This window comes from Populus trichocarpa, chromosome 4 (assembly GCF_000002775.5).
Source record: "Populus trichocarpa isolate Nisqually-1 chromosome 4, P.trichocarpa_v4.1, whole genome shotgun sequence".
In the NCBI taxonomy this organism is placed as follows: domain Eukaryota; kingdom Viridiplantae; phylum Streptophyta; class Magnoliopsida; order Malpighiales; family Salicaceae; genus Populus; species Populus trichocarpa.
Genome location: NC_037288.2, coordinates 7,245,349 through 7,388,173, shown reverse-complemented (window position 1 = coordinate 7,388,173; position 142,825 = coordinate 7,245,349). Strand labels below are relative to the sequence as shown.

The 142,825-nt window shown below is 34.2% G+C and overlaps 10 protein-coding genes and 2 long non-coding RNA genes across 25 annotated transcripts; 6 read left to right on the top strand and 6 right to left on the bottom strand.

Moving 5' to 3' along the window:
- The first annotated feature begins 46,802 nt into the window (after positions 1–46,802).
- On the top strand, positions 46,803–47,580 carry LOC7487389 (uncharacterized). The gene is made up of 2 exons (XR_002981183.2): positions 46,803–47,034; positions 47,226–47,580. It is a non-coding gene; the product is annotated as an uncharacterized LOC7487389 (long non-coding RNA).
- A 5,146-nt stretch (positions 47,581–52,726) lies between these two features.
- On the top strand, positions 52,727–57,312 carry LOC7487390 (myosin-binding protein 3). 6 transcript variants are annotated; one of them, XM_052452538.1, is made up of 4 exons: positions 52,727–54,205; positions 54,299–54,493; positions 54,598–56,068; positions 56,985–57,312. In XM_052452538.1, the coding sequence occupies exons 1-3, from the start codon at positions 52,915–52,917 to the stop codon at positions 56,013–56,015; spliced, it is 2,904 nt and encodes a 967-aa protein (XP_052308498.1). In that variant the 5' UTR covers positions 52,727–52,914; the 3' UTR covers positions 56,016–56,068; positions 56,985–57,312. The 6 variants fall into 6 exon arrangements, with proteins under 6 accessions (XP_052308498.1, XP_024455786.1, XP_024455785.1 ...); XM_024600018.2 differs by lacking the exon at positions 56,985–57,312 and adding an exon at positions 56,195–56,792; XM_024600017.2 differs by lacking the exon at positions 56,985–57,312 and adding an exon at positions 56,154–56,792.
- Positions 57,313–65,593: 8,281 nt separating this feature from the next.
- Positions 65,594–67,728, top strand: LOC7487391 (HMG-Y-related protein A). Its single transcript, XM_002305177.4, has 2 exons — positions 65,594–65,818; positions 67,019–67,728. Exons 1-2 carry the CDS (start codon positions 65,768–65,770, stop codon positions 67,535–67,537), a joined length of 570 nt encoding a protein of 189 aa, XP_002305213.1. The 5' UTR covers positions 65,594–65,767; the 3' UTR covers positions 67,538–67,728.
- A 1,684-nt stretch (positions 67,729–69,412) lies between these two features.
- On the bottom strand, positions 69,413–77,037 carry LOC7487392 (DNA repair protein RAD4). 3 transcript variants are annotated; one of them, XM_024600012.2, is made up of 13 exons: positions 76,876–77,037; positions 76,236–76,396; positions 75,605–75,922; positions 75,421–75,513; positions 74,997–75,089; positions 74,808–74,909; positions 74,202–74,251; positions 73,005–73,763; positions 71,966–72,317; positions 71,694–71,888; positions 71,401–71,550; positions 70,547–70,756; positions 69,413–70,122 (listed from the first exon to the last, which is right to left on the bottom strand). In XM_024600012.2, the coding sequence occupies exons 1-13, from the start codon at positions 76,907–76,909 to the stop codon at positions 69,742–69,744; spliced, it is 2,898 nt and encodes a 965-aa protein (XP_024455780.1). In that variant the 5' UTR covers positions 76,910–77,037; the 3' UTR covers positions 69,413–69,741. The 3 variants fall into 3 exon arrangements, with proteins under 3 accessions (XP_024455780.1, XP_024455781.1, XP_024455782.1); XM_024600013.2 differs by lacking the exon at positions 76,876–77,037 and adding an exon at positions 76,573–76,754; XM_024600014.2 differs by lacking the exon at positions 76,876–77,037 and having other exon boundaries at positions 76,253–76,392.
- Positions 77,038–77,791: 754 nt separating this feature from the next.
- On the bottom strand, positions 77,792–79,873 carry LOC7493556 (uncharacterized). Of its 2 annotated transcripts, none has more exons than XM_006384094.3 (6): positions 79,697–79,873; positions 79,447–79,614; positions 79,119–79,286; positions 78,822–79,019; positions 78,568–78,665; positions 77,792–78,486 (listed from the first exon to the last, which is right to left on the bottom strand). In XM_006384094.3, the coding sequence occupies exons 1-6, from the start codon at positions 79,758–79,760 to the stop codon at positions 77,974–77,976; spliced, it is 1,209 nt and encodes a 402-aa protein (XP_006384156.2). In that variant the 5' UTR covers positions 79,761–79,873; the 3' UTR covers positions 77,792–77,973. The 2 variants fall into 2 exon arrangements, with proteins under 2 accessions (XP_006384156.2, XP_002305875.2); XM_002305839.4 differs by having other exon boundaries at positions 77,792–78,490; positions 79,697–79,872.
- A 4,764-nt stretch (positions 79,874–84,637) lies between these two features.
- Positions 84,638–93,229, bottom strand: LOC7493557 (protein TIC 40, chloroplastic). 2 transcript variants are annotated; one of them, XM_024600031.2, is made up of 14 exons: positions 92,825–93,229; positions 92,566–92,671; positions 92,394–92,451; positions 92,276–92,293; positions 89,567–89,846; positions 89,056–89,162; positions 88,910–88,973; positions 88,062–88,134; positions 87,749–87,789; positions 87,159–87,204; positions 86,498–86,592; positions 85,578–85,681; positions 85,452–85,499; positions 84,638–84,950 (listed from the first exon to the last, which is right to left on the bottom strand). In XM_024600031.2, the coding sequence occupies exons 1-14, from the start codon at positions 93,045–93,047 to the stop codon at positions 84,897–84,899; spliced, it is 1,317 nt and encodes a 438-aa protein (XP_024455799.1). In that variant the 5' UTR covers positions 93,048–93,229; the 3' UTR covers positions 84,638–84,896. The 2 variants fall into 2 exon arrangements, with proteins under 2 accessions (XP_024455799.1, XP_024455800.1); XM_024600032.2 differs by having other exon boundaries at positions 88,062–88,131; positions 92,825–93,228.
- Positions 93,230–93,666: 437 nt separating this feature from the next.
- On the top strand, positions 93,667–98,059 carry LOC7493558 (THO complex subunit 4D). 3 transcript variants are annotated; one of them, XM_024599989.2, is made up of 8 exons: positions 93,667–93,871; positions 94,836–95,084; positions 95,868–96,011; positions 96,095–96,163; positions 96,635–96,822; positions 97,129–97,196; positions 97,286–97,336; positions 97,583–97,660. In XM_024599989.2, the coding sequence occupies exons 2-7, from the start codon at positions 94,890–94,892 to the stop codon at positions 97,318–97,320; spliced, it is 699 nt and encodes a 232-aa protein (XP_024455757.1). In that variant the 5' UTR covers positions 93,667–93,871; positions 94,836–94,889; the 3' UTR covers positions 97,321–97,336; positions 97,583–97,660. The 3 variants fall into 3 exon arrangements, with proteins under 3 accessions (XP_024455757.1, XP_024455755.1, XP_024455756.1); XM_024599987.2 differs by lacking the exon at positions 97,129–97,196 and having other exon boundaries at positions 93,669–93,871; positions 97,583–98,059; XM_024599988.2 differs by lacking the exons at positions 93,667–93,871; positions 94,836–95,084; positions 97,129–97,196 and adding an exon at positions 95,091–95,674 and having other exon boundaries at positions 97,583–98,059.
- Positions 98,060–99,054: 995 nt separating this feature from the next.
- On the bottom strand, positions 99,055–103,208 carry LOC18097581 (uncharacterized). The gene is made up of 5 exons (XM_006384092.3): positions 101,931–103,208; positions 101,291–101,349; positions 101,026–101,154; positions 100,327–100,462; positions 99,055–99,652 (listed from the first exon to the last, which is right to left on the bottom strand). The coding sequence occupies exons 1-5, from the start codon at positions 102,627–102,629 to the stop codon at positions 99,278–99,280; spliced, it is 1,398 nt and encodes a 465-aa protein (XP_006384154.1). The 5' UTR covers positions 102,630–103,208; the 3' UTR covers positions 99,055–99,277.
- A 6,266-nt stretch (positions 103,209–109,474) lies between these two features.
- LOC18097580 (GDSL esterase/lipase At5g37690) lies at positions 109,475–111,324 on the top strand. Its single transcript, XM_006384091.3, has 6 exons — positions 109,475–109,778; positions 109,890–110,017; positions 110,147–110,273; positions 110,363–110,475; positions 110,586–110,835; positions 110,916–111,324. Exons 1-6 carry the CDS (start codon positions 109,541–109,543, stop codon positions 111,125–111,127), a joined length of 1,068 nt encoding a protein of 355 aa, XP_006384153.1. The 5' UTR covers positions 109,475–109,540; the 3' UTR covers positions 111,128–111,324.
- Positions 111,325–118,626: 7,302 nt separating this feature from the next.
- Positions 118,627–125,330, bottom strand: LOC7493560 (non-specific lipid-transfer protein 1). Of its 3 annotated transcripts, none has more exons than XM_052452535.1 (2): positions 124,882–125,329; positions 118,627–118,860 (listed from the first exon to the last, which is right to left on the bottom strand). In XM_052452535.1, the coding sequence occupies exons 1-2, from the start codon at positions 125,226–125,228 to the stop codon at positions 118,851–118,853; spliced, it is 357 nt and encodes a 118-aa protein (XP_052308495.1). In that variant the 5' UTR covers positions 125,229–125,329; the 3' UTR covers positions 118,627–118,850. The 3 variants fall into 3 exon arrangements, with proteins under 3 accessions (XP_052308495.1, XP_002305878.3, XP_006387199.2); XM_002305842.4 differs by lacking the exon at positions 124,882–125,329 and adding an exon at positions 118,996–119,443; XM_006387137.3 differs by lacking the exon at positions 118,627–118,860 and adding an exon at positions 124,537–124,758 and having other exon boundaries at positions 124,882–125,330.
- Positions 123,136–124,483, top strand: LOC112327325 (uncharacterized). The gene is made up of 2 exons (XR_002981565.2): positions 123,136–123,394; positions 124,066–124,483. It is a non-coding gene; the product is annotated as an uncharacterized LOC112327325 (long non-coding RNA).
- A 472-nt stretch (positions 125,331–125,802) lies between the features above and the next one.
- On the bottom strand, positions 125,803–130,293 carry LOC7493561 (glucan endo-1,3-beta-glucosidase 2). Its single transcript, XM_002305843.4, has 4 exons — positions 129,983–130,293; positions 126,503–127,756; positions 126,327–126,354; positions 125,803–126,172 (listed from the first exon to the last, which is right to left on the bottom strand). Exons 1-4 carry the CDS (start codon positions 130,062–130,064, stop codon positions 126,019–126,021), a joined length of 1,518 nt encoding a protein of 505 aa, XP_002305879.2. The 5' UTR covers positions 130,065–130,293; the 3' UTR covers positions 125,803–126,018.
- Positions 130,294–142,825: the final 12,532 nt, after the last annotated feature.

The following is a 142,825-nucleotide window of genomic DNA, read 5'->3' as shown; positions in this document are numbered from 1 at the left end:
GCTAATATCCTTAATTTAGTCAATAAATTTTCAATTAGTTTTCCAACTTTCTCTGATCTCAAGTGTAAGGTTGCTAATAGATCGGATTATGATATGTTTTCGGTATAATTAAATGGATGTGGTATATAATATTTATGATCCGGTACCTAATAATGATTCTTCGGATATATTACTCCTTTTATTAATTGAATCAATAGGTGTTTAATTATCTTGATCCGACCCCCATAATAATCCAATTTGAAATTAATATTAACATTATTTTTGTTAAATATAATATTTTAAAAGCATGAAATTTTGAATTTGGAAAATAAAAGGGTATAAATATGGTAAAAGGTGTAAATATATTCGAATTAGAGTTTATTTACTTTGTATAATAAATATAATTTTGTATGATATGTATAAATTTTCCAAAAAAAAATGATTGGATAATAAATCTAATGGATCTGCGAATCCATTAGAATTCAAATATGGAATGATATTTGAAAAATCCAATTTGAATTCATAAAAAACCCAACTATTCAGTTCGTGCTGCTATGCCTTATTGTCTTCTTCTTAATTTATCGAAGAAATCAGGTAGTTCTACTCTCCCCTTGCGTTTAATTATATACATGAACATAATTATAAAAATGATAACCTCATACTTCAAGACTGTCTTCTTCAATGCTTGGAAGGATCCTGTAATCTCATGTTGATTAGAAGATTTAGGGAGTTAGAGGGGAAATATATATATGTAGATGAACTCTCAGTGCTAGCCATGAACAAGTTGTGGGTGTTGTTGGGTATTTTTAGAATATTTTTTAGTGTTAATTTTAAAAAGAACTAATTTGCAATTAAATCAGAGGTTCTTCTTCTTATTTGCTTTTACTTATTCAAATCAATACTTTTAAAAGAATTTCAGACATATTAATTAATTTAATCCTTGAAATTAAATTCAATTTCAAAGGTTACAAACATGATAATGATTAATTCTATATTTATTTGCTTATAATTTGAAGATAATATGCTGTGAAATGGCCGACAGAAAACATATATGTTGCAAATTGGAAGAGTAAATAATTGAGAACCCTAGAGTTGCGGAGAAAGGTAAAGTTATTATATACCATAAAGTTTCACCATAATTAAGTTGTTGCTTTCAATAACATTGTAGGGTATAACTAAGAGGGTGTTTGAAAGTGTAGTAACGGTTGTTTTTTAAGGTGTTTTAATCTCAGAAATATATTAAAATATTTTTTATATATTTTTTAAAAATTATTTTTTATATCAGTATATCAAAATAATATGGAAACACAAAAAAAAATTAATTTAAAGTAAAAAAAATTAAAAAAAATATAAATTTTTTCAAAAATATTTTAAAAACGTAAAAATAAAACAACCACTACCTTTTGAAGTAACTTCAAGTGTAAGCTGTTGGCAGAAAGGTTTGACAAAAGTCTGGACTGGTGGGGTTATGGAAACTCTACCATCTAACAGTCATGCATGCAAGGCTTCTACTACACGGGCGATTCTCATCTCATCCTTTCGTGCTGACAGCCAACAGTCCTACCTAGCTAGACAGATTCAACATTGATATTTCATGTAAGCTCAATTTAAGCAAAGAGAGATTAGGGCATGGATTAGCATACTTAGACACTTGAAACTATCATTAGCAAATTAACGACCTTCAAATTTGACCTGCAGATGGCTGTCCAACAGTCTAATATTTTGTTCTCTCCTTGAGAAATTAGTTCATGTTAGTTATCGCCTTGTCAATGTCCAACGACAGTGCGAATATATATATATATATATATATATATATATATATATATATATATATATATATATGCCTGTGACTTGGTCTTTACTTTGGATAAATTGTGCAATTAACGCACTTTAAACATAAAAAATTTGCGTAATAATATTGTTTTAATTATTTGTTTTTGATGAAGTAGCATATTTTTAAGAAGTCGCAGTTTAACAGCTAAAAACCATGACAACAATTATAATTTTGTCGTTGTTCTCAGTCACGTTCTTTTGATGAAATTAATGAACAATTTCTTTTCAATAAAAGGAATCAATTCTCTATAATCATCAGAGACCGTACGTCCTTTTCATTTTGTCTTTTGCTAAATCTCTTACAAACCCATAGCCTCTCATTTCAACACCAAGCTCTTCCCTTCAACTTACAGCCAGCAACTCCTCATTTACCCTTTTACTCAAGCAATTCTAGGAATCAAATAAATTGAGAAGCGGTGGCATGTTGTCTAATTTTTTATCCAGTTTTTAGATACCTGAGCATGGGGCTGGCAACTGTGTGGTCAAGAGACCAAATAGTAAGGATGAAAGTCATGAAACAAGTGGATCGATCAGTTGAGGCCATGCGCACCAAGATTAGCATGAAGAATAATAATGTTATTTGGAACTTTCCCAAGAATAGTTCAGGGCATGTCCTTATCTTCTTCTTGTTGTAGCAAATGCTGGGAATTTGCTCCCACTGGTTTCAGTGTTAGCTATGTGGATAGCTCTCCAGTTCACAGTTTTGTTTGTTTGCTTCAATCCCGTGTGGCTGGGTTCGAAGTTAATATTTCATTATAGCAGCCCATTTCAAGTTTTTTTTTATTTTCACAGAGTCGATCAATTCTTGTCATGGTCAATATCTGGTTAAGATTTAGGTCGAAAAATTGTGCCTTTCAGGGTCATATGGCTGCCTTCTGAATTGCAGGCCTGGAAGTAAGTTTGAGGTGCAACGCTGTAATATTTGTCTGGGCAACATTCGGTAATGTCTAGTGCTGGAGTAGGGACCACACTTCCTTTTCATTTTGTCTTACAAACCCATAGCCTCCCATTTCAACACCAAGCTTTTAAGCTTTCGAGTTTTAAAAGCACAATATTTACAAGATATCGTCTTTTTGAAACAGAATATGATCATTAATTTTTTTCAGTGTTATTTTGCTAAAATTTTAAATTTACTGTGCTAATTTTTTTTATAAAAAAAAAAAAACCCTTTACTTTGCTAATCTCTTCAGCTTTTTTAGCTATAAATATCAGCAATGATTGGTTGGTTCTGCTATCAAGCTACGGTGAGGGATTTGATGTCTTCATCGTAGGACATGCTGACAGGCTTTTAATGATCATACAGGAAAGGTAATTTGGGATTTTTAACAAGAATATTTTCAATTCATAAATTATTTAGAACTTTTTATACTGAGCACATGGTTATACGTGTAATATACATTTCGATTTTAGGAATTATGGACATCTAATTTTTTCTTATAATTATTGATAGTTTAATTTCAATTAATTAGAATGCTCATTCATTGCATTAGTTGTGAAGCACTATCTATTATATAACTAGAACTACCCCCATTTATGTGCTTAAAATAAGCATAAAACAAGTAATAGCCTGCAAAATACATAAAGATAACTATAATTTCATAGATATACAGAATAACTTCAAGAACAAATGCAGGAAAAAAAAAACCCTAAGGTGAATAAGGTGTACTGTTCTTTTCTATCTTTTTTATTTTTTGTTTTGTAGAGATTTTCCCTGAAATCATATATACAAGAGTTGAAGGTGAATCTTCATGTTGTTATTCATGTGTGAATATTTTAGTTTTATCAGTTCATTCAAGAAATTAAAGAAGTCTTTTATGAGGTCTTTTGAGATATCAAATGTGGAAAGAAAGATTCTTATACATAAGACTAACCGAAATTAAGAAAGATTCTTAATTTTGTAAGAATGGAATGTGTATGTACAGTTTGTATTTATTCAAACTTCAAACATAGGCTAACATGGAAAAAAAAATTGAAATTTACTTGTACAAATTCTTTTGTCCACTGTAATATTGTCCCTATCATAATCTCAGTGGGAGCATTCTTATCACATGAGACAATATCAAATTACTACAGCAACATTTTCTCATAAAGTAGGATTCTTGTTATATAAAAATGGTGGTTTTAGGCGTTTAGGTGTGTGACAGAAATTTCCTACTGTTAGATTGGATAAGGAGTAGAGTCTTTCATTCGAGTCAGTTGTTTACCGGCAGGTATACATCCCTATCCTTGCCCTTGAAGTTCTTGGTTTGCCAGCTGAGCAATAATACTAAATAAAAGAATAGAGGGATGGTGGGGCTTCCATTGCAATTGTAGTTGGGTTAGCCCACCAATCAGCAGAAATAAACCCTATTCTTGACCTGCAAAATACTCTCACTTTCAACTTTCAACCCAGCAGGTTTTGACTTGGGGATTTTAAATTGCTTCCATTCCACTTCAAACGTTGGGATCTAGATACATTACTTGGAATTTCATGCAAGTTATACAAAAATAAATAAAATCATACCTCTGACCAAGTCTCTGCTAAAGCAGATTCAATATATTAACAGGGAAAATCAACCTTAAAGCAAGACTTGCGCAGCAGTTGCATTTTACAGGAACTGAAGAAATAAAAAAGTCAAACCCACCTTTCAAAAACTATGACTGAAGGCAGCAGAACTGCTAGCCAACCAAAATCTCAATAACTTAAACAATGATTAGAAGATGGTGGTTATAACAGGTACCTGCAGCTTTTGGTCACCTGAATCTCAAAAACTGCCTCAGTGAACACTCACCCCTACAAAGCACAGAATGGGGGAAGGAAAAGACTCCGATTCAAGTCCTGCCATTGTTAACATAAGGGAAAAACAAGTTTCTTTGGGCAAAAACAGGTATAAATTATGAATATGAGCTAATTCTGGGTTTGCCAAATTGTAGCTTGCTCATGTGCTGAACCGTATTCTTTCATGTCTCTGTTAAGACTTTGGAGTAACAAGTTGTCATGTGCTACCGGTTCATCTATGATTCTACACCTTAAACAAAATGTGATATGTGTACACTCACACAGTTTGCCTACGGACATCCTTCGAGCAAAGTTAGGTTTATTGCTTGATAGTTAAGACCCCCAAAAGTCGCAGGGAAGTTCCAGGGAAAGCTAAAACAATTATAGACCATACATAGTCTCACAACTTAGATTCTTTGTTTGTTTTCATCTTCTCTTTTTGAGTCTCGTGTATGGTCTGACCTGCAGACACAGTTAATAGTCATTCATGCGCAGATGGGGCAGGTTTACCAAATTCGGCCATATATGTGTGACAACCTTCCACAAGTCTTTGACTGACAGGTTTATCGAACCTCGACAACGCGTCTAACACTATTGGTCCTTATCCCTTCTTGATAGAACAGTCCTAGCTAGCGAGATTCAGTGTGGATATTTCGTCACTTGTAAGCAAGAATTTCCCTCATATCCTATTAGATGAAAACCAATAATTCTTTAAAGACTTATTATTTAGTCATCTATCTCTCTCTCTCTCTCTCTCTCTCTATATATATATATATATATAAAATAGTGGAGGTTATGAATATAATATTTTATATATAGTTACATTATATAATAATTCTTTTGGGGTAAAACTGGAATTTTTACTACCGCATTATTCACAATAATATTTTTTTTTGAAATAATTAAAGTGAGTAATAAAATTACTATCTTAATAATATTTTGGATATCAATCCCTTTTAGGTTTTTTATCCTTATATATATTAAAAGTAAATAATATAATTATTATCCCTAATAATATTTTAGATATTAATCCTTTTTAGGTTTTTTATTCTTATATTAAAAGTGAATAATATTTTCTTGCCAAAAATATTTTTTAAATATAGACCAAAATCCTTTGGAATTTCACGAATTTGTTGTAAAATCCATGCAATATTTTTATAAATAAAAATGTGCCAAAGTGTTTTAAATTTTCTTGAAAAAAGATGCTTAAATAAATTTAGAATTTTTGGCCATATGCAAGAAAAATGAAATATTTTATTATTATTATTTTAGGTTTTGTTTGCTAAAAACCTATTTTTTGTAATAAAACTACCCAAAATAAACCTAAAGGGTGTTTGCCAAACACAGTCTTAAACCAAAAGACCCTTAAGAAAAAATGGCAAAAACAAACAGGGTGTAAACCCTTTGAACCAGATATTTTTTACCCGACTCGACCAGGTTGACTTAACTAATTGATCCGAAATCTTTGGTTCGACCATAAACTGAACTAAAAATCCTGGTTTGACTTGAAAACAAACCAAAGCCAAAATACGGATTAAACTTGTCAAAAACACAAAAACTCAAAAAAACTTCAACAAAACGGATCAAACACAAAAACAAATGAAGAACAACGAAGAACACCAAGAAACCTAAATGAAACCCAGCAACATGGAACGTCATAACACAAACTATATTTAGTCAAAACAAAAACACATACATGTTGGAAATCATGCAAGAAATAATATTCTAACATCCAATCACTTCACACTACCAGAAAACCGGAGAAAAGCAACGGAATTACCGATGAAAATATTCTGTCGGTAATTAATACCGACAGAAATAATTCCGTCTCAAAATCAGTCGGTATATACCGACTGAATATACATTTCGTCTGGAAATACGCAACGGCATGGTGACGTCAGGCGATTTTACCGACGGAAAGTACCGAGGGATTCAAACTGTGATAGCCGTACAGTGACGTGGCGATGTCACCGACGGCATCACCGACGGAAGGATTCCGTCGGTGATTCCGTCGGAAAAAGCCATTATATGCACCCATCTGCCGACACTCTCATCCTCTGTTTCTCCTTCTTCTTCTTTCCCATCCCACCTCTCCCCTCCCAAACTCCTCCCAAACTGCAGCCAAACACCCATCCCAAACTCTCCACTATTCTCAACACGAGCACTCAAGTTTCTTATATCTTGTACGTGGTCACAATATCCGTTTCTTGTAGATTTTATCATTTTTTTTGTAAGTAAATCTATCCTTTTTAATTAGTTTTAATATTTAATTGTGAATTTTATTGTTTTAGTATATGTATTTTGTTAACCTTTGTACTTGTTTAATTGTTATTTGTCAAAGAAACTTGTAGTATGAATGTATAATTTTGTAGTTGTTATAGGTTGTTTTAGATTTTGTCAAATTATATTTGTTTGTACATTGTTGAAATTTTTTTTGAATTACACCGAATTAAATGTGTCGTTGTGATGAAATAAATAATTAATAGCTTATTTAAGTGTCTTGTTTAATTGTTATCAATTATATTTCGAAGTTGTGAGTAATTCTGTAAATTTATATATGTATAAATTTGTATGTATGAACGTTGATAGTTGATAATTGATAATGAATATTTAACATAAGTGTTGTTTTAGTTTGTTGGATAATGTCGGGGAAAACCAATATTTTTGTTATGTTTTATAGAGGTTCAATAGAAGTCATGGATGATCGTTCATGGATGTATCGGAACTCACCCCAAGGATTGCGGAGGATGGATTATTGTAACGGTGTCCAGGGTTTTATTAATTTCGCAACATCTATTCCGAGGAATTTTACTGATGGCGGTATTAGGTGTCCATGCAGGAAGTGTAAAAATTTAAATTTTCTGCATCAAGATGTTGTAACGATGCATCTTCTAACCAAAGGGTTCATGGAAGATTACCTGTGTTGGTATGCTCACGGAGAACTATTTGTTCCTGATGAGAGCATGGAAGAACAGGTGGTTAGGTCAACTTCTAGTGCTAGTAACATGCATGAAGTTGGAAATGAGAACAGTAATCCTTACAGGAATATGGTTATGGATGCAATGAGAATGAGTGAAGATAATGTCAGGGGATGTCCAATCGTAGAAGAAGAACCTAATGCAGATGCAGCAAGGTTTTTTGATCTGTTGAGAGATTCTGACGAACCATTATGGGATGGCTACACGAACCACAGTAAATTATCAGCCGTAGCACAGGTGTTCACCATCAAGTCAGATCACGGGTTGAGTGAGGCCGGTTATGACAAGATTATTGAATGGGCGAGAAGCATTTTACCTGAAGGGAACAGGCTGAAAGAGAACTTCTATGCTGCCAAGTCCATGATGAAACCCCTCGGTTTAGGATACCAGAAAATTGATATATGCCCTAACTTCTGCATGTTATACTACCTTGAAAATGCCGAGATGACCGAGTGCATGACGTGCGGGCATTCCCGTTACAAACCCAGAACTGGTAGAGGGAAGACTCTCGTGGCATATAAAAAACTTAGATACTTCCCAATCACACCTAGACTGCAGAGGTTATTCATGTCACCAAGGACTGCTGAGCACATGACATGGCACCAATCACACCATGCGGTTGATGGAGTGATGGTTCATCCTTCTGACGGTGAAGCCTGGAAACACTTTAACAGTATGCATCCTCCCTTTTCAGCTGAATCAAGGAACGTGCGTCTTGGGTTGTGTACAGACGGATTCAATCCATTCGGGTCATTTGCTGCTCCTTATTCTTGTTGGCCGGTCATACTGACGGTTTATAACTTGCCACCGGGGATGTGTATGAGGCCGGAGTTCATGTTTTTATCTATGGTCATACCAGGTCCGAGCAGTCCGGGGCGGAACATAGATGTTTGTCTTCGTCCGTTGATTGATGAGTTGACGCAGTTGTGGTCCTCTGGAGCTTTGACTTATGACATCTCGAGGAAACAAAATTTTGTTATAAGAGCGGCTTTGATGTGGACTATCAATGATTTCCCAGCTTATGGAATGGTTTCTGGTTGGAGCACGCATGGAAAGCTAGCATGTCCATATTGTATGGAGAACAACAAGGCATTCACGCTAACAAACGGGGGTAAAGCTTCTTTTTTTGACTGTCACCGTCGTTTCTTGCCACATAACCACAGGTACAGAAAGAACAGAAAGGATTTCTTTGTTGGCAGGGTTGAAAATGATGTTGCACCCCCGCGTCTTTCCGGTGAAGAATTGTTTGATGTTGTGTCAGAGTACGGTGAAATTGTGTTTGGTCTCCAATCAGGTAAGCAGAAGTTTCCTGGTTTTGGTTTGACCCATAATTGGGTGAAGCGAAGTATATTTTGGGAGCTTCCTTATTGGAAGACCAATCTTCTCCGCCATAACCTTGACGTCATGCACATTGAAAAGAACGTGTTTGAGAACATTTTCAACACCGTCATGGATGTGAAGGGGAAGACAAAGGACAACATCAAGGCTAGATTGGATGTAGCGCTGTTCTGTAACCGTAAAAATATGGAGTTGGTTTGTGATGGGTCACGGGTCGCAAAACCAAGAGCAAGCTTCGTGCTAGAGAAAAACGCACAACTACTAGTCTACAAATGGCTTAAGAGTCTGCGTTTCCCCGATGGACATGCCTCGAACATATCAAGGCTGGTTAATACGGAGGAATGCAGATTATATGGAATGAAGAGTCATGACTGCCATGTGTTTATGCAAACACTCATCCCATTAGCTTTTCGTGATTTGTTGCCAAAGGGGATATGGGATGCACTAACGGAGATTAGTCATTTCTTCAGAGATATATGCTCCAGCAAGTTGAATGTTGATCACATTGAGAGGCTTGAAAAGAATATCGTCGAGACAATATGCAAACTTGAGATGATATTCCCTCCATCATTTTTTGACTCAATGGAGCATCTACCCGTACATTTACCGTTTGAGGTAAAAGTTGGAGGACCGGTCCAGTACAGATGGATGTATCCATTCGAGAGGTTAGATATTACAGTTGCTATGACATTTATAATTAAATGTTTTTATTTTTATTTTAATGTTTTTAATTGATAATTTTTTATTAATATATATATATATATATGCAGGTACTTGTTCAATCTTAAAAAAAAGGTTAAGAACAAGGCGCATGTTGAGGCGTCAATATGTGAGGCGTATATTGTTGAGGAGATCTCAACATTTATCTCATACTATTTCGAACCTCATTTGAGAACGAGGATAAACCGTGTTCCACGGCATGATGATGGTGGTGAAGTGCATTCAAGTGGGAACTTGTCAATATTCTCCAATCCTGGACGACCCACACCTAAAAATGCCGTGAGGGGAAGATATTTGTCTGAAATAGAGTTCAGACAAGCACACAATTATGTCCTATTTAACTGTGATGAGCTGAGACCTTTTATTAAGTAAGTAGATGTTCGACTTAAACTTTGTCAAGAGTGTACTATTTATGTTTTGTGATACCATACACTCATATACTTTGGAACAACCTTGCAGGCAACATCGACGATACTTACTGTCCAATAACTCACAGCTGACCGAATCCCAGATCTTTCAATTACAAGATGAACAATTTGCCACATGGTTTAGAACACATGTAAGTCCTAGCACAAACTCATTATCTCTTGCAATGTAATTAATTGTAGTCAATGTTACATAATATCCGTTTATTGATTATTGTTGTATTTAATTTACAAGCTAGGTTTATCAAATGGGAGGTAGTGCTGCTATTTCACTGTCTTTACTATGTCTGGGCCCTGAAAGAAAAGTCAAGTGCTATAATGGATATTTTGTCAATGGATATGTCTTTCATACTGAAGAATACGGGCATGGAAGAAAGACATACAACAGCGGTGTTTGTATTAAGGGATCGACTTCTAGTGAGTTTGAAGTTGACTACTACGGTAGATTGGAAGAGGTCATCGAACTGCAATATCATAGCGAGCAAAATAGAGTGTTTTTATTCAAATGCTATTGGTATGACACAACTGACAGAGGAATCAGAGTAGATCCTCACTATGGTCTCGTTGAAATCAATTCAAAAGCTAGACACTGCAACGTAAACAACGTCTTTGTTTTCGCAAAGCAATGCCAACAAGTTTATTACACATACACCCCTTCCTTTAGAAAGGACCGATCAAGAGTTGATTGGTTATCCGTTTTAAAAACAAAACCCAAGGGTCGTGTCGAGGTTGTTCAGGATGAGAACGAAGACACAAGTGTGATAGATGAAGTCTTTCAAGCTAGTGAGTTGGTTGAACCATACCGAGTTGCTCCGTCGATTGACTTAGAAGAAAATTCAAATTTTCGCGTTTTCAACGATAGTCTTGTTGATGTTGACGCAGAGGAGTTGAATGTTGTTCTGAGCTCCACTAGTGGAAAAAAGAATGTTGTTGAAGAAGATGATAACGAAATTGAAGAGTGCGATGAAGCTGATGATAACAATTCAATGGAGGACGAAGATGAAAATTCCGACTAACTAAACATGTTATAAAGCCTTATTTTTATAATGTAATAATTTGAAACATGAAATATTTATTCTTCTTTAAGGGTCAGCCTTTGTTACTGTGTTGTGTGTGTGTTTTTTAGTTTGCAATTCAAGATTTTTTGAGAGGGTTACATAAAAAACATAAGAAAAATTTACCTTTTCACCGACGGATATACCGACGGAATATAACCCGTCGGTATTTCACAGAGAGTTGCAAAAAAATTACGGGATTTTGCCATATTCACCGACGGATTTCCGACGCCAATACCGACGGCATCACCGACGGAATTGTCCGCACGCATGTCTGACACGTGTCCGTCTGCACGATTACCGACGGCATTACCGACGTCACATACCGACGGCATCACCGACGGCCCGCGCATGTCTGACACGTGTCCCGTCTGCACCATCACCGAAGGCATTGCCGACGGATTACCGACGGATCGAAAAGTTTGGCGGGATTTTCGAACTTTTTTGGTGCGCATTTCAATTAATTTCCGACGGAATTACCGACGGAAATTAATTGCACCGACAGCAATTAAGGGTCGTCGGTAATTCCGTCGGAATTTCCCTATATATACCGCCACCCCCACCCCCCCCCGCACCGTCTCCTCCCTCTCCCCTCCTCTCCCCCCTCGTCTCCCCCTCGTCTCCCCCTCCTCTCCCCCCCTCCTCTCCCCCGTCGTCTCCCCCTCTTCTCCTCCCTCTTCTCCTCTTCTCCCTTCCTCTTCTCCCTTTCTCTTCTCCTCTTCTCCCCCTCTTCTCCTTTCACTTCTCTTCTCCTCTTCTCCCTTCCTCTTCTCCCTTTCTCTTCTCCTCTTCTCAAGTGTGATCTTCTTCTCTCATTTAGTTTCAAAAGTTATGTATTTTTTTTCTTTATCTTTGTATTTTTTTTATTTTAATTATGATTATTTTTTTTGGTGTTCTTTGTTTTGTATATTGTTTGTAGATAAAATCTTAAATTCAACACATTATTAAGGTAAGCATTTTTTATTCCCAAATTTATTTTGAATTGATATAATGTTTTTTTAATTTTGTGTGTTGTGTAGTGTTTTTTAGTTTTTTAATTTTATTTATTAATTTTAGTTTTTTAGTTTTGATATTATTGTTTGTATTGTTATAATTGTTATTGTTGAATTTATGTTAAAAATGTTAGTTTATAAATATAATTGTTATTGTTGATTTATTTTAAAAATGTTAATTTATATATATAGAATTGCATTTAATTATTAGTTTATCTTAATTTAGGATATTATTGTTTGTATTGCTATAATTGTTATTGTTGAATTTATGTTAAAAATGTTAGTTTATAAATATAATTGTTATTGTTGATTTATTTTAAAAATGTTAATTTATAAATATAATTGTTATTGTTGATTTATTTTAAAAATGTTAATTTATATATATAGAATTGCATTTAATTATTAGTTTATCTTAATTTAGGATATTATTGTTTGTATTGCTATAATTGTTATTGTTGAATTTATGTTAAAAATGTTAGTTTATAAATATAATTGTTATTGTTGATTTATTTTAAAAATGTTAATTTATATATATAGAATTGCATTTAATTATTAGTTTATCTTAATTTAGGATAAAATAATTAAATGAATGTTCATAGTTGTAATTCTATATGATGTTATTGAATAAAATGTTGTGTTGATGATGATGAGTTGGGTTGAGATCCAGGATGATTGGATCGGGATGTGAAATAAAATTGGAAGTGTAATATGATTTTGTCGACAACTTGGGACCCCCCAGTACAGGGGAGACTCTGTCGAAATTTTTTTTTAAATAATCGAAGTTAATTATTCGTATACATGTGTGTAGATGCGTAGAATGAAATCTACAGCACGTCGTCAGAAGACGGTTGCAGCTAGTTCTTCTAGCAGCGAGGAGGACGTATCCTTAGGTGCTGATCACGGCGAGGAATCTACGCCAACTTGTGATGCTGCCTCTTCTAGCGCGGTTTCATAGCGCAGAAGCGGTGTGCCTTCACAGCGGGGTCAATTCACCCGCAAGTACCAGGCACAATGGAAGGATGACCTCTCAATGTAAGTTTGTTTAGGTTTTAGATTTTTTTTTATATACTTATAACATAATTTATGAACAACTAATTAATATTAATTACTACTTTTATTTAATTTCAGGTTTACAAACATTGAGGCTGCAAGGACTATAACATTGGCGTTTAAATCGTCGATGGAGATTCCATTGTTTCAATTGAGCCAGGTTTCCAAACATCCTGAGTGGAAACCTAATATCGATGCATGGTTTAAGCGATTTCAGGTCGGTGTTAATTTTTAATTTCCAGCTTATTTTTAATAAATGATTTTTATAATTTTATATCTTGTACTATTTTTATTTTATATGAATTATTTATATACACAGAACAAATTTGAGTGGGATAGGGCGGACAACAATGTTGTGAGGAGGGTATGGGAGAATCACGCGGCAACTAGGTAACATCAAAAATAATATTTATTTTTGTTTTATAATTTAATGTTTTAAATTCTAATTTGTTACTATGGAAGTAGGTTGCGTGATTTTTGGTATGACACCCAAAAAAAATCAAAAAGACATGCGAGGGATAACGGTCTTGAAGGATGGAATGAGGTGGCGGTTTGGCAGGAATTCAAACCGCCATTCATCTCGGGGGAAATATGGACGGCATATATTGAGCACGTGACCTCAGAGCGGTTCTCACGGCGCTCACAGTCTGGCGCCGACAACCGGAACCGGCAAATTTATGGTTCGGTGACCACGCACACTGGCGAATCCGTCCCATTCAGCGCACATGCAAAGCGGATGGTAAGATTAATTTTATTGAAATATATCGATAATTAATTTGTCGTTCCTTATAATATATTTAACTTTCAACCTATTTTTTCCTTACAGGCTGCGTCTCTTGGACGTGAACCGAGTCCAATGGAGCTGTTTCTAGAGACGCATGTGCGGAGTCAAGACCGCCAAAAAGGGGTGCAGCAGTTCGTGGACAACCGTGCTCAGCACTTCGTGGTATGTTCGTTCATTCATTTTATTTTGTAAGTTATTATTTTCTTGAATTGCATCTTGAATTGCATTTGATGATTTTTTTACCGATGGAATTTTCAGGAGACCTATAATAGCCGGTTGAGGGAGAGATATGGGGACAATCCGTCGACCCATCCAGATTTCGATCCAGATTTGTGGATGGAGGCGGGATCGTCTGGTGGACCCGATAAAAACAGGGTCTACGGGCTCTCCAACACTACGGCTGACAACTTGCGTTCGACTCGTAGTGTCTCAACTGTTGGAAGCTCTCCATCAGTATCGAACACCCAGTCTGAGGAGTTCATTGCGTTGAAACAACAATATCAACAACGCTCGACGAATTATGATGAGCTCCGTCAAATAGTCATGGAGATGAGATCAAAGATGGGTGACGATACTTGTGCAGCTTCTTTTTGGCCGTTTGGTCCCGGGAACAACCAGCGTCCTCCTCCTCCGCCTCCTCCTCCAGCTCCGCCGCTATTCTAGTTTAATTTTGTTTTTTAAACACATTAAATTTGTAATGAATATTATTACTTTTACATTTTTAATGTTTAATGCATTTTTATTTGTTTATTAATGTTTTTTACAATTAATAAATTATTTTTTATATATATTTCAAATACCTACCGACGGATAATATCCGTCGGTATTTAACAGAGAGTTGCCGAACAATTACCATCCATGCCATATTTACCGATGGCATCACCGACGGATAATATTCGTCGGTGATTAACGTCCGACGGATAATATCCGTCGGTATTACACAGAGAGTTGCAACAAAATTACAAGCCATGCCATAATTACCGACGGAAAACCCGTCGGTGATGCCGTCGGTAATTACCCTTAAAATTACCGACGGATTGGCCGTCGGTAATGTTCCCGCGAGGATTTTTTTTTTGGCGCGCGTATCCGTCTGTATTACCGTCGGTGTTTCCGTCGGTGGATGGTTTTTTTTATTTGCGACAGAATTAGCGACGGAAATGGGATTTACCCACGACTGGTTTACCGACGGAGAACATCCGTCGGTGAATCCGTCGGTATTGTTTTCACCGACGGATTTCATTGCTGTCACCGACGGAATTAATCTGTCGGTAAAACTGGATAATGTTGTAGTGTCAATTTTTACTTAAAATTCATGATTTTGTCAAAATAGATTTCGGTTCAAAATCGAAACCCAAGGACTAAAGTCTATTGTAAACATATTATTGATGCAAATAAACACTAGTTTGTTTGTTAATCATGTTGAAAGAAGTGTTTTGGGCGAAGAAATGGTTCAAAATTGGTCCAAATCATAAAGCTAAAGCAATGTTCTTAGGAAGAACATGAAGAACGCCTAAATGAACCTAGCAACATGTACTCAAATCCAAACTAGATTTGGTCAAAACAAAAGCACATATATGTTGGAAATCATGCAAGAAGAAATAATCTAGTATCCAATCACTTCAATTTTCATTAAAATTCATGATTTTGTCAAAATAGGTTTCGGGTCAAAATTGAAACTCAAGGATTAAAATCTATTGTAAACACGTTATTCATGCAAATAAACAATAGATTGTTTGCTAATCATGTCCAAAAATAAGTGTTCTGGGTAAAGAAGTAGACCAAAATTGGTTCAAATCATAAAGCTAAAGCAATATTCTTCGCAAAAACATGAAGAAAACTTGCCAAAAACCTAGTAAACCTAGAAAAGGCAACCCCTTTTAAGCCTTCAAAACTGATATTTTTAGCTTCTAAAACATGTTTTCTTTATCCCAAAAAGTCATACTAACATACACAAACATATTTGAATCTAAAACACTAGCAAAAAAAATCAGAACATCAAAATCAAGCTTGAGGTATCAAATCCAAAAAAAAAAACAACTTAGCACAGCCTATATGTTCATGCAATATATTTTCACATAAAATTCAAAATTGGCTTTTTAAACCAATTTTATGCATAAACAGGCTTGGCAAAACCAAAGTAAACACTCTTGCATTAACATGCATAGCTTAGGTCAAACACAAACTAAAAACAACATTATATATAAAAAAACAAAATTAAAATAGCAACTTTATAATTAAACACATAAAAAAAACCTTCAAAACAACATCATTAAATGAAAAACACAGCAACAAAGAGGTGAATGCAACATCATTTGTTAAGCATTTCAAACCTCTTTTTTATGATTGTAAACATAAATGTATAATAAAAACGAATAAAAAACAACTAAAATAGGCCACAAGGGCTTGTTTTTGGATTAGAAGGATACCTAGAATAGCTCCTCTCTCTTTTTGTTTTCTTTTGGAAACTTTTGCCTCTTCCAAACTTGTTATCCTTTCCAAAAATAGGAAAATATTTTCTTAGGTTTATGGACCCTATTTTCTTATGCTAACACATTAATCTTTCCCCTCTTTCTTATCCTTTTCTCCTCTTTTAGGAGGTATTTATAGGGTTTTGGGGGTGGGGGGATCTAAATCTATTCTTGACCTTTTGATTTCAAGGGAAGGGCTGTGAATCCTTGGTAAGAACCTATGAGAAGCTTTTGAGTGTGAACACATGAAAAGAAAGTTGGTTTTTTACACAGTTATGTTTCAACCATGGCTGACTGAGTTGCTCATTTTTTAGGCTTTGTCAGAGCAATTATGACATCATTGTTGCCCAAGACTACCTGAAGTTGGTAGAGGGGATGCACATCTTTCATTTGAATCCAACTTTGCTTAATTTGAAGATTTGAAGCTCCACATCCAAGCATTTGAAATTGTCAACTCAATTAGTCAAAACTGTCAGAGCTGACTGGTTTGCCTACTTTCGAGGCCTCATCGGAGTAATTCTGACGTCATTGTCACATGAAACCATCTAAAGTTTGTACAGGGGATGCACACCTTTCATTTGAGTCCAAACTTGCTCATTTTGGAGGTCTCTAGCTTCACATTCATGCATTTAAAGTTGCCAACTCGATCAGCAAAAACTGTAAAAAACAGAGGCCAAGTTGACTAAACGACGTGTCACTCACCTTCTCTTCTTTAAATCTAAATCACCCGTCGTCAAGGTAAGATTAGTGTTTTTAATTTAGGATTTGGCAAAGTTCAATTGAGTCCTTATTCTTCTAATTGTGACACATGCACCCTTAATTGCCTCTAAACTTTTAATTTCTTGCAATTTCACTCCTGTTAAACTCGTTTGTTAGCCCCTAAATTGGTCCTTTTTTTCGTTTTTCTCTTAAGTTCTGAATTTGTGCATTTTGACTCTCAACTGACCAACAAACTTTCAATTTCTACAATTTAGCCCCTGATTTGGTCAATTTCAACCCCTACATTCACACGCCTTTTTCAATTTGATCTTTGGTTTTGGGTTTCTTCAATCAAGTTTCTAATTGCCCATTAAACTTTACTATTTATGCAATTAAGTCCCTGATTTGACCAAATTAACTCTTAAAAATTGCAATTCGACCCCCTAGACTTTAATTTCTTCCAATTAAAGCCTAAATTGATTTCAAAATCAATTTTTCTTGCAATTAAGCCCTCAATAAATTCAATTAAACCTTGAAAAATTCTAATTGAGTCCTTAAACATCCAGTTTTGAATTTCTCTCCACAAATTAAATTTTCTTTGCCAATAGGGCCTTTATTGGTCGAAAACACACTGTCAAATTTTTCAACCTTGTATATTTGATCCTCATTATTATAGAATGTACTTATATAGGAAATACTGTATAGGAAATATTGTCTACATACTCTTGTGTGGTAACCTCCACCATTGCTATTGTATATTGCCCTACACATATATATAGAAAGGGTTGGCTAACCATTAGGTTAGGCCTCCCAATTATTCTCAACTTGATATCAGAGACTGCTGCCGTCAGAACTCTTTTCTCCCTTCCTCCCTTTGCAGTCGGCCCTCTCTTTACTTTCTCTACATGGATTCTACTGCTGCTGCCAACTTCTCCCTCTCCACCGGTGGTGAAGCACAGCCGATCAGCCATCGCCAAGTTGCTGCCGCTGATGCCTTTTCTCCCCTACACCAGCCTCCACTTGCAGAGCTTGTCTCTGATTCTTCCTTCCAAGTCCTTGTCGTTCCTTTACCTCTCATGGGAACCCACACTATAGCTATTGTTCCTTTAGCAAACACTCACCAAGTTGTTTCGCTAAAACTTACGAACACAAATTATCTCTATTGGAGAATGCAGATGAAGCCCTATCTCCTTGGTCAAGGTGTTTTTCACTTCGTTGATGGCTCAGTGTCGTGTCCTCCATCTTATATTTTTGATAGCTCTGTTGGTTCTTCCTCTACCATCAGCCCTTCCTTTCTTCATTGGAAGCAACAGGATCAACTTATTTTGAGTGCTTTACTCTCCTCTCTCTCCGTGGATATGTTGCATCTCGTGGTCGATTGTTCTACCTCGCATTGTGTTTGGCGCACTCTTGAGAAAACATTTGCCTCTCCGTCTAATTCTCGCATCATGTAACTTCATGGCTCCTTTCAAGACCTTCGGCAAGGTGACTCATCGGTTAGTCTATACATGCAGCAAGCCAAATCGTTATTTAACGAATTGGCTGCTGCTGGTTGCCCCATGTCTCTTGAAGATTTCAATCTTTATGTGTTTCGTGGCCTTCGTGGCGAGTTCAAAGACTTGGTAATGAGTCTCATAACCAAGGCAGAACCGTTATCCTATGTTGATCTTCACAGCCACCTTCTTACCCATGAATTTCTGCACAAGAACTCTTTCCATTCCATGGCTGCCGCTCCCTCTCTGCTGTCTTCTTCTTCTCTGCCGCAGCAGCCACCTCTGCTGCCAACACCACAGTTTTCTGCATACCATGCTATGTCTCATCACAGCCCCAACTTCAGCCTCAGTAGGGGTCGCTCTAGAGGTAATTGGCATCCCCACAGCACCCGTTCCACTCCCTAGAACAGGGGCCAATCTGCTGCAGATTGGCGGCCAAACCACTGGCAGCAGACCAAGCGCAATTCCGGTGCTAGGCAGTGGTCTGGATAGCAACATGTACGCTGCCAATTATGCTCCGGTTTTGGGCACACGGCTCCTCATTGTTCCCAGTTTCGTAGCAGCACTCAACAGTCCTCTGCTCATCTTGTTGTTGGGAATATTTCTGCTGCGACTTGGTTCCCCGACACCGGCACAAATCAACACGTCACACCTGATCTTGGAACTCTGACCGATTCTGCACCCTATCTTAGTAATGATTATTTGCATGTTGGTGACGGTAAGGGCCTTGACATATCCCATATTGGACATACTAAATTACATTCCCCAAAACGCATGTTTACATTATCTAATGTTCTCTGTGTGCCTCACATTACCAAACCATTGTTATATGTTCAAAACTTTTGTCGTGATAATCATGTTTATTTTGAATTTCACGCTTCTATTTTTTATGTGAAGGATCTCGTCACCAAGGAAGTTCTCCTTTCCGGTCAGAGTCATGATGGTCTTTATGTCCTCTCCGAGTCTTCTGCCACGTTAGTTCCTCAAGCTTTTTGGTCTCCTTGAATCTCCGTGACTGTCGACCTGTGGCATCGTCGTTTGGGTCATCCAACCCCTCGCATTTTCAATTTGTTAGTTTCTTGCAAAAAAATCGTATGTACTTCTAGACGTTCTCTTACTCAGTGTCAAGCTTGTCCTTTAGGAAAGTTGTCTTGTTTGTCATTACGACCTACGGGTCACAAAACTTCTGCCCCACTTGAATTAATTTTTTGTGATGTTTGGGGTCTTGCCCCTATGTTTTCTTCTGATGGCTTCCATTATTTTGTTATATTTGTCGATGCGCATACCAAACATATATGGTATTATCCGTTTGTTGCGAAATCTGATGTTTTTTCCACTTTTCAATGTTTTCAAACACTTGTTGAGTGTCAGTTTTCCCTTAAAATTAAATATGTTCAAACTAATTGGGGTGGTGAATATCGTAAATTAAATAAATTTTTTCAGACCATTGGTATTCATCATCGGTTAATTTTTCCTCATACTCATGAACAAAATGACACTGTTAAACGTCGTCATCGTCATATTACCAAAACTGGCCTCACCCTTTTAAGCCAGTGTAGTGCACCATTGTGATTTTGGAACTATGATTTTGAATCTTTGGTATACCTTATTAATCGCATGCCTACTCTTGTTCTCCAAAATAAATCTCTGTTTGAGTGTCTATTTCGTCACCCTCCTAATTATAACTTCCTACGTACTTTTGGGTGTCTTTGTTTCCCCTTTTTGCGTCCATATCATGCTCACAAATTAGATTTCCGATCTTCTCCTTGTGTGTTTTTAGGCTATAGCTCATCCCATCTTGGTTATCGTTGTCTTGATTTAGAATCTCATCGTATTTATGTCTCCCGTCATGTTCGTTTTCATGAAACTGTCTTTCCTTTTGAGAAGTCTGAACAGGTAACATCCTCACCGGTACCTCCCACACCACCTACCTATCTTCCATCCTTGAACCCTCCTCCATGTTTTCTGCCTACTACTCCCTAACCTGCCCCTCTAAATAATCCAATTCTGCCCTCTGTCGCACCCCACCAGACCATCCCTTTCACCATAGCTTCTGCCACCCCTTCATCCCCATCCCACACTGCCATATTGTCACTATATGCTTGTCTTTCCAATGATTATTGTGCAGGAACAGGTTCTCCATCATCAGATGCACATGTTCTCTGGTCTGCTGCAGCAGAGCAGCCAGGTTCTGCTGCCGAACATCCCAGCTCTGCCGCAGCCTTCCCTGCTTCTGCAGTACCAACCAGTCCATCCACTGTGTCTCCAGCTGGTCTGCAGCTTTATGTAGACCTCTCTTCATATCCTCTTCAGCATCTTCCAGTTACAGGTCACACTTCTCCATGTCCAGCAGCTCGTCAACATCCCATGGTCCTCCATCCAAGACAGCCTAAGACAGCGTTGTCCACTCCCCCTACCACAAGCTCTGTTACCTCCTTCAACCGGGTAGTTTCTCCTCCCTCTCATGAGCCGCTTGTTTTTAATGATGCTAACAGATATGAGGCATAGCATAGTGCTATGCATGAGGAAATTTAGGCCTTGCACGTAAACAGAACTTGGACCTTAGTACCATTTCACCCCTCCATGAATGTTGTTGGTAGTCGGTGGGTGTACAAGATTAAACGCAGATCTGATGGTAGCATCGAGCGGTATAAAGCACGTCTGGTTGCTAGGGGTTTCACTCAGCAAAAAGGTATTGATTACTCTGAAACCTTTAGTCCTGTCATCAAACAGGCGACCGTCAGATTGGTCTTCTCCATTGTCGTTTCGTGTGGTTGGAAAATTCATCAGCTTGATATCCATAATGCCTTCTTTAACGGTGTTTTTGACGAGGAGGTCTACATGAAACAACCTCCAGGTTTTGTTGATTCTGCTCACCCCTCTCATGTGTGTCGGTTACATAAATCTCTATATGGTTTAAAATAGGCTCCGCGGGCTTGGTACACTCGTTTGAATGATTTCTTGTTATCTATTGGTTTCTGTGCATCTAAGGTGGATACCTCATTATTTATCTTCTCTGTTGGTGCTGATATTTGTTATCTTCTGGTCTACGTTGATGATATTCTGCTTACGGGTAGCAACTCTCTTCTGCTCCAACGCCTCATTCAGCTACTGAGCTCAGAATTTAAGCTTTGCAACTTGGGCTCTGTTCATTATTTTCACTACAACATTTCACAGTTTTACCGACGGCAAAATTCCATCGGTGTGTGATTAGAAGTTCGTCGGTGATTTTTTTACCGACGGATTACGTCCGTCGGCTTTCCCTTCGTCGGTGATTCCCCATTCCGTCGCTATATCGGTCGGAAAAACAAAAAAACCATTTGCCGATGGTTTTACAGACGGAATTTGTGCGCCAAAAAAAAAGATTCCCGCTTGAAATATACCGACGGATTTTTAGTCCGTCGGTATATTGTGATTTACCGACGGATAGTTTCCGTCGGTGAATGTATGAAATACCGACAGAATATGTCCGTCAGTAAATTCGTCGGTGATTGTGGAAGCTACTGTTAAATGCCGACGGATTAAGTCCGTCGGTAAGTCTGTCGGTGAGTGTTTAAAATACCGACCGAATTCATCCGTCGGTAAAATCCTTGGTAATAGTTTTTTTCTTAATTTGTTTTTAAAAAATTATTTAAGATATATAATATAAAAACTATATAAATTAATTGTAATACAAACCAATTATGCAAATAAAATTTATATTAAACATAAAAAAAAAAAACAAAGTTAAATAATATTCATTACAAACTGAATATGTTTCAAGAAAAATAATAAATGAAGTTTTAAAGGTAAATAATGTTGATTACAAATTAATATAAAGATGATGGAGCTTGAGGAGGAGGAGGAGATCCTGGCGGAGGCTGGTGGTTATACGGCCAAAAAGGATTAGGCGCACATGTTCCGCTATTTGACAATTTCATAATCATTTCGTAAAGCTGGGCATAAGCCGCTTTTTGCTGTTCATGAGCTGCTTCATACTCCGCTTTTTGTTGTGCTTGAGACGCTTTGAATTGCTCAGACTCCGCTCTTTGTTGTGCATGAGACGCTTTGAGTTGTGTGTACTCCGCTTGTAGGTTATCGTATTTCTCGGTGAGTTGCTGCAAAGCCACGAACTTCTTAGATTGGGAGCTCGCTATTGATTGGGAGCTCCCAACGGTTGAAACACTACGGGTCGACCGCAAGTTGTCGGCCGTAGTGTTGGAGAGCCCGTAAACCCGATTTTTATCGGGTCCACCTGACGAGCCAACCTCCATCCATAAATCCGGATCGAATTCCGGATGGGTCAAAGTATCGTCCCCGTATCTCTCCCTCAACCGATTATTATAGGTCTCCTGAAAATAAAAATAAAAGTAATCATCATATTCAATACAATAAACATAATAACTTACATAATAACTTACAAAATAAAATGGTTGAACAAACATACCACGAAATGCTGAGCACGGTTATCAACGAACTGTTGCGCCCCCTTCTGGCGGTCTTGACTCCGCACGTGCGTCTCTATAAACAGCTCCATCGGGCTCGGCTCACGTCCAAGAGACGCAGCCTATAATGAAAAAAGATATATTAACAATAACTGAATTTTAACGATATATTTCATTTAAATTAATCTTACCATCCGTTTCGCATGTGCAGCAAACGAAACGGAGCCGCCAGTGTGAGTTGTCACCCCGCCATGAATTGGCCGATTCCGGTTGCCAGCACCGGACTGTGAGCGTCGTGTGAACCGCTCAGACGTCACGTGCTCAAGATAGTGCGGCCATATATCTTCCGGGATGTATATCGGTTTGAAATCCCTCCAAACCGCAACATCGTTCCAGCCTTGGAAACCCCTATCCCTCGCGTTTTTTTTGCCTTTTTCTGGGCTTCATACCAAAAATCACGCAACCTGCTTCACGCAACCAAAAATTACATTTCGAAACATAAATTTTTGTCTAAAAAAAATCTTGTATTGTTTTCGATCTTACCTAGTTGCCGCGTGATTTTCCCACACCCTCCTCACAACAGCGTTATGCTCTATGTCCCAGCAGAATTTGTGCTTTGTATAAATAAACAAGTTTAAATAAAAATAATACAATTATATTAATAAGCTGAAAATTATAAATTAATACCAACCTCAAACCTGTTAAACCATGCATTGATTTGAGGTATCCATTCAGGATGCTTGGATATCTGACTCCATTGAAACAATGGAATCTCCATCGACGATTTAAACGCCGATGATATTACTCGGGCGGCTTCAATGTTTGTGAACCTGAAAATAAATGAAATAAATTCAATAGTGATTACTTCATAAATTATGTTGTAATTTTTAAAAAAAAAAACTAAAACCTTAACAAACTTATATTGAAAGGTCGTCCTTTCACTGTGCCTCGTACTTGCGGGTAAATTGATTCTCGCTGCGAAGGCACGTCGCCTCTGCGCTGTGAAGTACCGCTGGAAGAGGCAGCATCGGTTGACGGCGCAGGTGGTGTAGGTGCCTCTTCTTGAGAGGCACCTAAGGAAATATCATCCTCGCTGCTAGACGAACTAGCTGCGACTGCACCTGAGCGACCAGCTCTGGTTTTCGTTCTACGCATCTACACAATTTGATACAAATAATTATATAATTAAATTCAAATGTAAAAAAAAAATTCAACAGCACCTCCCCTATACCGGATACTACCCAAATCCATAAACCTGCACATATTAACAATAGCCACAACCAATTTACCCAATCTATACTAATTATTCCAACATATTCAATTACTAATCCTAAGGTAAATTCAACATTAAGAATTACAATTCAAGTAATTATTCAATGAATAATTATGCCAATACAACAAAACAATAAATAAATAAAAAACTCTAGAATAACAATCAAAATAAATGGAAAAAATTAAACACAAAGCATGCAATAATAGAGTAAAACTAATAATTATTCCAACATATTCAATTACTAATTTATGGTAAATTCAACATTAACAATAAAAATTCAACAAATTAACTAATAATAATTATGCCAATACAACAATAAAAAATATTCAATAAATTCAAAAAAAAAACTATATACTTTAGCAATGAATTATGCAAAAAAAACTATAGACTTTATCTACATTACAAAAAAACACCAAAACAAATAAAATAACCAAAAAAATAGCAAAAAAAAACTATTAAAGTAAAATGAAATAGAGGAAACACTAACCTTTTAAACTGATGAAGATGATGAAGAAAACTTGCTAGAGATTGGAGGTGAAAGCTTTGAAGAATGGAGAGGATTCACCGAATGAGAGAAACGAAGGAGAAGAAAAAATGAACTGAACGGGCGGTCACTTAAACTTATATGGCAGTTTTACCGACGGATTCACCGACGGATATAAAATTAATTATTATTTTAATTTGTTCCGTCGGTGATGTGTTAAAAATCCGTCGGTAAATTTTGAATTTCGCACCAAAATTTTTAATGACCCTCCATATTTTTCGTGGTCCGTCGGTAATTCCGTCGGCAAGATTACGCGGTCAGAGGCGCATTTAATGCGCAACCCTTTGAAATTCGCGCGGTCCGTCGGTAATGTTGTCGGTAAAATTGAATCGCCGACAACTTACCGACGGATTTAAATGTGTCGGTGTGGCCGTCGGTGATCGGGTGGCATTTCAAGTAATTATTTTCGAACTCTCTGTGAAATGCCGGCGGACTAAGTCCGTCGGTGTGGCCGTCGGTGATTGGGTGGCATTTCAAGTAATTATTTCATATCACAAAATATATCATCCATTATCAATAATTATTTCAAGTAATTATCTCATAATTGTGGCATTTCAACTAATTATTTCAAGTAATAAATATTTTGTGTTTCAAAATATATATATCATTCATAATCTAAATTACATGAAAAAAAGGGTTTTACATAGGGCTTCATTTTGGTAGTTAGTCAGAATTTTCTTCTTCTTCGTCATCAATTGAATTGTCATCACCTTCATCGCAATCTTCAATATGAATATCATCTTCTTCATCGATATTTGGTTGTCCGCTAGAGCTCAAAACAAAATTCAACTCCTCTGCATCAACATCAACAAGACTATCATCGAAAACATGAAAATTTGAATTTTCTTCCAATTCAATCGAAGGAGCAACTCGGTATGGTTCAACCACCTCACTAACTTGAAAGACTTCATCTCGCACACTTGTGTCTTCGTTCTCATCCTGAACAACCTCGACACGACCCCGGGGTTTCGTTTTTAAAACGGACAACCAATCCACTCTTGATCGATCCTTTCTAAATGAAGGGGTGTATGTGTAATAAACTTGTTGACATTGCTTTGCGAAAACAAAGACATCGTTTATGTTACGGAGTCTAGCTTTTGAGTTGATTTTGACCAGACCATAGTGCGGATCAACTCTGATTCCTCTGTCAGTCGTGTCATACCAATAGCATTTGAATAAAAACACTATATTCTGCTCGTTATGATATTGCAGTTCGACGACCTCTTCTAATCTACCATAGTAGTCAACTTCTAACTCACTACTAGTGGATCCCTTAACACAAACACCGTTGTTGTATGTCTTTCTTCCTTGCCCGTATTCTTCAGTATGGAAAACATATCCATTGACAAAATACCAGTTGTAGCACTTACATTTTCTTTCAGGCCCCAGGATTAGTGAAGACAATGACTTAGGTGCACTCCTTCCCATTTGATAAACCTTGCATGTAATGTACATCAATAAACAGTAAATGAACGAGAATCTCGTAATGACATGCATACGTACAGTAATTTTGCAAGTTAGAATGAGTTTGTGATAGTGCTTACATGTGTTCTGAACCACGTGGCAAACTGCTCATCTTGTAATTGAAAGATCTGGGATTCGGTCAGCTGTGAGTTATTGGAGAGCAAATATTGACGATGTTGCTTGCAAGTGATAATGAGTGTATGATATTACAATATATAATTAACAGTATATTACTAACAAAGTTTAATTAGTATAAACTTATTGAATAAAAGGTCTCAGCTCATCACAGTTAAATAGAACATAGTTGTGTGCTTGTTTGAACTCTATTTCCGACAAATATCTTCCTCTTACGACATTTTTAGGTGTGGGTCGTCCAGTATTGGAGAATATTGACAAGTTCCCACTGGAAGGCACTTCACCGCCATCATCATGCCGTGGAACGCGATTGATTCTCGTTCTCAGATGAGGTTCGAAATAGTACGAGATAAATGTTAAGATCTCCTCAACAATATAGGCCTCACATATCGAAGCCTCAACATGCGCCTTGTTCTTAGCCTTTTTCTTGAGATTAAACAAGTACCTGTATTGAATTAATTAAGTATTTTCAATTAAGAAAAACATAGAAAATACTTTTATATATGAATTACATTGCAACTGTAATATCTAACCGTTCGAATGGGTACATCCATCTATATTGGACTGGTCCTCCAGCTTTTGCCTCGAACGGTAGATGTATAGGGAGATGCACCATTGAGTCAAAAAATGATGGAGGGAATATCATCTCAAGTCTGCATAGTGTCTCGACGATATTCGTTTGAAGCCTCTCAATGTGATCAACATTCAACTTGCTGGAGCATATATCTCTGAAGAAATGACTTATCTCCGTGAGTGCATCCCATATTCCCTTTGGCAACAAATCACGAAAAGCTAATGGGATGAGTGTTTGCATAAACACGTGGCAGTCATGACTCTTCATTCCATACAATCTGCAGTCCTCTATACTAACCAGCCTTGATATGTTCGATGCATGTCCATTCGAAAAACGCAGACTCTTAAGCCATTTGTAGACTAGCAATTGTGCGTTTTTCTCTAACACAAAGCTTGCTCTTGGTTTTGCGACCCGTGACTCATCATAAACCAACTCCATATTTTTATGGTTACAGTATAAAGCTATATCCAATCTAGCCTTGATATTGTCCTTTGTCTTCCCCTTCACATCCATGACGGTGTTGAAAATATTCTCAAACATGTTCTTTTCGATGTGCATGACGTCAAGGTTATGGCGGAGCAGATTGGTCTTCCAATAAGGAAGCTCAAAAAAGATACTTCGCTTTACCCAATTATGGGTCAAACCAAAACCAGGAAACTTTTGCTTACCTGATTGAAGGCCAAACACAATGTCACCGTACTCTGAGACAACATCATGCAATTCTTCACCAGAAAGACGCGGGGATGCAACATCTTTTTCAACTCTGCCAACAAAGAAATCTTTTCTGTTCTTTCTGTACTTGTGATGAAGTGGCAAGAAGCGACGGTGACAGTCAAAAAAAGAAGCTTTACCTCCATTTGCTAGCGTGAATGCCTTGTTGTTTTCCATGCAGTATGGACATGCGAGTTTCCCATGCGTGCTCCAACTAGAAAGCATTCCATAAGCTGGAAAATCATTGATAGTCCACATCAATGCCGCCCTCATAAGGAAATTTTGTTTCCTCGATATATCATAAGTCAGAGCTCCGGAGGACCACAACTGCGCCAACTCATCAATCAACGGTCGAAGACAAACATCTATATTCCGCCCCGGGCTTCTTGGACCGGGTATGACAGTAGATAAAAACATGAACTCCGGCCTCATACACATTCCCGGTGGCAAGTTATAAACTGTGAGTATGACCAGGCCAACAAGAATAAGGAGCAGCAAATGACCCAAATGGGTTGAATTCGTTTGTACACAACCCAAGACGCACATTCCTTGATTCAGCTGAAAAGTGAGGATGAACACTGTTAAAGCGTTTCCACGCTTCGCCGTCAGAAGGATGAACCATCACTCCATCAACCGCATGGTGTGCTTGGTGCCATGTCATGTGCTCAGCAGTCCTTGGTGACATGAATAACCTCTGCAGTCTAGGTGTGATCGGAAAGTATCTAAGTTTTTTATATGCCACTAGAGTCTTTCCCCTGCCAGTTGTAGGTTTGTAACGGGAATGCCCGCATGTCATGCACTCGGTCATCTCAGCATTTTCAAGGTAGTATAACATGCAGAAGTTAGGGCACATGTTAATTTTCTGGTATCCTAAACCGAGGGGTTTCATCATGGACTTTGCAGCATAGAAGTTCTCTTTCAGCTTGTTCCCTTCAGGTAAAATGCTTCTTGCCCATTCAATAATCTTGTCATACCCGGCCTCACTCAACCCGTGATCTGACTTGATGGTGAACACCTGTGCTACGGCCGATAATTTACTGTGGTTCGTGCAGCCATCCCATAATGGTTCGTCAGAATCTTTCAACAAATCAAAAAACCTAGCTCCATCTACATTAGGTTCTTCTTCTACGATTGGACATTGACTGCCATTACCTTGATTCATTCTCATTGCATCCATAACCATATTTCTGTAAGGATTAGTGTTGTTATTTGCCGTTTCATGCACGTTGCTAGCACTAGAAGTAGACCCAACCACCGTTTCTTCCATTCTCCTCTCACTCTCGCTAACAAATACTTCTCCATGTGCATACCAACACTGGTAATTCTCCATAAACCCTTTATGTAGAAGATGCATCATTACAACATCTGGATGCAGATACTTTTTATTTTCACACTTCCTGCATGGACACCTAATACCGCCTCCAGTAAAATTTCTGGGAATAGATGTTGCGAAATTAATAAAACCCTGAACCCCATTACAATAATCCATCCTCCGCAATCCTTGGGGTGAATCTCGATACATCCATGAACAATCATCCATGACTTATATCGAACCTCTATAAAATTATGATGACATCATGTATTAATTAACTAAGTTAGGTAAATAAACTTGTAAAAATATTACTTTACCTCGAGATTATCCAACAAACCAATCACAACTTCTCATAAATATTCATTATCATTTATCAACGTCCATACGAATTAAAATATATAAATTTACAAAAATTACCACTCCGCAATACCATTGATAAAACTTTAAACGGGCCCATTAAGCAAACTATTAATTATTTCAAAATAGCACATGTAATTCGGTAATTCCATAAAGAAATAACAATTTAAAAACAAATACAATCTTACAAAATCTAAAACAAACCATAACAGGTACAAAATTATACATTCATATACTACAAGTTTGTTTGAGAAATAACAATAAAACATGTACATCTACTAACAAAATACATATACTAAAAAAACAATAAAATTGACATTTAATTAAATGTTAAAATTTAAAAAGATATAATTACTTACAAAAATTGATAAAATCCGTCGGTAAATCAGAACACGGATGCTGTGACCACAAAACTTCAAGAAATATAACTTGTTGTGCTGATATGAGGAAGATTTTTTTTTTAGGGGGGGCTGGTTGTTTGCAGATGGGGAGAGTTGGGATAAGGAAGAAGAAGGAGAAATAGGGGATGAGAGGGTCGGCAGAGCTGTCATATATTAACTTTTTCCGACGGTTTCACCAACGGAAACTCCGTCGGTTATTACGTCGGTGATTCTGACGGAAACATAGACACGTCACCGTACGGATCTGCCATTTCAAATCCCTCGGTGAGTCCGTCGGTAATTTAAACGGCGAACCGGTCGCATCACTGTACGGGCTGTCGTTTTGAATCCGTCGGTGATTCCGTCGGAAAAAATTAACCCGCCAAAACCTCCACGTCAGCGACCCGCCTTTTTTTAAATTCAGAAACTTTTTCGTCCGTAATTCAGTCGGTAACTACCGATGGAAAGTTTCCGTCGGTAGTTACCGACTGAATTACGGACGGAAAAGTTTCCGTCGGTAATTACAAACAGAAAGTGGCCGTCGGTAATTTCGACCTCAAAATACCGACAGAAATATTCCGTCGGTAAATCCGTTGGTATTTAGCGAATTTCTGGTAGTGTTTTTGGGTATTGAGGTTCAATCTACTAGTATAGGTCTTATGCTCCACCAGCATAAATAAACACTTGATATTCTCACTCGGGCTAGTATGTTATCTTGCAAACTTGTTGATACTCCTATCTCTACATCCAAAGCTACCATTCTACCCGATCTATTATTTTCTGATGCTACACGGTTTCGTCAAATTATGGTTGCTCTTCAATAACTCACTTTTACGCGCCCGGATATTTGTTTTGTTGTTAACAGATTCTGTCAGTTTATGCATGCTCCTACAGATTCTCATTAGGCTGCCGTGAAACGCATCCTGCGTTATCTTCGGGGTACGGCATCCCATGGCTTGCATATTACTCGCAGTTCCTCTTTTGCCTTACATGGTTTTACAGATGCAGATTGGGCAGGCAGTGTTGAGGATAGAAAATCTACGAGTGGTTACCTTGTGTTCTTTGGTCAGACGCCGATTTCGTGGAAATCCGGTAAGCAACGCACAGTTGCTCGCTCTTCTACTGAAGCTGAGTACAAAGGCTTAGCCGATGGCACTGCTGAGGTTATCTGGCTTCAGTACTTATTAACAGATCTCCAGATTTCATCTGCTTCTGCTCCTATCATCTGGTGTGACAATCTTGGTGCCACCTATTTGTCTGCGAATCCTATCTTTCATGCTCGCACAAAACATGTTGAGGTCGATTATCATTTTGTCCGAGATAGAGTTGCCAAGAAGGAAATTCAGATTTGTTTTATTTCCTCTCGGGATCAACTTGCTGATGTCTTCACTAAGCCACTTCCTACTTCTTCCTTTACTGCTTTTCGTTTCAAGCTTCGGGTTGATCCTCCACCCTCATCTTGAGAGGGCATATTATAGAATGTACTTATATAGGAAATATTGTATAGGAAATATTGTCTACATACTCTTGTGTGGTAACCTTCACCATTGTTATTGTATATTGCCCTACACATATATATAGAAAAGGTTGGCTAACTATTAGGTTAAACTCCCAATTATTCTCAACTCTCATCAACCAATCTTCGGTGATTTTCTTGGCGTTCTAGTATACTTTTCTCACTTATATATTTTTTTTGTTTTTTTTCAACTTTTTCAAATTTTTTTGTATTTTCTCTTTCCCCTTTTTTTGATTTTTTTTTTGTTTATGTCAGGCTCCAAAATAAAAATGGGTAACAACAATCATCATAAGCCATAAGGTTTGTAAATGTAGTGAATGATATAGCCATGAACCTTAAGATTCATATAGATTACTAGATTGATGTCGTGCTACACTACAGGTCTGAATTATTTTTCTAGTAAAATATTTAGGCGTTGCAAGTGTGTTTTAAAAAAATGAAATTCAATAACTCGGTTTATAGTTCCAATCAACTAAATAAGCTGACTTTATTTGAATCATACTAAAAAAACAAAAAGATGCAACGATAGCAAACAAAATATATATATATATATATATATATATATATATATATATATATATATAAAGTGATCGCCATAACATGGGGAAAAAACCTTATCTAAAAGCAAAAAAATGGATCATCTACCTAGTTGTGTTTAATGAATTTGTTTATTAAAATCAATTTGTAATGCAAATTAACACGGACATAAAATTTATTGAATAAAATAAAAGGAAAAAAAATATTATACAAGGCTGCACATATTAAAATATAAAAAAAAATTAAATACTTAATCTATATAAAATATAAAAAAAATATAAATGAATCATAGTAACCTCTCAAAAATTTAAACACACCCAATATAATTAAAAAATAATTGCTATTTAAAAAAGGCTAAAAAACCAAAAACAAATAATAGAGAATAGGTATTAATTAAAGCATAAATTTAAAAATTATTTTAAAAAGTTATAGAAAAAAAGAAAGAAAAGAACCGAAATGAAAAAAAAATACACTATCAACTTGGATTGAAGAGTGAAATTGAAAATAAAAAATCATAAGAATATGGATCAAATTGAAAACATCAATACATTATAAAAGAATGAACATATAGAATTTCTTAACGTGTTTTTTTTCATAAAAAAATCATAAATGTAAATAAAAAAACATATGGACCCATCTAATATAATAAATTACAAACCATTGTATAAATAAATTAAAAAAAAAGTCATTAACGATAAATAAAAGCATAATTGGAGAAATTGAGAGACAAATGTAGATCAAGATATTTAACATCGCAACATAGGTCATTCATTTACTTGGTTGTGTTCAATGAATTTTTTTATTAAAATCAATTTGTAATAGAAATCGACATACACATATTGAATAAAATAAAATGAAAAAAAATTGTGCAAGGCTGCACATACTAAAAATATTATTAAAAAATAAATATTTAATACACACACACACATATATATATAATATAAAAAAAATTACAGATGAATCATACTAACCTCCTAAAAAATTAAACACACCCCAAATAATTAAAAAATAATTATTATTTAAAAAAGGCTAAAAAAGCCAAGAAAAAAAATCGCATAGAAAGGGTATTAACTAAACCATAAATCAAAACACTATTTTTAAAAAATATAAGAAAATGTATTAATAAAAAAATCAAAATTTAAAAACAAGAAAAGAAATGAGATCAGGCGTTGTTGGGCCTGGTAAGTCAGGCCAAGCGTCTGGCCCATCAATAATAAGGTCACGCATGGATTTTTTTTTTTCTTAATTCATCGTCTGCCCCAATTGTCAAAAAACAAAATAGATGAAGCATTTTTTCCTCAACAAATGATGCATTGTCTGGAACTCCTACAATCCGACCTAGAAAAACAGGGTTCATGGATTTTTCACCAAAAAAACTATTTGAACCAATTCTTAACCAAAAACACTTGGAAAACATCCTAGAAGCCTTATTAAACCAATTCATGGCCTCCTAAAGCACAAAAAACCACCCATAAATTTGAAATCAACCTGAAACAAAAAATCTTGCTGGACTCAGATCTATTTTTCTAGTCGTTTTCAAGGTAAAAAAATACATAATCTTAAAACCCCCTTATCATATAAAACCATTTGACATAAAAATAGATCGTTTTAATGATCGAAATCATCGTCAACGATAACTTTCTCTTTCCATTGAAAAATAAGGGAAATGAAGTTTAGTAACAAAATGCTTTTTATTTTAATTATAGAAATCAGTCACCTAATAGCTAAAAAAAATGAAAGATGAAAATGAACTTTTCAAAAAAATCTCAAAGCCACCACCTATATTATCTTCGTTTTTTACTTTAGTTCTCTTTCTTTTAATTCAACTATTCCCTTTAAAAAACATGCAATTGGGTTCAAATCTGTGCTCAAATTAGCTCAATCATGCGCAAAAAAAAAAAAAAAAGTTCTAGAGCCAAAATGAAGATGTTAAAAGAAATACACTGCTATGAATTATAAGAGAGTGAACAGTAAATTAGAGTATTTTACCCACCGGCTTTAGTCACAAGTGGATCAGTATAAATGTGAGCAGAAGAAACAGTACACCAACCACATTAAACAATTTTCCTAAAATTTAATCCGACTATCAGTAATTAACATTCTTGCCATCGTGGTTTGGTTCAAGCATGTCATATTCTACACCAAGTCTGAAGATAAAAGGCATAGAATAAGTATTAACAGATCATGTCAAGGCAAGAACTGATTTGGCCTGGTTTTAGTTTGTTCCCTCTGTTTTAGTCTAAGTTACAGTCCTAATTGCTTCTACAGTTATTGTTAGGATTCTACAACAATCCCGGTAAGTTACTTATTGGAATTCAAAATTGTGATATGTTCAGATTCACCATGTGGATTTTTTCTTCTTTATTTTTTGATAAATCAAACAGAATTTTAGTATTGAGAAAATGAAAAACAAGTCCCATTGCTACTGAGCAGGCTGATATCAACATTTGTTCCTCCCTTGATTGGGGACAGAGATCAAAATTGCTGAAGCCTGGAGAAAATACTCTTTGTTTTCAGTTCTAATATGAACGGTTTTCTGCTCCACCTCCAAACAATGGAAAATAGCATTCCTTTCCTTCCCAATTCATTCTTCCTATCTTCATCTCTACAGAACAGTGTACTTGAAACGCACAGTTATAATAGAAAAGGTCCCTAATATAGCACTCTACAGAAAACACGTTGCAGCCACTAATCATGCCTATACAATGCATCACATGTATGCTGATGGTGGTTCTTTCCAGACTTCCTAGAAAAGGAGAAAGAGGGCAAACAAAATTCAATCATGGAAAAAATGGGTCATGATTCGGGCTACGGTAGTGATATTTTAGGCCTTTGTCATTTCCTTCTAACTAAATGGCCCCATTTATGCTCTAGTTATAAATTCTTGAGCAAAAATAAGTGATGTGTTGAAAGACCAATGCAGAAACTTCACACACAATCAGACCTCTACATGCAGAGAAATCACAATTGGTTCAAGGTTGTGGAAAGGCAGATTGTGATGAGTGGATAACATAGCTAAGATGACCTACTGGCATATGGAAATTCTACAGAGTATCCGGTCTGCTTTGAAAATTCCCACTAGAGAACAGATAATAACAGAAATGAAGAAGGGAAGATGATAAATCTGTACTTTGCTATGGAGTTGGAGACTGCAGAAAATATCTCCTGCACCGGGCCAAGAAAATTATACTTTTTCACTGGAAGTTATGTACAGGTGTTAAAGATCGTCCTCTCAAAAAATTGCTTCAACCTAGCATCCTGGGGATTAACTGCTCCAGCAGCTATTCTGCAGACAGTAATATCACTAGAGAAGCAAAATACAGAATGAAAGGATAGTTATTAATCCAAGGGTTGTGGTAAACTCCATGCAAAAAGCTTCTTGGAGCTTACCAACCAAGGATACGATACCTTTCTGGCTCAAACTATGGTTAAATGTGTGCAAAGATTCAAGATTTTAGTACTTGAAGCATTCTATTTTCAACTACTGCAGTTATTCTGCCAATATTATCCTAATACTTTGGAAGCAAAACCAAGTTTTCCTGTTTGACATCGAGAAATTTTAGCACCTTGGTTGATGCTGTTTGTTCTATTGACTACTTACAAACTTAATCCAACAGAAGCTTTCGAAAGATAAAATCCTTCACCTCTACATCATGCAGAGTCTCATCAACTTTACATTGTGTCTGATAATTTCGTAATTGTCCCCTGTAATAAAGCTAAATTTTGAGGGGTAAATTTCTCTTCTTCAAGTAAAATTAAGTGTTCATCTAAAACACCAGATCCAACATTTACACTTGTGTTTATTTTAAAGGACCATAACTAAGAGATGCACTGAAAATAGCCATCAGACTTACAGTAAATCCACAAGTTTTTGGTCCCTTTATTTATCCAGCTTGCCTGCATATATTCTGACCTAAAGATATTCCACAAACCCCATGCTCTAAGCCTCATTGAACAAGGGTCATCAGTGTCAAATGAAACATTGTCTCTGCAACTAAATCCAAACGGACGAGCAGTTTGGTCTCACTGTCAGCAAAATCATTTCCTAAACAGTTCTACATTTGTCTTTTTTATCAACAATATGCCCTCTGCTTATCCAACAGATTGGCTTAAAATCATGAAGAAAAAAAAAACTCATCTTATGAACTCAAAGACATCAATCGAGAGTTTCTGGGCTATTTTCCACAATAAGACTTTCTAGGCAATACTCCTCAAACCTCCTTAATTTACATAACAAAGTGTCCAGATCTCTCCAAAACCTATCAAATTAGTTTTGTATCTGACAAAAGTAATGTCCAACCTTAAATCCATAACTGGAAACTTAAAAGAGTGGAGTTGAGGGGTTTCAAAAAAGTGTCTGAATAGCATACTATAAACAGCAATATTCAAGGAAAAAGAAGCACAATCCCAAAAGATACAATATTCTATTATTGTCATGCTATTATTGTACAAATATGTAACAAATCATTCAATTATCATCAACTGATACATAAGATGAAGAGGGTTAAAATCTCACTCTACATGAACTCGGAAGGAGAATTGGCATCAGGCTTCCCACTGTCACCCAATCCTCCAGGATGTTGTAGATTCTGCAAAACCTGAGGCGGCAACCCACCCAATCCACCACCTAAACCATCATTTGCCGATCCAAAAAACTGGCAGATAAACCTAGCCATAACTCCAAGTATCTGCATTTGGTTCTGGCATGCGTCCGCATGTATTTGCATCATTGCCTTCTCATGCTCAATTTGCATCCCCAACATTCTCTCCCTCCATTCCATCTCCTCCTCCTCCCTTTTCTCCTCCATTAGTCTCCTCTTTCTCCTCTCCTCATCCAACTCTCTCTCTACCCTCTCCCTTCTCTCAAATTCCCTTCTAGCCCACATCAACTCCCTCTCTTCCAACTCCATTTCCCAATTCTCCACCCTCTCTTCCTTCTCACTCCGCCACATGTCTCTCCGATACTCCAACTCCCTCCTCCTCTTTTCACTCTCTAACACACTCTTCTCCCCATTAAACTCCCTTTCTCTCCTTTTCTCCTCCCTCCTCAACACCACATCCCTCAAATCCATCACTTGAGCACCAAGCAAACCCAACCTCCTATTTCCTCCCAAACCCTTCTTCATTTTCTCCTTCCGACCAATACCCATCTCCCCATTTCCTTTCTCTCCCCGAAATTCACCATCTTCCTCACCGCCACCAACATTATCATTACCACCATCACCATTAACGTCCTCTTCTTCTTCTCCGTCTTCCTCTTCTTGATCATCTTCCTCTAAATAATCCTCACTATCAATCCCAAACCCCAAATCCCCACAATCCTTGAACAAATCACTATCACCACTACCACTTGACTTCTTGCTCTTAACTTCAAGCTCAACATCACCAAAAACCTCTTTATACTTCAAGAAATTCTCCCAATGATTCTCCCCATCTTTCCAATTAAACTCGTCCTTTGATATTCTAATCTTTTGCTTCACGCCCAAATACTGATGCCTCATGTTTTGAACTTTTATAGATACATCACGCCACGACCATTTAAAAGGGTAGCCAATTGGGTCTTGAAGATGGTGTATGGTGTTTACATGGTCTGCTATTGGACGAAACTTTTTCTCTCTGGTTTTAAGCTTTGATAAGGTGCCTGAAGTCAGCAGATCGGAGTATTTGGACAAAAGGGTTTGCTCTTCTAGCTCTGACCATTTCTTTCTCTTCATGTTTTTTGGTGGATTTTTTTCTTGTTTGTGCAGTAAAGTGTCTGTGCTCGTGGAGATTAAAGTGGAGGGTTGTCTGAAGAGCAATGATGCAGAGGCTTTCGTTTGAGGGTTGACATTTGCAAATAGCTGCCGGTTTTAGCACGTCAGTGTAAATTTTTCTTAATATAGTCCCTTTACTTCATATTCTCTTGATAATTTAGTCCCTCTTTTAAGACAGAATTCATAAATTTACCCTTGAATTTGTGTCAATTATTTATTTATGTCCTTGTATTTTTAATTTGTTCAATTAACATCATGTTCTCTAAATTCATTCAATTAATCCTTGTGTTCTTTGAATTTGGTCATCTAACCCAATACTTAGGTCTCGTTTGTTTGCTGGAAAGTAGTTTCTTTTTTGTAAGTGAATTACAGGAAAGTGAATTATTTTTCGATGTTTGGTAGTGAATTAATGTTTTATTTTTTTTAATTTTATTAAAATAATGAGGAACAAATCATACAAATTAAAAGGTTGAATGAGAATGAAATTGAAAAACAATATAATTTTATAAATTATCTCAAATAAAATAAATAATAATCAAAATAATAGAGATTAAATCTAAAAAATAAAAAAAAATTGAAACATGAAGAAATTAAAATAATAATAATTAACATTTCATAAATTATTTCAAATAAAATAAGTAACAATCAAAATAATGAGGACCAAATTTGATAGATAAAAAATTTCAATTAAAAAATGATAAGGGAAAAGCAAATAATTATTATAAAAATGAGGACCAAACTTAATATAAAAATTAAATTGTAAGGGATGAAATTGAAAAACAAATATTCAAAACAAAATATATATAGTAATCAAAAGTTTGAGGACCAAATTTGATATAATCAGTAAATAATATGACATTTCTAAATTTTTCACAACTTCCGGAAGTATTTTCCGCTCAAAATAAAAGGAAAATATTTTTTTGGAAACTAAGCCAAATTTTTCTTTGACTGGAAAGTGTTTTCCGTTGACCAACTTTTCTAATGACAAACAAACACAAGGAAGTTTAAAAAATAATTTCTCAAAAACCATTTTCCAAAAAACAAACATCCACTTAACTTCTATCGGTTTTCAATGTAAATTATTAACAAAACTCTAAAAAACCTCACATTTTCATGCTAGACATAGCCGTACTACAGGTTAAATAGTGTTAAACAGTAAAATAATTATTTTATCTTTCTCGACAAAAATTAATGGTCTTATTATTGGAGTAATACCAGTTATACTTTAAGATCTATTAATTATTAATCAAGAACAACTCCGTTCTTTATTTTTTATAGCATAATAAAATAATTAAATTACTTTTAAAAATAAAAAATAAATAAATAGCATCGAAGGATTATTTTGGTATTTTCATTCTGGTTTTTTAGTAAAAATCAAATTAACTGAGGAGAAATTAAGTATTTTAATAAATATTAAATATTATTTGAAAATCAAAAGTAGTTCTCATGCGCAGCGCACATATTAGTGTGTGAGAGACCCCCGCGTGTCTTTAGGTGATGTCTCTTGATAGCCAAACATCGGCTTTTACGGAGCCATTGGAAGCAGCACTCTGAGATCTTCTGGCTAGTGGGGCGCGTGTCAGCAGGTTTTTTTTCTTTTCCTTCCTATTTTCTCTCTCTTCACCTCAGGTTTTATGCCTACCCTTTCAAGGATTAAATGTTTCCTATCAGTTTGTATTTGTATCAATTTTGGTCCCTAATTTTTTTATTGCTATTTGTTTTTCTTTTAATATTTTTTGAAGTTTTTTTATTTTTTTATTTCATCCCTCGATATTTGATTTTATTTAGTTTTTTTTATCCAATTTAGTCATCATTCTTTTGATTGATATTTTTTTTTGTTTTTTATCCTTTTCTTGATTTATTTTATTTTTCAATTTCATCACTCATTATTTTATTTCATTTAATTTTTATACCAGATTTAATCCTCATTCTTTTGATTAGGAATTTTGTTTTGTGATTTTTTTATGTTTATCTTCTAAAGGGTAATCTCTGTCTCATAAAGGTCACGAATTTCAAATATTAGCTCAATTTGACTTTGATATTTTTTAGATTTTTTTCAATTTCATCCTTCAATATTAGATTATTGGACATTGAGCTTCATGATTTTTTTCACTTTATTTTATATAGGGTTATTCCGATCTCATGTCTTGGATCGCGGATTAGTCGAGTCAACATGAATTAACTTGGTTTTTTTTTACATTTTTAATTGATTTTTTTTTCAGTTTCACCTTTCATCATTTAGTTTTCCTGAGATTTGACCTCGATTATTTTATTTTAATTTATTTAGTATGGGGTTATCCAGTCTAATGACTGGTCCATGAATTTGATATGCTAACTCGAGCCTCTCTTTTTGGTACTTTATAAAATTGAATTATTTTTCAGCTCGTCCTTTAACATTTGATTTATTGATAATTGAGCTTTAGTTTTTTTTTTCTCTTTATGAAGTTATCTCGTTCTCATTCAATTTTTGTTCTATTACAAAATAAGATCATTAAGACATTTTAAGAATATTTAGAGAGTGTTTTTCATGATATTAACAAGGGTTTATTTTTTTTTATTAGTCATTGTTGGCTTTTTTAATATATAATCATATTATTAAATTAACTAAATTTATCAAATCTAGTCAAATCAATGATCTAGGTCCTAGATTTTTCTTACTTCATTAAAAATGCTATAATTACATAGACATTTTTTTTATATTAAAAATAATTTGACCCAGTCTGTAACGTAATGCGGGTTATCTATATAATACATACTAATTATAAGGTATTTTAAAAACATTTTTACTGCTCATGATATGATATTTTTTTATATTTATATAATGTTTATATAACAAATAAATTGTATTAGAAAATATATTAGAAGTGACTTTTAATTAAAAACTAAGAAAATAAAATATTATCTTATAAATAAAAAGTATATAATAATGTGACATCCATATTCATAGTTAAGATTTGATAGAAGTTATCTATCGAGTAAGGGTTATCAATTATCCATAAGCTTGACAGATTTAGAAAGAGAAGGGGTTAATTGAATGAATTCAAAAAATAAAAAAAATAATTGACCAAATTAAAATTAAAATCACAGAGGAATAATTTACACGAACATGTGGATAAATTTTTAATGGCTAAAGAATACTAGATAACCCTCTACTTTCAATTTTTAATCACATTAACCTCTTTACATGATTTTAATCAATAAAAACCTTTTTTTTAGTTTAACGTAGGTGTCCGGGCCAGCTTGCGCGCACCTTGACTAATCCCACGAGCCCTGAAGTTAACGACCATGTAAGCCTCCAGTGGCTATCATATGAGCAACCACAGGGCTCGAACCTGAGACCATAGAGGGAACAAACCCCTTGATCTCATGCTCTTACCACTGAGTCACCACCTAGATGGTTAATCAATAAAAAACTTTTTATTAGACAAGTTGGTACTTGTTAATAGTCTACTCATCCTTTGATCCAGGTAATGGTCTGATTTTACTTGATAACATTTGATGCAAAGGTAAGCGATGAATTAAAGTTGATGTAATGGAATCATGAGTAGTGTAACTCAATTAGTCAGGTTCTAGGTTTGTTATTTAGAGATCACCAGTTCGAGTTTCAGGTCACTGAAGACTTACATGGTCGTTAACTTCAGGGTCCATGTGATTAGTCAAGGTACGCGCAAACTACCCTACACATCCATATTAATTAAAAAAAAAAATTGATGTAATGGTGACAAAGTGGGGGACACTACATGTTGCTGCTTGTCCCGGTGGCTTCAATGTTAACCCCTAATCAATTTGAAGCAGAAATATTGACTGGATCCAGGTACTTGTTGATACCATACAATAGAATGATGAAGTGATCTTCACTTTTGGTTTTTTATTATGTTTCTATCAATTTCTTACTAGCCTTCCTAGTTTTTCTTCAAACTCTGATTTAGTTTCCTTTCTTTTTTCAAGGGTATGTTGAATAATATGTGGAACTGATACTAGGGAATATTATAGCAAATCTGTCCATGACCATTATATGTTAAATGTGCAAAGTTGGAATTGCTCTGATCTGTTAACTTAAAAAAACCCAAGTCCTCACATAAATCAAATGTAATGTCATGATGTTAATCAGGCATGGGGCTTTACCCCTGAATATTTGCCAGTAATCAGATTCATCCATCCATTTTGCAGCCTTTTGAAACTCTAGCTCTTGATGAGGCCATCATTCTTATTAGTTCAAGCTACTTGCATCCTGACATTCTGTTTATGTATGCTTCTTTTGAATATTGCTAAACTACATTGCAACTCTTCCTTTTCTGGCACCTGTATATCAGTGCTTTAATTCTACTTTCTGGCAACACTTCTCCTTATGAGGGGTGAATTTCATGAAAGAGGTAGTAGTTCATATAAGATTATCACAAATCTTTGGCCCTGTGAGCAGCCTTTCTAGTGCCTTTGACTATGGGGTAGGAATTGCTAGCAACAGAGGTCCAGTCAGGAAGTTTTAATCGTGGAACTATGCAATCCCTACACTTTAGTGATGAAAAAGTCTCGGAGGAACAGTGCTTCATAAGGAGTTAATATGCACAATGACTTAAAGCGTGCAAATTGACTTGATGCAAACATATCAACTGGTTTTATCTCACGATCATAAGATTTTCAATATCGTCATTCTGCCTAGGTTTCATCTTTCTTTTCCATGAGATTTTTAACAATTGACAACTTAAATTCTGGGTCTTACAAGAACAGGGAATAGCTAGTAGTTATTTCTCTATGCTTTATTTTCTTCTTCCCTTGAATCTTTTGCCTTCTGATAAGATTCTCTGTACAGGATTGTATCTGAACAAGATGGTCGGGAAGCTTGTAACAGGCTTCATGCTGCTGGACATTCAAAGGTTTTGGTATGATATTTTACCTTGAACTTAGTTTGAAACCTATACAGATTTTGAAATTTAAAACTGTCTTGGTTTCTCGTTTCTGTGAATTGTAACACTAAGTTTATGATTTTTGTTTGACGTTTCTCACTTCATGGCATGATTGTAATAATAAATGGATTTTTCATTGAGATTGCAGATTCTTGTCGATTGCCTTAATTCTCTACAAACACAGGATATTTTGTGGCAAAAAAAAAGAGTTATCCTAGAAAAGATCTTCAGTTGCAAAAAGTAACCATATGGTCTTTAACTACCTCTTTTAAGTATTTATATGACAAATTTGGTTATAAACTGCATATAATGTGGTTCGATGTTGCTATTGTGAATGCTATGTGCTGGGATCTATGCTTGATCAGTCCTTGATATGTATGAAAAAGGAAGGAAATAAAAATTATGGTTATATAAATTTTCGAAGTTTCCAATACTTGTAGGCACTTCTGCAGAGGGCATTGGATGATTATAAAACAGCTGGATACGATCCCCAGTAAAGCAGTTTAGAACTTTAGAGACTAGATTGATCCAAAGCCAGAATGACATTCGTCTCCCACAAGTTAAAATGGGATAGTTTCTGTATTGGAAATGTATTTTTTTTTAGATTAATTGGATATCCAGATTAGCTTTCGCGTATCTCGACTAATTCCACGGGTCTTGAAATTAACAATCATGTAAGCTTCTAGTGACCCTAAGAGCCCTGAAAGGACTCGAACTCGTGATCATTAGAAAGCAAACACAATATCTGACCAGTTAAACTACCTTCAAGTTGAAATGTATTTTTTTTAACACATGCCACAGCGAATAAGTTTTTTTTCCCTTTTAGAAATAGCAAAAAGGAAGAAAAAATATTTATATTAAAATGAATGATGATATAGCCTTTTATCCATCAGATTTTAACCTAATTGAAGTATCCATCTGCTACACTTTGAATGCTTAAGCCCCAAACTCTCTTTTGCTCGGCCTTTTAATGCTTTATTTCTCCACTGTCAGTTATAGCTTAACCATTAGAGTATTATCTTGAATCTCAATATATATATATTTTGGTGTTATCCAAATCTAAGATTAGATTTGTTTTGCAGGTATTTATGTTATATAAATCTAATATTCTCACCCTCTTTATCAATCTATCTATCTATCAACTTTAAAAAGAATTTGATCTTTGTAAAACTTTTCGTGAACTTGATGAGAGAAAAAAAAAAAAAAACGTAGGTTGAATAAAAATCATGTACGTGTTATCAATTTGGGCTTGCAATTGCTAGATACAAATTCTTGGAATCATCCATTATGCTTGACAATCCCCTTACAAATTTGTGGAGCCATTTAGGCTTTTAATTATTTTCCTTTTCCTTGCAAGACCCGTTAGCTGAAAAGATAAGGCTCATCTCATCTCCATTACAGCTCTGTTTTTGCACTACCATTGCCTTCTCTACCTGCTTGTTCTCCAGTTCTTGTCACCGACATCAAATTTCTTTTCCTAAGACAACAAGCTATGGCTGTTGCGCTTGTTTCTGTTCTGGTCGGTTCCATGTTGGAGAACTTGTCTTCGGTGCTTCTCAAAGAGGCTGGACTTGCTCGGGGCCTGCAAACTGATCTTGAAAGCACACTGAGTACGCTTCAGGCTGTTCTCCATGATGCAGAGAAGAAGCAATTGAAGAGTGAGGCTGTGAGGAATTGGCTGACAAAGCTCAAGGCTGCAGCTTATGATGCAGAGGATGTGGTTGACGAGTTTGCTATTGAAGTTCAAAGGTGTAAGCAGCCAAGAGGTTTGATAAACCCTTTACAACGCATCCTCTCTCTTGATCAAAATCCACTTATTTTTCGAGTATAATTGGCACACAAGTTGAAGAACGTAACGGACAGATTAGATGCTATTGCCAAGGAGAGACAGTTCCATCTAATAGCGGGAGGTGGGGACATCGAAGCTGATAGTTCTGATGGGCGTCAGACCTGGTAGCCGGTTGATGAGTCAGAAATTTATGGAAGAGCTCAGGAGAAAGAAGAGCTAATGAAGTCACTGGTAAACAATTCAGGCGATCTCTCTATTTATGCTATATGTGGAATGGGCATTTTGATCTTACAATCTGGATATGCGTCTCTGATGATTCCACTGTAGAAAAGTTGACAAGTGCCATGATAGAGTCTATTCAAAACAGCCCTTGTGACATAGAAGGGTTGGATAACTAGCAGCGATGTCTTCGAGAAAAGCTAAGTGGAAAGATGTTTTTTGATTGTGTTAGATGACGTGGGGGATGATTTCAATGATAAGTGGAGTAAATCGAAGGTCTTACTAAAGTGTGGAGCGAAAGGTAGTGCTGTTCTAGCAACTACCCGTATTGAGATGGTTGCTCTCAAAATGGAACCAATTTTATTGCAACACATGGAAAGACTATCAGATGCTGATTCTTGGCTTTGGTTCTAGCGCTTGGCATTTGGGATGAGAAACAGAGAAGAATATGCTAACTTGGAGGCCACTGGAAGAGTAATAGTTGACAATTGTGGCGGGGTTCCTTTAGCTATAAAGTCAATTGGAAGCCTTATGCGCTTGAAGAAAAATGAAAGCGAGTGGTTATCTATGGAAAGGAGTGAGATCTGGGATCTACAAGAAGAGGGTAGCAAGATTTTACTTGCCCTGAGGTTAAGTTATACTAACCTTAAGTCACATTTAAAGCAAAGCTTTTCATTTTGCTGTATTTTTCCTAAAGATCATGCCATGCCTAAGGATCACCTGATAGCTGCGTGGATGGCAAATGGCTTCATTCCTTGCAAAGGGCAGATGCATTTGCATGATATGGGCAACGAGATTTTCAACGAACTAGTTGGGAGATCCTTTTTTCAAGAAGTCAAGGAAGATGAACTGGGCTACATAACATGTAAGAGGAATGTTGTGTGGTTGAGAGGGATAGGATGCTGGAGATTTCTAGAATGGTCCGTCATGTGGCTTTTTTGAAGAAAGGTGGTGCTCCTGCTCATTAACATCTCAGTGCCCAATCATTGCGCTCATTTATTCTGCGTTATCCTGATGCCCAGGGAATGGGTTGGAGAAAAACACTGCATTTGTTGTTTACTAGACAAAATCATATAAGAATCTTAGCGGTGAATAATTCTTGTGAGGTCGAGGCATTGCCCCAATCCATTTATAGTTTGAAACATCTAAGATATCTTGATTTCTCCAGGTCCTCCATCAAAAGGCTACCTGAATCAATCACCTCTCTTCCAAAGTTGCAAGCTCTGAACTTGTGTTACTGCAAGCAGCTTCGTATTTTACCAAAGCATATGAAGTATGTGAAAAGTCTCGTGTATCTTCGCAACGAAGGTTGTATTTCACTTCCTTCTATGCCTGCTGGAATGGGACAACTGACTTACCTACGAAGGCTTGATCTGTTTATTGTAGGCAAGAATGAGGGTCATCAGATAGCGGAGCTGGAAAGGCTGAATTATCTTGGTGGTGGTTTGATCATCTCGGATCTTGGTAATGTTAAAGATTTAACTGATGCCAAGAGTGCTGATTTGATGAGAAAGACAATTCTCCAATCATTGACTTTATCTTGGCATGGGAATGGAGATTACCTTTCCGGGATCCTATTAACGTGAGCAGAAGTATCTAAAAACAGTGTTATCCATGAAAATACAGAGGAGATCCTTGATGGGCTTCAACCCCATTCAAACCTAAGCAATTGAAGATAATTGGATATGAAGGTTCAAGATTCTCAAGTTGGATGATGGACTTGGAGCTGCCCAATCCTAGGCCATTTATTTAGGAAGTTGCGTCACACAGTTTACTGTGTATGAGGGACTCATGTATATTTAAAAAAAAACGCAGGTTTGAATTGCGTGCAGGAGAGTGAATTATAATTAATTCATTCTTCACTGAACACCTCCACAGTATAGTGTGACTCCACTATTTATGAATAGTTGGTGCATGATTTTGGCCGGACCGAATCCAATCTAAAATTAAATATATTAAACCAGGTCCGATCAAATAAAGATAAAATTAAATTTTAATTTTTATTTTTAATTGAATGGTGTGGCAATTGTGCACAACTTCCACCATTAGGGAAACTACAGTTCCTTAAGTATCTTTGATTATGTGGAATGGATGGTGTGAAGAGTATTGACAGTAATTTGTATGGAGATGGGGAAAATCCATTCCCTTCATTGGAGACTCTGTATCTTTTGGACATGGAGAAGTTAGAGCAATGGGCAACAGTCGGTAGATGTCGGAGTCTTCCTCGCCTTCAACATTTAGCTGTGTATGATTGCCCCATGTTGATCGAAATACCAATTATACCTTCAGTGAAAACATTAAAAATCAGAGCATGCAATGCCACATTATGAGGTCAGTTAGGAATTTGTTCGTATTGAATTGATTCCCAACCTGATGCTTCTTCCTGATGGATTGTTGCAAAACCATACGCTCCTTGAGCACTTAGAAATTAAAAATCTTAGAGACCTTCAGTCCTTGTCAAATCAAATATTAGATAACCTTTCTGCTCTAAAATCCTTAAGAATTCAGCATTGTAGTGAACTTAAAAGCTTGCCTGAAGAGGTCTCCGGAACCTGTCAAATCAAATACGGGTAAATTTTCTTGTTACTTATGCATAAACATCTATCTGCGTTTGTGTGTTGCTCTTGATTCTAGACCAATCATGGTTCCTTCCATTGATTATTAATTGCATTTAATCACATGCTTTAGAGCTTGCCAAGTTTATAGCTTTCATAATGTCTGTTCTTGCATAAATCCGAAATGACACTAGAGCCTTCTACAGTACTGTTTTCCCAGAACATATGAAGATGGTGTGCCAAGCAGTTCTTCTCAGCTGTGGTGGCCACTTGAAACACTTCCGAGATTATGAGTGAATTATGGTTGTATAAATCCTCAACGTTTCCAAAACTTGTAGGCACCTCAGCATAGGACGATGGATGATTATAGAACAGCTGGATATGATCCCCAGTCAAGCAGTTTGGAGACCAGATTGATCCAAAGCCAGCATGACATTCGCCACCCACTAGTTGAATAAAAAGCTGAAAAACACCCCTAAAATGGTTTTGTTTTCCATGATTTTGTTCATGGTTTTGGTCAATTTAAATTATGTGATTTATGTACTGGAAATGTGAAGATTGGATACTGTGTTTTTTCTTTTAGAAATAGCAAAAAGGAAGAAAAAAAAATATTTATATTTAAATGAATGGATGATGAAGCCTTCTGTCCATCAGATTTTAACCTAATCGAAGAATCCACCTGGAATGGAATGTTTTAAACCCCATACTCTCTCTTCCGCACAGCCCTTTTTTTATATATATATTCCTTTCTTTCTCCGCTATGGGTTATTTGCTTAACCATTAAGAGTATTAGGGGGTATTTTAGTAGTTAAAATAGTTTTTTATTTGAAAATATAATATAATAAAATAATATTTTTAATTTTTAAAATTTATTTTTGATATCAACATATTAAAATAATTTAAAAATACAAAAATAATATTAATTTAAAATCAATGGCCAAATATTTCCTTACTAAATCAACGATCTAAGTCGCAAGCTAATCCAATCTTTTTAACGTATAAAAATGATGCTAAGGTGAAGTTAATATTTTTAAAAAGATATCAAAACTTGATACATGTAATAATTTGATTTAAACTATAATATATTTTTAAAAAGATATCAAAACTTTATACATGTAATAATTTGATTTAAACTATAATATACAACAATAGTAGACAAACCATAAAATAACATTTGGCAATAATTTACAGCTAAATATTTTTATATGGAGAAATTTAAAATATAAATCCATATATGTTATCTATACATTCTTAAGGGTTAGGTTTAGATAATTATTTTAACAATCCAGAATATAGAAATTCAAGCCAAAATCTTTTTTCCAATGTGCATGGATTTTGATATCGACTCCCTGTCAAAAATGTGCAGCGAGATTTGAAGCTTCTCTTGTATTCAGTGTTCCTTCTCTCCAGGATGGAAACTTGAAAGCAGTTGAAAATCTTAAGTTGGAAAGGAAAATTAATATATTTGAGAGATTTAAGACTAGAATCAGAATACATTGAATCTTGCAAAAAATAATGATCTATTTAAGTTTTTTTTTTTTTTTCAGGTCGCTCAATGTTATTTTTTTTATTAACGTGGGTGTTCGGGTTAGCTTGCGTCCACCTCGACTAATCCCACGGGCCCTGAAGTTAATGACCATGTAAGTCTCCAATGACGCTGAGATTTGTGGGACTCAAACTAATGATCTGTAGAGAACAAATCTAGAACCTAACCAGTTGAGATCCACCGCTCATAATTACATGTTGCTAAATGTTGTTATGCTAGAAATCATCAATCCTTTTTTATCTTTTACATTCCGAAGTCATGTCGGGGTGCCCCGAGGTTTCAAAAGGTTAGACAAATACATAAAAAAAAATAAAAAAGTGTTCAATTATAGGTATGAGGATATCGGCATAAAATAATTTTTTTTCTATGAAAATTTTGAACTAGATTTCTTTCCTTTTAAAACAGGAAATATAGATAAACATGTTTTTACTTGTTTTTTTTTCTTGAAACAGTAACTAAATGCCATTGAAGAGCTTTCTCATGACATGAATTTGCATGTCTAGCTAGCATCAAAGACAATGAACCTAGCGGCTAAAAGGCACCTCGATCCCCATCACCAAGAGATCTTGGTTTTAGGGCCTCTCCCTTGCAATAATAAAAGAAGAAATGTCTAGGTATCGGAGAGGTCCACATTTTATCTCAATTGCTGGATGTGTCACGCCACTCTTTTTACCACAAGCATGTAAACATACAAAATTAATAAAAACTAACATGGCCTGAGAAAAATATTCATGGATCAGTGAAATGATGAATTTACCATTTCAAAAAAAAAAAAAAACACGAATAGGCTATTGGAGAAGTGATGGTCATTGTAAAAGGCTCATTTAGTTATTATCAAATTGTTTGGGGTAAGGTGTTCATTCTTTCTGTTTTAGAAAAATACCAATAAGTGCAAATTTTTTAAAAATAGAGTCTAGAGCCACTTTAGTCTTTTTTACATAGGGTTTTTTTTAGTAATAATTAGGTTAGGTAAGGGTAATTCGATCTTTAATAAATATAAAATATATTAAAAAAGGAAAAGCAACGCACGCGCTAACAAGTAGAAGGCACTCACGCTTTTCAGGCGGTGCGACATCGGTAATATTTTTTTCTCCTTCTCCCATTTTTCTCTCTCTTCACATTGAAAACCGCGATGCTCGTGAAAAATCCCAAAATTGTCCTCTGATTAATAGAGATATCAACTTCGGTTCTTGTTATTTTAATTTTTAATTTTTGTTTTTCGCTCTTTTGTAAAATTTTAAATTGTTTTCAATTACATCATTCAATCTCAATTTGTGATATGCTATTTTGTTTCATTTGGTCCTTCTTCTTTTTATTTTCTGGGCATTTTGTTAAATTGGTTGTTCTTTTCACCCTTCGATAAAAAAATTGTTTTATTTTTTTTTTAATTTTGATCATCATTTTTTTTGTTCTTTTGCTCAATTAATTTTTCTTTTCAATTTCACCATTTAATCAAAAATAAAATTTATTTTGTGTTTCAATTTTTATTTTTATTCTTTTAATTGTTAATTTTTGTATTGTATTCTTTTGTGTAATTGATATTCTTTTTCCAAGTCAATCCCTCAACATTTAATTGGTTGAGAATTGAGATTCGTTATTTTTCTAGATAGAGTATTTCCAACTTAATGCTTTGAGGTCACAGGTTTTAAAAGTTAGTGCGGGTTAACACTGTTTTTTAGCTTATTTTCTTTTTAGCTTTGTGATTTTCTCTATGTTTTCTTTTCTACCGAGCTATCATGATCTCAAGGCTAGGGCCTTAACTTTGACAGGTTAACTCCGATTGACTCACCTCTTATTCACTGAGTTATAGGCTTGTCTTGCTAACTTGGAATGACTCTAGCCAATTTTTTTTCCTTTTTATTATCTAATTTTGTCATTCTGTATTTAATGAACTGAGAATGAAGCTCCATTATTATTATTTCTTTAATATTTTTTTTCATGTTATTATTATCTTTTTTTAAATTTGATTCATTTGTTGTCATTATCTATTTTTTATCATTTGATTAAAATAAAACTAACTTATTTGATTAAGCAAATTCTATGATTCAAGTTGTATTTTTAAAAAAACATGTTTGTAATATCTAAGTAATAGTTTTAACAAAAAAAGAATCTCACCACATAGAGCAAGATATTATTAAAACTCCTATTTAGAAACTGCGATTGAAACCTAGATTAACCTTTATTTTAAATTGTTTGTAGACATTAATTTGGTTAAACTTGGATGATCTAATAAGCTAACTTATGATTCAATTGATATAGCTAAATTCATGTAATATCTAGCCGGGTCAACTTTAAAATAATTTTATAAGAAAAAATTAAAATAATATTATTTTTAATAAAAATAATTAATTTGAGTCGATTTCACATTATAGAAATTGATTCAATAACCGAACAATCCAAACCCTAAATGAGGTTAGATTCGAAACGGAGCCTAACAGCAAAGACAATTAATTTCTCTACACTCATCCACTTTTAGACAGGTGAAATAAACTTTAAAAAAACAAGAAAAAAATCCTTAAATTTAATAGATTAAGGCTCAAGTGTGATTAGCTTTAAGATTGATTGCTTGATTAAAAGTGATTATGCTACTTAATTCGAGGAATTAACTTTAGAAAAGTAAGAGAAAAATAAGGCGCCAGGGAGCAAAAGCAAGGAAAGAGAGGGACCCATGACCCCACCAATTCCATATTAATTACGGCTTTATTTATAGAAAGGCTCTTTGGTCACCATCACAATCCCCTAATTTGATGCCCTTTTCTCTCTCCTCGTAGCCTTTCCATAATGTCTGCCACTGTTTCACACCTCTGTTCCATCATTCCTTCCTCCTTTCACTTTTTTTATTTATTTATTTTTTATTTTTAAAAATAGAATCCCAAGTTTTTCTTTTTTTTTAGTGCATGAACTTAAAATGTGCAGCTGATTTTTGATGTTATAACTAAAACATCACAGCAGATTTTTACATTTTTAAAATTTATTTTTAAGATTTTTTATTTTAAAAATACATTTATTTGTGTGTATACGACTATAAAAATATTCTTGAACTAATTTGTGTATCAATCGATATTAAATTTTATTAAAGTTACACTCTACACATTAACTTGATGTATTTAAGAGAATTTATAATAATATTTCACAGATATGCTTTCTAAATTTAAAATGAAAAATTAAAAAAAGTACTTTATAATAGTGAGATTTATAATAAATTATTCAGTCTTGTTTATAATTTATTTGTGAAGTAATTTTCCCTTCACATTTTTTTTTAAATTATCCAATTAAGAAAATAATAATAAAAATAATATAAAATGCTAAAGAGAGCGTCAGACTGCAGGTGGGCCAACCTATTTATAGAATACTGGGCCCGCCAACTCAATTCATGTGGAAAAATGTGGGCCGTACCTTCCGCGTGGTCTGACCCAAATCAATTCATGTGGACCCACCATGGCTAATTTTTTCTGGCTACAGTAACAATCTCATTCTAATAGATTTTTTCGGGAGTGTTATGCAAGAAATTAAAATTTTATTTCTACATGATGGTTTGTATTAGGGTTAACTTGAGTAATTATGAGAACCAATACTATTTATTTCATGGATTAATTTATTTTTTTATATACATGTATTAATATATTTTATATAAATTTAAAAGTAAAAAAAATTGTTTAAAAACTAGATATGATCAGTATATTTATAATCATCAGATAAATCTTTAAAATTATATTGATATTTCATATTATTATTTATGTGATTTAATTGATGATATACATGTAAATGAAAATACAATATAAATATTTACACGGTAGATTATCCAAAAAACAAAATTAGCAAGATTAAACCTTAATTCATATCCTTGAATACTAATGAAGTGCTGGTCTAGTATTTAAGATACTGTTATATTACTGTAAGGATAAAAACACAAGTTTGATCTCCAAAAAGTTCATTTATTAGAAGAGATAGCCACAAACTTCGAACGGGACTAGTTTTATTCTTTAAAAGGGTGTGAAGATACCTGAGTAAGATACTTGAGTTTTATATATATATATATATATATATATATATATATATATATGTTAATGTCATAAATGTGGCATATGCTATTATTACTTTGACAACTCATCATATTATAAAATCTAATTAATTAATTTACTGTTACTATAAGCAAAATTAATACATTCTGAAAAAGCATCACTGCTTCTCTTCTCTGCAACAACTCAGCCTTTGTTGCCTCGTCAAAACAACAGAAACATTCTTCATTCCCTTCCTCTTTAACCTCTCTCTCTCTCTCTCTCTCTCTCTCTCTCTCTCTCCCTCCGTGTCTGGTCACTGTGAAGAACAAAAGTCAAGAGTAGGAAACCATGGCAGGCAACAAGTTTGCAACCATGCTGCAAAGAAACACACACAAACTCACTGTAATTCTAGTGTATGCAGTTCTTGAATGGGTCTTGATCATTCTTCTACTCCTCAACTCTTTGTTCACATATCTGATAACCAAATTTGCCAAATACTTCGGTCTTAAAAAGCCTTGCCCTTGGTGTTCCAGGATTGATCATGTGTTGGAGCCCGGAAAAAACACCTACTCTTATAGAGATCTTGTGTGTGAGAGTCATGCAACTGAGATTTCCAAACTGAGTTATTGCTCAAATCATCAAAAACTGGCTGAAACACAGAATATGTGCATGGACTGCTTGGCTTCTCGGCCAAATCACAGCGATCAGTCTGGTGGGATGACAAGGAGAATTGCTCTCTTTTCTTGGGTTAGCAAGGATGCTATTGCAAATGGTGAAAATATTGTCAGGTGTTCTTGCTGCAATGAGAGTTTAAACAGCAATGTCTACCCTCCTTATCTGCTGTTCAAGCCTTCCTGGGAAGCTTTGAAGTATAGCAAGAAAGGAAATCTGATCGTAGAAGAGATGGATGATGAAAAGGATGGAATTTACTGCAAGGAAATAAGCAAACCTGATAGCTTGGCACATTATACTGACCATGAAGACAGCAATGAGATTAAAAGAGATGATAGAGAAGGACAACAGGAAGATGAAGTGGCCACAGATGAACATCAAATGCTATCTGAAGTCGGAAGTTTTTGCCTCAAAGATGCAGTGGGGGAAGACTGTTCAAGGTCTGAATCAAACTTGCATTATGATGAAAAGGAAGCTCACATTATGGAGCAGGACTCGTATGGTATGGACTCTATTCATCAAGGATTTGATGACAATATGATTGAATATTGTTTTGATAAAGATAATTCTCTTGAAATCATCAATCTGCATTTGGAGAGAAATCTTGGCTGTGACTTTAGTCGCTTGATCCCAGTTGATTTGATTGATTCATCAACCACTGCAAATCAAGAACCATACAACTTAAAGGAAGATCCTGCAGAGGAAATTCATCAAAATGGAATTTCTGATTCTGCATTACACAATGAAATGAATAAAGAAGAAATGACAAGTTATGCAGAAGTTGAAAGCATGGGAATAGCAGTGGATTGCTGTGAGAAATCTTCAGTTTCAAATTTCACAGAGATGAAAAAAGATTTGGACGCCAAGGAACACGAAAAAGTTACTGCTCCAGAAGAAGCTCTAACATTATCGCTTGGTGGAAACAGTGTTGACATGGAAGAAACAGTAGAACCAGATGAGCTTCCAGGTATAGAATAACTGTTCATTTGCTTGTCCAATCTATATTTTTTTCATGAACATTATTAGCTTAACCAACGTTGTGCAATTATCTAATCAAAAGCAGCTTATGAGGAAGAAATTAATGGCTCCAACTTGTTTACCGATCAAACCAAATCCAAGGACTTCATAGAGCTTTCTGATTTTGGAACCAATCAAGCTCAAGAATCAACAAGATTGCCATGCCTGCAAGAAGATCAGTCTTCTGAAACCGACAATGAAGCTGAGATCCCAGATGCCCTTGAAAGTAATGAGCTTGGTAAGCAGAATTCCATATCTTACCTACTCTAATAATGCTTGCTCAATGTAATTACAACGATCTGCAAAACAAGAAGTAAATCTAATGCGATTTTGCTATACTAGGTCCAAACGACACAGAAATAACTACCGAAGGAGAAAAAATGTTGTCAGCTGATGATAACCAAGTGGGTATATTATCTTCACATTTGGAGTCTAATGAAGCTGAGGAGGAGAAGTTTCCCGAGACACCTACTTCTGTTGACAGTGCTCACTACTTGCATAAGAAGCTTATGCTATTCGAGAAGCGAGAGTCAGGGACCGAGGAATCCTTAGACGGAAGTGTGGTAAGTGAGATGGATTTTGGCGATTCAGTTCTTACAGTTGAAAGGATGAAAACAGCTCTTAAAGCTGAAAGAAAAGCTTTCGGAGCATTATATACAGAACTAGAGGAAGAGAGGAGTGCCTCTGCAATAGCTGCAAACCAGACTATGGCTATGATAAACAGGCTTCAAGAAGAGAAGGCAGCAATGCAGATGGAAGCATTGCAATACCAGAGGATGATGGAAGAACAGTCTGAATATGACCAGGAAGCCTTGCAACTTCTAAACGAGCTCATGATCAAGAGAGAAAAGGAGAAGCAAGAGCTTGAGAAAGAGTTGGAAGTGTATCGCAAGAAGGTTTTGGACTATGAGGCTAAAGAAAAACTGAGAAAGATTAGAAGAATCAAGGATGGAAGTATAAGAAGTAGAACTTCTTCTGTTACATGCAGCAACACAGAGGATCTTGATGAGCTATCTATTGATCTTAATCGTGAAGCAAGGGATGAAGATGGAGGCAGCAGCTTTGGAAACCAAGAAAGTGGTAATAATAATACTTCAGGTGATGGTGTTGTAAATTTGCAGGAAATAGCACTGGATTGTGTGAAGCAGATGACTGCTCTAGATGATTCCCTGGTTGAATTTGAGGAAGAGAGGCTGTCAATTTTAGATCAGCTCAAGGTTTTGGAGGAGAAGCTACTCCATTTGGATGACAATGACGATATTGAGGATGCGCATTCGGGAGAGCATTCCTCAAATTATAGCGTTAAAGGATTCGGTGAAAGCTATGAAATGAGCACTCCAGACGAAAATGGGATTTCAATTGAAACGTCAAAGGATGGACGTTATCCCGAGAGGAAAACAATGAATTCCATGGCAAAGAACCTCCTTCCTCTTCTGGATGATGCTGCTGATAATGAGACTGAAGAAGGGTTTATATTCGATGAAAATGTTGAATCTGAGTTTGTTGAAATGGAAAACTCTTTGCTTCCCGAATTTGATCTAGACGGCAAAAAACTAGCCATTGAAGAGGAGGTAGATCATGTTTATGAGAGGCTACAAGCTCTTGAAGCAGACAGGGAGTTCTTAAAGCATTGTATGAGTTCAATACAGAAGGGAGACAAGGGGATGGATCTTCTCCAAGAGATCTTGCAGCATCTGCGTGATCTTAGGACAGTGGAACTCCGGGTGAGGAGCTTTAGTGAGGATCCTCTGAAGCTTTAGTGAGGATCCTCTGAAGTAAAGTTCCTCCTACCAACCATGAAACAGGAGACGAGGTAAGTTCTATCTGTTTTCTTGCTAGTCATTCCTAGCTCCAAGCTAATTTAAAATCTCATTTAACAAAGTTTAACAATACAGCAGGACTTCAAATATCGACACAGTATATTTGTTTGACAATCCAGGTCCCTTTCTCAAGGATGAGAAGGGGAACTTACTCCACATCAAGCGCAGGCCCAAGAGTTCGAGGAACTTAATGTTTTCTGCAGAATGCCAGGATATCTCCTGATGGAACAGAGGATTCCTGGTCTTTAGTTTGTTTCGGTCAGTGAATGATATTCACATACAACAAAAACTGAAGTCTGCCACCAACTTCTAAATGGTCTCTTTTGGGCTCTACTGAAAAGGTGTAAGCCCAAAATTTTGCAGTATCTCCTCCTAGCAGCCTTTTCCCAGGCAAAGGAGAAGGGCCAGAAGGATTGCACAAGCATACCTGGTTTGATTGCATAGGTTAGGTTACTTGCAAAGTAGACTAAGGTTTATATCTACCATTTTCAGATCATATTCTTTTGTTTCAGACAGGGAAGGGTTGAAAGGGATGGGAAGGAGGATTAAGCCTTCCTTCCAGGTTTTTGCATTTGTTATGTCATATGGGTTGAAATACCGTGTCAAGAATTGTGAGTGGTGGTTGCCATTAATGCTTTTTGTTGCTTTTATACTTCCCTTTCATGACAATATTGAGATTTCGACACATTTCCAGACTAAAAGCAGAAATTGCAACCATATTTTGTTTATTTCATTAGTAGATCTTTCTGTATCTTCAATGTATTACATGTAAAACAATTGAATTTCCCCATGCTGAGTGAAGAAGAATCAGCCCTGAATTTAGAAAAAAACTAAGATGTTTTCAGATGGTAATTCATGTATGGCAAGATTTGCAAAAAACTCAATCCTCAGTGGAATCTATTTTCTCAGGCATATTAGCTTCCAATCAAACTGCATTATCTCATCTCAGTCTGCAGTTCTTCCAAATAGAATGTTTGTGGTATATGGATCACATTCCATTTGAAGGCAGGCATTGTCCTAGTGAGGTGACGCGATCCAATCAGCAGACAACTGTTAGGAATCTCACAAGCTATATATTAGGAATAGATAATCTGTACACATTAACTTTTCAATTGTAAAGCCTAACTTATACGATGATAAACTATAAGGTAGTAATTGACTTCTAAGTTGTGAGAATGACTGTAAGTCTCTTTGTATAAATATATGATGTGATCAATTATACAATCATTCCAGCAAATTCAATTTTCTCTTTATATTTACATGGTATCAAAGCAGAGTAATATCCTAAATCCTAGCACCGCACCCTTCCTTTCGTTCCTAAACAAGAAAATTATCAGAAAAAACAAAGACTTCTATGGATAGTTCAAAAGCAAATCTCTCGAATCCTTATTTCACTCATCATTCAGATCATCTAGGATTAGTTCTGATCTCAATGGAGACAATTATTCTACTTGGAAAAGGGTCATGACTCTAGCCTTAAACTCCAAGAATAAACTAGGCTTTGTCAATGGCTCAATCAAAGCCCCCTCGGAAGAAATTAATCATGAAAACTATGTAGCCTAGTTTCGGTGCAATGATATGGTTCATTCCTGGATTGTCAAAAATTATAGTCCAAAAATCTCAAACAGTGTGATCTATTACTCAACCGCCCATGAAGTTTGGGAAGATCTTCATGAGCGATTCTCCTAAAGCAATGCACCTTGCATCTTTGAAATTCAGTGAGACATTGCTTGTCTTCGGCAAGAACAACTCTCGGTTTCTATCTACTACACGAAATTAAAGGGTCTATGGGATGAACTAGCTTCCTATAACAACACAATACACGTAACACAACAAGATCAATGAAAAATGATGCAATTTCTGATGGGGTTGAATGATTCTTACAGTGCTATTTGTGAACAAATTCTCCTAATAAATCAAGGGCCAAATTAAAGAAATTAAAATTTGTTGATTAATTGAGGGTAAAAATGCACAATTTCATAACCACGAATTAAAATAAAATCGGCGATCAACTTTAGTCTTGGCAATTGAGTTTGACAGGGGTGAAATTGCATGAAATTAAAAGTTTAGGAGACAATTATGAGTGCAACTAAAAGAAATTAAAAGAATAAAGACTAGAGTGAAAATTTTCAAATCCTAAATGAAAAATCATAGTTTCTAGGGTTTAACCTAGACGATAGGTCGTTCGGCCACTGTTTAGCTTCTTCTTTGGCAGTTTTGGTTGATTGAGAAGACACTTTTAGACGAATGAATGTGGCGTCTCCGACCACCTCTAGGGCTGTAACAATCACCATTCAACTGAAAAACTCCCCCTCTATAAAGATCATTTATTCATATCAAATGTTTATATACTATTTTCTTTAACGAACTCAACAATATCTTGTCCCCGATCAGTCATCACTATATTTTCAGATTCTCGGCTGAACGAGTTGGCACCTTCAAATGAATAAATATGGAGCTACAGGCCTTCAAATTGAGAAAGAATAGATCCAATCGAAAGGTATGCTTCTCCTCTACCAATTTCAGGTAGTCTTCGATGATGTTTACATTGGAGTTGCTCTAACGAAGCCTTAAAATTGATCAACTCAGGCAGCCTTAACTGAGATACCCATTTCACAAAACCAATAATCTTATTCGTGTGTTCACACTTTAAGCCTTCTTAGTGGGTTCTTATCAAAGGTTGGTCATATTTTTCTTAAGATCCAAAGGCCAAAAACAAGCTTTTTGGTCTCCAAGTTTGAATAAACCACCAAAATCTCCAAAAATCAAGTTTGTTGCAAAACAACCATTCTAAAACCAACATTGATATAAAGCTCACAACTATAAAACATATCCAAAAACTCTTTCAATTTGATTAGAGGGTCATGCTTTGATGAAGGAGGATCAATCTTTGATTAAATTCTAGCTTAAAACCCTATAAATACTCCCTGAAAATCTTGATAAAGAAGTTAAGTGTAAAGGTTCACGAACCTAGCACAAAGATTTCTTAAGCTTTGAAAGGCCAACAAGCTTGTGAAAATAAGACTTTACAAAGGAAAGCAAATAGGGTAGTAGCTACTCTAGGGGCTTGAAGGTATACTTTATAATCTAAAAATGGAGTCTATGTGGCGTGCTTGAGTTTTTTTATTGTTATTTGGTATGCATTTATGTTTACAAACATGGAGATGAAGTTTAGAATGTTTCAAAAGTAGGGTTCTGTTTGCTTTTTTGCTGCTATATATTTTTTTCTTGGTTTGATGTTGTTTTCTAACGCATTCTTTTATGTGTTTGATGTTTTCAATGTAATAAAAGCTTTCTAGTTAGGTTTTTTTTTATAAAAGAATTTTGTTTTTAGTTTTTGTTAGTTTGATGAATGCATTGTGAAGAAATATTATTAATCCTGGGTTTACAAGGCTTGTTCATGATCAATATATATTTAGAAAACCAATTTTGAATCCAAATTGCATGTAGATATAAGATGCTCAGACTTCACAATTTTTTAAATTGGAACATCTTGCATAATTTTGATGATTTGATGTTGTTTGTTAGTTCTTTTTATTCAACTAAGCTTGGTATTGATAATGTGATTTGTGAGGACCAAAAACAGTATGTTTAGAGGCCTAAAAGACCTTTTCTGGGGTTTGATAGTGCTAGGTATATTTGGGCATTTTTATGGGTTCTAAGGCAGTGTTTTTTATGTTCTTGGAAAGAACATTATCTTAGCCCTATAATTTAGACCAATTTTTGGATCAATTCATTACATTATACCATTTAAGAAACTTAACTAGTAAATAATCTAAGGTTTATTTGTATCAATAACAAGTTTTAGGGTGTTTTAATCCTAAGGTTTTGGTTTTAAACTGAAACCAATTTTGACAAAATCATGTTGATTATTTGATAATCGAAGTGAATGGATACTAGATTAGGAATCCTTGCATGATTTCTAACATGTCAATGTTTTTGTTTTGATTATATCTGGTCTGATTTAGGATCCATGTTGTTGGGTTTACCTTGGATATTCTTCATGTTCTTAAGTTGTTATTGATTTTTTTTTCTTCGTTTGATCTGTTTTATGTCCAAGATTTTTGTGTTTTTTAAGTTTGATTCATTTTAAGTTTTAATTTTAGTTTTGGTTTAGTTTTTTGGTCAAATCAATGTCTTTAGTTTGGTTTATGGTCAGACCAATGATTTCATGTCAACTTGATCGGGTCAAAATTTGGTCAAAGGTTAAGACTCTATTTGACTAATAATATTTTTGCTAAAGGTTTTTTTTTTTTTTAAAAAAAAAAAGTGTATTTGGCAAACATCTCATATGCCTATTTTGACAATTTTGATTTTAAAAAAATAAGTTTTTGCCAAACTTGGCCTTAAAAAAAAATGTTTTTTGCTTGTTGTATATGACCAAATCCTTATAAAAATTGCATTTTATTTATATAAAAAAAGAGAGAAATGGTTTTTACCATTGTTTTTAGAAAATTTCTATGCATTTTTTTTGGAATTTATAATAAGTTTATAAAATTCCCTAAGAATTTGGTCAATATTTCAATAATCCTAAAAACTTTAATTCCTGAAAATTAACAGTCAACTTTCTGGTAGAAATGTCGGACCAGTAAGCTGATATTCAAGTACCAAGAGTTGACTAGAAAACATACGAGTATTCAATATCTCAGAATTATTTTGGATATTCATCAATTTTAATTGAGAGTATTTTTCACCATAATATATGAGTTGTGGAAAACATTTTTACCTTCTAGGATGGGTAAGCCCTATTAAGGCATCTATATGAATTCTTCCTATAAGAATTTACCTGGACATACGAGCCATAATAAATTTGAAATGCCAGATGTATTCATGAGCGTAAATCTTTGTTCTGAGCCATAGACAGACCACCAGTTAAGAACCCATCAACACCTTTAAACCACACTCAAACCATACAATACAGTTTACCTTAGGTAAGATCCACTAGGGGTGTTAATACATTTCATAACCACAACCAGTCTTTTACCCTGAAATTTCAGATAAGACCAGTCCACCCGGATCTCCTATTGATCCTGAACCAAACAAGTAGGTGGCGACTCCTTGATCCTGACGCCGCAATGTTATGTACACACATTCTACAACTGCAATAAAATGACTATTTTACTCTTCACTCACAAAAAAATAGCCTTGGTTTGCCGGGTTGGATTGTCTTTTCATAAGGATTCAATGGCTATTGTTGTTTTTTGTTGGTCATATTACGCTTTTCAAACAAAAAACTAACAATCAAAATACTATAATACCCTTAAAAGAAAAGCAAAAAATAGCTTGCATTCAAGGGTTTTTCGGTTATTTTATATTTGGTTGCATGATATAATTACTACCAAACCCTTATAGCCATAATTTTATAGATTAAAATTGAAGGGTTTTTCTATAAATTCATTTTTAATATACCGTTTAATTACTTTTATGCCTTTAGAACGAAATTTTATAGGCTACCTACCATCTAAGGGCTTTTTAGATTTTTTTTCTCTTGATTTTTACATTATAAACAATATGAATGAGGGTTAATTTAGTCTTTTTAGAGGTATAAAATTAATAAATAAAAATTGTCAGGCATCCTGGGAGAACGCGCCTGTATGGGGCGGAGCTGTCACATTCAAGTGGTGTATGGAATACGCTTTAGTGACCAAAAAGGCCAGATCGTTATGTCACTAGATCTGACAAGTTGTAGTGCTTCCATTGGGCTGATGCGTGTATAGTGGTTCTTAGCAGTTTGGCAGCAATCGAGTTTTTCTCCCCTCTATTTCTCTTTCATGGTCTCGGAATGCATGTTGGTCAAGCAAAAAAAAAGAAAAAAAGAGTCCTCCTATTTTAATTTTATTTCAGTAATAGTCCTAATTCTTTTGATTAATCTTTGATTGTTTTGGATCCTTTTTTTATTAGTTTTTTAGATTAAGTTTTGTTTGATTTTTATATGAGATTTGACGCTTAGTTTTTTTAGTTGCTATTTTTTTCTTTTCAATTTTAGCCCTTGAAATTTAATTTGATAAAGTTTTTATATCAGATGTAGTCTTCATTCTTTTAATTATTTTTTCTTTTCAATTTCATCCCTTAAGATTTTATTTAATTTCATTTTTATATCAGATCTTGTCCTCATTCTTTTAATTGTTATTTCTTTTATATTATTTTTCTAACAGATTTTTGTTAAGCAATTTTATCCCTTGTCATTTTATCTTTTTTTATGTTGAGTTTTGTTCTCATTCTTTTAACTGTTTTTTTTCCCTTTCCATCCTTTTTTTAATTAAATGTATTTTCTCAGCTCATTCATCAATATTTTATTAGTCTATAGTTTGGATAATAATATTTTCTAGAGCGATTATCCGAGTCCCATGCCATAAGATCACAAACGTTAGATGTTAACTTGAATTGACATCAGTTTTTTATCCTTTAAAACAATTTTTTTCAATTTTATCCTTCAACATTTGATTAGTTGATAATTGATCTTTAAGTTTTTTTCAAATTTATTGGCTCTGGTCAAATAACTCGAGTCACGAGCTTAACAAGTTAACACAGGTTGACATTGTTTTTTAACTTATTTTCTTTTTTTGTTTTCATTGTTCGACATTTTTTTTTCTTATTTAAAACATGTTTTTATTGGCTATAAATAATTTTTTTTTTCAAATTGTTTTTTATCCAACCTGCAGCAAAATATGGGTTACACATAACTAGTGTGTGTTAAAAACATGAATATGCCAAGACTATATCACTGATTCATAAATTATTGAAAATCATAAGAATTAATTTTATCATACCATGAAGACTGTTTGGCCCATTGTTTACATACAAAGAGTAATCCATCCCATTGAGATTCAATTTCCCCTCTGTAATCATGTTTGCAACTCGACCTACAATGGAACCAATAAAGGCCACATTCCCTTTATGCTCAAACACAAACCAAGAAAAAAGGACACATTATTAGTAACCTTCGTGTGAGAGAACGCAATAAATTTGGGAGGAGGGTAAAAATTGTTTTTTGAAGTATTTTTAATTTAGAAATATATTAAAAAATTATTTTTTATTTTTTAAAATTTTAATTTTAATATTAAAACATTTAAATAATCTAAAAACATTAAAAAAAAATTAACTTTGACAATGGCGCACTCCCGTATGTGGGGAAGAACTTAATCTTACAGATCAATCTTTAATACACCAAACTTCTATATTCTCCCAGAAACCAAACAAAACTTCCCATGAAAAACTGTCAAAATCACGACTTTCTGCAGCCGAAGCAAACAAAAAAGACAATCACACTAAAACAAAAGGGTCGATGAAACTAACCACATACGATTCAATTGAGTCAAAACCAAGAATAACATCAGCAACTTTCCCTAAAATCAAACAAAACAGTCATCACACCTTCCACCCTTCAAACACAAAACAAAGATCAATCCAAGAAACTAAACCACAAAATGTACTGAAATAGATCGATACTGAGAGAGAGAGAAGGAACCATTTTTGCCAGGGACAAATTAAGAGAGAAGTGATGGTGGCACCATAGTTGGTGACAATAACACGTTTGGTTCCATTGTTGAGTTGTAGTACTCATGGTTTTTGTTGTCTCTTAATAGGTTATACAAGGCTTCTTATAATATTTTCAACCAAGCTGTGGATAGTCTTTTCTTATTTGACCAAAGAAGAAACCATCACACTATTAACCCAAATCAACACCGATTAATTCAATGCTCTTGTTGCGATTATACTAAATAGATAATGATGAACCTGAGCCTCTAGTGTGGCAATCTAGACCAGTAAAATAACGAAGTCCCTTCTACAAGTAAGGTAGTATACGTATTACTGTTCAAGTTGTAAAGGGGATCGATGCATGTCATGGGCACGTTGGTTTTTTGTCCATATTAGACCGACAAAACAGCCGGTAGCTATAGTTCATAGGGATCTTCCAGGCCTCCGTACGTAAAAGCTCTTCTGCAGAGCATACGGGTTGTCTCCTATAGTTGCATCAAATCTTGTTCCTACGTTGACCTTGACATTTGATTTATGAGCATTTATCGTAAATGCATGCGTGATTTGTTCCCTAGCTAGCAGGTGGGCATGGCCAACTCCCATCGACTCACCCCCTTCGCTCGGATATCCGTTTAATTCCTCGTCTAAATGATACAAAAAACCTAAGATAATCCAAGTCAATCTGTCTAGCCGATGAACTTAAACTTAAATCGATCGAGTTGATCCCATAGATCTTATAACTATGTGATAAAACGTCCAAAGATTTACCCTAGTTAACGTTTCCAGATTGATCAGTTAATTATTTGTATCTTAATTATAATTAGCCATCCACTCCTTTGGGTTTGAGAGGAGGAGGCGATCGAGTTTCCAGCTAGATGTTCATCGTATGGTTCCGGACATGTGTCCCACGGATACCCTCATGGACGAGGCCATTCTATAGCTAGGGGTGTCGATTAACCCTCCCAGTCAAGAACAATCATCATACATAGATAGATATTGTGTTATTGCTGAAAATCAAGGTTTTTGTGGGTTATATATATTAAAATGATCCTGCTGAAAGCATTATAAAATTAAATTGTTTGGGTTATTTTGGTAGTTTTGTGTATGAATTTAATTAATTAAATACTACTAAATGAATAATAAACTGGCTTTATTTTTTTTCTTTTTTTTCCATTTTCAAACATTTTACCTTATATATAGGAAATACAAATTAAATCACCACTTTCCTTTACAAAGTGAGTGTAAGAAATTTCTTAACATGAAAAAACCTTATTTCTTGTAAAAAACTGAAAATCATATCCTATTTTCCAAATTATTCATGTCTTTTTAAGGTATGTCATGCTGTGCATTTAAGTTCCCTTTTAAAAAAAAAAAAAAAAGAAGAAGAAGAAGAAGCCGTAGCCTAATTAAGGTCTCCCTTTAAAAAAAAAATCTCCATTTCTTTTTTGTTCTTTCAAGTATTTTCTTTTAAAGTAAAACTCTAAACGTTTGATTTCTAAATTAGAGACACAAGGTAAAACTATTAATTTAATTCTAAATAGTTTATTTTTATATAATTTAATTTAATTTAATTTATTGCTATGTTTGTGTTAATAACATAAAATAGATTTTTATTAATGATACTAACATGAATTATTATCGGGAATTGGTTTATATATAATTGGTAACTTTGATTATATACTAATTAATATGAAAAATCTTTAAAGATCTATTAATATTAGTTTATTAAAAAGAAAAAAACTCTTGAACAAACAATATACAAAATGTTTGATTCTCACCATTGTTTTTTCTTCGAGAAGGCATGGGACCATTCCATTCTACATCTTTCTTTAGTACAAGAGGCCACGATGAGGATAACAAAATAAAATCAAACAATGGAAAAAATAAAAAATACCACAAATATTCACAACATGCCACGTCATCAAATCTAAGTCACATCCTTATGACACGTTCTCATCCGTTAGATCACCATCATCCATTAAACAATCCTAACCATCCATCCATTTTCTCTCCTAAACCAAAAAAAAAAAAAAAACCCTTGTGGTATATCCTTTTTAGCAATATAGATCAAGAAATAGTGATTTCTTACAAGATTCTGAAAAAAAACAGTTGTTGTTGTTAGAGTTCCTTTTGTGGGTACTCACTTATTTCACTTCAGTGAAGAGCGTGGACTTTAAAGTTTCAAACTTTTTCTCGATTTTGTTGGGAATTTAATGGCAGCTGAGGAGATTAGTAAGCCTCCATCACTCCCTCCTTACCCTGAGGTACTTAACTTCACACTCTATTTTCCCTTTCTATACAAAAAAAGGGGGAAAAGTTTCTGTCTTTTTACTGTTCTTGTTGATCTTTAGTTCTGAATAGCGTAGCTTACTTCACTGAGCTTCTTTTTTTTTATATAGATTTTTTGGGTTTTGATGCTTGAAATGGAGAAAATGGTCTCTGAGGAAGATGATAAAGACCCTTTTTTTTATTTGATTTAGATTTCTTTATTAAGATTGAGCTTGTGTTTTTTAGTTTTTTTTTTTTTTTTTTTTGCTTCCAGTCCTGCTTGAATTTTTCATATTAAAGGGGAAAAATGGAACTTTCTGGGAAATTCAGTTTTCTTTAAATCATCATTTGCATTTTGTTATGATCAAAGAGTTTTTTTTTTTTGGTTTTGGATTTGGATTTCATTGACTTGGTTATGCCATTTAAAAATCAAAGCTTGAATTGGTTTTCCCCCCCTTTTTAGGCTTGGTTTTTGTTGACTCAGTTCATGCTAAATTTTGGGTTATTGAAATAGAAGAGTGGTGTTTTTTTTTCTTTGTAAGAGTATATTCAAGAAACCTATTTCCTTGAAATCCCCTGTTCATATATATGTTAAGGAAAAAAAATAAATTTGACTGTATTTAGCATGTTTTTTTTTTTTTAATATGCAGAAACTCTGAGAAGTACTTTTCTGCTTGTGAAAAAAAAAAAAAAACACTGTTTCACTTGGTGTTATTGAGATGAATTTTAACAGCCTCTGAAGCATCATGGTTAAATCTCCAGCGTTATGTGCTTAAATATTTATTAAGAAGGTTGGGAATTTTTGAAAAAATTAAGATAAAGCCATTTTCATGCAATCCTCATCTTACATTTTCCTTATCACAGTTGAGATTAAATGCATTTGAATTTCTTTATATTAACTGCTAGTATTCTATGCTTTTATTTTCCAAACAAAGGGAAAAGGGATTTCTGTATCTTTGGTTTCCATTTTTCTCTTAGTTTTTAGCACTTCTAGTTCTAGTCCCTTTCTGGTATTTATTGAAAAAAAAACTGTTACATAAAAAAATCCAAAGGGAACTTCTGAGGTCATAATTGATTGCATAGTTCTCAAAAATAAGCCTTCCAATCTCACCGTGTTGGTGGCATGTATTCTTTTTGGTCCTTTTGCAAGGAATTGATTTTTGTAATTTTGATGGCTCTTTTCCTATTTTTCTCAGATGATTTGGTCAGCCATTGCAGCATTGAATGAGACGGGTGGCTCTAACAAGACATCAATATCGAAATACATTGAATCAAAACACGGGAACTTGCCGGCTGGCCACACAGCTCTCCTCGCACACCACCTCAATCGAATGACGGATACCGGAGAGTTAATGTTTTTGAAAAACAACTACATGAAGCCAGATCCCAATGCTCCTCCAAGGCGTGGTCGTGGTAGGCCCCCAAAGCCCAAGGATCCACTTGCACCACCCGCAGACCTGGCCCCCGCCAGACCGAGGGGTCGTCCACCAAAGGATCCAAATGCACCACCAAAGCCAGTGAAGCCGAAGGCTACCACTGCGGGAAGTGGAAAGCCAAGAGGGAGGCCACGCAAGATGGCACGACCCACCGGAGGAATAACCGGAACACCTACAGCTACCTCAGCAGTTCCAATGACAACAGGTAGTGGAAGGCCAAGGGGTCGGCCTCCAAAGGTGAAGGCTGCTGCTATGACTGAAGTGAGTGTTCAGAATTAGGCATCTCCTTCCATTAGTGGTAATAACAATTGATGGACTATGTTGTTTCTACATATCCGTAGAATTGGGCAGTTGTGCGTGTTCTTAGTTCTTAACAGTGGTGTGTGTTTCTGTGCATGTAACTGCGTCTTGTCTTCTTGTATAATTGGATGATTTTAGCTGTTATTATTGAGCTTTCTTGGTTTGTTGTAGTTTTCGTAGAGAATGATGTTCATAACTGCATGCTTTTCTTAATGCTAATCCGCTTGTCCCTTGACTGAGAAAACCATTACCTAGTCTTCTGTTTTCTCTGTTTGAAAACAAGTAGAATCTTGTCCAAAATTGTTTGTCAATTTAGACCGATTGTGACTCTAGGACGATGTACTGAAATTTCAAAACCGAGGACATCATAGTTTGACAACGTTATCTGTTGCTGCAAGAAAGAAGCACCTTCCTTCATTTTTTTCAGTTTGCTGACTTAATGTTATATATTTCTTCTTCGAGATGTGGAAATTGGGTATTATTTACCTGTCGAGTTTATGAAAAATTACAGTTTTAACTCTAAACTTTATATATACACTAGCATATAATATCATTGCTAAAAAAATTAATAAAAATTATCTAATTATTAACAGGGTTGCTATTATCTAATAAAAATACCCTTAAAATACCCTTAGCATATACCGGCTTATCTTTCTCTCTTTTCTCAGAACCCTAGCTGCATCCACATCATTTTCTCTCTTTCTAAACACAAATCACCAAATTAAACAATGTCTTTCGGGGACGTGAGATTATTGGAACTATATGTGATCTATTAAGGATTACAACTTAACGAGCTCAGATCTCTAGATCTTAAACAAAAAATAATAAACCCAGATTAAATTGAGTATAAACAATTAAGTTTGCAGGGGTGATCAGGTGACCAAAAATTGCACTTGTGTGGATTTGTTGGTGTGGCAGTTGGTTGGTGATTTGGGTTTCTGATGATGAAAGCAGTGAGAAGTTGAGGATGAATATGGGGATTTTACTTTCCTAAAGAAATAGAATCGAACCCAGAAAGCCAAGTAGAACACAAAAAAGTAGTGGTTGTTGTTTGGTTGATTTTTCAATTTAATATTTATGAGTGTAATTAGGTTATTCTTTTAGATTTGAAAAAAAAAAAGTTGACTCATTGGCTATAAGATCAATACTATGTTATTCTAGTGCGGCCAAAATTCAAAAATATTTGGTGCCAAGAAGAGTTGGACCTTGACATAGGCTATGAATATACGCTGTAGCATGGTCAAATGTGCTCTTAGTCCAAGGAGGAGTTAAAATTCTTGTTATGGGGGCTACCTGATGTCTCGTATGGAGGCAAGAAAAGGCATAATGTGATACTTTATTTATGTGTCGAAAGCACCAAGCTATCATATGTGGGTTGGCTTAGTTAGGACCCCTCAATCTCTAAAATCTTCCATGATCAATCACTAGGGCAAATGAAAGCAAACCTAGCTAGCCTTCTCTTACATTTTGCAGGTCAACAACGAGGTCCATTCATAGAACACGGGCCATGACAGAGTGGGGATGCCTATATCTTTGCTGTAGTTTGTGTCGAGAAATAGCTGGGAGAGTTCATTAGCAATAAAAAACATTAGTGTTGTAGCTCCACCTCCTGGAGCGAAGCAATTTCTCCAACCGATGGTGCTTTTTACTGCGGTTGCGGTTGCTCTACCAAACACGTAGCATGCCTCAAAGTGGAGTTCAAAAAATAGTTACGCTTGCGAAGGACATATTTGCATACCATCTAGAAGCAGTGGCAACTGGCATGACCAGATCAGAATGGCTCCATAGTGCCAGTCAGTCAGTACCCTTCCTTGGAAATCGAAGGCAACGTTCAAGCAGTATAATCCAAGGGGCTATTGCAAAGGAGGGATATTGTTCCTCTGTTACCAAAAAGAAAATTATAATAGCTTGTATTCTCAACACAAGAAGAAGAGGGATAAAGCTGTTACATTTTCTCTGAGCCAAACTGTACAGGAGCTGCTTTATGTACATACAACACAGCAACAACTACTTGTAGGGGAGGGGAAACAGTGAAGAACAAGCATTACCATGCATTGTGTCCTCTCCAATCTAATCCAAGGGGCTTCACTTCCTGACAAAATTTAAATATTAATTCCGGAGTCTAGCTTCTTCAATAATCATCATACTTCATTCCAAGCACAGGTCCTGCATCAACGATGCAACTACAATTCCTCTACTTGGACCGAAAATCCACAATGACACCGCTTTGTCCTTGTTGAGGTCTCCTCATCAAAACTCTGATCCTCTACCAAAAACACATGCTCATGGTCATCTGTTAGAGTCATTGATGGAGCATTTAACTTACGATCCTTCGCATCTTTTTGGTGTCCTGGAGGTTGTGTACTACCAACATGCACATCCGGCTGGTTATTTGTATTTTGGACATTGCTTGGCATTTGAGGCAACAAACCATTCCCGTACGAGTTGTTCAGCCTTTGTCTGGTTATGATTGATGAAAGAAGTTGATACCACCTAGAAATAGCTTGCGCTTCATTTCTTTTCTTCTCTTCAGCATCTCTTCTCTCTTCTTCTTCAGCATATGCCTGGAGAGAGAAAAACAAAAGATGTGGCTATCAGTTGGAAGACACCAGGACCATCTAGAAAGGAAGTCAGAAAGTGTGAAAAAAAAAAAAAAAAAAAAACTTTGCTTGCAGATGTATGAAGGACATACTGAAGAAACAGAAAAACAATTTCAAATAGGTGTAGAAAAAGTTCAAGCACCATTCAACTTGTTACATCATCTTCCTTCAAAAAATTGAGTCAAGGTAAAGAACTACGTATCTTAGTTGGTGTGAAATGAGAGAGAGATGAGCATCTTAACGGTGAAGTATAAGCAATATTACAAAAAAAAAGAAAAAAAGAAAAAAAAGAGGGAGCTTCAAGATCATACTAATCATTAAAAAATCATCACACCATTTCAGCAAGTTTCAAACTTCAACAAGCACCCACAAGTAGCAAGCTATTTACCTCTAATATTGCATCCTTGAACTCATTGCACACAACAATTCCATCAAAGACTGGAACAGATCTACCATTTCTAAATTCAAACCCAACCATGGCAGGTGCATAGTCAATTTCCAGTCTCTTGGCAACATAAAATACCCTTGGCAATCTTAAGTGCACAGTCCCTGGTGGCAGGCATTTCTCAGACCACACATCAACTTGACCTCGTTCATTCTGAATTCAGATTCAAATTAAACAGTCAGTGAAAATATAGTTTCATTTACAAAAGAAGCAACATCAACCAAATAAGTGTTAACTTCTAAATCTCATTGTTAAATAAACTACATATGAAATTTTACGTGGCATTTGGAAGCTGTCCTAAGAAGGATTTGTATATCTGTAAGTCATACAACCAGACAAATGATGAAGGTACAGAGTGGAAAAATACAATTGAAATGACGTCATTCTATGTCCTGATAGAATTCTGTGTCACCACCCATAGTTGGAGCTTTATAACAATCTAGAAATAAATGAAAAGTGGCTTAAGGGGTTTTTCAGATGATTATTCCATGATAAAATATTAAGTTCTCAAATCCCAGTACATCCATTCCTAGAGGAACTTTATACAATCTTTTTAGATTAAAAATTAGATAAGATTGCACAAATATTTACTGATCTTTCCGTAAAACATTATATATATTTCTTCAACAAACTTATTCAGTGATAGAATATAAAGATAATCTCTGTACTGCCTAACATGAATGCTGTTATGAAGGAAAGTAACATACTTGCTAGGGAAAATTGTTCAATCTCCATCAATTTGAAAATTTAAGCATGAATTACGTTGTTAGGAGAAAAGGAGAATATTAGGAAATCACCTTTGGAACAATCCCATTTACAGCATGGGGAAGTTGCAAGGGTTCTAGCTGCCACATTCCATAAAGTTCAACAACTCCGGAATCAGTCTCACCATAATCATCATCTTCGGAAAATTGCACTTTCTTAAGCTTTCCAGATTGTTTCACTACCTGTAGGAAATGCGTTATCTATTTGCAAGAATTGTATAGAAAACTCAACTATCTAACAAGAGAACAGATCTACAATATTTAGAAAACTCAACTATCTAATAGAAGAATAGATCTACAATATATTCCCATTAGGCAAACCAGACCTTAGCTGGAAGTTCCTTTACTTTAACTTGCAGCCCTTCACGCAGCCATCTCTCTTTTGTTCTGAGTGTCTGTACACAAGCACGAGGATAAACAGGGTGTCCAGAACAAAATCCCAGAATAGGACCCTTAGGATGAAGTATTTGACACTTTGTAAGCCATTTTTCAATTGCATATAGCAAATGATTTTTGTATGCCTGCACAAGGAAAAGGGTTCTATAAAACAAGAATTTGCAAAGAAACCTTTGAGATCATTTAATTGATACCAATATACCTGCTGATTAGTGGGAAGAGGCTCAGTTAGTGCCCTAGTTTGCAATTCCATATCCTCAATAGTGTTTCTAGTAGCAGCAAAAGAATTCCTGCCAGAAGATTCTACATCATTCTTCCTCCCAGATTCTTTGGGCAAGTCAACATTGCTTGGAAGTTCATTCGGCATTGGAAGATCAGACAATCCTGATGCTATTACATTTTCATGTTCATTTGAGGCATCAGCATGGGGCTTTTCCAAATGTGCCATACCTCCAGTTGCTCCTGACTCTAACTCTCTCAGTGGGGCCAATACTGCATCCCACCAAAGCGAGTTAACTCTTTGTGATGCTATCTTGTACCACTTCATACAGTACCTGCATTACAATCTTTTTATAATATATACGGCTATAAAGATGACTATTGTTTCAACATCTCTTTACGCTATTCCGCAAGTATTGCATTTACTAGCAGGATTTTCAAACCTAGGGTTAAAAAATTGGAGAATATAATAAAATCTTCAGTGAGTCGGAGCATAATTAGTAAGGTGCTTGAAACAAACATTTACATAATTTAAGTGTGCATTCTACTAGTCCTGTTTAGAAGTACAGCACCAAGGAAAATCTTGTAGATAATCACTGAAAGGGAAAGAAAAGGAAGAAGACTTTATCTCCCATTGCCATATATATAGCAAGAAAGCTCTTTTATCTCAAGGAATCAAGGTGTCGTCCCACATGACATGCAATATAAAAAGAACAATATCTCATTGGAGAAAATCAAAAGGTGCATTCATTTGAAAATCAAGCTAAATGTAAAAATGGAGCGCCATTGGCACTATAGCTCAAATGGAAAAAAAAAAAAAGGGGTTCTGCTAGGTCTTCCTCTTCACATCTTGCCAAAGAGCATTTCTAATAACTAATGAATCGAGCAAACATATACAGACTCTAGCAGTTGGAAACTGAAAGATCATATTTAATGTTTTGTATGCCAAGACTAAAATGTGATTTTATTTAAAATTACCATATATATATTTAAAACAAAAGAGATTTCAGAGGAAGCAAAACCTGCGAGTCACATCTTTAGCCCCAAGCCCAGCAAAAGCAACTACATATCTCAGAGATGTTTTGCAAGCATCAGCTGCAGCTTCCACCTTCTGCTCTCCATCTACAATATCATGTACAGCATCCACATGCACCCACTTTCCTGTCAGATTTTCTCCACTGCAGTATACTTCTGCCCAATAAAGAGGAGATCCTATTTTTCTGGATCCAAGAGCAGTCGAGATTCCCTGAGAGGAAGATTCTTCATTTGCAATTTTTCTGATTCTTTTAAATGGAGAAGAGACATCAGATGAATTACTTGATTCTTTTACATCCAATTCTTTGTTACTTTGAGTTGCAACTGCTGTTGCAGACATGGCCATTTGCAACTGCATCTCAAACTCAAGATCACCTTTCCTCTTTGAACCCTGAGATTTCTTGGTAACACATTCCTCAGAAGTGTTATTTTGTGCCTCACATGGAAATGTATCTACCATCTTATCTTTTAGTTCAACAGCAGGAGGAGAATCATTAGATTGAATTTTCTTGCTCCTTGAACAGTTATCTTTACTTTTGCATGAAGTCTTTGATGAGGTTTCGGCAACATTTTTTTTCTCATTACATGAGAGAGATTTAGGAGGTATGAAAACCTCTTTCGGTCTATCCACCATCAGTGTTGAAGTGTTGAATATTCCCCTATGCATTTTACTTGTACCTTGACTCAAGGACTCGTATTTGTCAGCATCAGGTTTTATGGAAGCAACATCAAGGATGGATACAAATCTGAAACAAGTAACCATTACTACAAATATATGCTTTCATAAACAAAAGTATCAAAATTCAAAATCATAACATTCAGGGCTCAAGGGCCTGCAATATAAGATATTTTCCATGTTATCCTGAAAAAAAGCAGGCACACATACAAAACTACAAGAAACCTAAACAGCACAATTTGGTGGCTACCACCAGTTAATTGTCTGAAAAGAGCAGCCTCCAGCAAGTCCACGGATTACAACATGACTAATCCATTAAAAACAATGAACATTGAATCAGACAGTGTAGAGAATATGAACTTTTTTCTTTTAAAAAAAAAAACAAAGAGAACAATAAATTTAAAGAGCATAAGGGAGAGGAAAAAAAAAACTGTATACAGAGAATCTTAAAATTGCACAGCAGGAATCACATCAATGAATGGTTCTTGGTTTTATTATACCACCATACCGGGTTGTGAGCTTCAAAGCTCTAAATAGTGCCACAGATAACGCTGCAAGCTGCAAGAAAAGAAGACCTGTAAACTTTTACATCCTTCCAAAAAGAAAAGGACAATCAATATGAACTGTAATTATGTTATAAAGGCTTCACATATGATAAAATGACCAGGATAATAATTAGGTCAAACCATAAAGGGACATTAAATTATGGCCCGTTTAACAAAACCTCTCCAACTTTAGAAATTTTGATTTGCAGACTAAAATTATTCAAATGTTCTATTTGAACCCTTTTTGTTTGTTTCAGGTGATTTGCCACTTCTGTTGTATCTTTACCCATCCGAAAAATATCATTTTGTCAATTTGCAGTTATGTGTTGGATAAAAAATGATAGAAATAAACATAAGGGATCCAAACCCAAAACTTTAATTGTTTGATAAGTAAGCCATCCCAAGGCTTGATACTTTATACCAGAAAATGGCCACAAAAAATGAAGATTCATCCTCCATGAAGAAAATTTTCTCATAAAAGTAGCAAATTTATAATCAATACAAGTAAATAAATAGGGGAAAATCTAGAATCTGGAAGCAGAACCAAGTTCAAGAGATCAGGATACTACCTCCTCTAGAGTCCCTTCACGAGTTTCAAGAGCACATGACAAAGCAGAATGAAATGATCTCTTTTCACTGACTGAACTTGCAACATGAAAGTTATTATGAAACTGCAAATTTTACAAAACAGCGTCAACTATGACCCAAGAAAGCTGGTCTGATTCCTATTGAAGAATATATATAAAGTATAAACTTACCCAATGGGCAAGAGGAGATAAAGCCTTAGCATGAAGTTTAGGGTCCCCTAATGTATTCGACAAATGCGCCGGTAGAATAGAAAGTAAAGAGGCCTGTCATTATAATATATTTTCTCAGATGCAAGAAAATAATGGTATACATATCTGTTTATTTCACCATTTGATGGGGCAAAAACAAAATTACATTTTGTGTCTGAGTGAGAGATGCACAAAGGAAGTCTAGCAAGTCAAACATAATCCGTACCTTTTCCAATTCTAGCAAAAACCTTTAGACAGTGCAGACAGTGTGAAAACCAAAAGGCTAGTAACGCTCAGTATTAACAAACAGACTAAGATATGGAAGTTAAAATCAATCACAAACACCCATATAATCTACAAGTCATGGCTAGATTGTACATTTCATTAAAAAGTTATTGTAGCTGACCTGAATGAGAGGATCATCACAAGCATGATCAATTATTCTGCCCCTTGCAAGTAAACAAAGCAGGTGAACCTTATGCACAAGCTCAGCCAATCCCTGAGGAAGAAAGAGTAGTCATCTTTTTCATTCATTAACAAGATGCACAAAATATTGCATGTGCAGTGCTAGTGAAAGAAGTGCATGTCACCTTTTCTTCAGCAGTAGCTCGACGAATGGGCTTCCGTTTAGCAGAGTCAGGCGACTCACTGAATTCAATAGTAACCTCCCTAATGCCATCACCTGGATGATTTTTTACATGACCCAGTATGGAAGACGAACCATCTTCCCAATCTATGTCATCCATCTCTTGATCACTCTCCTGAAAAGTAGTCTGAAAACCTCCCCCTTCAACTTCTCTAGTGTCATTTGCGGCAGGATCTTGAGCAAGACCCCGAGCATCCAAGTCATTCCAAGTAACTCTTGCATCTACAACTTGTTTTCCATTACTTTTTAGCCCATTCTCACCCTGAAGATAAAATCAGAGGAATAGGGAAAAAAAGGAAAAAAGAAAAAGTTAGATGTAGTTGATACCAACAGTGAAAGAGCATCATCCAAGTTACGCTTTCATTTTCTAGGAAAAGGGAAGCGAAGTACCAAGAACTTTAAAAATTCATCATTACTTCTAAACTATGCAAACAGTAAATCAACCACTCAAGTCCCTCAGAAAGAAAATTCACTAAATCAAGAAACTTATTTGGCCAAATGTTCTCTATCATATAATATCAAAAGGAACCATCGCTAGAACATATAAGCAGTCTCATTAAGCTAAATAAACTAACAGTGGCAGCAGAATCACATTGCAGCCGATTATCTTGTTTCTTCTTCCCAGATGATCCCCGCCCCTTCACACGTCTTACAAGCTTATCCACTGCCTCATTTGACATGTCAGCTAGACTTTCACTATCCACATCACGTATAGCACTCACTGTACTCTCCTTCCCTGCCAAAACAAAAAGGGAATAAACAAATAAGTCTAAATCAAAACGAATGGTACAAATTGATGCAGTGCAGTTTTATATCATAAAAATCCACAACTCTTAAAGCAGCCCAAACTCAATATTCTAAATAAAATTCAATTTAGAGCAACAGAAATTAAGTAAAGATTCAATCTTTTACCTGATAAAATACATTGTTTTCAATAACACTCAATTTGGAGCCACTAAAGTTCCAAACTTTGCATCACAAAATGAAAACCAACAAGAACCCATGTCTCAGTTTTTCTATATTACCAACTTTTCCGACCAAGAAACATAAAATTCAAACTAAAAACAAATACCCATCAAAACCCTCAAAGGAAATTCAGTAATTTTATACAACGACAAAGGGAAAAAAAAGAACTTTTAAGGAAATCAAAACACCAATTTGTTTCATAGTAAAAGCTAATGTTATTGTAAGAGACAATAGTTGAAATGACAGTACCTGAAGATTGTTTGTTGTTGCTTCTTGTACGCATTTTGTTGTTGTCTGTGAGATTTTCACAAAGCAAAAATAAAGGGTCGCGCGTAAAACTGTTGAGGGGTTTTATTTGCAATTGGAGTTTTATGGTGAGTGCGCCTGTACTAAAAGAGTCGTGTGGACGCAGAGAGAGGGAGGTGCTTATTTAGATTGTTTTTGTTTTTTCGTCCAACTGCGTTTTAAATTTTTTTTGTATTTTTAAATTTTTATCTTCGTATTATTGTTTTGAAAGTTTTAAAAATAAAAAATATATATATATTATTTTAATATATTTTCAAGCAAAAAAATAATTTAAAAAATAATATATCATATATTCTCAAGCATGTTTTAAATAATTAATAATAATATTTAAAAGTATTGTTATTAAACCTGACTCAAGTTTTGACTTGCAGAAAGTCTATATCACAAATCAAGTACATTAATCTAATAAAAATATTATAAAAGCTAAAGCAATATTATTTTAAAAAAATCAATTTAAATTTTAACTAGATTAATTTTAGATTAACTTTTTTATCAACATGTCTCAAATCAAAATCAAATCAAAAGTGTAAGCGTGATAGCTTAATCTCTATATGAATTTAAGTACGTTTGAGAATATAATAGCAATTATAGTTTAAAATATTTTTTGCTTATAAATATATTAAAATAAATTTTTTTTTAATCATATTATTTTGCCTCGGTTGCAATCTTTTTTGGATGTGATACAATAAATTCATGATTGGTTAATTCAGCTGGTCCAATGAACATGATTGCTTCAATCTAAATCAATCCATCCAGTGTGATATGAAAGAATTTTGTTGTTGTGATGATTAGCAAATGGTTGTGTTTATGAACTTGCTCATGAGAACCAATGCCCTTGACATCCACAAAAACAAGAAGATGAATTCAAAGAAAGCATAAAGTAGATTATGTACATCACAACACATAATTCTTAGCATTTGCTAATCATGTTATATTAGCATAATGCTCATAATGCAGGTCACTACCAATCATGTTATATTAGCATACAACGCCCTAGCAAATATAGCATCAAGAAACATGGAGAATTCACTCTTAGCAACTTCATCTCCTCTTAACTAAACCCAGACTCCCTTCCAAAGGGACATCAACTGGAGATGTTTCTTTGGACAGCTTACCGAATCCCATAATGTTAGCCTGGATCATATCATTTATCCTTCCATTGACATCTAATGAAGCGTCACATCTCACAAGACCCCCTTCTCCTAGCTTCAAGATGTCGCTCGACGAGCTTGATAACTGCGAGTGAACATTAGAATCTATCATTTCCTTCAACTGATCAGCAAACGTCTGTGACTTGCCGACCACAGGATTATTTATATCAGAATCCATCAAGGCTATGAAATCCTTGTTTGAAACCTTAGGTCCTACAGTATTAATCTGGAACATGAGTGAAAGATGAGACAGGCTCAGCCTTAAGAGTCTCTTTGAAAGCATGTAAAGACTGGAACTAGCAATTGCGTTTCTGACGTCGAAGCAACTCATCGGTACTAGACTCGCCAGATTGATTAGGCAATGCTTCCATGTCTTGCTGAAATGAAGGGGTCTGGAGCCTTCCTGTCTACATAATTGGGTTAGAAAAGCTGTCCAAGTTGATTAATCTTGAAGAACACAATATGAACAAAAGTAACTAATTACATGGGGGATAACATAAGGGCGAGTTGCAATCCCGATGACTATGCCAAGCAAACATGAAAGCGCCAGTCCAAGAACCCAAAATTTAACAGCTCCGAGTGCTGTAAGTTTAAAAACGATAATATTCATTAAAAAAAACGAGAAGCCTTGTTTTGAGTTCAAGATAAATCAGGCCTACTATCCAAAAGTATGATACAGTGTCAATTTAGCTCTGAAAGAACCTGAAGTAAAAGATTGCAAGATGTTCAGATTCTCACCAGATTGAGAACCAATTACACAATCCTCTGGCTTAAGATCAATCTGGCGAAGCAGCTGATTTCCATGATCTGAAATTAGCAAAGCGCATATTTGAGGAACAAAAAGCACCTCAAAATCACTGGAGAATGTTGCAGTTTTCCCTGGACCATCTTGCCGACCTGTCTGGGAGTAATTCCCGACGATGGTGGAGGTCACCCCTAAAAAACGAGAAAAAGAAAACAAGTGTCTGTCTGTATCTTCCAATACACAAGCAAAGCTAATCCAAATTCAATGCAAAAATATGTGATCACAAGCACCTGAGTTGCTTATCTTTCTGACAGCATGGTTTTGTTGATCAGCCACATAAACATTCCCTCTAAGATCAACAGCAAAACTCTTTGGTTTATTGAACCGAGCCAAACCCGGTTCTCCATCTATGTACCCAGTTTTCCCCTCTCCAGATAACCGTTTAACCATCACGCTGGCTGCAATTTTGGAATTAGAAAAGCTCGAGTTAACGAATCTGGTGCTACACCTTTGGTTACAAACAAGCTATAATCTTTATAAAAAATTACACATATATAATTCAACACTTAAAAAAAGATGAAGAAAGAAACAGTAACGTGAAATGGAATTAATTATTACCCTGAGAAATGGGAAATGGTAGAGTGTAAAAAACACTACGAGAAGAATCGAGGACAACAATTTCAGATGATCTGAGTTGAACTGCATGAGGGTTTATGTTTAATTTGTGTCCATCCAAAACTGTAGTTACCATGTACCCATCTTCTAACATGATCTGATCTCCTGTCACTGAAACATAGGGCAGTTTATTAAAACTTTCTTTATAAACAAAATAAAAGTAAAAACCAACGTGGTAGGAATGAAAATTTACCATGAATTGAAGCTAGGTTGAAGAGGAAGAGGATGAGGATGAGCAAAGAGAATTGAGAAGCCATGGGGACTGGGGAGATTTTGATGGTGGTTTCGGTGGGAGTGGAGAGAGTCCTTGCAAGTGAAGTTGTCTTGATTCTTTATGGTCTTGAATCCAAAACTGTAGTTACCATGTCCCCATCTTCTAAACATGATTTCATGATGTTAAGGGTGTTTGGTAATTATTTGTTAAAGTATATTTTCTTTAAAAAATATATATTAAAATAATATTTTATAAAAGCTAAGAGGTTATTTAGTATTATGTCTCTACTTGTGTTTTGATATATTTTAAAAGTATATTTGAAATGAAATAATATTAAATTGATGTTTTTTAGTAATTTTTAATAATTTTAATATGTTGGAATATAATAAAACAATTTTAAAAAAATAATAATATATTTTCAAGTAAAAAACACTTTTAAAAAATACATTGTATTATAATATCTAACACACTATAATAATATTATTTTTTTAATTTTACATGTAAAAATTTATTTGATGGTAATTTTAACTAAATATATACCTTTTAAAAAAAAACTAAAAATAATTTTTAAAATTTAATTTTTTAAACCGCAACAGTAAAATCTACCCCCATCATAAAACACACACAGGGTAACCCTTGTTTCCCTAACCATATTACAAGAGAGAGAGAGATAGATAGATGAAAGGGAAGCTGTTAACCAGAGTTTTTGTCTTTAAATTGTGATTAAAACTAGAAATATCAACGGATCGTCCCTTGATTTTTTCTGGAGTCACATGATTTTGCTTAAATCTTTCTTTCATGATAAGAAGAAGATTAGACAAGTGGTTTAGTTTATAATCCTAGGCTCCGTTTATTTTCTAGTGTTTGGTTATGTCATGAAAAATAAGCTGGAAAATAACTTATTAATATTTTATTTTTCTCAAGTTTATTAAAATAATGAAGAACAAATCTTACAAATTAAAAAGTTGAATGAGAATGAAATTGAAAAAAAAAATTTCATAAATTATCTTAAATAATAATCAAAATAATAGAGATCAAATCTAAAAAATAAAAAATGAAGAAATTAAAATAATAATAATTAATATTTCATAAATTATTTCAAAAAAAAAAGTAACAATCAAAAGAATGAGGACCAAATTTGATAGATAAAAAATTTCAATAAAAAATGATAAGAGAAAAGCAAATAACAATTATAAAAATGAGGACCAAAGTTAATATAAAAATTAAATTTTAAGAAATGAAATTGAAAAATAAATATTCAAAATAATATATATATATATATATATATATATATATATATATATATATATATATATAGCAATCAGAAGTTTGAGGACCAAATTTGATATAATCAGCAAATAATATGACATTTCTAAATTTTTCACAACTTCCGGAAAGTGTTTTCTGTCCAAATTTTTCAGGAAAACATTTTCCTGGAAACCAAGCCAAATTTTCCTTTAACTGGAAAGTGTTTTCCGTTGACCAACTTTCCTAATGTCAAACAAACACATGAAAGTTTGGAAAGTGATTTTCCAGAAAGTGAATTCCGGGAAACAAACATAGCCCTAATATAAAAACTAAATCAGGATTGAAATTAAACTTAAACAAAAATAGTTAGAATACTTATTTGTAGAAGCTTATAGAAAATATCCAACCTGGAATTTTAGTTGTTTTTAATAATTAATTCTTTATATTTTAAGCTTAATTGCTTATCACTTGGTATGATATGATTTTTTTCGATAAATCTCGTAGAATTCCTACAATTATTTTTTATTTGAATGCACTTTTAAATAAAATCTAACAAAATTAAAGAGGTTATACGTAATATCTCTCTACAAATACCGAATCTAACCTCTAATATAAAAAGAAAAAATAAATGAACAAGAATTATAAAAGATAGCAACAAATAAAGAAAAGATGTCGAGAATATTTTCCTTTCCTCTCCACCCATTCAAGACTCCAATTTATATTACTTGAAAACCAAAACATGAATACTCATAATTCAGGTTGATAATTCATTTTAATTAATGTTTTAGTTCATAAACTTAAAAGAAATTACTAACAAAACAGAGAGAAATTATATATTTTATAAATCAATTCCAACACGATATTCGTGTGTCCTTTTAAACTTGCTGCAATTGCAGACAATCTGGAAAGAAAAGGGGGAAATCATGACGAGACAAGCACCAACCTTTATTGGATCCTCTTGAATTTGCAGGATTTAAAATGCTAATGGTCTGAGTGGATCTACTGTTGTGGGAGACGAAAACAAGGGGACTAACCCAGCTTCTATATCTGAAGAAATAGCAAATCTTAATGGATAGTTCTGTGGATTCTTGCAATTTGTGCTGCTTTTTCGAGAGCACTGTGTATTTGATTTGAACCATAGACACCTATAGTTATGCTGCACAGAGCATTTGATTTTTTGCTCAATCATGTTGCTCAATCATGTCTTATATATATATATATATAGAGAGAGAGAGAGAGGTGGGTAGGAATATTTTCAATTTAACATTTCTAGATTTTTTAAATTATTAATTATAATATAATAGTAATTTTATGAATAATCAAAAAAATTTGTGGATTTTTTTAGTTAGCATTAGTGATAATTAAAGTATTATATAACTTATAAGCTACAGAAGTAAATTGTAATTTTTTTTTTAAATAAATTGAGATAAATTACAAAATCTTGAGATGGTTTTATTACAATACAAAATTTAAAAGGATTCACATATCACATATCACATTTCTCAAATTGATCTCTACAGACTATTGGAAAAAAAAATACAGATTTTATTCTAGGATCATTTTTTTTCTTATTGTTTATTTACTAATAACACTTTTATTTTAGGGAAAATATTTAATATATTTTAAATAGGATAGCGTTATTAACTACTAAAGAGAGTTTATTCCTTCTATCATGTGAAACTAACTAAACCCTACTCTTTCCCCTACTTCAAAATCTGGACTGGACAATTTTAACAACTATGAAGGGAAGAACCGAAGAAGAGAGTAAACTTGCTATTTTAGTCGGTTTCTAGTCTCACCTCAGTTTAGCCAACCAATGAAGTTTTGATAAAATTGATCACTCATCCCTTCTCTTTTTTTCTTAGGTTTTATTTATTTATTTACTAAATGGATGTCCGAGCTAGCTTGCATGCACCTCAACTAATTTCACAGGTCCTAAAATTAACAACTATGTAAATATTTAGTGACCCTGAAATTTATGGGACTCGAACTAGTGATCTCTAGGAAGCAAATCTAGAGCCTGTTCTTTTTAGATTTTATTTGTATTATAATTAGATGTAATTAAAACTGTGTTTTATCTTAACTATAATTTTAAAAATATTTGTCAATATAACAGTTATCACAAACTGAAAACTCTTTCTTAAAATCTTGCTCCTAGAAAGTTATAATTAGTAGTTTTTCTCTGAACCTATCTTTTCAAACCACAATAACTACAAGAAAGCTAAACTCACACTTTAAACCCTAATCTGTTAATGCACAAGGCCACAAAGGGTCTTATAGAAGTTGATAGAAATTAAAGATGGCATTAAGACCATTATCCTCAATACAAAATGCACCCCCCTGTTCTACAACGATCACTTGCTGCCTAAAAACTACCTTTCAGTCCAAGCACCAAAAGGACTCGAGATCTGATCATACAAGTAGAAGAACAGGAACCATAGCAGGAATGGCATCAGTTGTATTGGTAAAGGAAGCAATATTCAGTCAAGATAGTGCAAATGGAGTTCAGGTCTGCAACTCCTGATGAAAGATCAGATGGAAGAAGCAGAAACTGGAACCAGAGGGCTTTGTTACAGATAAAAGATTTTTTAGCGTCAGAATCTTGGAAAGAAGCACGGCAAGTGCTTAGAAGGTGCTCTTCAAACTTGAAACTGGATCTTTATGCTGTAATTCAAAGCAAACCTGGGAAGGAGAGGAGTCAGCTGAGGACACTATTCCAATCTCTTCAACAATGTAACTGAAGTAAGTATTGTTAGCATTGTCTTTTCATGTGCTGAGGATGAGGAGGACCTTCTCTAGAATGATTTTTGCGGCACTGCTATGCCTATCATCAGATATATTCACGGTACCAAAGGTTCATTATCCTCATTGATTTTATGAATTCTAAATTTGAGATTAGTATTTAAGAAAATTTATTATCTTAATAGATCAAGCTAATTTAATAGATGCGTCTTTAAGATAATCTAAAAAGGAAATTTAGTTTCCATGGATAAGCAAACTAGTTCAGAATTCTTGATAGTCGGGGAAAAAAGGTTCTTGTGTTCATTGACACAGGTTGCCATTAATGCAAATAGCTTTAATCATGGTTTTTCATTTGTCTTTGTAATACTTATTATTGGAGCTAACAATGTCACATTTTAATGGGATTTTTGCAGCTAGAATATGCAGCAACGGAAAAGGATGTTTCACTTGTGTGGCAATGCTACGAAGGTATTGTCACTGCCTATGATGATATTTTGTCCAGAATATGATCACCAAATAGTGCTTTGCCTACTTCCCTTTTGGTTAAAGAAGCTGAGATCATATAGGTCTTATGACCAGAACTTGGTATGTGATTAGTCCCTTTGCTTTTACTTCGATAGAAGCTTCGGCCATTTTCGAGTAATTGACTTCATTTGCTGATTTGCAACCACCACTCAGCCATAGAAACCCACTGACATCAGCAGCACTGGAACTTGGAGAACATCCATTCTTCTCGTTCTAGTTTGATTCTGGTTTCTGCAAGTCAATTGAATTTGAACTCACCACAAACCAGAGCATGATACACCCCTGACAGAACCTAGATCGATAATTGAATGAATAGCATTTGTTGCAACTGAAGGCTCCTGTTGTAAATCAATGATCCTATTGAAAAATAAGTTCGATCTAGCATGAGAGTTGGATTGAGAGAGATTTTAACAAAAAGTAGCAATAGTATTCTGCAGTAGATTATTTTACAACATTTCCAAGACCTTTCCAAATTTTAAAGTGAAACTGTGGCCTATCTGCAAAAAGAGTCTAAGAAAAGGTGATTGTACAAAAATTTTGAACACTTTCCAGAATACCACCTGCAGAAATTCTAGCAGGAAATTGCCCCCATTACCCGTATGGAAAACCCACCATTTTGTCTGTCCCGGGAAACCATGGTTCTCCAAGAATGATAAGATTAAGGTCAGCCAGTCATCCCAGGGAAGAGCTCTGATATTTTGTTGAAGACATCCATAACCTGCAAGCAGAGAGAAAACGCCCCACATTCTCCTGTTCAGATATTTAAGTGATCTATCGAATTGATGCAACTTAAACCCTATCAGGCCAGGGCGTTTCTTCGACAAACAAATGATAAGCATCGTGAAAGAGTGCAAGAACAAAACTAAAGCATGTTAGAAATTGTAACTGGGTTGGTAAAAAATAGTTACCAGTCAAAGATGTGGAAAACAATTTTACAACAAAAGAATGTTATTTGCAAATGTTTTGGAAATCTATCTAAAGTTTTCAAGTAAATTAACCTTGAAAATATCCATGTCAATGAGGTACCTGCTGGAAAACATAAATCCAGCACTCCACATAACAATAGACACTTCAAAAAGCAGTTTATTCATCCAGTTAACAATTGATACTTTAGACATTTCAAAAAACAAACACCAGTAGCGTAATGGTGTAGCTACAGTGACAAACAATTTTCAATGATTGATGGAGGATGTCTGAGATCAGAAGAGATAGGATATACCTCCTTGTCATTCTGATATTTGGTAATGTTAATTGGGTTCTGTGAACACTGCAAAACGGACAAAATATTAGAGAGATGATTTCTAGATTTTAAAAAAAATTTAATTATAAGTCAATTGCGACATGCCTCCATTATGGCTTGTTGAACTCTTGGATTTTGAAATGCCATGGCAACATCAGGATTGGCCATGATTTTTGAAATTACTTCCTCAGGTGTAAGGCCAATTTGATCTGCAAAACATAAATGACCAGAGAACCAGATGGTAAGAAAAAAAGCTGATTTTCTAATTATAGGTTATCAAATGTAAAATTAGAATCAACAAAAAAAGAAAGAAGAGTTGAACAAATTTCAAGTACATCAAGAAAATCCTGCAGTTTTGGGTAAAAGCTGAATCCTGATCATTGGTGGATTTATAAATCCTTGGTATCTTAACCAAGAACTGGCCAACCCTGATATTTTACCAGAGCACAAAAAACTTCATGTTAATAGAACCAAAACTCATGTTAATCATGATATGAAACTCTTTAAGCATTTTTTATTTATCCCTAATCAACACATTTCATTAAGCAATGGAAAATCAATCTGATAAAACGTCAGCGTTAAATGCAAAATTGGAGGCAATCTGTGCGACCACTGAAATGAGCTATCAAATTCAGGACAATACCAGTAATTAATTTCAAGCTTGAGTATGGAAAGAGAAGATACAAAGATGAGGAGAAAAAAGATTATGAGAAAAGGGAAATAGAACTCCTTAAAAAAGGTATCATTTATGAAATTATTGAAAAACATCAAAATTCAATAAATCACTCCTTATTGAACGGATCAAGCTAAGAGAACATATTGAGGCAAAATTAAGCAGATAGAGCCTATATATTCTAGTAGAACATAACCAAAAAACTTTAACAGCCAAGTTTATAAAGTCCCTCATAAAAAAGAAATAAAAGAAAGGTAGCAAGAAGGCAAGCAATAAACCCATGTTCTCAAATCATAATCATGAACATTTGGAAGATGAAACATATAGCAGAAACAATCAATCCCAAACTCACCAAACTGCTGCTTAACCTCAGCACTGTTGAGATCAAAATCTTTCAAAGAATCCATCATCTGGCTGTCCCATTTACCACTTCCACCCATATTATTTCTGAAGAAAAAGAAGACAGCGAATGAATTTAAATCCATCAAAAACTGGCTAAAAATTGGCCTATGCTTATGATAAAACTTATCAGCACAAAAGCAACCAACAGACCTTAAGAAAACGGGAAAAACTTGTTATAAAAAAACATCCAATACAATTGGAAAAATAACTTCACACAAACTTTTAGCACATATCTGATGTGAAGGAACCACATGCAGAACTTTCTGATATCAGAGCATAAAGGAAATGGGTTTAAAAGATGATTCAGAAACCTAAATGTCAATGTGTAGACATCCCCAATCCAAATAGATTTGAAATATCAGTGAGCAAACAAAAGAAATGAGCACAATAGCATCTCATTAAGCATTTAAACAATTACATCCACCAAAAACTTGCAATAAGAAATGCAGTATCATCAACCATAGCTTAGAAATTTCCTCAGCATGCCATCCTTTCATATGCTAGGAAAGAATCAAAACAAAAGGCTCAAATATCCTCAAGGTCAAACATGCAATCAACATTGAGCATCATAAAACAAAATCAACTACAAAGGAGCTCAAACAAGAGCTTACAGCATGTCTTCCAGTTGCTGACGGTATTGTGGATTTTGTAGCATCCCTGTTACATAATGCACAACACAGAAAACCATAACGTATCAATCGATATGCACTCTAAATTTAGAGTTGCTAAAATTATTGAATTTTGAATTTGGATAGGATATATAAACTGTGCTATTGGTTGAAACAGCAAAAGTAATAGCAAAATAGCATTCCAAGTGAGCCGTTGTAGTGAGACATTATGTCTGTAAAGTCCCCCATCCCAAAAAAAAAAAAAAAGAGGCAGGAAACCTGCTGGAAAAAAAAAAAACAACTATGCAAACATCCAAACTGAAACTGACAAGTTATTACATGCAACATGATTGACCTGTAATGTTGACAACTCATATCCACAAAGAAAGGAAAAACAATAGACTTGAATTCCCACAACCTACACAATTGTGGACTTCATTTTTAAGTATTCAATTAAACTCTATGATGATTTCAATAACTGTGTTAAACAACAAAAAAATGTGGTCTATAATGCATCATATCTAGAAGATTTCTCAAATACCACAACCAAAGTAAGCTTTGAGAAGATATAAATCAATGAAGATTTGACTTACATTTGAAGGTGGTAGGGTTCCTCATCTCCTCAGGTAAGTACCTGCAAAGATATGACAAGAATTAAACTGTCAAGAGAAAATATGAAACAGGACATCTAATTTTAGGGTGCAATAACCATATGTAAATCAGACAAGCAAAAGAGGATGTAAGGCCACCACGTGTTTATATGAAAGAAAAACAAGAAGAAAGCTAATATGACAACTGAAGTTCATTGCAAATAAAGAAATACCGGGAAAATGGAACAGCAGCATAATGAAATAACTACACTTAAAGCACAAAATGATTTGATTCGAGGAAAAGAAGCTATATTACGGATAAACCATCTTTTGCATTGTTGGATCTTCCATCATTTTCTCCAAAGCTTCCACGGATAAGAAAGGTCCTGCTTTTTTTGTCCATGAATAAATATCAACTCAGAAAGCTATTTAATATCAGAGAATACTGAATAGGAATTAAGGCCATAAATAGCAATCAAGCACATAAAGTCAGGTGGGGAAAGTGAAAGGCTGCAGGATATCAAGTTAGCATGTGATACCCAGTTCCCACATGAAATCAACCTTAAACTACAACTTCCAACAGTCCTGAAAGCAAAAGTGCTTCATTATATCACTTATCGAGAACAGTGCATTAATGACTTGATACAATTGAATCTGAATGGATGATTCCCTACACAACTAATTGGATCCAGCCCCAAAGAGCAGAGGAATGCTTGAAGATAACATCACCATGGCAATGCAAGCAGGCATGATATGCAACTGAAAATCATCAATGTACTAAAAATGAGCAATGAAATTCCTAAGAGATCAATCTTGAATAGTCACACTACATGTTCCACCACCGACTACAAATTTTTACTAACTGCATATTTCCTTTTTAAAAATGGAAATTGATCTTTGCATCATAAATGCTTTCTAATTTTTATATCTTCTGATTGTTTATTCTTCAAACTACTCTCATATTTTCTTCTAGCAAATATGTATGAAGATGATATAAAAGAACCAGAATACCAAAACAATGCTAGATATTACAGTCAACTTCATAAATTCATGAATCCCTGGTTTCATCATTAGAAACAAAAGTAATTTAGGGCACATAAAACCAGCAAGTGTGAACTATAATAATACAGGAAAGTGAGTAGTTTTTGTTGAATTTTTACTTACGAGTAGATTGAGAACCCTCGGCAGCACCTGGGCCCTGCTTAAAGGCAGCTCCATTTTGAAAGACCTACAGACAGTATTGAACAATTTACTTCAGAATATGTTGAATATAGAATATGGCACGCTAAGTTTTAATGATAGAGACTTACTTTCTTGGCAAACTCAACATCCTTGGATGAGCTTGTTTCGTTGTCATCTTCAACACTTGAAAAGGGAGTATTCAGCGAGGTTTCTTCAGGAGAAATGTCCACAAAAGCTGCAAGCAGGAGCTGCATTATACTTTCTTATGGAGAAAACTTCTAAAAATCCTATAAGCAAGTGCCCAGTATTAAAATGAGCAATCGAATGTTAGCATTTCTTAAGGTATAATCAGTTTTGAAGTTATGGGGGTGCATGCATGATGCATCATGAAAAATCGACAGTGCCTGTGATGCAAACAGAGAAGGAAATAGAGGAAGAGGCGGGGAAGCAGGAAAAAAGGGAGAAGGAAATAGAAATGGTAGGGAAATTCAATATTTCAATAACCAGTTATCAATCGTCAATCTTCCGAATAACAACCCTTAAACAAGATTTTGACTCACAGCCAGAGATTCTGTGTTAATCATCCGAATAGCAACCCCTAAACAAGATATGGACTCACAACCAGAGATTCTGTCATACCATATTTCTTTGTCTCCTCCTTTATCTTCCTTTCCTCTAGAAAATCAGTCTCCTTTTCCTTTCCAACATCAGTGGTTGGAGCTGCTTCTACTTTTGTAGCAGGGATGTCTACTGTGATTGCAGGTTGAGAAGCAGCTGGAGAAGGTGAGGTTGAAGGGTGTGATGCTGGTGGCGGAGAAAATGGAAAAGGTGGCCTTGCAGAAAATGCAGGATTGAATTGGTTATTTTGTGTATTCATCTGTTCTGTCAAAGATTTGAAAGCTTGTTGCATGGCATAATTCTGAAAGAAGAGATGAACATAGAGAAATTATTGAAGTTAAATATGCAATGTTTCTAGCTATTTCTGGACAAAGAGATGAAACGTGGACTCATAAACACACATGCAAAATAGGATTAGAATGACTAGTTATATTATTTGCAAAGTTAATTCGTTAGATCACAAAGAGCATATTGTTTACCTGAAAATGATAAATGCCAGGCCAAAATGTCACATACATAGGGAAAGAACAATTATGATGAAATCAAGCCAAAGAAGTTTAGAAAGGAACAAGTGAAAGTAGAATGTAAAGCATACCACTAATATAATTGAGGTCAAAGGTAGAATATTAAAGGTCCTCTGATTTGAGGTCAAATCATTCCACTAGTTCCAATGGAAATGCCCACATTGAGGTGAAAGGTTCTCCAGTTTTTGAGAAGTAGATTCCATAAGGTGCAGTTATTTTTATAACACCACTCCTCTAGGAACTGAAAAACACGAGTTCTGTCGTAGGTAGTACATACTAGAAAAAACTAACTCGCCAGAAGCTTCACTTATCGTGAAACCAAATTTAATTACTCAAAATATTTGAAACTACAGATTAGAACAAATCATTGACAAAGACAAATTAGAAGAAAGCATTGGGTTGAGAGTTTATAGAAATTTGGAATACTAATTTTCCATCCACAAAAGAAGACACCAACCACCTAACAACTGTAAGAACATGAAATTTCATTCAAAATAAGTAGAAGTCCCTTAATTTAAAATTGGCATGATAAACCTTCAATAGAGTTGAAAAGAAAACGGGAATAAAGCAGAAGACCTCAATCTCTGAACAAATCAACTCTCACACAAGGAAAATAAATTTTTTTAAATTGCAAAACAACATATAAGAGTTAATTACATTCCACAGGTGTGACATTGTTGGATCTACAGAAGGCTGTCTTGCAAGACCAGGGGAATGAAATAACAAAGATCAAATTTAATGGATCAAGCCCAACAAAAAGGTGAAAAGGGAAAAAAATTGCTTGCAAGCAGTATGAAACCCAACAAGAAGGATTTGTCACTGCCCTTAGAAGAAACTGTAGAATGAAAAGGATGACAAAAGGAAATCACCATGAGCTGATATTCACACTCCCCTGATGTTTAACCAAACTCCCACTAGCACTTATTTTTACTAAACAGACCAATATATCCTTGGAAAAGGTTAAGCTCTCCATATTTCCCTTGAATAAAATCAAGACTCCCTATGTCCATCGCCCTTTCAGTTTTCCAGCTTTGCTCTCAAGAATGAAAAAACCATCTTTTTCTTAAATCACCATTTACTAACCAGTAGTAATCAATCATATTTGTCAAATTTTCATAAGAAAAACAACAAAACCAATATTGACAAAGATCACAAAATTTATTGCAAGATGCTCTCTACAATTCCACCATTGGTGCCACTACCACCAAAGCCACTCCCTTTCATTACTCCACAATCAACTCAGGTACATTATACCTCAATTTCCAATTTATTGCAAGATCACAAATCCATTGGAGTTCACAGGAGAGACCCAAAATTGCAAGATCCATTGGGAGTTAAATCTTCCCTATAAACACCATGTTGACTATACAGATCTTTACCATGTTGCTTGTGTTCGTTTGGTGCTTAATTAATTTATCTTGAATTATAATGGACAAAGAGAGAATAGATGGTGAATTGGATTTGTGGTCTAAGAATGGTGGTGAAGGGCTTGATCTGGGTTGAAATGGTGGTAATCAGCGGTGGAGATAGCTGGCTTGATTTGGTGGAGATGGTGGTGACAAGCATTGATTGGAGGCATCTTTATTACAGTAACAAAAAAGTTAATATATAAATAGCAATATATGTTCCATGGGTATTATAGTCAGCTTGAGAAAATGGAGTAAATGAGAGTGGTTTAACCGTTGTTGGAGTGTCAATATCACCTCCTGAAATCACCCTCATAACATCTATCACTGCACTAAATTATGCACATAAATAACTAGTATAAAACACTCAACAACCGATCATAAGTGAACTAAAAACCTTTCAGCCCCAACCTTTACTCTAAATCGCAATGCTATAGCACACAAATTGATAGGTAGTCAGGAAATGAAAAAGGGAATTAAATGTATGACTTAGCCAAGATTTGGAAAAGTTAACCTTGAAGCTACAAAGCCTCCACTATTCAAGTAACAGGAGTCAATGACATACTGATTTCCACAGCTTAAATTTTACAAGCACCTAGCTACAAATTTCTTTCCATAAATGCCACACCACATGGTGATTGCATTGAAATTCTATATAAATAAAAAATAAGTACTATAATATCAACAAAAATTTTCCCCGTCATCATTCCATTGGCACAGTTGCTCAGTAAGAAGACCAGAAAGTTAAGCAAAACATGCAGATATTTGTACCTTGCAGGAGATTAAAAAAAAAAACTCACCTTTACCCTGGTAGCCACCTGTACATTAGATAAAACCCAACGTTAATCCAGCATCACAAAAAGAAAATAAAAACCCTTAACAACTAGATAAAGGTGCATATAAACGAGTGATTCTCACCCATGAAAAAATTGCTGATAACCCAACACCAACTCCAACCCAAAACAGCGGTGATCCTCTACAAACACACAAAATAAGCATCCATCAACACATAAAAACAAAGAACACCCAATATAACTGGTGTACACGAATGCCTAGCTAAATGCAAAAGGCTCGAAAAGCAATCCATTACATTTGCGAAGGAGGTGGCGACACTGGCTGAGGATTAACTCCTACAGAAGCTGTTTGTTTTCCACTAGATGAAGAAATGCTAGCAAAATATTCACTCCCTAATTTCCCTACCACATTATAACACAAAATTAACAAAAATCCAACAAACAAAATCATTAAAAGAAACAAAATTCAACAAAAAATCAAAAGAATCAACAAATGAAATCACAAAAAGGAAGAGACTTTGATGTCGAATTAGTAATTAAGTGACTGAAAGTTACCATTTTTGGAGGTTCTACGGTGACCATGAGAGTTGGCAAGGGCAGAAATGGAAAATATTGAAGCATGAGGGGCAGTTTTGGAAATTCTGAGAGAGAAAGGAAGAGAGGGCCTGGTTGTGGATATGGAGAATTTAGGGGTGGTAGGGTTTTTGAGAGAAGTTGGGTATCCCATAACTAATTTTGGGGAAGAAGAAGAAAGTAGGGCTAATCTAGGGTTTTCCATGTTTTGGATTTTGAAATAAAAAACCCTCAAGCAGAGAATTAGAGCATGCAGAGGTAGGGGAAGTGACTGAGTAGAGGAGGGGGAGTTTTTTTGGGTCGCTCTGGTCCTGGTGGTTTCAACGAAGAGAGACGAGTGGGAGAGGAAGGGAAGGCATTGTTCACCCTGGCCCAGCTCGGCTTGAGCCCAGACCAGTTTAATTAGATTGATCCAGAACGGAGACCATAGATACAAATGGTCGAACTTTAACCTAGATTTAATTGATCGAATTTAGGTTAAAAAAATAAAAATAAATAAAAATTAGTTAATTTAGTTAAAAATTCAGATTGATATTTGATCTATAGTAAAAATTAACTTTAAAAAAATTGTTAAAAAATACTATTTTATTTAAAAAAATTAGCCCGGATTAGTGACCGGATTTTATCTCATGCCAGATTTAATTTGAATTGATTTTATATTGAGACGTTTAAAAACTAAAGTATTCAAGCTGGTGCTAGTCTACTAAACCGGCACAGATTTAGGCCCATAGGCCTCTTTAAAATATTGAGATAATGGGCCTTGAAGTCACAAACCCTAAAACAAATCCACGCCCATGGTATAAACTCGTAAACTTGCAACTTCAATTTCCCCTTTTACTTTCCCTTTCCTTTTTTTTTCAAACACACCGCCTTCCTCGAAACAAAAAAGAAAAAAGAAAATCCACAAAAAGCCCTAGAATTTATCAGACCCCAATAAAATCCCCCCCTCAAAGCCCTAAATCCCCATCCCTCACTCCCTCCTCTCTCTATCTCTCTTCACATTTCTTTCCGATCTTTGATTCTCTCCAGGTATTCTCCCTCTCCTGTGCTGTGTTGTGTTTTTAGGGTTTCGAATTTTCTAGGGTTTTTGATTTGTGTTTGTTGACTAAGTTATTGACTATATTTACGGATCTGAAAGTTTTTTTTTTTTGGTTTTGAGCTCTGTTTATTTCAGTTTTTTACAGGCAGGAATTAGGGTTTCGTTGATGTGTGGCTATTTTGGTCCTATTTGTTTGTTTGTTTAGAGATTTGAAAGTATGGTTCTCTTAAGAAAAAATTTAGATTCGTAACTGCAGCAATTAGCGTTTTTTCCTTTTTTTTGTTTTGCTTCGTGCATGATCCGAATCTAACTATTCTTGATATTTATCAAGACGTCTTTGTATATTGATGAAACGGTTGGAGTGGAAAAAGGAGAACCGAAATTCGGGGCTTTTTGTTAGTTTTTGAATGGTTAATGTGCTAATCCGAGTGTTTGAACTTTTAAAATATATATTCGACAACAGTTTGAAGTAGTTTTTGTTGCTTTTTTGTCAAAAAGTTTAGAAGCAGTGTACTCTGGCTCTTTTGTGGGTAAGAAAGAGGAGCTTGGCATGCTAATTATGATCTGTTTCTTTTATATTGTTGACCCAGCATTTTGTTAAATTATTGGGCTTTTTTTTTGCGAGTTTATGTTTATAAAGTTTTTGAGTGATCAAATATGTGGATTCTATTTCTCTGCGTGATATTTTGGTTGGTGATGAAGATCGGGGGAATATTTATTTTCTAAGATCGGGCTCACCATTGCTTGCTTATATATGTAACAAGGGTGGAATATGAACAATTTCTACTGTTAATTTGTTGTGGTCCTTCGTTTATTTTGTCTGTAACTGCTCCAAAAGATTTTCTTTAAGGGGCTATTGGTGAACGATGAATATGCATGTATTATTTTATTATGCCAAAGTTTTGATACTGACCATTGCATTGTTTTTTCTTTTCTTGTATCTGCATTTTGCAGGTTTACTTGCTACTCATTTGCTCAAAAAAAGTTTGTGCTGTTGCTGCAATTTCAATGGCTACAACTGTGGACATGTCTCTTGATGACATTATAAAGAAAAACAGAGAGAGAGGTAGAGGACGAGGCAGGGCCAGTCGTGGCCGTGATCGTGGACCTGGTAGGTTCTTTAATAATGGAAGGATGTCAGGGGCGGTTCGTAGAGGCCCTCTCTCAGTGAATGCTCGGCCACCAAAATACTCAATTGCCAAGGCAAGCTCAAAACTGTGGATGGTTTATGCATAAGATTCAGAACCTTCTAGGACTATGAAATCCAAATGCAAGGGATCTCCATTATGCTCTAGAAACTAGGAAGTCAAAATGCAGTGGATCTTAATATTTATTTGTTCATGGAGAAGCTCATTTTGGCCTCATCCACTAAAGCATTACAGCTCGTAGCATTTATAACATTATCTTGGGGATTTAGTTGTACTTGTGGGTTGTGGGGCTATATACTGGGGATTTTGCCACAGATCTGATGACATAAGTCTGTGCAGAAGTTATTCTGGTTCACATTCAGTTATTGTGCTACTTCCTAGCATTTTACTCGGCTTCATTAGGTGAATATTTTGGACCAGAGCTCACACCAGTAACATAATGTCAGTTAACAATTAGACCTCTATATAATCCATATTATATAGTTATCACTTGTTTAGATGGAATGGATCCTCTTGCTATGTTTGGAATTTGTTCGGTGCGAGATCCCATCTCTCCTAGTTCATGGTGTTTTTGCAAAGGAGTTCCTTCGCTTAACTTCAGAACTGGAGCTCTCACCAATATCAAAGCACTGGTTTTTGCACGCAGTGGGTCGAATTCCTCACTCCCATCTTCCATCTATTAATTCAACCTCCTGAAGTTTGGCCACATGGTTGCTTGAGCTTTTTACTAAACTGCAGTTTCTTTTTATCTTTTGAAAATTTCATCAAGTGAGATTGATATTGAAGATGGTGATCTTGTTATGGAAATAAGCTGACATGTTCTATTTAATATCACCAGCCTTCCCGCCGAATTAGGAGTCTGCCCTGGCAGCATGATTTGCTTGAGGATAGCATTAGAGCTGCAGGGATAACAGGATTAGAAGTTGGAACCAAGTTATATGTTTCAAACTTGGATTATGGCGTGACCAATGAAGACATAAGGGTACTAGTTAAGCTGTATGTTTTCATCATAGATGCTTTGTGTGCTGTAATGGATTTCTAAACTAAGTTTTCTGGGAACTGCAGGAGCTCTTTGCAGAGATTGGAGACTTGAAACGATTTGCTGTTCACTATGACAAAAATGGTCGCTCTACTGTAAGTTCTATTTCTTAATATCTAAACTTATTGATGTTAAATGCCACTAGCATTTTGTAGGGGCAATTGTTAGCTACATGTTTTTTGTTAGGGTAATGATTGACGTGCTTTATTCCTCACCAAATGCACTCTAGTGTTATTAAGATCAAGAAGTATTTCCATAGCTGTGTAATAAAAAATGTTCATCAATGCAAATGCTTAGATTGTTTAATCATATGTATACTGGCCATTGGATATGGTGCCTCAAGACATTGATGCCTGGATCACGTGTGTGCCTTGAAATCATTGTCCGCCTCACAAATTCATAACCATGATTATTTAGTGGGTTTTAATGTCGTTGGCAGTTCTGTTAGTTTGACTTGCTGTCGGATTCATAACCATGATTCTTAATCTTGTCATTGTCTGTTGCAGTTTTGGTTTCTAAGTGATATCTCTGGATAGGAATTTCTAACGTTGATCGCTTGGTGACAGGGCTCAGCTGAAGTTATGTATACCAGAAGAAGTGATGCGTTTTCTGCTCTTAAGAAGTATAACAATGTACTTTTAGATGGAAGGCCTATGAAGATTGAGATTGTGGGTGCCAATCCAGAGGTGCCTATTTCAGCTCGAGTGAATGTTACTGGAGCAAATGGAAAGAAGAAGAGAACTGTTGTTATGATGTATGTGGTTTTGTTCTTGTCTTTCTTTTCATGATGTGATTCCTGAGGTCGATTGAAATTTGTTGCATGCTCTATCTGAATCTGCCATTCCATGGGAAGTTAGGGCTTTTTCTGGTCACCTGTTGAATGTTTTTGCAAGATACCAGTTTCAGAAGTTCGATGGAGAACATTTCAACATTTTAATGGGTAGCAAGCTTCTGTTTTCTTAAACAATTTAATTGTGGCTGATTTTGCTGTTGAATGAGAAGGGAATGGTAGCTTCAGCTTATCAATGAAAAATTAGCTTTTTATGTGTACATCTACCAGTTGTTTGGCTGGAATCCTGGAAAACATGATGAGCATCTTTCATGTATTGGCACTTTTCATGTTTGAAGGTGTGATGGAAAGCATTAATTTGAAGCTTTTGCCTGAAGGTTAATTGTATTTTCGGCAGACTTCCATTTATAGTTTGAAAATTATGCAGGCCTGGACCAGGTCGTGGAAGAGGTGGTGTTGTGAATAATCATGGTTCTGGGTAAGCTTTTTCTGACTGTAGAGGTGGTTGCTTTGCATGTTGATTCAATTCCTTAGTCTTGTTTGACAATTAGTTTACGGGTATCAGTTTTAGGTTGCTTGAAAAACTATTTTGTTTCATGTTACCTGCCATGGCTAACATTTTTTTTAACATCAGCATATTCTATGACCTGTTGGTGTGGATTTCTGTTTGTGTTAATATTGTTATGAACAATAATGTGATATATGTGTTGCTGAATCTGTGCAGTCAGAGCCGTCGTGGGGGTGGGGGTCCAAGGAATGGTATGAGAAATGGCCGTGGTCGCGGTCGTGCTCAGGGTCAGGGTCGAGGCCGAGGCCGTGGGAAGAAACAACCTGCTGAGAAGTCAGTAGATGACCTGGATAAGGAATTGGAAAGTTATCATGCTGAAGCCATGCAAACTTAAATTTGAAAGCTGATCACAACTAGACATCATAGTATCAGCTGGTGTTTATGTTTTTTAGATCCACAAACTTATGGTAATTGCAGTGATGGTAGCTATTCCCCTTTCTGCTTCGTGACTTTTAACACTATATCTGGAAGCGTTATTGTAAATGAGAATGTTGGTTGTTTTTTTCATCTCGTAATCATCCTCATTTTACCGTTGTTGTTTATATTTTTCTGTATACACTGTTAACATGGTATTGAGCATTCAAGCTTTCATATATTAAGATTGAGAGTCGAAGCAAGGAATTAAATTTTTAATTTCAAGTTTGATCTCTTTGATGGAGTTGGTGTGCCTCACTGGTTCGTTTTAGATATCAACTTAAGTTAAGAATCCTCGTTAGCCTGGCCACCAATACCTGCATATGTTTAAAAAAGAGAGGAGTCATGCTTCTTTTGTTCTGTTTATTTTGATGAACATTGAACAAGCTAGTCACACAAAAGGAGGGGCATCCATGCCATGCCATGCCATGGTTAATCTTGATAAAGAATAATTTTTAAAAGCATTAAACCTGGCTCGGTAAAAAACAATTTCGTTTTTTAAAATAAGTTTATTCAGTTTTTAGCTGGGTTAATTCGGGATTGTTTGTTTTTTTGCACCGGCTTGGGCCAGGAGACAGTAATAGTGATCCATGCTCGAAAATCCGTTCACTTGTTATGTTGGACGAGAAACGTGTGCTTACACGAAGAAAAACTTGCCCGAATGATAGACAACTTGTTTAATAATCAAAGAATGTATATAATCACTCAAGAGTTACCGTGGATGAGAAACTTTTATGAACACGACTGGCTCATTCTCCTCGGAGCTATACAGCATAATAACGTCGTAGGATGGTTAAACATTCATGGCCAAGAAGTGCAGTTTATTAAACAATTTCCCCTCATTCCAGTTGGCTAGTATTCTTCCGAGGAATTGAGGGATGTCTATGAAAAACTTGAATTCTTTAACGCTTTTGCTTCCCATCAAGAGAGGATTATGTTATTAACAAGTCTCCTATTGCTTGCTTGGTCGTGTAATGCCTTCAAGCTAGATGCATGAAACATTCGACTGATTGATAACGACAAGTTTATCGCGTACAAATTCGTTATGGAGGAAGAGTTAATGAGCTGAGGTGATCCTTGAACAAATTTAAAGCAGCAGGTTGATCTACTATTTGCAAGGGTTTTTCTGTTCTTTATCTTTAAACTCTGTGCAAGATCTTGCATACTGTGAATGACAAATAGCATGAACCAAATCAGAACTTAGCTGCCGGATCTAATGAAAAGCCCCTTCCAGATCTAATGGAAAGCCCCTTCCGGGCGAGACAAACACATGAAGAATCAGAAGATAATGTATCTACAAAGGATCGGGTGCAATTCTGCTTCTGTTCCTCATTTTCTTGCACAGGTGCAACAAACCAGGGGTTGAATGGCATTATGGCAACAAGATACACAAACTCTCAGTTCTTACTAAAAGATTGAAAGAAAGATTAAGTGTATTCACGAAGGTTGAACAACAGAAATGTTATTTAGAGCAGTTACATCTTTGTTTAAGACAAGGTGTCCCGACTCGCCCTTCTTGAAAAGTTTTTTAACCACTTCATCCCAGTTAGTCTTTCCGCCACTGGAAGTAGATTTAGTTTTCGAGGCTTGTTCACCCTCGGACTGGGAAGGCACTGTTCCATTATCCATGCAGGGTTCTGCATCATTATCCATGCAGGGCTCTGCATCAGGGGTGGCCACAGCATGAGGAATATTTAAACTGACAGCTCTTTCCAATGCATCCCTGTGTTCTTGTTCAATTGTCTGCATCCTTTCAAATTTTTGTACATCCGGAGGAGTTGTGATGGTTTCAGAACTGATTTCCTTCATTTTCTGTGGAAAATTAATATTGTTAACAGTCAGTAAACTATTCAACAGAAAAAGAAGTTGAGCCCTGGAAATTTAAGGGCAAAACAAAAATTTATCCCCTCTCATGCTACTTGTAGACACAATCACGGTTTTCAATAACAGGGGAGCCAATTTTAGGAATTCTTGGATACGCTCCTTGCAGACTGGCTTCAGGCAGTTGATAGTAAGAACTACTACAAAATCTCAGTATTTAAATTAAAGACTGAGGAAACAGAGAGATTAGAAATGCCAATGCCCTGTGGTGCAAGATGCATATCCCTGACTTGAATTAATGGGGAGAACTGTGGGGAGGTTTGTCCCCAAGGAGAAAAGGGTATAAAAAATCAAAGTCGCAGAAAAGCATTAGAGTTGCAGTTAAAATAGGATGATGTCTGTATAAGCCGTGGGCAGGCATGTATGTATCTGTGATGGAGAAAGATGGAGAGACATACATCACCACATGGTTGAAATGCTTTATCCAAATAACCTTCTTTGGATCGGAAAAAAGCGAGCATGCACTCTAACTAAATGGCTAAATAGCAGGTAGAAATGCTTTTGCAGTATGATACTAAAAAGTAAAACTATTTATTTCTATTTACTGCTCCAAATTATTGTAAATGAAATGGAACATAAACATTTTATCAAAAGCAAGAGCTTGCCTCCAAGGCTTTCTGTGATTCCCTTTCTATCCAAATAATTCCATGATCAGATGTGGCATTACATGATAGGACAATGTGTTCAAATCTTCCATCTACAGGAATGGCAGTTCTGACCTCCGGTGGAAACCTCCCACATCTGTGACAACATGAACGAGGACATAGTTTTAAGGACATGCACAATAGTTTTCAGTAAGCATATACTACCAAATTAGGGAGAAATAACTTTATGATGAACAAACACCAAATTAGGGAGATTATAGTTAGTTCAAAGTCAACTTTAACCCAATGATGATAAGCACACTATATAAACAAAAGGTGGCTCACAAAAATGGATAGCTGAATGATTAAACTGCATTTTTATCAAGTTATAATCAATTGACCAGGCAACCTCCCTGAACGAGTGGATTATAAGTTGATGGAAGAATATCTAGAAGCAGACCACCTAATGGGCAGTTTGTGTGTGACCGTGTTATAGAGAGAGACAGAATAAGGGCTGAGCAACAATAGAAGATTTTTATAATTTCTAAAGGTAAGGACTATATTAGCAATAACAGGATGTTAGAAACTAACTATGGTCTATACATTATATCAAAATGCATGTGATTATTTGCAATCACAGATTTGCAAGTTTGTATAATGGTTAGGGCAATGGTAGGCTAATGCATTTGGTCAACAAAACTGATAAATTGAACATGTTACCTGCAAAATTTTCTCTCTACAATATGATACATTCGTCCAGGAGCATAAAGTCTTCTTGGATCTCTAAGCTTTCTACCTTCTGGAATGAAGGTATCTCTCAAGCAAACCAAAAACAACAAGCAGGGCAAGCTGTCCAAAGGATCAACACCTGGTTTAAGAGATGATAATAGTAACTCAATGCACTAAGTTACTAGGGTGGGGATTTGCATGACAAAATGAAAGGCACCATAGACTCTATGATGATATAAAATTAAGAAATACCAACCAGAAGATTGACTTAAAGATATCTTCCAATGGAGTAGCTGTTCTTGGTAAGAAATCATCCTGGATAAAAACAGTAAGTTTATATCAAGTTCGTGCCTTCAACACTAAAATAGAATGATCTACGTAAATTAATACGCTATTATATCACAGATTCAATAAATAACAGCAAACATCAAGTACTGGCATCTAAACTACTTTCACATAAATATGGTTTGATTAAGACATGCACATGCTCAGAGAATGATGATTTGTTCATTTTATTTGCCTGGGAGACAAAGTACTACCTGCACCAATCATCAGTTATTATGCCCCAAAGTCGCCCATCATACAACATGAAACACAGATCAATAGCTTCTGCGTTCCCAGGCATTTAAACTACGAAAGCACCATAGTTAAAATGAAATATTCATCACCTCTTAAAACGATATTAACTGCAGGGACACGCACTCAGCCTCAAAACATCTTGCCAGCAAAAACTCAACATAAATCAAACTTTTGACAAATCAGCACCAGAAAAAAACACACAAAACTGTCAAAAACTAGTAGCTTTCATTGGCATCACAGATCAAATGAAATCACAAAACTAATTAATTCAACAAACACAAACATCCAAAAAACACAAATCATCAAACAAAACACACCTGCAAAATTATAGAGTGAATAACATCAGCATACTTAACGGCCAAATTAAGTGACATACACCTCGCTGGAGCCATAACATAACACCTAATCTTCTCCCTAGGAATCCCTCCTAACTTATCTCTATGATTAACCACAATAACAGTTAACAAAGCCGCTACGCCAGACCCTAAAGAATGTCCAGCAAAAACCATATCATACACTTTCCCATTCTCCTCCCACAACCTCTTCAATGTCTCCCCTTCTTCATTCAATAACCAAACAGCAGACTTCAACAACCCATGATGCACAAAACCTCCATCAAACATCTGCATTCCTAACCTATTATCTAACAACGTTTTATAATCACTCTCTTTGTATAAATTCAATCCCCGAATCGCCAAAACAATCTCTTTATGATCATGATCTATGTAAATTATATAAGGAGGGGCACGCCCTTGTGTTTGTTCATAAGTTACACGCTTAATAACCCTATCTGGGTTTAAGCGGTAGCCATGTTGAGGAATGAATTGAGGGTTGTGAAGATCTGATTCGTAGACAGCAAGAACTAAACGACACATACGAGGGATTGGTTCAAACTCTTCTGGGGTTGCCAAGGTCCAGTTTGCACTGTCATTAGCACCAATGTATGTGCAACGCTTCCAAGCCCAGCGACCGAAGCCTAGTATAACTACAGATTCTACTCCACAACAGAAAAACATCTTTTTGGGTTGATCTTGGGTTTGGAGAGGGATTTGTTTTTTTGTAGATTTGGAAAAGAGTGGAGCTTTCAAGAGAAAAGCGTGAGCTTGGAGGGGTAAATTAGAGAGAGAGAGAGAGGCTTTGATGAGAAAGGAGAGAGCTTTTTGAGAGGCCAATAGCTGGAATTAAGAGAGAGAGATTTTGAGGAGAAAGAAGAAAGCTTGAGAAAGGGAGTGTGTGTGTGTGTGTCTATATATATATATATAATTTCTTGGATTTTATGAGAAGATTTTGGAGAGAGAGGAAGGAAAAGGGAGGAATGGAGAGGAAAGATTGTGTTTGAGAAGGGAAAGTTTTCGAGAAGAAGAGAGAGCGAGAAGGTGAGGGTGATTGAAGCTTGGAATCATTGGAAGGAAGGTTATAATACAAGTTCACATGAAAAGGCAAGTTTAGTGTTAGCTATAAGCTCTTCACCAGTTTAGAGAGAGAGAGAGAGAGAGAGAGAGAGAGAGGCATGCTGAAAGGAAGAGGGTGGTGGAAGCTTATGCGGGGGGAGGAGGAGGGAAAGATGAAGGTGACGGTAGAGAAGCATAAATAAATGCAGATATACAAAAGGCAAATGGCCAGATGCCAGATGCCACCCCTTGCCATTGTCCAGCTGTGACTCTCTCATCGTTTACCGGATTTTTAACTTGCTTTTTTTTATTTATATATAGAATCAATGTGATTTTTATTAATAATTTATTATAGTGTGGTTATAGTTATTTTTTTAAAATAAAATTATGTTAAAATATATTAAAATAATATTTTTTTTTAGTTTTTAAAAATTATTTTTGATATCTACATATTAAAATAATTTAAAAATACTAAAAACATATTAATTTTAAATAAATAAATAAAATTTAAATTTTTTAAAAATATTTTTAAAGATATAAAAACAAAAACAAAGAAATGAACACGTAAATCTATTTCGGCATAAAAGTTGTTTTTTAAGAGTCTCATCTACCATTAATAAATTATGACTTTTTTTTCTTAATAAGTATGATAGTTGTGGTGACAATATATCCTTGGAGTACTTCAAGTATATTAAATTTGGGTTCAACTCTTCCATTATGATAAAAACGAAATTATAATTAACAATTTACCACAAATTATCCTCACTAAATCATGCTAGTGCCTTGACTTGTGCATCCCTTTTCATTTGATTTTCAAATTCTTTTTTTATAAAAATTACACATTAAATGATTAGTTATTAATGCTATAAGAAAGGAGAAATCAAACTAGATATTAAGGGATGTTTTAATTAGATTTTTTTTAAATAAATTTTTTATTTTAAATTATTATTTTATAATTTTAGATTGTTTTGATGTGCTAATATCAAAAATAAATTTTAAAAGATAAAAAAATATTATTTTAATATTTAAAAATAATCACTACCACTATTACAAACATATAATATTAATGTAATCACACAATAAATTCAAGATGCTAACTTTTAGCATTTCTTATTTAAAACGTGAACATACTAGAAATTAATTAAATGTGTCATCGGCCTCTTGTTTGATACCAAAAACACACAATCAATAGCTAAAAGTGTATTTGTCAATTTAAAATCTTTAATTTTAATTAATGTGTGGTTATTTTAACTAATAAAAGATTAGCTTAAGATGGGACACGTAAGGTTCCAACTCCTCATTTCATTGAGTGAAAACAATTTTATTTTAAGTATTCTTGTTCATATAATTTATTAGCTAGATATTTTCAACGAATTGTCAAGGGGTTTTTTTATATTTAAATTTTGAGATCAATATTATAAGATTTTTATTAAATTCCTTTGAATATATGAGGTCAAATATAAAGAGTGTATCCTTAAAAATCATTAAAAGAGAAATTTAATTTAAGTCATGCGTGTATAAAATATCTTTATCGTTAAATAAAAAAAAGATAGCAAAATATTTATAGGATTCTCATTGATTTTCATGGAATTTCTAATATTAAAAAAAAAAAAGTTGAAATGCCAACAAAAATCGGACACAAAACATGGGAGTGAGATATTCCGGACAAGATTCTCTGTTCCAACGAGTCAGTTTTCTTGTGCGTGTTCTTGTGAGTTGGATTTTGTCGAGGCGCGTCAACGACGTGTCTTTCGCGAGTAGGAACTCTTCATTTTTCTCAAGGCAACCTTGCTGGCCCAGAAAATCGCTTTTGTCGAATCATTTCTTCCTTGATGATTCATACGCGTTGCGAAGGAAAGATTCTACTCCATTTCCGAGTTAAAATATTATCACTTCTCTAACCTCCCACGTGTGTCAGATCTAGTTTTTTTAATATAAAAAGAAATGTTGGGATGACACTGTATTTTTAAAGAAAGCAAAAAAAAAAAAAAAAAAAAATTGCATGTGAGTTTTGATAGATCGACAAGTTTGTAGGTCAAGTCACCGAGTCAATTAGATTTGGCTTGTAAAATATCCTTTTCATTCAAATTAAAACCTAGCTGAAATAGACTCCAAATCTTAGATTTCCTTGATTAACGGGGCAAGTTGCTTAGAATAATTAGATTATTTAAAAATATATATATACTTTTTATAAATGGGCAAGTTGATTGGGATAATTAGATCACTTCCGGAAAATCTTTGTATTTTTCTCCAACAGGCAGGTCGTCTAAAACAATTAGACCACTTTCAAAAAACTTTCAAGTTTTTCACTAACTGGTAGGTTGTCTGGAACAATTATATCATTTCTAGAAATTTATGGATTTTTCATTGATAAGATAGGTTGCTTTTCAAATGTTTAATTTTTTTAGATTTCACCCTCTCTTAAGGAAGGTCATTTGTCAGTTTGCTATTTTCAAAGTTTTCAGAATTTTTGAAAGAAATAAAAGTTCTTTTCCATGACTATTTTTCTTTATAAATTTACTATGCAAAGCTAAAAGAAAATAAGATTTTTCAATGGCTTTACATTATAAATATTATAAAGAGGGGCAACTGTCATAACTTAATTTTTAAATTTCTAAAAAAAATATTAATAAAAAAATAAATGAAAAATAATTTGAAAATTGGATCAGAACAACACAAATTGAAGGTTCGAGGACTAATAAGCATAGTTTTAAGACCCGGCCCGGTCCAAGGCCCGAGTTTCGGGTTTTGACCTGGTCACCGGGTCTTGACCGGGTCGGCCGGGTCAGTTCTTTTTTTAATCAAAACGACGTTCTTTTAGTAAAAAAAACTACAAAAAAAACAAAAGTTAACGGGTTTGCAACCGGGTATTGACCGAGTCTTGCTGGGTCAACCTGCCGGGTCACACCGGGTTTTTCCTTCCCCTGTTTTTTCTTCAACCCGGCCCGGTTCCAGCCCCGGGTCGGCCGGGCCGGGTTTCAAAACTATGCTAATAAGAAGGAAATTATAAATTTCAAATGTTGAGCTAAGATAAATTATAAATTATAAAGGATCCAATGTTGAGCTAAGATAAAGCAACTCTACTGTATTTTTTAGAAATCTTTGATTTAACTCCATCAATTGAAAGTCTATTATAGTATTACATATATCATATAGATAATGATGTTTAACTAAAATAGAATTTCTTTGTTGACAAGAATGACATATACCAACCGTATAAGGAACACCAATATTAGGAATCCTAATGTTATATTGTTCACAAAAAGATACCAAACTTTCAAATAAATCATCCTAACCTCCATCCCTCAAACTTTGAAGTTGAAATTTTGCATGTGAAACAAAATTTAAGGCATTTATAATATCTTAATCTAATCTTTGAAGCGTTTGGAAAAAAAATTAGTAACTCCCATAACTTTGTTCATCAAAGGTAAGATAAGGACAAAGTCAAAAGATATCATAGAAAGATAATATTTGAAAGCATCATCATAAAATTGAGAGTTAGGTCGATTTTCATAGATCTTTGAAAGCAATATTCTTGTTATTCCAAATAACTCAATTAAACTTCTTATTGAACTAAAATGAGAACCCCAACAAGTTGTTCCAGGTCGATGCAAAGTAGAAACTTGATTTGCCCTTGTACCTATCTCAAGTTCTCTAGTTATTATTAACTCCTGAACTTTATATTTTTTAGTTAATTTTAACTCAAAATGATGTTTGACAGAAGAAAAATGAAATTCACAATTTTGAAATGTTTTTTTATTAATGGTCCAAGTGATTATTAATGGTTCATTAGAGAAATACTTTCAACTTATAGATGTTATTTTGTAAAGAGTAGATAGATGGCTCACGTGTTGCTATGAGCCGATTCGTAAACAATATAAATGGTTATTGTAATGGCAGTTGGAAGTTAGATTTGTGAACGTTTTAATATTCAAGTTAGACTTGGCAGCTCGTAAGGTCCAGGCGTTTTGGGTCTGGCAAACATGCGAGACCCAAGTGACTTGGGTATGGCAACCACGCAAGACTCAAGCGTCTGTGATAATTTATATACATATAAATACTCAACTATCCTTAACCCTACATGATATTTACAATAAAATCATAAGAAAACAACAAAAACACCCTTGTATGCAACCTTATATTTGACCTAAATTACTTGGGTTTGACAAACATTTAGACCCAAGTTACTTGCTGGCATGGTTGTCAGACTCAAATGACTTGGGTCTGGCGACAACGCCAGACCCAAGGCGCTTGGGTCTCGCAACCATGCCAGACCCAAGCGTCTGAGGTAATTTATATACATACAAATATCCAATTACATGTAACCCCACATGATATTTACAATAAAACCATAAGGAAATGATGAAAACACCCCTGCATATAGCCTTGTTTTTATTGAAACCCAAGGATAATTTCGTATTTAAACTGTTTCAATAAAAAAAAGACAGAGAAGCCCCTCAACACATGCATATTTTCCTCCCTTCAGGGGCATAGTTGTATCTTCACTGTTTATTTTTTTGAAAGGACAAAAAAAGCCCCCAACCCAAAGGTTTCTAGACCTAGGGTGCATGGGTTTGCAAACCAGGGCAGACCCAAGTGCTTACGTCAGGCAACCATGTCAGACCCAAGCGCCTGGGTCTGAGACTTGGCTTTTGTCTTCGATTTATACTCAAAAGTCTCTTTATTATCTTTCATTTATCGTTATGGATTTTGTTTTTACTTTCTTATTCAGCAATACAATAAATACCTTGGCGGAGTCCTAAAGTATCGACCAACTCCGTATTATGTTTGTGGCAATTATAAAGCTTTATTTGATTGCCCTTGGTGAAAGACCACCAAGCCAAAGTGGCACACCTGGGTCTGGCATGGTTGTTAAACCCAAGTGCCTAGGTCTGACATAGTATTTGAATTATTTCAATAAAAGAAAAGACAGAGAAACCCCTTAACACATGCATATTTTTCCTCCCCTTAGGGGCATGGTTGTATCTCCATCGTTTTTTTTTTAAAAAAAGGAGATGAAAGAAGCCCCTAACCCAAAGGTTAAAAATTTATGCTCTGAAGGTAAATCAGTATCTATATTGTAGCATAAAAAACCTAAACGAACCATTTTGTCCAAAATCATTCTTTCAATGACAAATGTATGCCATGGAAAAGACAATCCTACCCCCAACTGCATGCTTAACAAGTTTTTTTGGTAAGGATAATTTTGTTATTACATTGCTCCAATCCACAATAATCTATATCTAGATGAACAGTAAAAAGATGAACAATAACACACAGAGAGCTTTTTTAGTATTTGTTGCAATTTGTTCGGGGGCATGATTGGATCTTCATTGTTTTTTTTTTTTTTTGAAAAGACAAAAGAAGCCCTTAACCTCAAGGTTTCCAGACCTAAAGCGCGTGGGTCTAGCAACCAGGTCAGACTTAAGCGCGCGGGTCTGGGACTTGGCTTTTATCTTCGATCTATACTCAAAAGTCTCTTTATTATCTTCCATTTATCGTTTACGGATTTTGTTTTTACTTTCTTATTCAGCAATACAATAAATACCTTGGTGGAGTTCCAAAGTATCGACCAACTCCGTGTTATTTTTATGGCAATTCTAAAGCTTTATTTGATTGCCCTTAGTGAAAGATTGTCAAACCAAAGTGGCACGCATGGGTTTAGCAACCATGCCAGATTTATGAGCCTAGCAACCATGTCAGACCTAAGCGCCTGAATCTGGCATGATATTTAAACTATTTCAATAAAAGAAAAGGATGGAGAAGCCCCTCAACACATGCATATTCCCCCAGGGGCATGGTTGTATATCCACTATTTATTTTTATTTTTAAAAAAAGACAAAAGAAGCTCTCAACCCAAAGGTTAAAATTTTATGCTCTGAAATGGCAAATCAGTATCTATACTATAGCCCAAAAAATTCACACATATCATTTTGTCCTCAATCATTCTTTCAATGTCAAATATATCTCACAGAAAATATAATCTTACTTCACAAGTTTTTTTGGTAAAGACAATTTCATCATTACATTACTTTAATTTACAGTAATCTATATATCTAGTTGAACATTAAAAGAGTTAACATAGCACAATGAGCTCTTTTAGTATTTGTTGTAATTTGTTCAGCTACTGCTAAGACCAATTCTGCTTGACATCCCGGTTCAGTGTACTGTATATTTGCATGAAAAAGGGAATCATGTCTATGATGTTTCTTGAAGTGTTTAGTCGAGTGAATCAGTGAACAATGTCATTGTTACCAAAGGCAAAAACCTAACAAAACTAAGTATACTCAGTAAGATGAGTAGGCCAACTGCCAGAAGAGGCCACCAACCACCCAAAACTTGTAAACTTGCTAATTAGAGATCTTCTACCCACTGAGTATCTCATATGGTTATGAAATTAATCACCTAATATTTGCAAACTTGAGTAACTAGGCATGACTAAAAACGCCATAAATATGGCGCTAAACCTGGTATAAATCCAAGCCATCGATTCTCCTCTCCTGGGGCAAGCACAAGCAAGTGGAGATTGGCAGACAATGGCAATACAAGGGCTGGCTTTGGCTGCATTCATTCTTGCAGCGAAGGCAATAACATTGGTTTCGGCTGCTTCACTCGTCACATATATTTTTGGTGACTCGTTGACCGAAGTTGGAAACAACAATTATCTTCAATATTCTCTTGCAAGGTCTGATTATCCGTGGTATGGAATCGATTATTCCGGTAGAAAGGCAACCGGAAGGTTCACAAATGGGAGGACTATTGGTGATATAATCTGTAATACTGCTACTAGTTATCTTACAAATCAAATGTGGAAGTTGTAGCTATAAGCATCCATGCTCATTGGACTGACTGTTTTTTTCTTTCTAATTTTTGTGGGATTTGAAGCTGCAAAACTTGGGATTCCACCACCACCACCTTACCTTTCATTGTCAAAGAATGATGATGCATTACTTACGGGGGTCAACTATGCATCTGGTGGAGCAGGAATTCTTAATGACACGGGCTTATATTTTGTATGTTTTTTTCTTTGCAGAAGAATCTATTTTTCTGTGAATTTCTTGCCAGAGCTTACTCCAATTGCATTATATTTACTTGATATTCATCTTTCTTTTCCTTTGTCCATGTTAATTTCTGTATTGCAGATTCAGAGATTATCCTTTGATGATCAAATAGACTGCTTTAAAAAGACCAAGGAATCAATCACGACTAAAATAGGTGAAGATGCTGCCAACAAGCTTTGCAATGAGGCCATGTACTTCATTGGAATTGGTAGGCTTGTTTTGACAAGTAAATGCATCTGTAATTCTGCCACTTCAGATGTGCCAAGGATTAACCATTATCTTTTGGGTACTTTGCAGGCAGCAATGACTATGTTAACAATTATTTGCAGCCATTTTTAGCAGACAGTCAACAGTACACACCTGAAGAGTTTGGAGAACTCCTTATTTCTACCTTGGACAAACAGCTTACGGTAAAAAAGCACTTTCTTGCGTTCTCTTTTCGTACGTCTGTTGCATTTTTGGTGTTTTATAAACAATTTTCTGACAATAAACCATATATCATGGAACTTGCTTCTGCCAGAGGCTATACCAACTGGGTGCCAGAAAGATGGCCTTCCATGGCCTTGGTCCACTTGGTTGCATTCCATCTCAGAGGGTGAAATCAAAGACAGGGCTGTGCTTAAAGAGAGTAAATGAATGGGTGTTGGAATTCAACTCCGGAGTTAAGAAGCTGATCGCCACTTTAAACCACCGATTCCCAAATGCTAAATTCACATTTGCAGATACATATGGAGATGTTTTGGACTTAATTGATAATCCTACTGCTTATGGCAAGTTCAACCATCTTTAAATCAATAATCCTACAGATGCTTAAACAAGCTCTTTTCTTAAACATTTCTTTTTTTTTCAGGCTTCAAGATCTCCAACACTTCATGCTGCAACGTGGATACCAACATAGGAGGTTTATGCTTGCCAAACTCAAAACTATGCAGCAACCGCACAGATTATGTGTTCTGGGATGCATTCCATCCTTCTGATAAAGCAAATGAAATACTGGCAGAAAAGTTCTTTTCCACCCTGTTCTCAGGTCCTCCATCTACAGCACCAAAGCCTTCTCATTGATTGATGACTCAACAACAACATAGAGCTGAAACACTGTAAAGGTAAAGGGGCTTATGCATCTACATTAGGTTTTTGATGGAGAGACCTATTAGATATACATGTAGCTAATAAATACTTTCGAAAGTTTTCCATTGTCAAACAATGAACTTATTATGAAGTAGCTAAATAATCAAATCAGTTGAATGGTCAGTATAAAATACAGCTTATTTTAGCCTTCAAAACCCAGTTACAGGCATCAGAAATGAAAAACATCTCCTGTATGCATCACAAAGGCACATCAATTTATGATCACTGTCGATCTAACTTCCACAAAAGCAGGGGTAAAAGTTTGGAACAGAGAAAAACATTTTGGGCAACGAATTGAGCATTTGATTTCATTTATATGAAGAACTCTACATTATTGAAATTATTCAAGCAAATTGATGTCTTCAATTTTTCTTTTAAAAAGCAAACTGATCTCATTCAAAAAGAATAAAAACTTTCTGCAAATGTAAATAAAACTGGTTGCTTAATCTGATGCTTTTTAATGCAAAACCTAAACTTGAATATGACTTTTCAGAGACTTGCTCATAAGAACTTAGAAGATGAAACTTGCTCATAGGAGCATGAACCTTGCTCATAAATTGCATGAAGAAAAATTTCAAGAGGCACGCTTCAATATGCATCAATTTTTCAAAAACCAAAAACACTGTTTATGAATCCATCGAACTTAAGAACCAAAAACTATTAAAAGAACCGATCGCTCTCAGATAAAGGCCAAAGTTGTCCACATGAAGACTCAAGAGAAGGGACAATACTCATTTTGTTTAAGCCAAAGAAAAACTTGTTTGTAATGCTTGACAAAAGCCCTCTTCTTTCCTCTATAAAAAGAGAGATTATAAAACAACCTCCACTCTCATAGAAAAGAGAATCATCAAGCAGCCATCAAACAAAACAAACAGTGGCCTTCTTTGAATTAAAGAAAAGGAAGATTTTTTAAACACCCAAAATCTCTCAAGTCTGTCTTTCAGTGTGGTTAAAGCAAAATGAATCATCATTGAGCAATCGTCCACAAATTAAACTATAAAATTGATTCAATCAGATTAAACAAAAGGGTGTTTGGGAATTTGATCAAAAATAGATTTTCAAACCCCAAAACCCCTAAAGTCTCAATCTTTCAGAAATAAACAATGAAAACGGAAAGAAATCAAATTAAACAAAAGGGAGCATATAAATGTGAAAATAAAATATGGGACTCACGAGAAAAAGCTAGAATTCTGAAAAACTTGAAATCTGCTTGTCCAATGAGTACCAGGTTGATTTTGCATCATTTATTATTCTATGTGATATAGCGTAAGTTAAATCACAGAGAATCAAAGTTAAAGATGCTTTAGTTATTGAAATTGAACAAAACTTTTAGGAAAACTTGACAAGGTAAAGGAGATCAGAGAAGATATTTTTGTGTTCGGAGATAGCGATTTGGTGGCTGAGGAGAGAGTGTTGTGTATTTATAGCAGATGAAATTCGAAATTAGGGTTCTACAAAACGTAACGTTTAGGAGTAGTATTTTTATTTTTATTTTTTTTAAAGGTCCCAAAGATCTCCAATAGTCCAATTTCAATCAAAATGTTAAACCCGACCACCAGATTATGTACGTTAGTACAAAAAAATCTGGGATTTAGTGTTTAACTTTAGTTGAATTTTTGGTTAAATTAAACTAGAATTCGATAAAATAAAACTAAATTATTCTAATTAGTTTTTTAATATTTTAGTTCGCTTAATTAATCTAATCTAAATTCAATCAAATTAATATAAAAATTAAAACAAATAAAAAATGACATCATTTAAATAAAATAAAATAAAATAATAGACTTGATTTGATACAATTACCTAAAAACTGAAATTCTTTTACAGGTAAAATATAACAACAAGAATTCAATCCCCCCCTTTTGTTTTCCTTTTGATAGCATTCTCGTTTTTATTAACCATAAACATAATATTTTGATTTAAAAAACTACAAAAGGATGAGATGCATTGGAATTAATTTGCAGATTTCTTCCCGTTTTCATTTGTCTAGCTAGACATGGTTTTGTTGGAAGCGGTCATATGTGTCCTTGCAATTTTATTCTTTGAAATAACATGAATTAAAACAAAATTGCATTGCATTCTCCATAAGTTACTTGCCCTTTATCGTGTAATACTGAAGAAACTTGTCTCTCACATCATCTTATAATCGATTATATATATACACACACACTCTAAAATATGATACCATAAAATTACACTGAATCTATTATAAGTTCTAATTAGGCTAATTATAATATTAATAGCAAAAAAGTTTATAAATATATTTAATGAGCTTATTTATAATATTTAGATCAATGTGAATTTCAAAAAGATAACATCAACAAGTTACAATCAGAAGTTAGTCAATTTAATTCATGCATATGAGAGACATGATCCATCTATTTTATGGGCTAATGATTTCGATAGTTAGAGATTTATTTTTTTCTAATGCACAGTCTTACTATAACATGCATAATTTTTATTCGACCATTAAGTCGGGTTAAAATTTTACTAGAAGTTTCCAAATTTCTTATTGTTCTATATTGAGTTAAAATTCTAGGGTAATTGGACTTCGAGAAAGTCTTGTGATAAGGTTAAAAAATTATTTACGAGAATTGTGTAAGTTTTGTTTTAGGATTCTTTTTCTATTTTATTTAGAACTATTTTATTATTTTTTTTAGCATTGTTTAAGACTTTTACATGCTATAAATAAGACTATTTAGCTTGTATTTAGATTCTTTTAGGGACAAATTTTGATTTCAGTAATTATTATTGTGTGTGTGAGGTTTTACTTATACCTTTAGGTTCTTCACTACTCTAAATTATCGAAGAATTAGCCAAGCTTCATAAAGTCTTATATACTTCTCATTCGTGTCTCTTATAGGCATTGGGTGAAGGCCTGGTTACTTACAATCTTGGTGTCTTAGTACAGATCATCGTTGTGTCAAGTTCAATTTCAAACATGATCTTAGCTTTTTGGGGAAGAGTCAATTTGACTATGGGTTTTCGAATCTTTATATCCACGAGTTTCGCATAGGTTGGTATCAGAGCAAGGTTTTAAATCATATTATATCCTTTTTTATCTTCAAGTTTTTACATACTCCATTGTTGTTGAGTTCTTTATCTTCTCTAAAAAACTAGTTATGACATTAAGTAAAAAAAAAATTATTTGCGATCTTAATTAAATAAAGTCTTATAAAAAAACACATAAAAATTACAAGAAAATAAATTTTTAGGGTTTGCCATAAATCTTAATTTAAGAAACATAGAATTTAGCTATTTTTGCTTTAAATCTGGAAAAAAGAAAATCTTGATTCCTAGGGTTTTTTAAAGATAAGTCTTGATTTTGGGTAAGACTTTTGATATTTTGCTTGAACATTTTTATTGGCCTAAAATGAAAAGAGATGTGCAAATAATTTCTGTTATATGCATAGCATGTAAATAAGCTAAATCTAAAGTTTTGCCTCATGGTTTATATACTCTTTTACTAGTGTCTAAAGAACCTTGGGTTGATATATTTATGGATTTTTATGTTAGGTTTGCCTAGTAAAAAAGGGGTAGTGATTCTATTTTTGTAGTTGTGGATAAGTTTTCTAAGATGATACATTTCATATTTTATCATAAAATCGATGATGCAACTAACATAATTGATTTATTTTTTAGGAAGATAGTTCGATTCTATAGGGTACCTAGGAGCATTGTGTTTGACAATGATGTTAACTTTCTTGGCTTCTTTTGGAAGGTTTTGTAGGGGAGATCAAAAACAAAATTTTTATTTTTTATTATTTGTCATCCATAAACAAATAACTAAACTGAAGTAGTTAATAGAGTTTGGACTATATTGTTAAGAGCTATTGTTAAAAAAAAATGAAAAATTAAAAAGATTGCCTTCTATTTTTTAAAGTGTGCATTCCACTATTGATTATATTATTTTTTATTATTTGTCATCCATAAACAAATGACTAAACTGAAGTAGTTAATAGAGTTTGGACTATATTGTTAAGAGCTATTGTTAAAAAAAAATGAAAAATTAAAAAGATTGCCTTTTATTTTTTAAAGTGTGCATTCCACTATTGATTATTCTACTTTTAAAATTATTTATGGCTTTAATCCTTTTACTCCTTTGAATTTATTTCCTTTATCTATTGATGAAAGAATTAGTCTCGCTAGCAATAGAAAAACACATATAATAAAGGCTCTCCATGAGAATGTGAGGTAACTAATGTAAAGAAAAATGATGAATACGAATCTAAAACTAATAAAAGGTGAAAGAGAGTTATTTTTTAATCAGGTAATTGAATTTGGGTGCATATACAAAAAAGAGAGATTTTCTTAACAAAAAATATCTAAGTTGATGCCGAAAGGAGATGGACCATTCCATCCTTGAAAGAATTAATGATACTGCCTCTAAAATAAAACTATCATGTGAGTATGATGCTAGTACTACTTTCAATATTTATAATCTCTCTTTGTTTGATGCAGATGACAATTCATGAATGAATCATTTTTAGGAGAGAGGGATGATACAATCAAGACTACACCAAAAAGATCTATTACAAGTTTCAACTGGACCAATTACACGATTAACGACAAAGAAGCTTAAATGAGCTTATTTATAATATTTGGAACAATGTGGGTTTCAAGGAGGCAACATCAACATGTAAAATATCAGACCTTAGTTAATTTAATTCATGCATAAGAAGGGCTTTTGTTCCATCTACTTTATAGGCTAATTAATTTTGAAACTTATTTTTTCTAATGCATAATTTTACTCTAACGAACATATTTTTTTATTCAATTGTTGATCATGCTATCGGGAAAGCCTTGTGATAAGGTCCAAAAACTGCTGTGCATGAATTATATTAGTTTTCTAGTTGATTTATAATTTTTTTTTAAATTTTATTTGGAACTATTTTATTATTTTTACATTATTGTTTAGGATATTTTTACCTATTATAAATAAGATTATTTAGCTTGTATTTAGATTTTTTTAGGGGATAACCTTTAATTTCAACCATTATTATTGTGTTTGTGAGGTTTTTCTCATACTTTTTCGTTTTTTATTGAGTTATTCTGACTTATCAAAGAATTAACCAAGCTTTGTAGTATCTTTTATACTTCTCATTAGCAGGGGGGAGTCTATTTTATTATTTTTTCACCATTGTTTAGGATATTTTTACCTATTATAAATAAGATTATTTAGCTAGTATTTAGATTTTTTTAGGGGACAAACTTTAATTTCAACAATTATTATTGTGTTTGTGAGGTTTTTCTTATATTTTTTGGTTTTTTATTGAACTACTCTGACTTATCAAAGAACTAACCAAGTTTTGTATTGTCTTCTATACTTCTTGTAACGTCTCTTCATAGACGTTGGGTGCGGGGGGATGATTACTTATAGTCTTGGTTCATAAGGATAAATCACATCATTTGACCAAAATGCCCTCATTCTTGATAAACATGAATTTATAAAGAAGTATGATTTTTAATTTTATGTAGATTATTTATCCATTAATTGTATCTGGAATTTTTAATTCCACTCAATGCATGCAGATTTCTTTTCAAATGATATTTAATCCGATACTAATTATTTCTCCATTCACTATGATTGAAGTTTTCAAATGTTTTTAAACTGATGTTGTTTATTCCATTTAATGCTTGTGGATTTCTTTTCAAAATAATTTTTAATCTATTTTGGATTACTTTTTACTTGTTGGCAGTGAGGTTTTTTTTTTTCATTTCACCTGATAGGTGTGATATTTGAAAATAGCTTTTAATTACAGCCTTTTGTTTTATAAAAAATAATTTTTTAATCTTTTTATGTTTATTTTTATTAAAAAAATTGATTAATAAAAAATATTTTTCAGTCAAAGCAAAATTTGACTTGGTTTTCAAAAAAATATTTTATTTTATTTTAGGAGGAAAACACTTTTAAATTATGAAAAATTTAGAAATATTACTATTTATTGATTATATCAAATTTGATCCTTAAATTTTTTATCGCTATATATTTTATTTTGAATATTATTTTTCAATTTTATCTTTTATAATTTGATTTAATTTGATTTTTATATCAACTTTGGTGCTTATTTTTTTATTGTTATTTACTTTTCTCTTATTTTTTTAATTGAAATTTGTTATCTATCAGATTTGGTCGTTAATTTTTTTATTGCTATTTATTTCATTTGAAATAATTTATGAAATTATAATTATTTTTTTAATTTCATCATCTTTCAATTTTTTTATCTGTGAGATTTGTTGGTCTTTGTTAATTTGATTGTTATTTATTTTATTCCAGATAATTTGTGAAATTATATATATATTTTTAATTTCATTCTCATTCAACTTTTTAATTTGTAAAATTTGTTTCTCATTTTTTAATAAACTTGAAAAAATAAAATATTAATAAGTTATTTTTTCATTTTCTATGACAGCCAAATACTAAAATATATTTTTTAATTTATTTTTCATAGCACTACTAAACATTAAAAAATAATTTATTTATTAAAAATTTATCTTTCAAAAAACTACTTTTTAAAAAATTTATTTTTCAGCGAATAAAGAAAGGGCAGGCATAATGCATATCATTTCTCCATTCAAATAAATTTAAGCTGATGCGATGTGTTCCACTTGATGCGTGTGGATTTTGAATTATGTTTAATTCAAATATTGAATTCCAAACACGTGTGTGGATTTTGATGAGGATTACTTCACCGTTCATTGCAATTTAATATGTTTAAACCAATGTGGTTTATTCGCCTCTCAGGAGGAGTTCATGGTGGTGTGGGCTCTTCCTCGGATATGAGTTGGGCTTCTATGTGTTGTTTGAGACCATAAAGTTTTTAACCTTTAAATAAATTTTAAGCCTGTAATCTTCGAGTGATTTTAGATTTATTAAATTTAGTTTTTTTTTTTTTTTTTTTTTTTTTTTTTGTGTTGCGTACATGTTTTCATTTAATACTTTTGTGGTTTGTTCTAAACCATTTTCCAATTTGATTTTATTCAATTTACGTTTAATAAATAAAAATTCAAAAATATTTTCTTTTCTTGTGTGTTGTGTGTATATATATATATATAATAAAGTCACGAGGGATGGTTAGCCAATGACGATGCAGTGGTTGTATTCTGTCCCAATTCCATTTGGTTTGACATTTCGCTCTATTATTACTGGGACAGTAACTTGAATGTGAAACCGACATCAACGTTTCAAAATTAGACGCTCACTTGCTTTTGCTTATGTGTTTAATGCTCTGGCTGCTGTAGAGTACGATAATAGTTATTTTTAAGAAGTTTTTTTTTAATATCAGCAGGACTGAATCATTTGAAAAAATTAAAAAAAAATAAATTTAAATTTTTAAAAAACGCTTGTGGATCTTTGTATTATTATTGTTCTTTACTCGAGTTCCCATTTTATGCATAGAGATCTTGGATTAAGTGTTGTATTTGGTGGAAGATCACGAAGAACCAGAATATTAAATAAGCCAGGCAATATATAGTACAACACAGATTTTTTTAGATGCACATAATTAATGCCTACAATATCGTACTGTAAACACAAGCTCATAAGAAAGAAGAGACTGATCCAAGTCCGTCGACGGGAACTAGCTCAAACATGCTCGAGCACCCCTTTTATTCTAGCACTAGCTTATTATCATACTTCATAATCTGCTTCGATTCTTCACTTCACGCTGCCACAAAAACAAAAAACAAAAAATGAAAAAAAGAAGTCAATATTTCTGTATTATTGTGATTTATGAAATCGGGCTAGCTACCGCAATAATTTCCAGTGGCATGCATGCACACATGAAGTATAGAATACGTACCTTTTGCAATCTGTGGAAGGACTGATTTTGTAGGAGATGGATACACCACACTTTGAAGGGAGGCCAGCAGCCACGCCATAGTTGATGCCAGAGATCTTACCAGCCAAGGATTTCAAACAGTTGCAGACCCCTTGGCGGTCGGCGGTGGTCGTGGCTGCAGAATTAAGTCCTTTCAACCCACTGCAGCAAGCTGCAGGCACAGCCCCACCCTTCTGGAGGTAGGTTATACATTGTGCCAAGCTGCTTGACACCTGGCCACATGAGATGGCAGCTTCTGCTAGTGGTGCACTAACAACCATCGCTACAAGCATGGCACAGGCCAGCTTCAAGCTCATTGAAGAAGCCATTATATGCTAGCAGAATATTACAACTGGAATTATAAGAAGATTTTAGAGTATGGTTTAAGACTACTGCCCTTGAAGTTGTTGAGTGAGTGCAAAGTCCTGAACAATGGTGTTTATATAGCAAAGATTTAAGGTTTTGGGAGTACTGTCGACGTAATTTTTTAACTGTGTTTTTTTATTTTAAAAAATATATTCAAATAATATATATATATATTAAAATGATACAAAAATATTAAAAATAATTATTTTAAAACTAAAAAAATATATTTTTAAAAAAATAATGATGATGATATCAAGATATAATATGAGCATTTTTGTGAGTGTGGTTGTGTTTGTTTTTTAAAGTATTTTTCACTTAAAAATATATTAAAATAATATTTTTTTTAAGAATTATTTTTAATATCAGTTTTTTAAAATGATTTAAAAATATTAAAAATATATTAAATTAAAACAAAAAAATATTTTAATTTTTTAAAAAATACAAAAACAAATGAAAACTAAAAACACCAGTAAGTAGCCAGTCGGCATAGAAGGTTAGCTGGCAGTTGGGATTCATTAATTCTGTGTTTCATCATCATGTCCTTGTCAAATTGGCATATAGTTAGGGAGCTTAAACATTTAGTTCTCTCAACGTCTCAAAACGTTGTTGTGGAGAATAGACGGCCATGGCTGATGACACCTGGCCGGAATGTTTACCTCTCGAATTTCATTGACTATCCGGTGGGAAACGTTAAAAACTCTCTCTTCTCTTCTCTCTTGCTGCCAATAATTGCACTAGGAATTCGTTTATTTTTTAATTTTAAAAATATTTTTTTAAAAAATTAAATTAAATTTTATTTTAAATTAATATTTTTATGTTTTTAAATGGATTTTATTTGATATGCTATATAGAAATAATCTTTTAAAATATAAAAAAATTATTTTAATATACTTTTAATAAAAAAAAATTTTAAAAATATTTTTTACTACATTATCAAATATCCTTGTGTGCTCCTGATCTCTTAATATTTCTTATGTTTTGGTACTTGAACATCAAAACCTCATTTTCACCGTATATTTATCTATTTATATTTTAGTTGTTGGGACTGTCAATTATCATCCCGTTTGGTTTTATATTTTAAAAGTAATTTTAAAAAAATTTAATATTTTTTCATTTTTTTCTCTACTTCAAAATAATTTTTTAGTATTTTCAGTAAAGTGTTAATATCAAAAATAAATTTTTAAAAATAAAAATATATTTTTTAATATATTTTTAAATAAAAATATTTTAAAAAGTAAATCATTACCACGTTCCTAAATACTTCGAAATCATTTGGGAACGCGGTGCAAACCGCGTTCCCAAAAAATTCAAATTTTGTTTTTACTAAAATTTAATATGTTTTGAATCTTTTGATGTGCTGATGTTAAAAATAATTTTTTAAAAATAAAAAAAATTATTAACATATATTTCGATATAAAAAATTATTTCGATCAACAACCACACAACCAAATATACTTCATCCTCATCAGTGATTGGTTATGAATAATGAAGTACCAATTTTAACTCTTTATCATAACATATTGAAGGGAGTAAAATTTGAAGGGACCGACTTTTTATTTTATTGTTGATTGAGGGACCCGTGCCTTTAATGCACCGACACAGTCACTTGGTGAATTAACTATTGTGGGCCCAGAAGAGTTTTTCTTCCTCCCCTTTCTACTGTTTTGGTCCCTCAAACTTACAAAGAATCTTATTTGATCCTCTTCTTAAAACCTATTTATTTTAGTCCTTTATTGTTACTTTATGAGAAACATTATTTAAAAAATGCAGTTAATTCCTCATTGTTTTTCCAAGGAATATATATGATTTCCAGAAAAGAATTATCATGTCGAGGAGGATGGATCAAAAGAGTTTGAGAGTTCTGAAATCAAATAATGGTAGTCATTTGCGTGAGAGGATCACTTGGGCTCTTTCGCACCGCCTTTCTTCTCTCTTTTGCTCTGTCAATTGATGGGATGTTTTACTCTTTAAAGGTTGTATGGAAGCGTGTAAATTGAATTGCATTCACATTGCGAACACTTTGAACATCTAATAACAATGTTTGAAGGGCGAAGAACACATGAGGTGATGACAAAAAAAGAAGAAGAAAATGTACATTTGGCAGTGATAAAGTGAAATACTTAGGGTATATTATTACCAGAGAAAGGGTTTTTACATATCCATGAAAGATCAAAGATGTGTTAGATTTGCCGATACTAAAGATTATAGAAAGTTTATTAGAGGGTACGAGTCTATTTTGTAAATTTCTACTAAACTGCTAAGAATGGGTTGATTATTGAGTTAGATCTAGTTCATCTAAGAAAAATAAATCTGATTTAAATATTTAGAGAAGTTATTTTAAAAAAAATAACTCTTCCCTCCTCTCTTTAATCTCTATACATATGTGTGGGGACATAATCCATATTAAGAGGTATTTTTTTTAAAAGATAATTATTATTTTTTATCCCATTCTTGATGCTATGAATTAACTTGACAAGATTCATAAAAATATTTGCACTATAAAATATCTCTTTGATTCTAGTAATTATTGAAGTAATTTATTTAGAGCGAAGAAAACAAATTTTCAAATCATAATGGAATTCAAAAACAGAAGATGGTTTTGATCTGTTGAAAAAACCATGACCAAACCCCATGTTCTTACTTTATCAGACTTCAACAAGCAGTTTGTAAATTTGAGAGGAACAGCCACTTTTAAAGTAGGAACTAGTGTTGTTCTAATGCAAGAAGGCATTTACATGCAATAGCTAGGTAAAGACACTATTTGTGGGGTAGGAAGTTCAAAATTTGTAATGACCATGTTCCTCTCAAATATCTCTTGGAATAGAAGATATCCTACATTTCTCAACACCTATGGTTTGGCTAAGTTGCTAGGTTTTGATTTCATGGAAGATTTATCAGGATCGAAAGGAAAGGAGATCATTTTTGTGGTTTTGAACAGGTTTAACAAGTACTCTCATTTTACGACTTTCTCTCACCCATATTCTGCCACTACAGTGTCTATTGCATTCATAGATCATGACTTTCTCTCACCCATATTCTGCCACTACAGTGTCTATTGCATTCATAGATCATGTCTAAATGATAGAGACATTGTGTTCCTAAGTCAATTATGGAAGAACATCTTTGCAGATCAAAGAATAGAGCTACATTATTCTACAACCTACCACTCATAAACTGATTAATAAATTGAAGCTGTTAACAAGTGTTCAGAAAACTATTTGAGGTGCATGATTGGAAGCAATCCAAGTCAATGGTCTAGGTGGTTATTACCTCTAGTAGAATGGTGGTATAATCCTAGCTACACGCGTCTATGAAGGTCACTTTTTATGAAGTTTTATATGGTCATATTCTTTATTTTCATAAGAATTGCAATTTGAAGCAGCAGATAAATTGCTAAGTAAGAGGGAAGACATGCTTGATCTGCTAAAAAATAACCTTATGGTAGCCTATCATAGAATGAAGCAGCTAGCTAACAATAAAAGGAGTGAAAAAGAATTCAGCGTTGGTGATTAGGTATACCTAAAGCAACAACCATACAAACATAAATCAATGGCTTACAAAGTTTTACACAAGCTATCTGCTAAGTACTATGGACAATACAAAATTATTGAACGAATTGGGGCAGTGACTTACAAATTGAGTTTGCCCTCTTCTATATCAATTTGTCTTGTTTTTCATGTTTCTCAACCCGAGCAGCATCATGGAAATAAAAGGGTGTTTGAAGATTTACCTGTTATGACAAAAGAGTCAATCCTTCAACCACAAGCCGAGATAGACAAGAGAATTTATAAGTTTTATCTCAAATTATAAGGTCCTTCAAGTTACTTGGAAGAATTCCAAGAAGGAACAATCTTAATTAAGTTGGCTCCACAAACCTTTTGTGATCATTGTGCATGATTTAGTTTGAGTCGGCAACATTAGGAGGTTAAACTTTTTATAGAATAAAACTAAAAAGCTCGGAATTCGAATTAGCATTACAATGAATGGAACATTGTTACACACACAAATGGACCAGGTGATTGATTATGTTCTTTTCCTCTTTTTTTTTTTTTTAATAATGATTCCATTTGCTCCACTGTTATCATTGATTATAATTGTCTTTTCCTGCAACCTTTACCTTTTCTCCAGCACTTCTAGCACTGAATTTTGAACCTCAGCTGCTAAGCATTGATGCGAATATGAGTTGTTGTTCTTCGATGTTAACTTGGCATTAGAAATCCATTTGCTCAACTGTTATTATTGATTATCACTGTTTTTTCCAGCAGCTGTTACTTTTCTCTAGCAACTCCATCTCAATGTTTAAATCCAAGTTACTGAGCATTAAGAGTTTCTGTTTTATATACTTTTCAATTAACACCTTCTTAATTATTGTGATTTCCTTTCTTATAACTTTCAAGAAATCTTAAATGGCCATCCTTGTTACGCTTTAGCCCCCCTCCTTAAAAAAGGTTACCTTCACAAAACTTTGCACCTCGTGCTACACTCAACTATGCCATCTTCATAGAACCTGTCAACTCCCTGTCGATTTGCAATTCATTATAGAATAGCAAAGACCTGCATGCCGCGTCGAGAATGGAAGTTCCAAAGCGTTTTTTAGAGTTTCAACTTAAATGGTCTATACTGTTTTCTGACCAAATTGCTCATGTTTTCTTTTCATGTATCATTCTGTCTTTCTTTCCTCTTCAGAATTTCAAGTGTGGGCATGTGAGTGATGGCTTTATTTTCACCTCTTTCCTCTTCGGATCACTTTAGTTGTTGTGTTGTTGGTGAGAGAGGAGGGATGGATGGTTTTTGCTGCTGTTTTTTATAGGTTGGTGCTCCTCTCTTCGTTGGGAGTGTTGGCCTGAACTACAGGTTGCTGGGGGCTGATTTCAGGGCTGCTGTGTTGTGGCTGTTTTGGAGTCAAATTAAGGGCTGATTTCAGGGGAGGTTATGGCTGGTTTCTGTTCAGTGCTGGCGAGGAAGGCAGCTGGGGTTTGGTTCAGTTGTGGAGGGAATGGCAGCTGAGTTTTATTCGACACTAGTTCCAACTTGGTTGTTTATTTGCTGAACATTTTATTTTTTTTATAATCTTCTATTATTATATTTTGTGCGATATGCTGAAGCCATTGTTTCGTTTTTTTCTTCCCGTTACCCCAGAACAGCATGCAAAAAATATTCTACTCTCACAACACTCTTTTATAAAAAAGTGAGGGAAGAAAAAATACGAGTTTTTTGTAGACACATAATGCATACAATATTGTAAACACAAACTCGTAAGAAAGAAAAGACTCTAAATCCCTCAACGGGGAATTAGTTCGAACAGGCTCGAGCACCCCTTTTATTCTAGCACTAGCTTATTATTATACTTCATAATCTGCTTCAATTCTTCACTTCACGCTGCCACAAAAACAAAAACAAAAACAAAAAAAGAAGTCAATATTTCTATATTATTGTGATTTATGAAATCGGGCTAATAATTTCCAGTGGCATGCATGCACACATGAAGTATAGAATACGTACCTTTTGCAATCTGTGGAAGGACTGATTTTGTAGGAGATGGATACACCACACTTTGAAGGGAGGCCAGCAGCCAAGCCATAGTTGAGGCCAGAGATCTTACCAGCCAAGGATTTCAAACAGTTGCAGACCCCTTGGCGGTCAGGGGTGGTCTTGGATGCAGAATTAAGTGCTTTCAACCCACTGCAGCAAGCTGCAGGCAAAGCCCCACCTTTCTGGAGGTAGCCTATACATTGTGCCAAGCTGCTTGACACTTGGCCACAAGAGATGGCAGCTTCTGCTAGAGGTGCACTAACAACCATCGCTATAAGCATGGCATAGGTCAGCTTCAAGCCCATTGAAGAAGCCATTATATGCTAGCAAAATATTACAACTGGAATTATAAGAAGATTTTAGAGTATGGTTTAAGACTACTGCCCTTGGATGCTGTCGATGGAGTACAAAGTCCTTGAATAATGGTGTGTTTATATAGCAAAGTGTAAGTGTAAGAACTGTAGACACCTATGACTAGGTGGCATAGAAGGTTAGTTAGCAGATGGGATTCATTAATTCTGTGTTTCATCATCATGTCCTTGTCAAATTGGCTTATAGTTGGGGATCTTGAGCATTTAGCTCTCTCAACATCTGAAAACGTTGATTTGAGAATAGCTTGTCATGGCAGATGACACCTGCCCGGAATGAATACCTCCAGAATTTATTAACTACCAGGTGGTGCAGTGCACATCACGAAGGAAATGGCCCGTCATTTGTAACATCCAAACCCCAGTAACAGTTGTCAGATGTCTCATCCTATACCGTTCCTTCTCAAGGGTTTAAGAGGTTTGGAGTTTCAGCCTTTCCTTTGATAGAAGTTTGGAGATCAATTAACAATATTCTGCCACTCAAATATCATCTAGAAAATTCAATGCACCAGTTGATGGTCGGTTTTAATCAGAAGGATAAATATCAAATCTTTCATTAAAAAGAATAATAATCCAGTGGATGCCAAACTAAGTTCAGGCTCTTCTCCAGTTTCTTTTGTACAAAAATTCAATGCACCAATTCCCCTACTGATGACCTCGAACCTCCACCAAGAAGAAGGTAAGCACTTCCTCCGACTCAAAATTTTTGGCGTTGCAAGAGATTTCAGCAGATACCATTTTACAAGAAAACTATGCTACAGATTAGAACTCTGAGAAGCACTAAGAAGTTCGTAGAACCGAGGTTGTAAAGATCTCTGGCAGAAGGAGCTGCACTCGTGGAATTCATTGATGGGGCTGTAATGTTTACCATGGTGCCATTCATCCTGCCAGTGCTGCATGCAAGGTTCAATTAAACATGAGAAAACGAGGCTTTACATCATAGAAGCCAACTTAATTGACTACTTTTTAAAAAAGAAAAAAATCTAAATAACTAGCATTCAAACGCAAATGACTGAAAAATAGGCAGGACTGGTTATTTGGCCATACCTTCCTGGGAACACACAAGTGCCATGACCTGCCATAGAATCAATCAGGGCATTAGAACTTCAGAAACCGTTTTCTTGTGCAACATGACACTAACACGGACTAAAAAATCAACAAACAGTAACATAAACAAACACAAAAGAACAAATGTGGATTGTTAAATTAAAGCACAATCTTACTTGGATTTGTAGTGGTGATAGCGGCCACACCATTGAAGTCACATGTCCCAGGAGCCTTCCCCATCTGATTATAGTAACTGTTAAATGCATAAGTTGCATGCGCAATCACATTGTCTGGTTGGTAACATGGCTCTCCCTGCAACATAGCAGAGCAATCAACCTTGCCAGGTCCACATGCCCAATCCAAAGCAGCTTGCAGCATCTTTGGATCAGCACCTTGCTTTGCAGTACAGTATGTTTGGTTCGTAGTGTCATTTGCTAACACTAAGCCTGACCCGGTCAGATGCAAAATGTAAACAGGCTCCCCATTTGCATTAAACAATCCCCAATTCTTCTCTGAGACTGGACCGGGTTTCAAATCTTCATTATAAAGCTCATAAATGTATGTACTAACAGCAATTCCAGGGTGTTTGGGAGTTCCAGTTTTGTTCAGCACATGCCTAATCAAATTACTGTTGTAAGTGTTGGCATTATCTAGAGTTGCATCCGGCTCATTAGAATCACCTTTTGATGGCCAGCCAGTTTCAGTAACCATAACAGGAACGTTAGTAAAGTTTAGGAAATCCATGGCAAAGTAAGTTGCATCAATCATAGCATCAAAGACATTGGAATAGTGAACAAGTGTGTTAGCATCAACAGCTTCCTTGTTTGGAGCAAGAGGCTTCAAGAGTGCATAATCTAATGGAATTACACCATTTGATTGCATGTAGTCATAGTAAGGGTATATATTGAGCATCAAGTGTGACCCTGTTGACTGCAAGAAATTGAGCATGGGAATCAAAACAGGATTCCACGTTTTGTTAAAGAAGGCTTGGGATGGTGGGAAGGAATCAAGGATAATAGAGGAAGAAAGGGGTGTTGAAACTTTGATTTGGCGATCTAGGTTGGATGCAACAAGGGCTGATTGAATGAACTTCATGGCATTGACAAGGACTGACGCTGCATTGGGAACGGCTGTGAAAACCTCAGAACCTACACAAATGGCTGTGATGTTTGTAGCTGGGTAATGAGCCACCACATTATGCGAAACCCAATTAGCAGCAGTGGAATTCGATTGACCAATTCCCAGAAGTTGTTCATTGGGAACAGAGACCATGACCTGAATGCCTGTATTAGCAAGTGCAACTAGCATGCCACGGTCAGCATCATAGAGCCGGACATGTCTGATTTGCTGAGCCTTGAGGAGGGCTACCACTTGAGTTGGGTGTGGCATGTCCGAAAGGTCTGTTCCTATGTTAACACCAATGAATGCTTCTGCAAGAAAGATAATGCAAATATTGTAATACGCATCCATGTCTAACATGGATCACCAACATGTGGAAAAATGCAATTATGCAAATGCAAATATCACTTGAAGGGATAACAGTGCAATATACAAGCAAATTCAATTCAATTAACTAGCCTGTGCTTAGCTTTACAGTGAAAGAGAATTGGTGTCATCTAAGACAAACAAGCATGCAACTACTTGATTGAAGAACAGCATATGCCAAAAAATCAATTAAAAAAGAGAAAAATACAAAAGAAACTTCTAAAGTTGGGGGCCCAGATCAGAGTTAAAATGACAAAACATGCAGATGGAACTTTGCGAGACAGAACCATTTTGGATAAAAGCTAGAATGTACCCTATGATTTGGCCATTTTGAACTTTTAGTGATAGTGGTTTGTTTCTTAATGCCTCAAGTGACTTGCATTTTCTTCCACCAGAAATGCCCTTTAACTCTTTTAGCAACATGAAAATGGCCACACTTTCTACTCTTGTCTTGCTAGAAAGGCATCATCAATTGTATCCTTAAAAATACAAGGAAACAGCCAGCACTTTTTAGCATCAACAATTTTTTCTTGACCTCTTAGAGAGGTCGCTAAATGTAGTGCCTCGGTATAAATATACCTTATTAGACAATGTTCCTAGAGCAAACCACAAGTCACTTAAGTATATATAAATAAACTTCTGTTACGTCATACTTTTTCCCCTCGCACCTTCATGCGAAGCAGTAGGAAATCAGTGAGAAAGAAAATAGTGTTCTAGGATAATGCATCTTTGTTTAAGCTAATTCCACCATCTTCTGGTCTTCTTACTCTCAATGGGATTTGAAGCCCTGCCATCTACATAAACACTTCTCAATATCTAAAAATAAAAACCCTTGTTTTACCGGAAACCTGCATTGCCTTAGTAATAACTAATATAGGAAGAAATTGTCTTAAACAGTAGACAACATCCAAATAATAAGTGGTCTTATTTGAAACTTTGCTTTGCTCGCATGGCTTCATTCAAAGGTTTGTTATCCTATCAGGCACCATAAAACCTTCTTATTGTTTGACCTCGGTAGTTTGATCAATTGATACCTGGTTTCTGATCCCATGCTTCATTACTAGTATGTTTAGTTTAAAAGGGTGGAAAAAAATCAGCTAATAGAAAACTCCAATACTATAATAATCTCTTAAAGGCCATTTGTCAAATTAGCGGGGATGCTTCCCACCACAAAGACAAACAAGTATAGCATAGGAATGGGATTGGTTCTTTGCTTTTGGAGTTCTTGTATACTTTGCTGTGAAAAGAAAGAGAACTGGAGTAACTGTAAATTGCAAGGCTCTAGACACAGAAAACAAACACGAGTTTGTTTACAAATGCATACAAAAATTCTTAGTGGGGATGGACTTTTGCAGAACACATATTTAAGATACTTGAATGAATCATGGATGACAGAGGAAGGTTGTAAAGGGAGGAAGGGATAAAACAAAAAAGAAAAGAATATAGCATTGGTAGTACTTTCCACCCATGCCTGACCCAGATTTCAAGTCCTAGAAAGGGGGCTTTAATTCTCTCAACTTTGGCCACCATCTGCCCTGCCAAGGCAGAACCTATCCCTACACCATGGATCAAGTGGGTAAAAAATAATGAAAAAGCTTGTTAGCTGGAGGACAATGAGGTAGCCTGTTAGAAATTAGGATGTTACCATATTTCCTTATTTATTCATTCAATTATGAAGAAGGAGGTGGGCATTTAGGGTGATAATGCATAAAGTCAGTGCCAAGTTTTCATGGTCATGCTTATATACAGTAGCAAGGACCCAGGAGGGAAACAAAATCTATAAACAAAATTTATGTAATTACATACATTTAATTACAGAACATTCAGCATCAAACGAGGAACATTTAATTAAAGCTCCCAGGTCCCAACTTTCCCTCTGCCATTCTTTTATGTCCTGATTTAATATCCAACCACCTAAACCTAACACGCAAGCAAGCACAGATGCACAAACTCAGACAGTGCTGCAATCTTCAAAGCTCTTTTTTTTTTTTTTTACAAAACCCACTTAATGTTTTGCTATTTACCTTCAAGTTTCACCCAATACACAATTTTCAAACATGAACAAATATTTTCAAAGCAGGCAAGAACAGGTAGACAATCTAACCATGGAAAAAAGAAGGCAAGGAAAACAAGAAGTAGGGGTCATGAAAAAGAAGGCGAGAAACACTTACCATCATCAGCAGCAACAAAAGAAGAGACAGCTGCTGAAAGCAGAAGTATAAGCACAAAGACAGACTCCATACTCCAAAACATTCTCTAAAGGAACTGAAAACTGAAACCCCAAGAACGTAAATGGAGAACGAGAAGAGAGAGTGTGAAAATGGCGTTAACAAAGAGCACTAATAAAAGGGAGTGATGGGGTAAAGAAACAAGAAAATAAGGGCAGTAAAAGAGAGTTAAGGTCAGAGAATGAACGGTGAAGATATCATCTGCAACTTTTTTACACAGTGAACAAAGCATAGCATTGTTATAAGTGTAATCCAAGAGACCTTTTTTGTGTAAGAAATCCAAAAGCCTAGGCAAACTTTTGTTGTTCTGTTTTCCTGTGTTGTAAATTTGTTAAACATGGTCCCTCTATTTTTTATATTTTATCAAATGAGTCTCCTACTTTAAATTTGATCGAATTATGATATAACACCTAGTGATTATCTTGCTTTTAAGAGGATAAATTAAAAAGATTGTACATTAACACAAGTAGTGATGAGTTGTGAAGCCTGAATATATAAATAAAAAAAATCTATATTAGCTAAGTGATTATAATAAAATTCAATTTAATTATTATTTTTTTTATTACAGAGAAGAGACTCGAACACGAGATTTCTTGGAGGAGGGGAGCTCTACTGTGAGTTGAGCTACATGCTCATTGTTACTTAACTTATATATGCTAGGCTGATAAATCAATATTGGTTTAGAAAAAAACATAAAATTATTGGATGGAGGACCAAAATGACCTTCTTTAATTGAGAATTGGATTGATTTTATACAACTCAAAGTAAGAGGTTTGAATGGATGAAATGTAGAAGTATAGGGACCATAGAGGATGTTCAGGTTTTAAATTTTTCTACCGTTAGAGTCCCACAAATGGCAGGCTTTTTTGCAGTTTGTTTGGATACTATAGTTTAGCATAAATGCATTGAATGCTGTGAAATTAGCTGTCGTCATTTCTGTGTTGCTGACTAGGAGAGGCAACGTGGGACCTGATTTCTACACTCAACGGTCAATTTTATCGTCCTTTTTTAAATATTAAATATTAATACTCTCCTCCTCTTCTTTTTTTAATTTAAATTCCTTGCTTTTTCTGTTAATAATAGGGAATATCATTTCATGTTGTCCCCTTCTGAATGAAAAAATAAAAATAAAAAAAAAGTTGGGAGAGGGGGAAAGGAATTCATTAAACTCAAGCATTGCAAGCACCGTTTGTTATTGTGGTGATTTTTATTTTATTTTAAATTAATTTTTATATATATTTTTAGATTATTTTAATATAAAATAAATTTTAAAAAAATATATTATTTTAATATTTTTTTCAAATAAAAACATTTGAAAAACAACTGCAGTATTATACAGTTATTTTAAAAATAACACAACTAATCTAATTGAAAGATTCTTTCCCAAATCAGTTTGTAAAAGTTTTGAATCATTAGATGAATGGGATGGATGAAGCAATCATTTAATTTATGACAATTTTAAGAAAACAATGTTCAATAAAATTAGCAGTGCTAAGCATATTAACAAAATCCGATTCAAAGAATTCAAGACTTTAGTTACATATTAGATAAGTTAATTTAAGTTTTATTTTTTTTTTAAAATTCTCAAATGATTTTGTTTTGATAAATCACTAACTTCATCCAAGTTAAAGCTCGGGTTCATAAGTCATCGAATTAAGTATTATGATGGCTCAAATGAGATGACTCTCCAATTTATTTTTAAAGAATAAAATCAACATGTAATCGAAGCTCAACTGATAAAATTAAGGATGTATTAATGATTATTTTTCAAAGTATTTTTTATTTAAAAATACATTAAAATATTTTTTTTATTTTTAAAAAATTATTTTTGACACCAACACATTAAAATTATACGAAAACATCAAAAAATATTAATTTGAAACAAAGAAAAAAAATAAAAAAATAAAATATTTCAAAAATACTTTTAAAACATAAAAAACAAACATGCATAATACTTTCATCATCTTTCTCACTCTCCCAGTTTTGCAAAAACGTTTTAGTCTTTCAGTTCGAGTCCCACAAATTTTAAGGTCATTGGAGGCTGACATGGTCGTTAACTTCAAAACCCGTGAAATTAGTCGAGGTACACGCAAGCTGTCCGAACATCCACGTTAATAATAATAATAATAATAATAAAAAGGCTTTAGTCTCTCTGCCTCCATGCTAAACCCCACCCCCCATGAAATAGCAAGGTGCTATCTGCATTCTGCTGTGTTTTTGGAGGTGGGTATGGGTCTATCTGTTCAAGGCTTTTTCTCCTCAGTCCCCTCTTTTGTTTATATGAGATGATTAAAGTGTTACTTTCTTTTATGGCTTTACCATTTCCATGATTGCGGATCGCTGTGTCTCTTAGCCACCAGTCCATGCCACACGAGCAAGAGCATAAGAGGCAATACTTTTTATTTTTATTTTTTTTTGGTTGTCTTAAAGATTGAATCTTTATTATTTGTTTGTGGGTTTTGGTTTGTGGGGCTTTTGTGAAAGTAGGAAAGAAGATGTTGGTGCCATTAACGGCTTCACTTTATGTAAATGGCACACTATGCTCTAATGGAGTTTTGTTGATATTGGTTCTGGATATTTTGTGGCTTGTTTTTTATGATAATAGAAAATAATTAATGAAGGGAAAGATTACTGCGAGCTCAAGATTATTTCGAGCCTAAGATAATATCTTTTTTTTCAGTTTTTTAATAATAAAAATTAAACCGGACCAAACTGAAAATATTTATCTTGTTTACTAGTATTCTGAGTTTAAACTAAAACATTAAGATTAATAATTAAGAAAAGAAAAATTAAAAAACATAAAAAATACAACGTATATATCCTTACAAACCACAGACTAAAAGAAAAGGAAGAATCAGAGAAAAATAGCCAAGTAAAGTTATCTCATTGTAGTTCTATTAGTTATTCAAATTGTAAATTTAATAAATTAACTTGAATTGATTTGTTTTTATTTACTAAGTTTTGTTTTACCTTTAATTTTATCATTAAAAAGTTCATTATTTTATAATTGAGCTTCATCGAGTTAATTAAATGTTAAAACAATGGTGGCTTGAAATTGTTTTTGAATCCAGTACAAGTTTTGAATGGGTGAAACATACGGTATTTGAGTTTATTTGGTCAATTAGATCATTTTGAGTGAACTCCAACACTGTTAGCTTTGAATTCAAAGGACCACAAAGCGAAATCAAATCAATGAAAAACAAAAGAAGTATGCTAACATGTTAATTTATATTGATTCAATTTTTTTTAAAAAAATATTTTATATATAATTAAATAGAGATGCTAAGTAGCATAATATCATGCTTTTAATTAAGATAACTTAAGATAAAAATGAGTTAAAATTTTTTAAATTTTAAATATATTCGGTAAAAACGAATCAAATTAAATTTTTTGAAGAAGGAATATAGTATAAGTTAAAATTTGAAATATCTAACTTTTAATAAAATCAAAATTTAAACTTAATTTAGTAATAGACATTTGATTTAAGTTAAAAATTACCTATAATCTAAATGGCATGGTGTTTTCAATGTGCATTGCCTTCACTGTTTATTCTCTCACATTTTAATATGGATGGATTGTGCAAAATTTTATTTTTTAATTTTAATTTGATCCTTAAATTTTTTTTTGAACGATTTAGTCCTAATTAAGGAGAAATTGATTTTGAATTCTTATAAAAAATTGAGATTGGAAGAGGAAGGACCAAAATGAAAAACACGATAAACATGAGTGGCGTACCATAAATTTTGAAAAAGATACGCTTTGGTCCTCAGACTTAAAACATCATGCAAATTATATAATTTGGGTTGCTCAATATTTTTTCAATTTAGTTTGGTACAAAAGTTTATTTTCGTTATTTTTTGGTCCCTGATTAAGAAAGGAGAAAGAGAGAGAGGTTGCCGGATTCCAGCAGTAAAAAGAAAAACATGTCGTTGACATCGATTTAGACTACTAAAATGGATAATATTTGTGTCAAAATATTTCATTTGATTATGAGAGTTCATATTAGATGTTTTTTTTTTTTACCTTTAAAGTTCATGAAAAAACAAATTTGAACCCGGGTTGATTTTTGGTTTCGGGTTGAGTTTTTTTTGGGTGGTTTTTTAAGATCATTGATAGGTTTATCATGGTTCTTAAGGTGTTTTGGATTAAAAAACTTGAGTTTTAATTTTCTAGCCACCATAGTGGTCAAAATCTAGGAAAAACCAGTTGTTTGTTTTTTCACAAAAAATTGAAAAACAAGCATGCAACTGTTGAAATGGGCTAGGTGACCAAGCCTAACAGAGCTCGACCCATTTGTTTCTTTTTTTTTTGTTGTCAATTAACGCTTTTTTTATATTTTTTTAAGATAAATTGTATTTGCATTATATTTATATTTATTTTAAAAAAATAATGTGTAGATGAACTATATTTTTTGAAAATAAAAAATCTATATTTTCAAATAATATTTCTAATATGTGTAGCCTTGTATAATATTTGTTTTCCAATCAATTTAGTATGTTTATCTATTTCTATTATCGTCTGGTTAAATAAAAAAAATATTTTAATAAACAAAATTTAGCAGATAATCAAGTAAATGTCCCATCTTACGAGATTAAATATCCGATTTTTTAGCACATATAGTTTGCAGCTTATTCGATTACAAATATATATAATTTTTTTGATTTGCACTTAAATTTTTTGAACAATAGAAATGCGTAAAACAAACTTGTAGATATAATTTTTTTAATAACAAATAAAAATATTTGACTCGCGGTGGAGCGCGTATCACGTTACTAATTATTTCTAACCATATACTCTAATAATTGTTCTTTGAATAAAAAATTAACAATAACTGAAAAATCACACGAAACCATAACCTAAACAATGAAAACATTTGAAAAGGGGATTGTGACATTACTTGAGCCACAGTTGACTTTTGTGCTTGGCCTCACTTACGACGGTTGACTCGAGCCTCACTGGATATTATACACTTGTGTAAAAATGGAAAAGATGTCATGAATTCACTATAACAGAGAGAGAGAGCGATATATATTTTTTTGGTATGAAAAACGTATATTCAGTGTGAAAACACGGTTGAAATTATATTTTTTTTGTTTAAAATTATTTTTTTATATTTTCAAATAATTTTAATATATTAATATAAAAATATAATTTTTAAAAAATAAAAAAATATTATTTTAATATATTTCAAAATATATATATTTTTAACTGCAATTCCCACAGCACTTTTAAATTTTAATCAAAAACTGATTGCGAGATGATTTCATAGCTAGAGACGCTCCATTTTTATACCTTTCCAGTTCATTCTCTGCTTGTATAGTATTTAAACTCTACTTTAACTGTTCTTAATTTAATAATTTTTTTCTTAATTAGCGATTGCTTCAGTCACAACCACAGCCCACAATTAATTAAACAATAACTATAGCCTGACCCATTAATTAAACTGACCCAGGAAGCAACATTCACTCGTAGCTTCGTCACAAATAGCATCCTAAAATGTTTAGCAAACCCTGGTGATTTTATTCCTGGTGTTTTCGATGATGGACGTCCTCAGCACGTATGATGCTTGTTCTGACAAACATTCATAACAATATAATTTGTTTCTCAACTCTATATGAGGTTTTTAATGTGGCTGAACTTTAGTATGAGTTTTGCAAGTGAAAAAAACTCCCTTTGATATGACTATAGCATTCCATTTCCAGAAAATTATAAAAATATTTATGGATATACCGATGAAAAAAATATTATTGGTAAATATAGAGAGAATTACCAAGGAAACATCACGTCATTGTTTTCATCGATGAATACAAAGAAAATTACCTATAAAATTCAAAGAACAAGAAAAATGGGTAGGTATTCCCTCGTTAATTCCATTGACAAATCTAACGTATCAATATTGCAGATATAATTACTGATGAAAAATTACCATAAGAGAATCAATTGGTAATATTTAAGTTATAACATGACACATGACCCACCTCTCCCATTTCTTCTTATTTTTTTTTTTTTGCAAAAAACAACACCCTTCCCCCTCCTTTTTGTTTTTTAATCACAAATCAAGCTTCCATAATCATAAATCCAACAACCTCAACACTCAGTTTATCAGTATCCATGTTTTAGTTTTTTTTTTTTAAAGATTTACAACGCTAAGTAAGCAAACCTATCTATTTTTTGTTATAACTCTTTTTAGTTAATTTTTTGGTATTTTTATGTAGTATATGTTGTTTGTTTGTGTGTTTACTTGTTTTATAGTTTTTTCCTATAAAGATTTGTTGTATGAGTGTATGATCTGCAAATGTTATAGTTTGTTTGAGATTTTAAAAATTATATTTATTTGTCATTTGATGAAATTGAGTTTGATTTTATAACTTCATTATTTTATAATTAAAGAAATAATAAGTTATTTAATGGGCACGTTTCATATTTTATCAATGTTATTGTTAAGTTTAAAATTTTGATAAATTTGAAAGAGTTTGAATTTTTAGAGAAAACTGATAATGATTAAATGATACTATTAAAATAGATTGAATAAGTTTGAATTAAAACAATAATAGCTAATTAGTTGTGTGCCGATAATTTATTTAGTTAATATTATTAATTAATACATATTATCATCAATATTCTATATAGATTTCATATAAGTAATGAATGATCGTTCTTTGATGTACCAAGTTTCACCCGAAGGGTTGTACATGATAGATTATTGTGATGGAGTTGAAGGTTTTATTAAGTATGCATTATCTAATCTTAAAAATACCAGTGGATGCAATATTAGATGTCTATGTAAGAGGTGTAAAAATTAAAAGTTCATTGATCTAGATTTTGTTACGATGTATTTTTTTTTTATAAAAAAAGGTTAATGGAAAAATACTTATGTTGATGGGCACACAGAGAACCCTATGTTATTTATGAGATCATGATAGAAATGATGGTTGACTCAAACTCTAGTTTCGCAAACTACATGAAGTTGTAAATGATAATAGTAATCCTTATAGGAGTATGGTGATGGATGTAATGATAATGAACCAGGGTTGTGGAAGTGAATGTTTAAGTATAGATGAAGAACCACATGTAGATGCAACTAGGTTTTTTGAACTTTTAAAAGATTCCGACGAACCATGATAAGATGGATGCATAAATCACAATAAATTATTGACTATTTCACAAGTGTTCACCATCAAGTTAGATCATGGACTGAGGAAGGCTGATTATGATAAAATCGATGAATGAGCGAAAAACACTTTACCTGAAGCGAATAGACTGAAAGAGAACTTCTATGTTGCTAAATCTATGATGAAATCCCTTGGTCTAGGATACCAAAATATTGACACATGTCCAAACTTCTACTTCTTGTACTATAGTGAAAATGTCAATTTTAACGAGTGTAGAACTTGTGGGCATTCTCAATATAAACCCAAAACTAGAAGCAACTTAATAGAGTGTATTCTTAGTTTTCAATGGAACCATGAAATGTGCATCTTGGGTTATGTACAATGGATTCAATCTATTTAAGTCATTTTCTACATTCTATTCTTGTTGGACGATGATACTCACGGTTTACAAATTTCCACTAGGGATGTGTATGAGACCAAAGTTCATGTTCTTATCTATAGTCATACCTGGTCTTAATAGTTAACCGAGTAGGAATACAGATGTTTGTCTTTGACCGTTGATTAATGAGTTGAATCAGTTATGATCATTCGAGAATTTGATGTATGATATCTCAAGGAAATAAAATTTTTAGATGACGATAACTTTAATGTGGACAATTAATGATTTTCCTACATATAAGATAGTTTCTAGTTTGAGCATGTATGGAAAACTAACTTGTTTATACTATATAGAAAATAACAAGGCCTTTACTTTAACAAATAATGGTAAAACATCTTTTTTTTTTTAATTGTCACTAGATATTCTTGCCAATCAGTTATGATCATCCGTCGGGTGAAGAACTGCATGATGTGGTTTTGCAGTACAAGGGCATTGTGTTTGGTTTTCAATTTGGTAGATAAAAGTTTTCTAGTTTTGATGTGACCTACTATTAGGTAAAGTGAAGTATTTTTGGGAGCTTTCTTATTGGAAAACTAATATCTTCCATCATAATTTGGATGTCATGCATATAAAAAACAATGTGTTTGAAAATATTTTTAACATAGTGATGGACATGAAAGGTAAGACAAAGGACAATATGAAAGTTAAAATGAATATGCCTTTGTTTTGTCACTGTAAGAATATGAAGTTGGTTTATGATGGGTCATGAGTTGCAAAACCCAAATCCAACTTTTCTTTTAGACAAAAATACATAATTACTTGTCTATTAATGGCTTAAAAGTTTTATTTTCCTAGTAGATATGCTTCAAACATATCTAGATTGATGAATTTAGAGGATGACAGATGTATGGAAAGAAGAGTCATGACTGCCAAGTGTTTATGAAACACTCGTTCCATTTTCTTTCATGGATTTACTATAAAAAAGAATATGGGATGCACTCTTGCAGAATAACCATTTTCTTAAAGATATATGCTCTAACAAGTTGCATACCCAACACATGAAGAAGTTTGAAATGAATATCGTTCAGACTATTTGGAAACTTAAGATGATATTCTCTCCATCCTTCTTCGACTCTATAAAATATTTACCCATACATTTACCATTTAAGACAAAAATTGATGGTCTTGTCCAGTATTGATGGATGTATGAATTCGAGATGTTAGGGATTGCATATGCATCATAAGTAAATTTTTTCCTTCTTTTTATTTAAAACATTCATTTATTCAATATCTATTCAATTCCATAAAGATATTTATTCACCCTAAAGAAAAAAGTTAAAAACAAGGCATTGTTGAGGCTTCGATATTTAAATTTATATTGTTGAAGAGATCTCAATATTTGTCTTATACTATTTTGAGTCTCACTTGAGAATAAGAATCAACTAGGGTCCATGACATGATGATGGAAGGGATGTGCCTTCAAATGAGAATTTGTCAATATTTTCCCATCCTGAATGACTTAAAAAAAAAAAAATACAGTGAGAGAAAGATACTTGATATAAATCGAATTTAGACATTCATATAATTATGTGCTATTTAATTGTGAAGAATTGAGACCTTTTATTTAGTAAGTAAATTAAAAGTACAAATTTGCTTTTTTGTTTTAATTTAATTCCAATTTATTTTTTATTTGTATTGTTCTTTTATTTTTAAAAAAAACAATCACATATAATACCGATAAAATTACCAATAGAATTTTAAAAACCAACGGAATTACCGACGGATTAAGTCCCTTAGAGATTTTCAAAAAGTTGGAAAAAATTACAGGACTTGCCACTATTGATGTAATTCTCTGACGAATTAATTCCGTTGATAATATGCATATAATCACCGATGGATTTACCAACAATTTATTCTATTAGTAATATACCATAATTTTTGATGGATATACCTAGATAATTAATGCCGGTAAATTTTTTTGTTTGGCGCAATCTTTCCATTAATAAATCTATCAGTGATTATATTACTGACAAAATGATTGATAGAATAAAAATCACTGATGATATTTTTTCCGGTGACATGATTCCTTCTGTTATTATATTAGTAATTTTATTTCCAATGAAATCAATGTTTAAACACTGACAAAATATTTCATCGATGATATACCATTTTCTAGTAGTATTATGAGGCATCATAAAAAATAATTGAACTTTATTTTCAAAATCATTACAAACATTACCAATTCTCCTATTTAATTACTCTTGTTTAAAATCCATCCAATAATAAAAACATTCAACTTATAAAAGGAAAAGAATAGGGTAATTAACATAAGATGCATACCAACCTCGATGCAATTTGGGTTATAATGGCATTAGAAGTCCAAATCATAGTTGTTAAATTAGGCTCGATAGACTGATTTTGAAAACTCAAAATCTAGTGTTTAATCCAAGTAGGGTTTCTAATTAAATCGAATAAGACATTGAATTTATGAAACTTGGTGGACTTGATTAAGGTTTTAGTGATTTAATTGACTTGATCAAATTAACCTGGTTGAGTTAACACCAATAAAAAAAATACATCATCATTTTACTAAAAACGATTAACTTGAGTTAACTCAGTAACTTATAAGTTAATTTAATAATCCAATAACCTAGAATCTTTTTAAAGTTAATCTATGAGTATGATTCAACAACCGTGATCCAAACAATAGAAACGTGTAAAAAGGGAATGTTGCCTTTATCATAAATATGGGCTTGTTGTATTTTACCGTACTTTTGATGGTTAGCTTGTGCATGCATTTAATATTGGAATGGCTACTAAGGAATTCACTGACCTAAATATACACTGTGTTAAAAACAAAAAGCTTATGACAAAGGCACACTACAAATTTCCACTTTTCAATCATCTCAACTTCTTAAGTATATATGTTGAGAATCAATACATCTCTTGAGATTGGTAGATAATAAAATCAACTCTTTATTGTTCCAATTTGTCCTTCAATAAGAAGAAAAAAGCATCATGAAGCTCGCCATCCATGTGCATGTGTAAAGATCCATTGCTAATTGATTAATTTAATAGATAGCTAAATTTTTTGTTTGTTTAATCACCAATATCAATTCTTAAAAAATAGGCCCACCTTGAAACAATCTCAATTAGTGGGAGAATATATAAAGTAATTGGGATAAATTGTGTAATTAGCACATAAAAAATCAATAAATAACGAAGTAACACAAGATGGAATTTTTTTGGCAAAATAACACAGTTTGAGAATGTCGCGGTTAAGCGTGGCATTTCAATAATGTCGCATTTTAAAACCGTGATATTTGCCTAAATGTCATTGTTATGAACCATGACATTAATTAGCAGACCATTTTGAGAAATAACTAGACATAAAAAAAATAGTTGGACAATAGCCAAAATGGTCTGACCTTTTTGAGAAACGGTCGGATCGTTTTGGCTACTATTTAGTTTTGAAAATGTTTTGTATTTTGAACCTGAAATTTTTTTATAAAATCATAGTTTTGTTAATCTGAAACTTAATTTACTTTATGATTTTAGAGAGTTATAAATTTTATAATTTTAACAAAATTTGGATAGATTTTTTCCTATATATGAACCATATCTAAAATTTCTTCCCATGTAAAAAGACTTGCAAAAAACCACAGTAACCCATATCAACAAATTCTATCTAAACTTAATAAATTCTCACATTTTACAACCACAAGTAGCCCCAAGAATGCATAAGAAATAAAACATATATACATTTTAAATGAATAAAAAATACTTCATCATATCTAATATTCAAGTAATCCTAAAATATAGAAATATAAATCATTTATCTATTTATATCTACGTCATGTACTAGATGATCTGGGCGCATTAGTAGCACGACTGGATCCAGCTCCTGCACCTATCTAAGTAGCCTTGTCCCCTGCCACGACATCATCAAGAGTTAACCACTCTCTAAAGATATCGAGTCCAATGCGACATATATTTAACCACTGGGACATAACGATGTGAACTTCACTTTTTTGTCAGTATTGTGAAGATAAGATGCAACATTTTGACTCTCCTGTAGCATGAAACCAACCTAATATTAATAAAATATTAAAGTTAAATTAAAAGATCAATACATAGAACCTAACACATAACATTTTATAATTATGAAAAGATTTGATTACTTACGAGATTTTGAATTCTTTGGGCATGTTGCTCATGTATCTAGGTGATGAAACTTGCTCGGGATCTAGAGTAATGATTCGATTTGTGATACTTATGTACCAAATCATACACTCCTCATCTGTAATCACGAGATGCATCTCTACAAATATCTCATTTCTCCGTGCATACAATTGGTACAAGATAATATTGAGTTATGGTGTGCAATGCATTACTCGTATCGATGTCGACTAGAATGTGCTGTTTATAGCTAAACTGTCGTATTACCCGGTCTGAGAAATGTGGCTTGACCATCTTAAAAAATATCAGCAGGACCACTAATGTCCATATATCCATCGCGCTAGTGCAAACTACCAGAACAACTGCTAATCTGTTATCCGATTAGGCATCCATATGACTTGTAGAATTTAAGTTTTTTAAATATCAAACAACAATAATTTGGTGAAATGTAATGATTTTTTATTAAACAAATGATTTAAAAAATACTTGGATAGCAAGTCGTCTATCTAACCCGCTTCGATAAAATGCCAATGTCAACATATGTGTTGATCAACAAATAGATTGTTAAACATAATATCATCTATCATTTACAACAAATCAACTAACAATAAACTATTTTTACCTCTACTAACTAAATTTGAAGGACCAACAAAAATTAGTACAAACATAGATTTTGATCGACTACTCACATACTACCATCATATTCAAACCACTTTGGGTGAAAGAGTCAATCATTGTCTTAAAACTGCCATTACATACAATTGGTACAAGATAATATTGATGTTCACCAAACTAATACCTCTGAGTTATTTTAACATCAATATCATTATAATTCATCCCAAGTCTATAACAAATGATTTCTTTCATTTTTGCATATGACATACCTAAATTACCATTTAACAACAAACTGCTCCCACCATCGCATATTATACTACTGTTCACATCATGAATAATAGTGCCACCGTAATGACATAATATAAATATGTTATATGACATTCTGTTTTAAAAAAATTAGATTCTGTTTTAACTAAATTGCATTATCCTAACACTGTCGACATCATTCATATCAAATACAATTAAATTTTCAAAATTTAACGTTAAAGCAAATTCACCATA

What these genes read in the sequence shown, in the direction of transcription:
- LOC7493558 (XM_024599987.2), top strand. Translation starts at nt 94,890, where the DNA reads ATGGCTACAACTGTGGACATGTCTCTTGATGACATTATAAAGAAAAAC. An exon ending in CAAAATACTCAATTGCCAAG is followed by an intron (nt 95,085 to 95,867) that starts GCAAGCTCAAAA and finishes TAATATCACCAG; the next exon opens with CCTTCCCGCCGAATTAGGAG. An exon ending in ACAAAAATGGTCGCTCTACT is followed by an intron (nt 96,164 to 96,634) that starts GTAAGTTCTATT and finishes GCTTGGTGACAG; the next exon opens with GGCTCAGCTGAAGTTATGTA.
- LOC7487391 (XM_002305177.4), top strand. Translation starts at nt 65,768, where the DNA reads ATGGCAGCTGAGGAGATTAGTAAGCCTCCATCACTCCCTCCTTACCCT. An exon ending in CACTCCCTCCTTACCCTGAG is followed by an intron (nt 65,819 to 67,018) that starts GTACTTAACTTC and finishes TATTTTTCTCAG; the next exon opens with ATGATTTGGTCAGCCATTGC.
- LOC7493560 (XM_006387137.3), bottom strand. Translation starts at nt 125,228, where the DNA reads ATGGCTTCTTCAATGGGCTTGAAGCTGACCTATGCCATGCTTATAGCG.
- LOC18097581 (XM_006384092.3), bottom strand. Translation starts at nt 102,629, where the DNA reads ATGTTTTTCTGTTGTGGAGTAGAATCTGTAGTTATACTAGGCTTCGGT. An exon ending in GTAGAGAGAAAATTTTGCAG is followed by an intron (nt 100,463 to 101,025) that starts GTAACATGTTCA and finishes ATGTTGTCACAG; the next exon opens with ATGTGGGAGGTTTCCACCGG. An exon ending in AATCACAGAAAGCCTTGGAG is followed by an intron (nt 99,653 to 100,326) that starts GCAAGCTCTTGC and finishes AATTTTCCACAG; the next exon opens with AAAATGAAGGAAATCAGTTC.
- LOC18097580 (XM_006384091.3), top strand. Translation starts at nt 109,541, where the DNA reads ATGGCAATACAAGGGCTGGCTTTGGCTGCATTCATTCTTGCAGCGAAG. An exon ending in CATGTACTTCATTGGAATTG is followed by an intron (nt 110,274 to 110,362) that starts GTAGGCTTGTTT and finishes GGTACTTTGCAG; the next exon opens with GCAGCAATGACTATGTTAAC. An exon ending in TGATAATCCTACTGCTTATG is followed by an intron (nt 110,836 to 110,915) that starts GCAAGTTCAACC and finishes TTTTTTTTTCAG; the next exon opens with GCTTCAAGATCTCCAACACT.
- LOC7487392 (XM_024600012.2), bottom strand. Translation starts at nt 76,909, where the DNA reads ATGCGTACAAGAAGCAACAACAAACAATCTTCAG. An exon ending in GCTAAAGATGTGACTCGCAG is followed by an intron (nt 72,318 to 73,004) that starts GTTTTGCTTCCT and finishes ATTGTAATGCAG; the next exon opens with GTACTGTATGAAGTGGTACA. An exon ending in TAAATGGGATTGTTCCAAAG is followed by an intron (nt 70,757 to 71,400) that starts GTGATTTCCTAA and finishes ATCTGAATTCAG; the next exon opens with AATGAACGAGGTCAAGTTGA.
- LOC7493556 (XM_006384094.3), bottom strand. Translation starts at nt 79,760, where the DNA reads ATGGCTTCTCAATTCTCTTTGCTCATCCTCATCCTCTTCCTCTTCAAC. An exon ending in CAACCTAGCTTCAATTCATG is followed by an intron (nt 79,615 to 79,696) that starts GTAAATTTTCAT and finishes CCTATGTTTCAG; the next exon opens with TGACAGGAGATCAGATCATG. An exon ending in GCCCTTATGTTATCCCCCAT is followed by an intron (nt 78,487 to 78,567) that starts GTAATTAGTTAC and finishes TTATGTAGACAG; the next exon opens with GAAGGCTCCAGACCCCTTCA.
- LOC7493557 (XM_024600031.2), bottom strand. Translation starts at nt 93,047, where the DNA reads ATGGAAAACCCTAGATTAGCCCTACTTTCTTCTTCTTCCCCAAAATTA. An exon ending in ATGCAAAAGATGGTTTATCC is followed by an intron (nt 87,790 to 88,061) that starts GTAATATAGCTT and finishes ATATCTTTGCAG; the next exon opens with GTACTTACCTGAGGAGATGA. An exon ending in CAGCAACTGGAAGACATGCT is followed by an intron (nt 86,593 to 87,158) that starts GTAAGCTCTTGT and finishes CTTTTTCTTCAG; the next exon opens with AAATAATATGGGTGGAAGTG.
- LOC7487390 (XM_052452538.1), top strand. Translation starts at nt 52,915, where the DNA reads ATGGCAGGCAACAAGTTTGCAACCATGCTGCAAAGAAACACACACAAA. An exon ending in AGAACCAGATGAGCTTCCAG is followed by an intron (nt 54,206 to 54,298) that starts GTATAGAATAAC and finishes TCTAATCAAAAG; the next exon opens with CAGCTTATGAGGAAGAAATT. An exon ending in CCTTGAAAGTAATGAGCTTG is followed by an intron (nt 54,494 to 54,597) that starts GTAAGCAGAATT and finishes TTGCTATACTAG; the next exon opens with GTCCAAACGACACAGAAATA.
- LOC7493561 (XM_002305843.4), bottom strand. Translation starts at nt 130,064, where the DNA reads ATGTTTTGGAGTATGGAGTCTGTCTTTGTGCTTATACTTCTGCTTTCA. An exon ending in TATCACCACTACAAATCCAA is followed by an intron (nt 126,355 to 126,502) that starts GTAAGATTGTGC and finishes ATTCTATGGCAG; the next exon opens with GTCATGGCACTTGTGTGTTC. An exon ending in ACTTGTGTGTTCCCAGGAAG is followed by an intron (nt 126,173 to 126,326) that starts GTATGGCCAAAT and finishes CCTTGCATGCAG; the next exon opens with CACTGGCAGGATGAATGGCA.